Genomic DNA, 144,179 nt, shown 5'->3' with positions numbered 1-144,179 from the left:
CTACAAAGCCACTAACAGATTCATCTGACTCACAACTGTCTCACCTTTGGGTCAAGGCATGTCCAGATGAGGCCTGTCATGCCCGATGTCTGGCTCTTCAATCTCCCAGAAGCCTCTGTGAGGTCACAGTTTCATTTTAGTTGTCAACTTCGTATTTTCCTCCCACTTTTGTTTCTAATTTTAACCGGGATGGAACATCAGTACTTTGCAGAACACCAAGTTCAGTTGAGTCAACAAATGCCCACGCATTTTTATTTTTGCAGGGGGTGTGAAGCTAAACAATGATCCTGAGAAAGTAAAAAATGAGAAACGCTCACCGCTTATACACAGAGACGATTTATTATTCAAAGATAATTCCCCCTCGTGAGCTTATCCTCAGAGTTTGTTGGGGCACGCTGTGGCCTGAAAAAAAAGATGCATATTTGGAAAGTACAGGGATACAAATGTCAAACGCTGGAGGTGGGGGCGACACAAGCGCTCAGGTCTTTCACTTCAGCAGGAGGGCCCTATGGACATTGAGCACACAATCTGGTCAGAGGGTGGCATCGATCACAGTGACAGTCCCTGCCACTTGTAACGTCGGAAATAACAACTCTTTCAAAACATTGCAGTGGGGGGTCACGGCCCTGTGTCGGACGTGGGAAAGTCATCTTTGACAAGCTCTGGAAAATCTGTTTTGAACACAAAGCCTTCAAAGGGCAATTTGCTTTGATTCTTCCACTTTTTTTTTATTTTTAACTTTCTTTAGATTTAATAGATGATCCATTCCTTTCATGGTGTTTTTTATTCCATGTCAGGCGATGGGAGAAGACAAATGGACAGAAGCTTTTCGCTGTATTCTAATATGCCTTCCCATAGATTTTCTTATATGGAGAAATATGAACTGACCCTCACAGACCACAGGCATAAAATCTATTGAAAGTCAGCCTTTGTGTGAATAGTGAAAGCTATCCGTAACTTTTTCAGAAAACCTGACTTCAGAGTGAAGACATCAGAGCTTCTGTTCAGTGGCATTGGTAGAGAGAAATATGGTAGAGAGTTTATTAATGAATGTGTCATTTGGAGCGTCTCAAAATTTTCAGAGCAAGTGCCACTTCAGATCAAATCAGAAGTCAATTTATGATGTTTGCACATATGGGGCCCTATTTTAATAATCTAAGCACATGGTCTGAAGCGACCGGCGCCAGTGCACTTAGGGTGTGTCCGAATCCACTTTTGCTAGTTTAATGATGGAAAAAACGGTCGGCACCCCCGGCACATGATCTAAAAGGGTTGTCCCTTTTCTCTTAATGAGTAATGGGTGTGTTTCGTGCTCGCACCATGGCGGATTCGCTATTTACATGGCGGAAATTTGCAAGTGGAAAGACTGAAGAATGCGACTCCAGAGAGCAAACGGATATGCTCGTGCCCAAGGTTAAAGCTCAAGCAGACCATCTACGGGACAAGCCGGATTCCACCATATCTTTATGTACACAATATTAATCTTTTACATTGTAATCCTTTTATTTTTTACATTTGACATGTTTGTGTGCTGCTGCACGTCCCTGTGTGTGTAATAAACAGAGTGTGCGCGCATTGTGGACCCGCCTATAGGCGCACATTAAAAAATATTGCGCCATTGACTTAAGACCGGGTTTTTGTTGGTCAATGGCACAGTCTATTTCTGTTGCCTCAAAATAGCAACACACCAACAATGCTCCTGAACACACCTCATTTTCAGACCTGCATACCCATGGGCGCACAAATGGGCGCAAATGCATTTGCTATTTAAACAACTTGGCGCAAGACTTGAAAATGATAACTGCGTCGGGCTGAAACTAGCAAAAAAACACTTGCCTCGCGCCTGGCGCTGCATTGCGCTGGGTGTATGATAGGGCCCATGAAATGTGTAAAATAAAAGTGCAAAAAACAATGACTTTTAAACCAAGAAGCTCTACAATACCTGAAGAAAAGCTATCATATGGCTGGAAGTATGTGATTTGAAGCCTGCCATCTTTGTTCATGGGCGCTCAGTTCTGGATTCAAATGTTCAACCTATAAATAGTTTAATTATAGTTCAGTCAGGATCACTCTGTTAGATTAAGGTTAGTTGTAGAGGCTCTAAACTATAGTTTATTGGCTGCAGGCTTTGCTCTGAAGGGTTTAGCTTCCAAGCTGTCCACCAGCACTCGCTGAGGTTTGAACCCCCCGACTCCTAAGGCAATTAACCAGAAAATTAATAAGCAACAGTTACATAAATCCACACGGTAGTAATACAAGTAATGGGTTTGCACAAGGTTGAGCAACAATGAGCTGAATAGATATATCTCTGTGAACAAGCAACTTAACTATCACAAGCTTGCATAAGGAGGAGTTGGGGATAGAGAATGGGTGAAGCATACCTGTCCTACAATTTGCATAAAAATATGTGGATGGAAACATAGCTACTGAGACACACAAGCACAAGTACATAAAGAGCAGTCTCTATCAAAAATACAAGATTTTGACTCTTGGATGTCAGAGGTCACTGCTTAGATCAGGGGTCACCAAACTCGGACCTGGAGGGCCGCTGTCCTGCAGAGTTTAGCTCCAACCAGGTCCAACACACCTGCCTGAAAGTTTCTAGTATGCCTATTGAGACCTTGATTAGCTGGTTCAGGTGTGTTTAATTGGGGTTGGAGCTAAACTCTGCAGGACAGTGGCCCTCCAGGACCGAGTTTGGTGACCCCTGGCTTAGATGATGAGAACTTCAAATCAGGGAAAAATGTGTATGATTTTCATAAGAAATGATGTCCATCTTTCAGCACCAACAAATTGCCATTTTAAAGTTTTTCGCCTGCCAGATTGAACATCGGTACTAAATATGCAATCAAAAGTAACAATAATCTATTGAAAGGCTGCAGGAGCTAGCATCAATAGTTCTGTATTACATAAATGCATGTTGACTTGACCCTGCAATGTTGGAGGTGACACGGAGATCATTACATTAGTGGATTAACAGGCCAGGGCTTATCCTCTAGCCCCCTTCACAGGACTCCTGTCATTTAGAGGACGACGCCTCCAAAAACTCATTACCCAATTCAATATGCAAATGATTCGATTTTCACAGAAACCCAGTTTTCCAGGATTACTTTGCCAACCCCCCTGAGGCCTGCGTCTAAGACTCAATTCTGTTGCTCAGCGAATCGATAGCGCCGTGCCAGAGTCAGCACATGTCGGAACTTCTAATGCACCGGGGAAGAGAGCCACCAAAGTTCTTGCCTTGATGCAAAAGAAACCTGTCACTGCCCTGACTTTATGTGCAGAACTGCATTTACCACAGAGAATGCCAAGGATTTGTGCTTTTGAATACTAAACCGCAAATATAAAGTAAATGGGTGGATCTTTAATTAGAGAGACTTGAACTACTGAAAAATCTTGTTTCATGTTTCATGTTTTATGTCATGTAATGAATGTTTTAACACATTAAAAAGTCGATTGGTTATTCAACTTTTTCTTCAAAAAAGAAAAAAAATGTCATAAGGATTACATGTGTATAATATCAGTCGTGCATGACGGACGTTATACACGTGTGGTCGTAATGACATTTTTTTTTCTTTTTGGAGAAAAAGTTGAATAACAATCGATAGCGCCGTGCCAGAGTCAGCACATGTCGGAACTTCTAATGCACCGGGGAAGAGAGCCACCAAAGTTCTTGCCTTGACGCAAGAGAAACCTGTCACTGCCCTGACTTTATGTGCAGAACTGCATTTACCACAGAGGCTGAACTGGCTGTCCTTAAGCTTCTTGCATCTATGATACATTACAGCCAGATGTCAATTTATGGTTTGGGCCAATTAAATTAAATTCACTGTTGGACACCTGGAGGAATGTTTTTATGTTCTTAGAGCAGCCAAAAGTGCTTTAAGAAGATGATTATTAATACATGGAAATCAGAAGTAAAAGGGTTTGGCTTCAGGTTGTGAAAGCATGGACTTTAATTGCTACTACAAAAAGTATATATAGCTTGTATATATACAGTATATACAGGTACTTCACCCTTTTCCTGAGAAAGAAAGCATTTTATATTTTGTGTTTTATGTTTCAGGACTCGGAAAACCCATGAGGCAATCAATGTATCTTTCTCTGAGCAGCTAATTTATCTCTGGCAAAACATTCGGGAGATTCCACTGAAACATATGGATATAGACAGAGGTGGCAGTGACGGATGCTCTATGGGAAGCATTTAGAGCCCAGGAGTTCCCAATGCTTTGTAAATTTGTTTTTACTGTAGGTTTGCTGTTTTGTCCTTGAGATGACAAACATTTTCAGAATGATCCCTTTTAGAGTAAGATCCTACTGTGATGTTCCAAAGAGATTCCCTTAGATTAAGAGTACATATATATGTCATGTAATAAAGGGAAAATGCACCTCTGCTGACAGCTAGTATGCTGGGCTCACCTTATAATGGTAGTTTCTCTTCCTTTTAAAACTTAAACCTAACAACAGCAATCCTAATGACATACCATTGTCCATGCATACTGATAAAATGTTTCAAGCATCCACACTCTTGCAACCAAATCGTTCTTTTCAGACTTTTATCAGCACTGTCTTTTATACCTAGATTGCTTTGATTTGATTTGATTTGATTTGATTTGCCTTTGAACATTTTACCATTTTTATGAATCAAAATCCAGTTTATATTGAGAATTCAAGTGAAATCATATCTGTAGGGTTGATAAATATCTCATACTTCCAAAGGCGAATGTCAATTAAAACATATCTAAAGCCTGAAAACTGGATTTTTCCATTACATGTTGAATTTTGATATATTTTCAGGCAAAGTTGGCATAATTGTCACAAGCAATTTGCCACTGCATTGAAACAATATGCAAAATTCTGAAGTCGTCGTTGAAGCAAGACGCATTGTTCAATAAAATCATCAATCGCTATACTCTATAATTTGCCTGTGATTAAGGAGCAAAATTAATTATCTCATTATAATTGCTGATGATCAACGTCCTAGCAGTAAAACGACTAATGGCAAAGTGATTACTTGTGACATATTTTCCCATCTGAAGCTATTTGTTCTGTATGCTTTAGGGGGAACGCAAGTGATCAATACCATTTACCATGCAGGTCTGGTTATGCTATGGACCACACACTCATGCTAAAACCCCCGTTAAAGTCCATGCAGATATTTCATTTTCTCATGCCCTTTGTGTAATTTATAATATTCACTTCTAGACCTAATGTTGTTTGAGAGCCGGGTGGCAAAATAGAGACAAATGGAGGGTTGGGAACATTAAAAGAAACTAATTAATAGCACAGAGGAATTGAAACTTGTAATATTGGGGGTTGAGAGCAAATTTATTATGGCACAAATCTGGGGCAGGGAAGGAGTGCCAAAAGTGAATAGGAATCAAGGAAATAAAGCCTAGGTTCAGCGCTCTCAAGTCAGACGAAACAAAGTGAATACTAATCACCTTGAGTGCCTCTCTGTGTAAATGGGAGCTATAACTCCGGTTTAGTTGCAAGCTGCCTTCTCGTGTTAATTGCTAATTATGTAGAGTTAGCGACAGAGACCCTCCATTTAAGGAAGGTCTGAAAAGACGAGCGAACTTGGTCTGATGAGCACAAATGGCTGCGAATGCCAAGGATTTGTGCTTTTGAATACTAAACCGCAAACATAAAGTAAATGGGTGGATCTTTAATTAGAGAGACTTGAACTACTGAAAAATCTTGTTTCATGTTTCATGTTTTATGTCATGTAATGAATGTTTTAACACATTAAAAAGTCCATTGGTTATTCAACTTTTTCTTCAAAAAAGAAAAAAATGTCATAAGGATTACGTGTATAATATCAGTCGTGCATGACGGACGTTATACACGTGTGGTCGTAATGACATTTTTTTTTCTTTTTGGAGAAAAAGTTGAATAACATATTTAACTTTATATAGTTAATACAAATAATATTTATAATAATAAATACTATACTAAAGTCTTAAAATTAGTGACATTTCTGATGTTTAAGCTAGGACTTTCCTCGCCTGAAGAGATTTACATGATTAAAAATATTTTCTCTCGTTCTAAAATGCTAGGTAATGACAGCATTTCTTTGTTTTAAAAAACTGGACCGGATATGCATATATCAAAAGCACTGAAAAAAAAAAAAAAATTCTAAGTGAAAATTTGAAACCTCCTCATTTTAACACTTTTCACTTATTATGGAGGGGAACGTTAAAAATTCTGGAGAGGAGACAATCGCTAAAAATAGAAATGTTTGCATATGTAACATTTAAACGTTCTTAAAAATGAGGGGAAAAGTCATTAAAAAGATGCAAAAAGTTATATACAGTAATGGTCAGAATTATTGGCACCCTTGGTAAATATGATCACAGATGGCTGTAAAAATAAATCCGCATTGTTTATCCTTTTGATCTTGCCATTAAAAAGATGTGAAAGTGTATAGTAAAGCTACAATCTTCTCTAAAAGTAGACTAAATCTTAAAGCATTTTGAAAATAATACTAGGGAACAGAAAAGTTCACCTAAGTGAGGAATCACCCAAATATAACCACCCGAGCAAATGCGCGGATATATTCAATTCCAATCTTTCATTAAACAACCATCTGCAGGAGAAAATTGGATCATAACTAGTTTGAATCATAGCATTTATCAGTTTATCAGGTTATTTAGTTTTACCGCAATCGTTTCGTGTCATTATCATGGGCCCCGGTGGACTGAAGTTCAATGGAAGGACAAATGCCTGAACCCCATCTACCGATAGTGAAAGATGGAGACCAATCTTTGAAGAAGCTGTGATGAATAATGTCCTGTTGACTGTGTGGATGGAAAGACAAACACATTGGATTGCAATTAAAACACTATTGATCGTGGTTTCTTGTGGGGTCTGGAGGAAAGTCGAGCCGATAAAGGCGTTTCTTAAGAATACCACACATTTAAAAGCTGCTATTTATTTGAATAACAATGTCTAATTGTGGATAAGAAATGATCAAATGACTAAATGTATGAAATATCACAATTTACTAATCGATCACAACGCAAAGAGGAACATTTGACAATTGAAAAATGAAAACTGTTATCATATGCTCACTTTCATGTTGTTCTAACTTTTTCTATACAATAGCAGTGAATAGGACACAGTTGAGCTCCAAAAATAACAATAAAGCATCATTAGATATGGTAATTGTAGTCTATATGACATATGCACCATACTGTATGTGTGATGCACAAACTAAACAGTCTAATAAAGGCTCATTTTCATGTGTATTCTGGCATATAGTGAACTTGGCGTACAAAACAAACATATCACTCCATCTTCATCCAGCCACATGACAGGTCTTTAAGCAAGCCGTGATAGCTGTGTAACTCAAATATAATTACATTAGCTGAGCCACAGGGACAATCACCGGAACCATGTTTCAGCGGGTTTGTGTAATGAGAAATATTGGAATGTTTACTTAAATTCCTTGATTTGGGCAATGATCACTGACAGCAGCGCTTTAGCACTGTCTGTAGCAAATATGATTAATTGCAGATGCTCTATCTAGCAGATGGAAGCATGATTTAGTTGTGATAAAAAGCAAATTCAGGTTGAGGGTATATGTTTAGTGTTTTTTTAAAGAATTCCCCATCACACAGTGTAAAGATTTTTTAATTGTATTAGATTACACACCACAGATCCTTTTTTTGTTGTTGAGTGAGACACTATTTTGATAGACAGAAGAGCGATACATTTAAAAAAAAATTTTTTTTCCAGAGAAACAGTCTATAAAAGAAACAGAACAAGAACAAGAAAAACATGTAACACATTTATGTAATTTATTATAGGTCTATTGTCATGTGTATGTTCTATTTTGGGCTGGTTCTAGTTCTCTTAGTTCTAATTTTCCAGCCACTAGTTAGTTTCCTTGGTTACTGATTGTGTTACGCACCTGTTTCAGTTTCTGTTGATTAGCATCCTTTGTTTATTTAAGCTTTCAGTTCTCTCAGTTCTTTGTTCGGTGTTAATCATCTATGATTTTTGTGGTTGTGTTGCTAAACCTTTTCAAAGTGATCTCCTGTGTGTTTCTTTATTTGTATTATATAATTAAAGACTTTTTTGTTTGCTACTCCATCGTTATGTTCTTTACTACACCCACTATACCTGACAATACTAATATAATACACAAAAACCAACAGTTTAGCAGAGGTGTGTAGACTTTATTTTCACTGTGATGTCCGGAGGGGATATTTGTTTTAATGACTCTACAAGTTTGATTAAATTTAAAGCATCAAAATATGAGGGAAGTATTTTAAATATGAGGGAAGAACAAAATTATTTAGCAAAAAAAAAAAAAAAAACTACAACTACAAGTAAAAAAAACAAAACAAAAAACATATATTGACTACAACATGATCAGTTATAAATATATTGTTGGTTCTCTCGTTTTTGCATGTGTTCATAATTTCTTTGTATAACAGTCTGGCCAAAAATGAATCGCGTTATCACAATTAAAACAATTGACCCCACAATTAAAACAATTGACCCCAAGCACAACTATAACTGCTTACAAAATCTTTTACATTTTTTAAATTAGATTTTAATAAAGATTGAAAATGTAATTTTTCCTGGGCCAGACATTACTGTTAGCCACTAATGTAGATGAGAAATAAACAAACGACAAAAAAAAATAAACTTTCAACTTTTCTTATTCTCTGGTGGGAAACAGCCCCACATTGAACCCTCGCACATCCAGTGACACTTCCCCAAACATACGCACTGAGCTTTAGAAGAGCGGATGCTTGTCGTGGTGGAATGGTCTAAATCTCAGAAGTGAGGAGCGTTCTCCAAGCTCCTGCCATTTCTCATTGATGTGCGAGAAAAGTGTGGACGTGTCATTCCTACCGCACTGACACGAAGGATGTCAGTCCCCTGACACTGAAGTGTGGAGTCATTACTGGAAAGGTCACTCTCCCTCAGATCCGTCTTTAACCTAGACTGTCGACTTCCAATCCTTTAAGCTGTTTGGTTAAAGTTAATTAGTTTGTTTCGGGAATCTAGCTGCTGTCTAGTTTGGTATTTACAGTTTTTCTTTGACGTCTTTTTGAAGTGCTAACTGGCCGTTTCCATTTTTTACCCTGTCCCTGCAGTGGCATCGTGAAAAGGACATTACATTCCCAAATGGTTTGTCTTTGACTAAGAGGGGCTGACATTTGGCACAATATTAAAAATCCCATAAAATCGACACAGAGTCTTAAATTCTCACTCAAAGTCTTAAATTACTTTTTGGGGGCTGCTGAAGGCGCGATAAAAATCTGGTGCTCATAATCAGAAAATTACCTGATGGACAAGAAATGTCTTTTAGCTTGAATTATCGGCCTCATTTTCATGATGTGACTGCTTATCTGATGCCCCAATGATGCTGACAATAGAGTGCAAACTTCAACTGGAAAAATGTAAATAAAATAAAAAAAAAATAAAAAAAAATAAAAATAAAATATATATATATATATATATATATATATATATATATGACAGACATAGATGGATGGATGGATGGATGGATGGATGGATGGATGGATGGATGGATAGATAGATAGATAGACTGTAAAAAATTAAACCGTGATTTTTACGGTAAAAAACCGGCAGCTTTGGTTGCCAGTACTTTACCGTCAAAAATACGGTAGCAACGTTATTGGTTTTACAGACTTAACTTAAAATTTACAGTAATAAACCGTAATTAATTATCTGATATAATGTGAATTTAATGTCCTATTGAAGTATTAATATCTGTTTTGTACCATAATACACTGATAACCAACAATCACAGCAGTGATGAGTGTCACATGATCAATCAAAGCTCATCACAAGCAGCTTTTCCACAAGAAATGTAACACTAATATAATAGAAGATGCACAGTGTCATTCACACAAACATTAAACACCATCAAGGTAACACACATGAAATTTTAAAAATGCAATAAACATTAATTTAACAACATTAAATGTAAAATAAAACCCTAATGTACATAACTGATTAGAACAAACTAAGAAAACTATGAAGAAACATAGTTATTTTAACAAAAATAGATCAAATGTGAAGTGTCACGCAGGGAATTGTGCGAATGTCAATTTACGTTTTTTCACTGTAAATTATACAATGAGTTGTTCTTTTTCACTTTCAAAAACTGTAAATTTAACAGTATTTTACAGTAAAATTACATTAAATGTACCATTAGATCTATCACAGTTATTTACCGTATATAGTACGGAAACTTTCTGTTAACCAATTAACAGTTTTTCACTGTAGCATTTTTACAGTCTTTTACCGTTAAAATCACGATAATTTTTTACAGTTATAGATAGATAGATAGATAGATAGATAGATAGATAGATAGATAGATAGATAGATCCCACAGGACAGGGATATGACAAACAATGTTGTTTTGGTGGTGGAACTGTTGCTTGCTATTAAATCATAATTTTGCACAAGTGTTTGATTTACCATTTGTTCGGTTGTAAAATAAAAACCAGAAAAAATATTGAGTGAGTCAGACATGAAAAAGTATCGATAGTTGTCATTAATTCAGAGAGGAGTTCATCTCAGAGTACTGAGTTTTTCATTACTGTGGTGAGCTTTTACACATCTTACCATTGTGGAGTTCAGCCTTGGAGAGCATAAGGAAAGCCGGAAAAAAAGACACAAAAATAAAATAAAGCACTTGTGGGCTGGGATTTGACACTGAAATAATGAACTAATAAACCTTTATTGACTTTGGAGTTCTAAAATGTCAAACATCATGGTTTGTAATGAAACTTATTAGACAGTATAAGTACAGTATGATGTGTCAAACCGCATAATTTAAAATACAATTAAGGGTATTGAAAGCTTGACACTTGAGCTGTCTAAAGCAACTTTGATTTAGACTACTGACTACAAACATTGGTTAGATCCATAAATCTCTTAAAAAATAAAGCCGTATGAGACGTATTTTGAATGAGGACAGGCAAAATGACATATATTTTCATTACGAGTTACTGTAATCTTCCAGTCTTCACAATTGTGACCCGTGCCAAATGCATCATAAGTAATGTGCAAAGCAATCATGCTCTAGCAGCGAGTATGTAAATGGCTTTATAGCTTTACAAAAGATATATTGCTACTGTTCAGCGATGAGGAAAAATTTAATTGTTAAGTAAACAATTACGGAAGTCAGTGTTAACTCAATCTTGAATGTACCTCTCTAGCAAATAGTCACTCATGTGATTTAGTTTAAGGACCCTGAATTGAATTACCACTCTCTGTCCGTTATCTCCATATTTTAATTTAATTAGCAGCCTGCTGAACAAAACCAAAATAAAAAGCACTCAACTCATTAAGAGGGGAACAGCAGTTATATCACAGGAGGTATGAGAACGTGCTCCTTCATGTCTCCAGTCAAATTCCCCATTGCTCTGTTTGGGAAAAAAAAAAGAAGGGAAAAAAAACGTGATGATACCTGCATGATGCATTAGCTTTTATGAAGAGGCCGTGTGCTGTTAAACATTAGGTGTTTGTAAATTTAAATAAAAATGAAGAGAACAGTTTGCATAGCTTTTTATAAGCTGAGTGTATTTACTTAATTAGTCTGAATCTATTTTCTTGACTCAACTTAAAATGTCAAGTTGCCATGACTTAAAATCTGTCATCATTATAACAATTACACATTAAATAACTAAAGTTGCATCAGCTTATAGCTCTATGTAATTTCCCTTTATTTACATGGTTCTAAATTGTTGATGTATTTTTTCATAAAAAAATAAGCAATACAATTATATAAAATATTTTATAATTTTCCATCCAATAAATAACTATATTTCCTTATCTGGTATCACGGATCGGACCGAACCGTGATACCAGACAGACATGTTAGTTTTGTGATACATGATAGTTAAAAAAAAAAAAAAAGTTATATAAAAAGGAATAATAATACTAAAGGTACACAATCCTTATTAAAGAATAAAAAAATATGTTGTTCACAGTGTGGATTTCCCTGAGCAAATCAAATTGTAGATAATCAAATGTAAAGTCTGACATGCACAACGGTGGCGCCAGATGTAACAGTGTCTCAAGAAGGTAAGTACAAAATTGCATGAAAGTGTGTTCGAAGTCATGTTCAAGTTAGCAAGGGCATCTTATTTCGCCTCATTTGTCGGTGTGTTTGTGTGCCGATCTGAGTGGCATTTGTTTGGGAAATGCTTAATTTATATTTCTCCCACTGCCAAGCAAGCACTTTAGTCAGTGACATGGCAGACCTGTTCCTCCGCTTCCCGCTGACCCTGTCTGCCTTGATCACCGCAGGCTTCCACTGTCTACCTGCTCTGTCTCCTGGGCATGGGCTATTTCAGTTCAGCTGACAGCAAGACACTTCGGCATGGGGTCTCCCTTGAATGTTTGTTTCACAAAACAAGCCTGCGTTAAAAAACAGAAATCAAGCATAAATCATAACTGATTCAATATGCAAACAATCTGTGAGCAAGCAGGTTGCGTACTTGCAGAAATAACTGAGGTATTGGAAACCAATACAGAACCTGGTGTCAACTTTAAAATGCTTTGCCTTTTTTAACACTGGAAAAACTCACCCGAGCCCCAACTTACATGGCAAGGATTATGGGGCAGAATGAGGTTGGGCATTTTGTCCGCGTTCCCCTGGAAACAGTGACACAGAATGAGAACAGTGTTCAGAATGCCAGACGCTTTACCTCCATAATGCACTGCTTTTCTTCACCACACATACACACCTGCTCAAGAAAAAGAAAAACCTGCCAGGGAAGCTTTCCCAAAACAGCCTTGCTTTCATGCTTTTTCAACTTTATTTCTATTTCAACTCTAGTTTACCATGGTATATGTGGTAAAACTGTGTTATACAAATGGTAATCAATCCACACATACACACAAAAAAACATGGTTACTACACTTTTACTATAATAAAACCATGGTTAATTTTTGGTAGGGGAGATGGAGTGTGATTCTATAAGGCTCCGTTCACACTGCAAGCCTCAATTCTGATTTATTGCTCAGATCTGATTTTTGTTTGTTTGGCTGTTCCCATTATTATTATTATTTTTTAAATGTGGCCAGTATCAGATTCAAGTGTGAACCGGTTACGATCCTCAACCCATGCACAAAAGAACAATAACAAAGATGGCACGTAGCAAGTCATACTGAAGTCAGCATACTTGTTTATTTATAAGGTGATGTGCCATGGAAACCAGCAAATTTGTGCGCATGCGATAAGTGGGAAGCAGACAAGGATGAGGAGAAAGAGAGGAAAGTTTTACTTGCACAGTTTTTCCAAGTTTTGCTTGTGTAGAGCTGTCACTGTAATACCTGCTTCCGAAAACTTAGGCTGCTGACTTGTCTCGCTGCTTTATCAGGCATTGACTTTGCAGGCAGAGTTTGCGCACAAATCCACCTCATAAAACTGATTTCAGACAGACTTCTAAGGAAACATAACGGTTTAATAATCTACAGCAAAACAGAGAGAGCTTTGGTGAGAATTAAGCAAATATTTAATTACTACAATAGTAATTTCTTGCTAGCAATGACATCAGAAGTGGAAAACGTTGGTCAAAAACTTACATTTACACACAAACTGACCAGACGCAACTTTCAGACGCCATCTTTGTTTTTTAGCTCAACTGTCACGGAATGGAAAGCGAGGATTGTGGGATATCAAAGGCAGCGAAGGATACATCTATGCTGCCTTCAAAAATCCATCAGATGAAGGTAACTCAGGAGACAGGAAAGTGAAGCTAACATTGGATTTGGATGTGCCTTGATGACTTCCTACATTAGAATGGATCCTCCGAAGGCACTGACTAACTTCACTGCTGTCTTCCATATTCATATCCATTGACTTCAAATTCAAATTAACACTGTACATTGGGCTGTATTTTTACAGACTTTCTTAGTGTTTTTCTGTAGTGTCATATTTCAATGTCCCTTTCAGGCAAGTCATTTCACTCGGCGGCCATCTTTGAAACGCCTCCCGGGCAGCTATTTCAGTCATGTAAGTAGAACTCCTATCTCTTTGAATGGGGAAACATCAAATTCTCCAAAGCTTATGATTAATTTTTTTATATTTGAAACAAATGACAACAGCTGTCTCATGAATTTTGTTTTTTAAATGCTCAAGTCATGAAAAAAATACAGCTATATTTTGAAAATAATTTTTCAGGCTGGACCAGCCAATGCGCATGTGCAGTCATACTCAGAACACTGACCACTACTTTTCTATGGCAACCAGAGCTTCTAATGGCAGCTGCAGTGACGCAACTTCCCCAGTTGGTGATTGGCTCTTTTACTTAGAAGGCGGGACTTATTCCGCCATATTGCATGTTGCACTTTCTCCCTTATTAACAAGAGTCAAAAACGTCTTTGTTGCAGCTCTATAGCCGAATCAATGTGAAAATGGATTCACTTTAGTGAATCAGTTTTAGACCCTACATATAAATGAATCGGGTTAAAAATATGATTCATTGATTCACGTCTCTATGTAAAAGTCTCTGAAGCCTTTTGCATGTTAAATAGCAAAATATTAACAGTGTTGTCATGATGTAACTAATCAAGTAGTTTTCAGGCTAATTCAGTTTGTGAACAAATCATTTACAGTTGTTTTGTGATCTAGTTCAACACTTTACAATAGTTTCATTTGTTAATATTAATGTATTAACTGAGATGAACTAACCATGAGCAATACATTTGTTACTGTATTTGTTAATCTTTTCTAACGTTAGTTAATACAAATACAGCTGTTCATTGTGCATGCTCACTTTTGATTTTAATAATGTATTAGTAAATGTTGAAATTAACATTAACAAAAAATAATAATAAATGCTGTAGTTCATTATTAGTTCATGTTAACTAATGTAATGTAGTTAAGCAAAGTGTTACCAGTTCAATCGATTCAATGTGAAAAGATATGACTCAGAAGAATGGTATGTTTACATGACAATGATGTACTAAAAACTGAAAAATTTTCCTTTGTGTTTTTCACGTAGCCTACAGACGACAACGTTGTCAAAACGATCCCGTTCACACAGATCATGCGAAGACGACAAAAACGTTGTATTATTCATGCTAGGCCAGTAGATGGCGATGTCATTTTGTAAAGAAACACTGACTATAGACTGAACATGTAATATGCATCTACATGACCTCACCGTTTTCACAAATTGGCGATAGTGTAGTTTACACAGAGACGATAACAATATCTTTTTCAAAAACTTGCACTTTGAATCCCGTGTTTAAAGGTTTGTGTCTTCAGGCCCCCAAAGCACTATTGTCGTGTAAATGAACAGTTAAAACATACAAAGTTTTTAGATGAAAACGGTGTCACATAAACAGCCCCTGATTTGTTCACTAACAAGGGCTTTAAAATTGAGTAACAACTTGTAGAAAGAAACATATTTAAAGAATTTTTCTGCTATTTTTACAGTCTCATTTCTAAGAAAAGAAAATCTAAATTAAGAGAAAATCTATGACTTTCCCATTTACTTGATTATGATTACGATGACAGATCAGGCACTTACCGCAGCATACGTTAAAACTGGCAATGAGGCAGCCATGAGACAGGAAAACTTAATTCATAGAGGAGATAGAGTGCAATATCTGTTGCCCTTACATCAACCTGTCAGAGAAACTTAAAGTGATGGACTCTTTATTCTCAAAAAGGCTCTGTTAACTTCAGTCAGCAAATATGGCAGTGACCGGCCTGGCTTTCAGCCTAATGTACCCAACTGTAGTAGATCCCTCCTCCAAATACTTCCAGGCATAAAACCTCCTTCAGCATTATTTAAGACCTGCTAACATTATTTACGGTGAAGATATTTGTGTAAAATGTCTGGATTTTCATAGAAATATTCACTAAAGCCCTTCAAAAACACCTTGAGAGCTTAGAGACACATCAGTGTTTCTCCCAACGGTAAATATCTAATTCACATGAAAAATATAAGAATTCTCAATTTTATGTTTTGACTTTAATCAAGGATGTACTGACTCCATGTGTACTCATAGCAAACCAGACGGTGTAGCACTTCCTGGCTTGTTTGGTAAAGCGAATGCTTTTAAAGGTGCAAGCCAGAGAGCTTCACTTCCAAAGAAAGAGGGAAAAAGTCAGTCCACATTTTATTCCCTCTCAACTGAAGTACAAGTGGGATGGAGTGTGGTCTTTTCTACTTTAGCTATATTTGGTCAGTGTTATTAATAAACTTGATTAAGGAGCATCTCGAAACTCGAGTCTGCAAAGAATTGGCCGCCGTTGCATCATCTATATCGAACCAGTAGTAGCTTATATTACCACAGGAGGTATAAATAATGCTTTTGAGAGTATGTGCTTCTTTAGCGACCTGTATTTTACCTTCTGCCGTTTGACTTTCTTTCTTCCGAACACAAAAAGAGATGTTTAGCAGAGTGTTCATGCTGCTTTTTCCATACAATGAAAGTGAATGGTGACCAGGGGCTGCTTTTGTGCTTTAGGCAATTAAGAAAATGGGTGGTAAACTGTGGCAACTGTGATCTCAATAAATAAATAATGACTCTACATGACACTAGCTAGAGTGCTGGTGTATACATTTGTTAAGCTGCTCTGGAACTGCGCGTTTGAAGGTCACGGTTTAAGAGGTGAATTTTGCTCTTCGGTATCATTCATTAATCTGAGCTGCTACCGAGAAGGAAAATGAATCTTTGTGATAAATGCTAGAATGGGACGCTCAGGTGTGTGCTGTGACTAGGAAATAAAGCCAGAGGTATATTTTCACACAGATTCCACTAAAAGTTCGGAAGGGGAAAAAAATAGGAATGTGAATTAAACATGTTGGGCCCTGAACATACAGTATGTAAATTCTGCAATAAAACGTTACATCCAAAAACAGCTACTCTGAGCGCTATTGGGGTTTTTTATTTGGGGAGACGCTGTCTTGTAACACTTTACACTTGTAAAAATAAAGGTTCTTTATGGCATCAATGGCTCCATGAAGAACCTTTAACATCCATGGAAACTTTTGATTGCACAAACGGTTCTTTATAATTGAAAATGGTTCTTCACCAAGAAAAAAAAAAGGTTATTTTAAGAAGTGTTCGCTAAAAGGTTCTTTGGGGATCCAAAAATGGTTCTTCAATGCCATCACTGTGAAACCCCCCTTTTGGAACCTTTATTTTTAAGAGTGTATCGCTCATGGTTTTAGGCATTATTGCATTATTAATGCATTAATGCATTATTATAGACAGTACTGCAAGTTTACTACAATGTCCTGATAACAAAAACATAGATATACTAAAAATAACATTAATACAAAAACTAAATAATAGTGTCAGCAACAGCAATAATACCACTAGTACAAATTCAGAAGCTGTGTGCACACATGCTCTGGTTTTATCTAAGAGATTTCTGATACACGCATTGTTCCCAGTAGTCTGTAAAAGTAATTTAGAATATGTTAGATCTCCTCCAAACCACACAGATATAGTGTGATATGTTTCATTGTACCGCTTTGTGTTAGCAATTCAATCTTCACCCATTAGACATGAGGAAACATCACTATTTTGAATTCGTAGGTGTGATTTGAGACGGAGCCAAGGCAGTTGAGCTAAAGAAATTCCTTAGGGGTTGGAGAGGAAAACGGTTAGGAACTGTGGGATCGTGAGTCGCAGCGAGGCCGGTTTATTTCTCGATGTCTGCAGGAGTCATTTAAAACATAGTCAGGGGTGTTTTAGTTTTTATCAATAAATGAAATCGTTTACTCTCAGAGTCACACATTAGAGCTTTCTGGCGGGACGACCCGGCTTGTGTAGCTCTCATTCAAAGTGATCTGGGAGAGAGAAGCAGAAAAGAAAACATTAAAGAGCAAGGCCGTCCAAAGTCATCTTAACGGGTCTTTGAAAGCATCTGGTTGGACATATTTTATTTGTGAGCAAGTAGATTATTTATCAGTGTGAATTGTTCATGAATAAATGTTCTTTTTGCTCGACTGGTAGAGTTTGGTGTGAGCAACACCAAGGTCGTGGGTTTTATTCCCTGCAACACACTTTTAAAATGTATGCAAAAAAAAAAAAAGTGTGATTTTGTGCATTTATTGGTCATAAAATTAGCTTTAAAGGGTTGATGAACTGAGAAATCAAATTTTCCTTGAGCTTTTGACAAATAAGAAGTCATCATACTATAAGAATATCCTGTAAGTTTCAGAGCTGAAAACTTCCTTGTTAGTCCAATGAAAGCTTTTATTGACACCAGGCAAGGCGAACGACAGGTTTTTCAAAGTGGCCTATATGCTTATTCATTTTGATGTTTTTGAATGTAAAAACCAAGCAAACGTCATAAGTTGACCTAAATTAAAAAAAGCCAGTTCATGACCCCTTTAAAATCTAAGGGGGGTATATTGAAGGTACATCACCATTTCACACATTTGCCATTCATGGAAGAAGCCACTGATGTCTGAAAAACATTCTGCTTGTTTGAATTAAAATTAAAATAAAATAAAAAAAAGCACCTGGATGTTACACGGAGCTACTGGCAAAACATTCCAAATTTGAAACCAATTGAGTTGTTTGGGAAAACACACACAGCTGTGTGTGGAGAAAAGAAAAGCAGGGGCCATCAAGGTTTGGGGCTGTTTTGGTGCCTCAAGGCCTGGACAACTAACATCAACAAAAATGATTTCTAAAAAATGAGTTTATCATGGCATATTGCAGGAAAAGTAAATCTGTACGCCAGTTGAAGCTCAACAGAGTTTGGGCCAGAGCTGTTACTGTTAACTAAAACTAAAACAATTAAAACATTTTTTTTTTTTTTCAGTTTATAATAAACAAATAAATCAAATTAAATCAAATTAAATCAAATTAAATCAAATTAAATATTAAATGAAAAACCTGAATGTTGCCTTTGGAGCCAACTGAAATAAGCTGAAGTTGGAGTACTAAAATGACTAAAACTGAAATAATAATAATAATAATAATATGATAATAAAAAAAACAGAAATAGAAATATTAAAAAAATAAAACTAATAAAAAATGACAAATGCATAGAACAAAATCATTCAAACTTAAACTAAAGTTTTAATGAAAACTGAAAAAAATAAAAGCTAATTTAAAACATTAATAATAGTATATATAACACTGGGTTGGGACTTTGAATCTATACTGTATATATTGACAAATTGACTGACCTCAAGAGAGCGATTCACAAAGTCATTCAATAGACTTTCATAAACCTTTGCATTTTTTCTTCTACTGTATGTCGCTGCATATATGGAAGAGTGCAATTTAAAAACAAAAACAAAACAAAAATAAATTACTTGGAAAAATAACTTTTAAAACTATTTAAAATGTCATAGATTATGTTTAAAAAATGTAGGTAAATGTAATAATAATAATATCTTCAGAAATTTAAATGCAATACTAACATTATAATGATTATACTTTACGATAATAATAATAATAAATTCACTGCATAGTAGTTTAACACAATGTAAATCTAAATAAATGCATAAAACCCCTCTGCACAGAATTTCTATAACAAAAACATTTAAGATTGTCCATGGCAACAAATCCAACCGCATTTGCCTATTTTGCTAATAACGTTCTAATTAATTTCTGATTAATTAACAATTGAGGAACATATTGGCTCTGTGCGCACAACAATGATATATTAAGTTACGGCAATTACGCGGGGTCCTTGCTGTCCCGTCACATCTGCTCGCGGATCGTCTGATCTAAACATCCTAAGACACTGACAGCTCACAGTGTACAACTGAGTAATATTCCTGGGCTTTTGTACTCTTTATCCCAGACTGTGCAAAGGTGTAAAATGACTCATCAAAGATGTCACACCTGTCTTTTTTTTTTTTGTCTACCTTTTTAGAGCTGAACTGCATACAGCCTCCCGCAGACATTCCTGTGGACCGGTTCTCCAGGGAAGCGCATGATACAGGGAAAGTAAAGTTCACAGAAGCCCTAGAGGAGCCACCTGTAGGATGTTTTATGCTAATTCGAGCCATGTCGGACAAACGCTTTCTCTCTCTGCCCTCCTGAGGGAGATGGCAGACATCATCACTGCCTATCACGGGCGCTCTGAGAACTCTTTGCTTTGTGCTGCTGTTGGGCTACTTCTAACACAGCGTGAACCAAATCACAACCCCCTTTTTTTTTTTTTGGTATTGCCAGAAATAACTTTTACTGTCATAACTTTTATTGACTGACAGGCTGTCACTCTGTGCATTAGTGGTAGGGATTTTTCAGCGACTCTCGTCTGCAGGTTTTACCATTACGCCAGTAGGTGGAGACAGGTGTCTGCGCTTATTCATTGAATCATTCATGCGACCAATTCGTTCAAAAACACTGATTCATTCGAGAACAAAACAGCTTAAGAGCGAGTCACTGAGTCATTTACTCAACCGGTTGTGTATACCGCTAGATCAAGACAAAGTTTGTTCACTCAGCAGCCATCTTTGTAGGATCCCCACGCTGCTAAAAGGAAACATTCTCAGAACTTTGGCCAACGTTCTGGCAAGGGTTTCTCAAAGTTATGAACACGTTCTTCCAGTAACATTAGAATGTTGGTCTTTAATGACGTCCTCAAAACGTTAGCACAAAAACATATAAACAGTTCAAGAAATTAAAGCTTTAGCGCAAGTTCTGCCAGGAAGACTCAATTGTTACATCACTTATTATTACCTTATCATCTAACCAATCGGATCTAATACTCATAGTATAAAAGATCGGTACTTACACATGTCCTAGTTCGCAGATGCTGACGCCAACATTCACCTCCATTCTCCCCACCACCACCAGGATGGTCCCTTCCCATACCTCCCGGGGGGTCGACTGCGCCCCTGCCTTCATCTTCAGACAGGATATGCAGATTTCGTTACCCTCGGATTGCGAGCTATGGACGGGGCCTACGCCAAAGAACTTTATAACTCAATATTTGCTTGCTGGGCTGTTAATAAATTTTTGCTTTGCTACGTGATTTTGCCTCCTGAGTCTTTCTGGTAGAAATGTTTTATTTTGACATTCATCTAACATTGTTAGCACACACACACAAAAAAAAGCAATGCAAAGTGCAATCCGATTCGTGAAGAAATGCCTTAATGTGCCAGTGCTTTTTACAAAATTAAAAACACACAAGGCGACCAGTAGATGACTGACTCGCCAATGTGACTCTGTAAATATATATATTTATATAAACCCGATCTCACAGAAATTAATATTTTACGAGGTGGCTAATTCGTTCAAATTCATATGACCTCACTCGTACGAATATATATATATATATACAGTTGTAATCAAAATTATATGACAACAAGTGAAGCATGAAAAATCAAACAGAAAAATATAATAGTACATATATATTAGGGCTGTCAATGTTAACGCATGCAATTCATTCAAAATCCTTAAGGCATAGGCTAAATGGATTGTTGTAGTGTAGTAAAATCGTCCTATTATACAGAAGCAGGTGCAGCTGTGTTAGTATAGATCTCAGCTGCATAAGCCATGATATTAATGTAGCACATGTCTGTCTGGATCAGCAAGGCCTCCCAGCGCCATAATCCCTTCATCTGTTCTGAGAACATACCTACTCCCTGAAAACATCATTTCCACCTGAGAGAAGGCGCATATGAATTGATAATGGGATTCCACACAGCAAACATGCACTTTATCTCCTTCAATGACGAGCTCCAGCATACGGGAGAACATGGGAACATTCATTATTTCAATGTCCAGCTTGCTAGCGCTTTAGATCCTTATTAATAATACGGGTTAAGAGAGTGCTATATTTCAATTACCCTTCTCATCTTTGCACAGTCATAGAGATGTAAACAGTAGGACGCTGTGCAGATCTTTGAGTTCTGTGCAAATGAATAATAGAGAACCCAGAGCGGTATTTTCTGAAAGTAAATGAAAAAATTCAGTCACTTTTAATGTGGCACCTTATTATTTTTCATAGTTTAAAATGCCTGAGGTTGCCCTCCATTTGACTGTGGTTTACTTTCCTTTTGGATATAATATAGTAGCTCAAACATATGCTCATTGTTTGGTAATTATAATTACAAGCTTTTTTGTTGTTTTTCTTTCATTCATTTAGATTCTCTGGATGCTTCTGCATTTTAATGCTTCGTTAGCTAAATGATTGACACCATGGTATTTGAACAGACTGTTTCAACTTTTCAGTGGAAGTAATCCTAGAAGGAATCTTCAGAATGATTCAGACCGGTAACTCCAGTTTGTGATTCTTTTCAAACAGTCATTTGTTTGTTGGATCACTCACATATAAAATAGAGCCCTATGATTCTAAATGATGCTGAAAATACAGATGGAATCACGGAACTCAGTCATTGTTTGGAATTTATTGTCATTAAAGTACTGAACCTCCTAAGTACATCAGAGTACAGCGAGAGTGAATCGAAAGCAAATGAAGCCGTCTGCTCTCTAATCACTCTCACTGTACTTTGATGTCATACACCGATCGCTTCAAGTCAAACACACCAACATTCTTAAAGTCCCAATGAAATCAAAATTGAAGTTTTTTGGCTTTTAGTATGAATAAAGCCTTAAGGTTATCTATAAGATGCTAAAAAACAATGAAAAAACATTATTTAGAAGATATAAGTGTTGAAAATGTACAGTATCTCACTTCCGCCAAATATGGATCAACGATTTTGATGACATCACTCTGCACTTCAGATTCTCATCTGAATCTGAAGCTCCGCCCCTACGCCATAAATAGACGCTGAAGCTGCGGCTGAAATCAGTCACTTGTTCACACAATTACTATGTTCTATATGGTGAATGACAGATAGTGCACTATATAGAGGATAGGGAATGATTCAGTGCGGATAGGACTGATCGGATCTTGTGCGCGAGTCGGCACAGACCACAAAATGTATCAGACCCATTTGTTTTCTACACAGAATGCTATATTGAAGCGATGGAGCAGATTAGGAGGTGAAATGGTTAGACAGACTAGGAATTAGAAACAGCACTGACGCGTAGAAGAGATAACACAGGTGCCATGCACCAACATAAATGACATACTCTTCAAACTTTCATATTAGGTTTCAGTTTCATATTAAATCTAAAAGGGGAATCTATTAGACTGTGGCTGTCAAATGCGACTTTGCCAAGCTCAACAGCTCTGGCCGAGCTGTGATATGAACGAAACGATATTGGCTATTTAAAAAAACGGGAGGAGCTACTCGATATGTTTCAGTGGAAATTATAGTGGCTTTCACACTAGGAAGTTCTAGGAAATTAGTTCTAGGAACTAGCCACCAGGGTGGTTCCCTGAGAACTAAATGGTTCCCTTAGGAACATTTTCCCGGTTGCATTCGCACTGCCAGTAGGAACTCTGAAGTGATGGAAGCCACGCTTGTTTTTGTGACTTTTATTTTGACGGTGCGGCGGACCTTTATTTTGACAGCGCTGAGAACGCCAGAGCCTGAGCTCACAGTGCTCGCATTCTTATTAGTTCATATAGTGCTGGTTTAGACACTACTCTAAAGTAGGAGCTAAATTACCCTCCAAAAGGAGTTCCTGGAACTAAAATCGTTCCTAGTTCATGCGGTGAGAACACGCCAAAATCCGGGAACTTCCGCCAATAGTTCTAGGAACTATGAAAGCCCCGGTGCGAAAGCCCCTTATGTCAACACATTGAATAATGCTGTGTATTTCAAGGCACTTCAGTGGGCCTTTATATAATGAATCGTTGTAAAATTAATCTTATGAAAGCATTTCGGCTACAGTCACTGGCTGGGATTCTACTGGAAGTAGCCTACATAAGCACTGTTCGTGTAGAGAGTGGTTTAAAGTTCTGAAAAGCGTAGTTTCTCCCATTACAAGGGGAGCCATTCTTTTCTTCATCGTCACTATGATTCTTTATGGAATATTGCAGTATCTTCATTCATTGTATGGTTTCACCTGTAATAAAGATATTGGATGCTAGCATAGATAGAGTAGGCTCTAGGAACTCACAGCTGGGCCTAGTACCCTTATGGCACTGACCGTATAAAACTAATTAGCTGATGCATTTAATTCCGTCAGAGTCCATGGTGTAATCTATCAAGCTTGGGGGAGACAAACAAAATACACTACTCATGCAAATTAAACTCGCAAGAGCTCTGGGCAAATCACTTTATTCTCTTATTCATTTATGTCTTTCCAGCCCCCTATCATGAAAATCTCTTCCTCACTTCGCCGCCTATAATAAGCACAGGGGGAAGGTGCTGATTCAATGCTCTGCAATGAAGAATAGATCAGACATGCTTTGATATTCCCTGTGAAATATATCGACTTTTATGGCCCCCTCAGAGTGTATTCCGTGCCATCTGGTAAATGCAGTCGGCCAGGGTATTCTGTCGCCACGAAGGCAATAAATGCCCCGCTCAGAGTCATGTAATGTAATGTATGAAGTGCAGTTAGTCGTCCTCCTCTCTCGTGTGCCCGTGTGCGGTGTGAAGCTCGCCCTGATTGGTTATCCCGTTGTAATAGGCTAAAATGGAATATGGCAAAGATTACATACTAGTTTGCTTGTTTCACAAGTCAAAACAGCATTTGCATAATTGTTGCAGGTTGGGGAATAGCAGAGAAATTGGGATTGAATGATTTTAGGCTGTTTAAATCTTGTTATTTTTTTATTTATTTTTTTAAATAAATTCATACAAGCTGAATCCATGCTTTCTATAAAGTCTTAGTCTGATCCGTAAGTTTTCAAAAGAAGCCTCCTGGAGATGCACAGCATGTTGGGAGGCTTTCTTAAAGTGGTTGTTTGGTCATAACAGAATATCAGATCCCTTTATTGAAGCAATAAGATATGAAAGTCTAACTGTTACAGTGATTTTAGTTGAAGTCATAATGACAACAAAATTGACAATTCTTATTTATTATAGATTATTGCAGTATTTATTATAAATGATATATCCCTGCATCATATTGTTATTATTATTTTTAAATTCATATGCTCTCATAATCTTTGGTTACACTTTATTTTAAGGTGACGTAGTTACATTGTACTTACATAAGTACTGAGTAATATTAATTAACTACACGTACGTACGTACGTACTTAATAGAGTTACGGTTATAGGGTTAGGCTTTGGTTTAGGGTAAGTTACTTGTAATTATGCACAATTTACTGTTATTACTATAGTAAGTACATGTAGTAACGTGTAACTTTGTCACCTTAAAATAAAGTGTTACCTAATCTTTGTTCAAAATAACTTCCCCTCCCTCTTGCAGCGACATCTCTTCTCTTTTGTGATGATATGTTTACTGGCATGAGGGCGGGGCAACCTGTCACTCACACGAGATCCACACTATATATATAACTATATATATATATATATATATAGTGTATGCACTTACTGCAGAAACTTGGCTGAAGTGCTGAAATAAGAGTTTTTACTCTGTGCTGGCATCTTTTTATAATTGCCATGCAACCTATTTAGGTTATTTCATATAAAAAAACAAGTAAACTTACAGTCTGGCATTTTTCTAAGCTGACTCTTATAAATACACTGGATAATTGTTGACATTTTGAATATAACAGGATATGTTGTCACATTGGGAATCCCATATTGACACTGATCTGAGAATACTTTTTTATTGATTTAAAATGCGATCTAAAGTCAAAATAATTAAATATCTTTTTGTAAATATTATGAATATATTTGAAATATGTTAGGCTATTTTATTTTTATTTTTGGCTTTTCAGACCAGTTTAATCAATAAAACAGTTATGAAACAATTTCATAAAAGAGAAAAATAGGAGAAGTTAGAATGTCAAACAAATGTCTGTTCTTTAACAATTAATTAATTGTCTAAAATTGCAACATATAATATATCTTACTGGCCACTTAGTGTTTTTTTTTTTTAACCCAAAAACTATTAATACAATGTTATAGGAGAAAAAAAAAAAGAGCGTTTGCTTAAATGTAATTTTGACAAAACATTAATTTTACATAAAGTCTTATTTAATTTTGTAATCTTAATCTAATTATATATACAGTATATATATATATATATATATATATATATATATATATTAGGGGTGGAGCCGAACCCGAATACGGTATTCGGAAAGGCACAAATAATGTGTTTTTTACGAATACTTATTTCGAACAAATACTTTAAAAATATTTGTATTCGGGAACAAGAAAAACTTTATATCAAAAAGCTGCGTTTCCTCATGAGACATGGCGACCGGCGGTGCTGCTGAGGAGGAAAGAGCCACATATGGAAATATTTTGGATTAGGCTAATGTCACGTTGTCATAAGGGGTCGTTCACATAGCGCGTTTTTTGCATGTGCAGATTTCAAATGTAGGCGCGCGGCAAGCGCGCTTATAATAGAAGCGAGCGGCGCGTTCGTTTTTCCAGGTGCGCCTATGTCCATGTTTGCATAGCAACGACAGACGCCACGAGAGAACAAGCGCTTGTGGGAAGGAGAAAGCGGTGCGAACTGCGCTCTCCATGATGACGAGGAAGTATCAGCAAAGAATTAATTAATTTCTAGCCCTTGCATTAGCTTTAGATATATTTATGGAGATGAGAAATGAAATAAAAAGCCGTCATTAATATCAGTCCGTCAGAAAAGCAGTTCTAGGCTTATTCTTGGCTGGATAACTCTCGGTAATTTAGACAATAGGCTGTTGACAGTAACGTAAGGTAATGGCTGTTATGTTATTTTCTTTTCAATGACGTTCCTTGTTACATGTTCATTGCTGGATTTATGGAAAAACATCAACCAATATTGCATATCCATAATTATTATAATGGATACAATTAAAGAGTACTTACACTATAACGTAAATTAGAAGTGTAACGCAAAAAAAATGGATTTTTACACCTATTTTGAATTTTACTCGAATACAAATACAAATACAAATACTTTTCCCCCCTCAACAAATACAAATACAGATACAAATACCGGCTGCTTTGCACACCCCTAATATATATATATATATATATATATATATATATATATATATATATACAGTTGTACACAGTTGTACATAAAATTTAAAAAAGTTAACTTTTATGTACTTAAAAAAATATTGGGGTATATTTTACAAGAAAATAGTCTTTCTACTTAAAAATGTCATGTTCATTGTAATGTGTACTTGCTGTTTCTTTTTTATTTGTGAAATGTACTATCAATTACTAAGTGAACATTGTTTCAAGGTAAATCCTGCACCAATTTATTTTTTCAAGTACAATTTTTTTCAACAACTAGCCCTGGTCTCTCTTATACAGTAAATCTGTTACATTAACTGACTGCGCTGAGCCACAATTTTCAAATATATGGATAGTGTGTGCTGTCGCATGTATTCATCTCTCAAGAGGCGAACAAGATATATCTATCCTTATATCTGTTTACTTTGCAGACGCTGTTTATCTTGTGCACACAGGGGTGTGAAATGTTTACAGGCGAGATAGTACCTGGAGTATGCAGTTAGAAATGTCAGTAAAACGAATAACTTTTCACAACACAACATATGCATACATATCAATGATTTATGTTCCCCCCCCCCCCCCCCCCCATTCCTTAAATATTTCAGATGCATAAGGCTGTTGCTTCCTTATACTGTATGTGCCATCTTCAGTGGTGAACATATGGACAAGGTTATGATATGACCCCAGGCCCAGAGTTTTGAGCTGTGTGAATAAATAATGCAACTCCTTTGGGGAAAACAGAGGAGACAGCTACATGGCAAAGTCCTGCTTGCTCACCTCCAAAGTTTCACATATGGTGTCTCACCTAGAAATATGCTGAACTGGACAACAAATTAGTAAATAACGTGTCTGCTTTCTTGGGATGAATCAAACGTATTGCACCACATGGAATCGTAACAGTTTTTGCAGCTGGGACAATCTTTTCAGCTGTGAAGGCAGCTGTGGCCCAGTCCAAAACAATATAGAGAGGAGAAGCAAAAAGTAAACAAGGCATGATGGGAAATTATGAAAGCACATAAACAGCAGACTTTATACAATAATAATGATGGAGATTAAACCTGTTTATTTATTTATTTGGATGACTGACTGACTGACTGACTGACTGAATAAATGAATGAATGAATGAATATACAGGATTAGGCATGAAAACGAATAAATGAATGAATAAATAAATAAATACATGCATACATACACAATATTAAGCATGAAAAACAAAATAAGTAAATAAATATAACATGTTAAATTACATATTTGGTGTGTTTTATCTATTTAGTTGTTTAGTTATTTAGTTAGTTATTCATTATTTATTTATTTTCATGCTAATCCCATGTTTGTATTATTCATTCATTCAAATTAATGAATGAATAAATGAATGAATGAATGAATAATAAATATATGGAATTAGCATGAAAATAAACAGTTAAATAAACAAACAAACAAATAAATAAACAAAAACTATTCATAAAATTCATTCATTCAAATGAATGAATGAATGAGGCAGAATAAGGCATGGAAAACAAACTAACTAACAAAGAAACTTGTGAAGGAGGCACATTTTCACACATCATTTTGACTTGACATTGAGTTCAATTCCCAATGTATTATGTCACTGGGGGAAACTTGTCTCCTGTCAGTCAAGACTAAAACTCTCCACCTCTTTTTGGCAGCCAGACAGATATCTCAATTCTCCGAAACGTGGATATAATTTGTGTATACAAATGTCAAAATGTCAATAGATGTAATCCTTTCAAGAGGTGCTGGGGTTTGTTCATTGACGTTTTGGCTGCTTTCCTTAATCCAATACCAGCTGAGTGTTTTTCACAAGGCGCTGTGGGGAAAGGGAGGGCTCTGTTCTGTCCAGATGGCTTTTCTGATGGGATTTCTCTGCCCTGTTGGAAGTGATAGTGTTATAGTGTGGATATCATATCAAGTGGACGATGACATTTAACAGTTTCCTACGAAAACCATAGATGGTTCATGAACTATTGTCATTTCATTGTGATGGAAAAGTTGATTACCTCATAAACATTTCTGAATGCCGGTCTTGAAAATGGAAACGATCGTGTTCATTGGCTATTTTATGACTTTTTTTTTTCTATATCATATTACCAAACGTCACTACCATACTTGAACCTATCCAGAAAAATCCAGAAATGTTTTCCTCAAAAAACATAATTTCTCTCCCACTGAGGAAAGAAAGACATGGATATCTTGGATGGTGTTGGGGTGAGTAAATTATTAGGAAATTTTCATTTTGGGGTGAACTAATCCTTTAAGGGCATAACCACTTTTTATATTTTTATTTTATATATCTTTTTATAAATGTATGCAGTGCAAAGACAACTTTGCAAAAAGACTGTTATGGATGTAAAGTGTGTCAGTAAATGAAATTTCATTGAGAAATCATTGCAAACTGTTCATATTTGTTGTGCCAAAGTTTGTAATATGGAAAACACTGTTAGCGTATAAATGAATTAATGGTAATAAATATCTCTAAAGCAATTTGAGTCTTGTGTGATTGACCTAGTGAAATTAAGTTGAGAAAATATAATAATTTAAGTTGAGAAAACTTAATTTCTTTAGGTGTTACCAATTGAAGTAATTTTTTTAAGTTGATCCAACTGTTCACTTTTTACAGTGCGAGGGTCACTCACCATACTGTGGGCAACAAAAATGGGCTTTTCCTGGTGATTTTATAAGGAACTGCAATGTAACATGGTTTAGTGTAATAATAATTCACAATATTACTGTTTTTACTGTATTTTTGATCACTTAAATGCAGGCTTCTTTCAAAAACCTAACATTTTTGAATGTGAACAGAGTATATTATTTCAGCTGGTTTAGATTAGAGCATTGAATGCATTGATTGAACCGAATAATGCTTTAAAATATCTCTGTATATGCATGCATTATAGAAAGCAAAATGTAAATTAAGTATGATAGTATGTAGGCCTATTATATTATGTGCTGTATGTGTGTAGTATTTGTTATGTATTATAGAAAGAGGTGTTCTTACACTCCATAGCGACTAAGAAAGTTTTACAGAAGAAAAAGTGAGTGGTGCTGGCATGCTGTTAAGGTGCTGTGGGTGGTTGGCGGATCTGGTTGCTGGAGTGTTCTGGATGGATGCATACTGGCCCAAGTCAAAAGAGTCCACCCCCAAGAATCTTTGATATTTTGACTCGAGTTCCTCCTTCAGTGTCAATCTGTTTGATTTTTCTCTCTCTCCCATTTTTATCACCCGCAAAGCAGAAATCGCTGGAAGTAATAGCACATCTTAAACCATCATGTCTGTAGCGTAAACATTGTGTGGGACGGGTTACATGTCAAAGTTTAATGCTAGTGTTAGGGGTTTGTTCAAATCTCAACCCTAAGTCTGAGCAAATGCAAGCCTCAGCAAACAAAGAGCTCCAGACTAAACAAAATAGGCTACTAGGGGACCTTTGGCTCCTAAAATAAACTGACTTTATTAGTTGACAAATATACAGTAGCTGGGCTAGTCCAAAAAGTTTCCTATAAATCAATAACGTTAGCCTATTTGGACAGGGCTACTAATATTTTTTGTGAATATTTATTACAACAAAACTCTGTTGTGAACATGTATTTAATTTCAAATAAAGTTTTCCAGATTACCGAAAATAAAAAATGATACACGGTTCAGGTTCATGGAGTCGGTTGCTAATTCAGTAATGAGTCTGAACGATTAAACTGCATTCAAACAAACCGCTAAATAACAAACAGGTTCGAGACTTGTGAATCTTTTCGATTGAATCATAAAAAAGATCCGGTTCAGTTCATAAGAGTCATTTGTTCGCGAATCAAACACCACGGTTCGCGCGGTTGGCGCACGCGAGATGTACGAGATATCAATCTGACGAAACAGTATATTGTAAACGCAAACAGACTTTTCGAGACTATCACCAATGACAACTAGAGCTGCATCTGAAACCACATTCTTCCCTAGTAGGCGAAAAACAGCATGTGACAAAACAAGTGAGTCCGAATTCACAGTAAAAGAGTAAGATAAAAGTACCCGGATGACCTACTACTTCCGGCGAGATTCTGAAATGTGGACACTTTACTATCCCATGAGGTAACTGACGCTGGTAAGTCACATGATAATGACAACAATGTAATGTGAATGTAGTACTGTCTGGATTCCCTTCTCTGTATCTCCACATGTTCTTGTTCTTTTGTTTTGTCTTATCTCTTTTTTTTGTAGCCCACTGAAATATAATTATGCATTTTTTAAAAAAAGAAAAAAATAGTATGTCTGGATTACATTCATGCTAGCCAACACACATTCCTACTTTTAGGCCTATAGAACATACTTTTTAGTGGTCGTGAAGTAATTATTTATTCAAAACAAGTAACTAGGCCTACTCAAGAGAGTATGCGATTTCGCTTTTAGCAGCCTGGAGCTCCAAAGTCTCTGCTAATTAACATAGTGGAGAATTGAACAAATGGGATTATTGATAGGCTAAATGCAAGTTGTGCATTATGCATAAGCAGAGAGAAAGATCTTTGCGTGCTGTACAGAACATTTTGTTGACAAATCAATAAACATGGTGTTGGATGAGGTCAAATGAAGCTTGACAATTATTAATCATGATTCCCTTTTCTCAGACGTTCAGCGATGATGTTCAAAGAATAGCTCACTTCCTGTTTGCCCAATAGAGTTATTGATTGAGTTTAATTGCTCAGTGATCACATCAGCTGTAGAGAGTATGGCGTGATATTTAGTTGTTTATTTTTGATGTTTCATGAGTTGTTTACGATGCTTTCAAAGACTGTTCCATTTATCATTACTCACCATGCAGGCTTGTTGCGCATTGATTTTGATTCTGATTAATTTTGCACGGCTTCGCAGTGGACACCAGACACAGATCGATACGCGTGGCGTTATCTGAAACAGATGCAGCCAGAGATGATTAAGCGCCATTTTCCATCTCGCTGATGGTGTATAATATAATGGCACACTTCCTGTTTTTCCCTCTTCTGATATTGATTAAGCTTAATTATCGAGTGGATGTGAAATAGCGTGAGGACCTTAGAGGTCAAGGGAAGGAAGTCTCCAGCTTTAACACTTAAAGAAAAGAAAACCAATGATTTACCTATGACAGCAAAGTACTTTACAACAGTGTATACAAGAATATAAATATAGATAATAATGGAGGTTACAACAAGTTTGTTCACTACAAAGCCATTTCTGCCCTGAGAAAGACCTATAAACCTTTATGTTTTGAAATACAAGTCATTTATTTATTTCAAATGGCCTTTTTGATTATTCATCACAAAAATTTTCTTTTTGTCATTTGAAGGTTGCATTATTTTTTCAGATTTTTAATCATAAAATATGAAAGTCCATCATAAAAATACAGGTTTTTCACGCAAACCAACATTTTTCCCCTAATAAATTTTAAAGGTCATTCTCAAAAGTGGTCTATATTCTACGAAGCCCCTAAAGGGACATGGTGGTGCATAAAAAAAAAAAAATGAGATGGGAGGAAAAATAATGCCAATACTTTTGGTTTCTCTCACAAATGTTATGCGTTCCCTCGAAAAACTTTGTGTTCGCTCGCAAAAAAACAAAGTTTCTCGATGGAACGCAAAGTTTCTCGGGGAAACGCAAAAGCATTAACAATTAATCTTTCCTCCATCTCATTTTTTTCCCCTTCTCCATGTCTCTTTAGGGGATCCGTAATATTCCAAGTCTTCTAAAGTCATATGATAGCTTTGTGTGAGAAAAAGATCTAAATTATTCGCTGATCATCATCCTTTGATAATTGCCAACTCAAGTAGTTTGTTTATTATTTATGGCTGAAAGATTGAATATTAAATCACAATAATGAAGGTCACAACAAGTTTGTTTACTCCAAAGTCATTTCTGTTTAAAAAATACTTTATTTATTTCAAAAGGCCTTTTTTTTTTTTTAATCATCATCATGTAGTGGCTTTGAGTGTTTTTACTATTTCCACTTTAGCTCTAACCTTTCCACTTACGCCATTGATTTAAAGAAGTGAATGTATGCCTTTGGCCTAAAAACGCTTGACGAAATTGAATTAGAGGAAAGAGGAAATTTTCCTAACAAAAGAATTTCAGATTGATTGGCAGGGGAAACATAGGGCCAATATGAGCTCAGATAAAGGAGTGTGTACTTGGCAATGTCCACAACATCATTACTGTAGGACATTGTTACTCCAAGGTCCATAGATCACATTTTTCAAAGTGTGTTAAGTGTAAACACTCTCCTCATATGTAAAATGTGGAACAATAAATCACAGGAAATTTTAATTTATCAGCATATAAACCCTGTATCTGAAAATGAAAAAACAATATAAAACTGATGCCAAGCTATAAACAAGTGGAAAACTATTATATTTAAAAAGAAATATATGAAACTGTGGTTTCTGAAGAAGGTCCACATTCATGCACATAGACCTGAACTGAATCGCTACTGAACTCTGGGATGAATGTTCCTAAAACAATCGCTCTGCTTCCCCCATGAGGTTCAAACAAATGCTGTAAGTGCTTAAGTAGAGAGAGAAAAAGCAAATACAGATTTCGAGTTCATGTTTTTGTGAAAATGCTGTTGTGATGCATCTAAATGTGTAGGCTTATACTTTTTTTTTGCGAGGCTCTTTTGCTAAATTTAAATTAGATTCAATTTTTTATTTTATTTAATAAAAGCTGATATAAACAACACACACCATTATAAAACTTAATAACAAGCTGCATCACAGTTTGTAATGTCTAAGAAGAGGTAATAAAACTCGCCCACCTAAACAATTATCTCTGGATCTTTTAGCGCTGGACAAATTATGCTTTAGAAAGAATTATGCTCTCTCTCTCTCTCTCTCTCTCTCTCTCTCTCTCTCTCTCTCTCTCTCTCTCTCTCTCTCTCTCTCTCATGTTGCATTGGTATTGTATTGTATTGCATTGTATTAAAGTCCGATTCATTTTAGTGAATCGGTTCGTTGGGACAATTAATGTATATGAACGTATAAAAAATTATTCAACTATCCGAGTCCCTGCATGTATTCTGACTCAGGTAGGCAAATTGGGGTGTTTTTGTTTTATTTAATAACTGTTCAAGTTGGATATTATCACCATAACTGAGTTCATTCATTAATTCATTCACAAACCTTCACATCTCAACAATCTGTTGTAGTTTTCCAGTCGTACAGTAAAGAGGAGGCGAGGGGAGATGTTACCTCTCTTGACATCCTAATCATGTGCAAAGCTAAAGCTGTCACACGATTTACACAAAACATAGATACGGCAAAAAAATAGTGCAACACAACAGTTATCTGGTGTACAGTCTTTTAAAATTCATTGCAGTTTTAACATTTCTGATATATCAATAAAATGGCCCTAAATCCAGCTCTAGGGTTGATGTAGTTGAGTCAGCTCTTCTTCCCGGCATCTCCGCTCGATCTTGCGAGGGATATTAATCTAGCAACAGGGTCCTTGTGCCCAACCACAGCTGTCTGCCTGTCTGCAATGACTAAATGCTCTTGTGTTGCTAACAGCGGGACCCCCAACAAGAGGCCCCTACACCCCCCGCCCCAGACACACTGATGTTACTCAAACACTCACCTTGAGAAGAGACAAAGGAGGCTTAAAGAACAGTTCACCTAAAACTGTGAATTATTGCTCATGATCTAGTCATTCCATATCCATATGTCTTTTCTTCTGTCATGAAACACAAAAGGAGTTATCTAGGGAAAAAATACAAGAAATGTAATTATAATTATTAGAGCGGTCACTCAACAAAAATGTTAATTAAACATATTGAATTAATTCCATCATATGCTAATTAATCAAATTATATTAACTTAATATTGCATTATTATATTAATAATATCATATATAATTCATATATGCTGATTAATACACAATTCATATTTGCTCAAATATATTATGACATTGTTCATATATGACAAAAAAGCCCAGACAGACAGACAGACAGACGGATAGACGGATAGATGGATAGATGGATAGATGGATAGATGGATAGGCAATACATAGACAGACAGATAGATAGGTAGATAGATAGATAGATAGATAGGCAATACATAGACAAACAGAGAGACAGACAGACAGACAGATAGATAGATAGACAGGCGATAGACAGACAGACAGACAGACAGACAGACAGACGGATAGACGGATAGATGGATAGATGGATAGATGGATAGATAGATAGGCAATACATAGACAGACAGATAGGTAGATAGATAGATAGATAGATAGATAGATAGATAGATAGATAGATAGATAGATAGATAGATAGATAGGCAATACATAGACAAACAGAGAGACAGACAGAGAGACAGACAGACAGACAGACAGACAGATAGACAGACAGACAGACAGACAGACAGATAGACAGACAGATAGATAGATAGATAGATAGATAGATAGATAGATAGATAGATAGATAGATAGATAGGCAATACATAGACAAACAGAGAGACAGACAGACAGATAGATAGACAGGCGATAGATAGACAGACAGACAGATAGATGGATAGATAGATAGATAGACAGGCAATACATAGACAAACAGAGACAGATAGACAGGCGATAGACAGACAGACAGACAGACAGACAGACAGACAGATAGATAGATAGATAGATAGATAGATAGATAGATAGATAGATAGATAGATAGATAGATAGATAGATAGATAGATAGGCAATACATAGACAGAGAGAGAGAGAGAGAGAGAGAGAGAGAGAGAGAGAGAGAGAGAGAGAGAGAGAGAGAGAGAGAGAGAGAGAGAGAGAGAGAGAGGCGATACAGACATACAGATAGATGGATAGATGGATAGACAGGCAATACATAGACAAACAGAGAGACAGATAGACAGACAGACAGACAGACAGACAGACAGACAGACAGACAGATAGATAGATAGATAGATAGATAGATAGATAGATATTTTAAAATATAAAGGGATTTTTTTATATATGTATATACCAGTTTGTGGATGTCATATAGGCTAATACTTTACATACAGAAAATAATTATTGGTTTTGATGTGACAACATTATATAAATCTATTTTGTAAATGGCTGCAAGCTGCATGTGAAGATCTGTCTTCAGATCTCAAACAAAGCCTCTATTACCATATGATTATTCCATCTTGTAAATTAAAGTGACGTTTTTTTTATTTTTTTATTTTTTTTAGCATGTCTCAATGATCATTTGTCTTCAGGCCCCAGAAATCACAAAAAGTGCAAGACATTCCTCAGAGCTATGCAAAGAAGTTCTTACTCTAATTTAATTATAGTGTATAGTCTCTGATATTCAGATCTTATGCGCGCTGGCAAATGTAACTGACATTTGCACTCCACTAGAGGTCTGTTGCTATGTCAGGTTTCACCAGAGAGCAGATGGCCGCAGATGGTTTGTGGAAGCTCTCTCGTGCCCTCGCATTTCCTCTTGATCTGCTCGGCTCCTGGATGGAATCGAGCGGCACAGAAACTGGATTAAGAAAATATGTGTGTTTCTGTGTTGAAGGAAATTGTTAATCTAAAATCAAGCATCCTTTCAGAAAATGAATTTGGATGATGTTGTCTTACATTCGCAGCTTAAATATGGCATGACGGTTTTACTACAGTGTACAGCGGAGGAATACTTCACAGATGCATCCATAAATTTGTATAAAAATAAATAAATCTCATATATATTTGTAATAACTCATATTCCCGCCTCCCTGTCTTTATTTCTTGGCACAGTTTCCCCCAAACATTCACACATCTGTGCTCACAAATTGCTTCTGTTACTGCCATTATTACAAATAGCCAACTACATTGAAGCAGGATATGAAGTGGAACCAAAAATTTACGACCATGTGACATTCTCAAAGTGAACGCTTTGGGGAATTCGTCACAGTGTACGGAGGCAATAGACTATTTACTGTAGAAGTCATTAAACGAGCTCAAAGCTCTGGGTTTGCCTCATAAAAAGGACATTTATGAAAACCGCTTTGTATTTTCCAGTCACCTAATTACTGATGTATTATTAACCGGATTCATAAGTTGACACTAAGTTGTCTGGAGAGCTTCAAAAGAAGCATAAAAGGCACACTTCCTACTGGTGTGTCATTAAAGAGGTTTGTTATAATTTGCATGCATTGTTCATATTTAACCCTCTGTTGCACATTGCCTCTGAGAAACAAACCCGTTTTCTTCACTTTGCAAGTATGAGATGCATGCATGATGGCAATAAAAATGTTAAAAATGAAGGAATGACTTTGAATAAAATAATAAAAAGCACATTCTTGGTCATGCTGCACCCTACGGAAGAGGATTAGGGCCAGGCAATAATAAAAAAATAAAACCATCTCGAGATTAAAGTCATTATAATGCGAGATTAAACTCGTTAAATTTCGAGAAAAAAAGTCGAAATACAATCTTGAGAATAAACTCATTAAATATCGAGAATAAAGTCGTTGTGTTGCGAGAAAAAACTCGTTAAATTTCGAGAAAAAAGTCGAAATACAATTTTGAGAATAAACTCATGAAATATCGAGAATAAAGTCGTTGTGTTTCGAGAAAAAACTCGTTAAATTTAGAGAAAAAAAGTCGAAATACAATCTTGAGAATAAACTCATTAAATATCGAGAATTAAGTCGATGTGTTGCGAGAAAAAACTCGTTAAATTTCGAGAAAAAAAACTCGAAATACAATCTTGAGAATAAACTCATTAAATTTCGAGAATAAAGTCATTGTGTTTCGAGAAAAAAGTCGAAATGAAATGTAGAGAATAATGCATTCGATCAGTGTTCATTGCATAACCTACTGATATCAACCTCATCGAGGTTTCGTGGTTTCCCAGGATACCATAAGACGCATTATTAATCGTTGTTGGTTGTGTACGCCTCCATCCACAGAATGTAACGACTGTAACCATCTATACAGCCATTAATGGCAATGCTGTACGGTTTTAATTTATCATAGCTGTCCATATGCCAGAGTGCATTTGGGCCAGCGCAAGTGGCGTCTTCTCAAGCGTTTCCTTTGTCGAAATTCCACACCTTGAGGATCAACAAGTTTAATAATGCGTCTTATGGTAGGCTATCCTGGGAAACCACGAAACCTCGATGAATTTCATGTTGGACAAAAGCGAGTACATCGCGCAAATTGGACTGATTTTTTTCTTCTAAAAACACCTAGCCGACCTAGACCATGTTCTATTCTTTGTTACTGAAAGAAAGTCAAAAATATAGATTGACTAAGTGATCTAACTCTGCCATGTCCTCTATCAGTATAGGGAGTTTATTCTCACAATTACTTTGACTTTTTTCTCGAAACACAACGACTTTATTCTCGAAATGTAATGAGTTTATTCTCAAGATTGTATTTCGACTTTTTTCTTGAAATTTAACGAGTTTTTTCTCGAAACACAACGACTTTATTCTCAATATTTAATGAGTTTATTCTCAAGATTGTATTTCGACTTTTTTTCTCGAAATTTAACGAGTTTAAGCTCGCATTATAATGACTTTAATCTCGAGATGGTTTTATTTTTTTATTATTGCCTGGCCCTAATCCTCTTCCGTAGCACCCTTACCTTCTCATATGAAACAACAAAAAACATATATATAAAAAAAAAAAAAAATCTGATACAAGACTTTTATTTTGAAAGACGTGCAAGAACGCAGTTTAAGAAAAGGCCATATATATATATTTTTTTTTTTACTTTTTTTCAGTCATTTTTTCATGTCATGGTGAGTCTTAAATCTTATGACTAGAGTGTAAAAAAAAAAAGTTTTAAATATTATGGAACCTAAAAAATTCCCTTCATCTGTATCCGTGGAACTTTCTATGGATTTTAAACATGATCGAGGCTCTGTAGTGTCTGTGTTGCCGATCACAGACTTGGTGACGATCTAAATCGACCAATTACATCCATTCATCCCTCGTTCATCATTCTGTTTGTCTGTCGAATGTTTGCTGACGGATCAGAGCCATGGATCCATTCCAGCGCTTTTCCACATGATTAGATGGAACTAATTATTCTCACATCTCACGCTCAGTCTGGAATAAACTAATTACCCATTTCTTAATGAAGGGAGAAAGGATTCCTGCAAGAACTCCTGCAAACGCCTTTCTGCGCCGCTCTCATTTACAAATATGTAGTTGGAAGTTAATTGGATGTCCAGAAGATTGAAAAAACAAAACAAAAAACCCTGCAATAACAGAAAACAAAGCAAAAGCATGTATGTTGAAAAAAAGTGGTGTGTAACATTTGTTTTACCGTAGGGAGCAGCACATTGCTTTTAATTGCTCGCTTGATTAATAGATCTGATTAAACGAGAGCAGTGATTAACGTATGTGACCAGAGGAGAGGAAGCTGATGTAATTATAACACAAATCATTAATGTAAATATGAAAACAGGATTATGTCGGTTATCTAATGGGCAGGGATTGACCTGCCCACAGCAAATAGTATGTGTATAAAATAGCCTACAATCTAGGACCCTTAATCAGTTTCTATATATTGTTCACTTTCATTCAGAAATAGCCATTTTTACATTTGCAATGGCAACAAAAATGTAAATAAATGCAATAAAATATATTTAACAACAATAATAATGCATATTCAATATTTAAAAATATTAAACATTTTTTTTTTAATTTAACACACACACACACACACACACATACACACGTTGTTTTCATGTTTTATAGGGACTTTCCATAGACATTTTTGACATAGACATTTTGTCCCCATTATTTAGGTTTACCAGACCACACACACACACATACACATATACATTTTTTATTAAAAGAAAATATTTTTATTTGACATTTAAAATATATCAATAAAATATCATAAATCAGAGTATTTAGTTGACAAACCCTGTACTCCCTGTGGCCAGTCCATTAGGGAGCAAATAAGCCCTGTCTAGTCTTTAGATAAGCCATCAAAGATCTGGGGATGTTCTTTCGGGCTGACAAGGGGATGCTGGTGATTAGGTCACAGGTCGTAGGGGCCAAATATACAGCTACTTTTGCCTGGACATATGTGTCATCCTTTACTCACCACAAATACATAACCATGAGCCACAGTCCCAGGTTTTCCTCTCATTACTATGATGCTTTGTTTCCTGAAGCATTTTAAACCACCTTTAGCAAATACAAACAGACATTTTCCATGAGAGGTATCCGGGGACAATCGTTTTCCTCTTTCCATGTATTTTTTTTTTTTTTTTTACAGTTGCGTTCAGGGCACAATGGGGAGATGAAAGAGAGGATGCAGTGCAGAAGTTCACAGACAGGACTAATACAGAGCAAGAGAGACAGAAACTCGAGGGAAGTGTTCAGAAAACAATAACATGCAAAGTACGCAGGACTACAAAGGGCACACAGCGAATTTTAATCAAAACAAAAACGCTCTGATAATTGCTGCCGAGTGAATTGTGCGGCTCTGTGTGAATGCGCCTGTTGTCTTCGCAAGGATGGTTTTGCTCTCTGCCGCTGCTCGACATTGTTAATGAAATGCAAAGATGTGAATGCTCAAATGTGTCAATCCTTTGCTAGTCAATAAACCTTTGAGCTGAACAACAACCCGGGGGAATAGTGATTAAGCAAGAAATTCTCTAAAACATCTTTTTCCTTGAAGAAATGAAAATTCTGTCACCATTCACTCACCCTCATGAAGTTCCAAACCTGAACGACGTCATTCCTTCTTCTGTGGAACACAAACGTATTATATTCATTAATTAAATATTAACATTGGTCTTCAAGCTAAATAGTGTCCTTGCTTGTATACTTTTCTAAATGCAGCAACAGACTAAGCTAACAACTAAAAATGGTGGCATTTTGCTATTATGGGTTGGCAGTATCCCATAAAAAAAGCAAACCTCTGTGAACCGCCCTTCTGCACCACAATTAATCTTAAACCAGTTCGGCGGAAACTCCGCCCAGCAGCCGATTCTAAAGATTTCATTGGTCGTAAATCACAGGGCTGATGGCCTACACCAAACACTAATCCCTAACCCTACCCTTCAACCTAACCTTAACCAATGAAATTAGCTGTAGGGCGGGATTTACGCTGAACTGGTTTGGGGGGCAAAAAAAAAAATCACGCGTTAGTGGCCATTTACACGACACCGTTTTCAACTCAAAACGGAAAACTTTTTATGTGACAACAGCGTTTTAGAAAACTATACCATTATCATCTGTTTACATCTCCGTGTAAACTACAAAAATGTGAATTTGTGAAAACGGTGATGTCATGCGCATGCGTATTACGAGTTCAGTCTATAGTCGCGTAATGCTTCTTTACAAAGTGACATCGCCATCTACTGGCCTGGCAGCAGCATACAGCGTTTTTAGTCGGGGAGTGTTTTGACAACGTTATCTTCTGTACGCAAAAAACGCGAAGTAAAAACGTACCATCAAACGGCCAGAGGACAGTTCATCAAGGCTATGACATCAACAAAGGAAATTAACATATGTGAAGCAGGAAAACAAGCATCAAGAAAGGGCTTCAAAATACAGGCCAAAAAACCATGTCCAAATATAATGACATTACATTTTACCTCTCTTCTTACACACTCGTTTATTCCCCAAATTAGCTGTTTGAACATTGTTGTTGAGTACTGTATGAAAAATTGCTTGTTTTTCATAATATGTAAGCCGCTTTGAATAAAGCATAGGCCTATGCTAAATTATTAAATACAAATGAGATTAAATGCTTTTTTTTTTTTTGCCTAGTCATAAATTGTTGGTAAACACTGATACATGTATAATAAAAATATTGCTAAATTAAATATCAAAACTGGAAAAAACACAAAAAAAAGCACAGAAATGTCTTTTTGACATCATTTCTAACAGATGTTCCTTCTCTCCTCTTAAATATTTCAATTAAATTCATTAAAAACAGTCAAGCACAAGTGAAACGAGTAGAGCTTCACCCGCATGTATTTGTCTCTGAGCACAGCACTGGAAAACAGCACTGCTGTGCTCACGGATGAACACAATGAGGCAGCCAGTGAAATGTATTCACACTGCAACATGCACTACGTCCAGCTGCTTTAGATCAACTAAGAACATTTCGTGTGCCCTTTCTCTTACGAAAAATAAGTTTATTCAAGTGTTCTATTAGTATACTTCTTTTAAACTAAAAATAAGTATTCTTTCAGTCTACATTTTATATACTTCTCAAAAATATTCTTTATTTAGCCTACTTCTCAGAAATATTTTAAAATTACACTTAAGTGCACTTGACTTGAGAGAAAAGTCCAAGTACATTTGGCCTGTACTTGAACTCAATCTTTTGATCGAGATATACTTAAAAGTATAATTAAGTATTCAAAGTATACTTGGCTTGTAGTTGTGTTAACTCTTTTGATCAAGTAGCCTATTAAATATACATTTTTTACTTAGTTTTTCATATACAGTCTTATGAAACTTCTCAGTGTTTGAAAATATTGATTAGAATATTGATATAAGACAGATATGTTCCTAATTCTGCGTATCTGAATTTTTGTGTAGGCTAGTCCACTGGTAGTGTATAGGAATTTACTCTAATTCTACTTTTCCCCGCAGCAATCCATGTTTTCACTGTTATACGGTAGGGGGCGCTATATAACACATCTTCTAGTACAGAATCTCCTGATCAAAACACAGGAGAAGAAGAAGCTGAACCAATTGATATAAGATTGCTCACTCAAATGTAAAATAACGTGATCATCAAACATTAAACAGCTTGTAAATCAAAACTGCTTAATGTTTCCAAATTAAATGAAGCGTAACCCATGAAGAGAAAACGACTGTGAAGCTTTGGGGGTGTTGGACACGTTACTCCATATGTGTTTTGATCATCGTTCTGAATCTGATCAAGGCGTAGTCTTTGACAAAAATGTGATTTTCTCAACTTTTTGGTTTAAAATGTTGCCTTTCTTTATGAAACTTACCGACATTGTTGGTTAAAAAAGGATGCATGAAGCTAATAAAATATTTTTAAAATTAAAGTACAGTTAAAGGTATTTTTCAAGTATAAACAACATCTACATGTGAACATAGTAGTATACTGCAAGTGCAAAATAATATATAAATAGTAAACTATAAGTATAATATTATGTTCACTTAAAGAAAACTTACAAGTATACTTGCAGTAAAACTAGTAGTTTACTGAGAGTACACTTCAGTGTGTACTTTCATAAACTAAAAAAAAAAAGTACTACTTGTATTAAAATAGTAAACTAAGTAGTTTACTACTCTTACACTTATAGTACACTTGAATGTATACTTTTATATACTAAAAGTTGGCCAATTTAGTCTCAAGCAGTATTGAAATAGTACACTTACAAGTTTACTACAAGTACACATTGATATTAGTAAACTTAGTACATAAAGTATACTTAAAAATATACCTGAACATTACTTAAGTATACTTCATAAAATGAACTTGAAGTATACTTATTTTTCGTAAGGGTATTCACTCATTTCTAATTCTGTCTAATAACTCAAAACAACAGGTGGAGCCTTTCACACACTAAATACTGAATCAATCATCCACACACAGCAGACTAATGTTGTTTTGATAAGCAATAATACACATCCAAATATGTTTTTCCAAAGATTAAAGCTGAAGTATGTCATTTAAAATACAGTGTTGCAGTCATCAATATTATTGCTTAAAATTTTACATGTCATTTTAACACAAGACACCATTGTGAAAAAAAAGTAAGGAGACAACAGAGAAAAGACAATGATAGTTTATTTGTAACCTTATCTTGTGTATGAACTACAAACTCTGATTTCTATAATCGAACTCCATCTTTTTTCTTTTTTTTTAAAGGTCATGAAATAATGTTTACATGAAAATCAATCCAGTCGTCTTTTACAGCATATCTCGCTCGCTTTTTTTTTGTTTTGTTAAATCTTTTAGAACAGGTTGGCACATGTAAAATTAAAATTTAAAAAGTTTTTGTTTTGTTTTTTTTGTTTTTATTTTCAAAATGTATTTTTATAGAAATCTACCACTAGAACAGCATTCCCTCTCAGAGACGAAAAGAAAGAAGTTACGTGGAACGGAGAGAAAAGCATCTCGTTCCCTCCTTAAACGAAACCCAAAACACAGATGTGTTCACATGATGGGACATAACAAACATACAAAAAAAAAAAAAAAAAAAAAAATTGGCAATTTAAGACAATGATCCAAATCCTCAAAACAATCAAATAAAATGCAACTGAAAGCAAGACTCAACTCAATGACTTGGTTTACTTTTGTGCTAAACTCCATAGACAATAAGGTTCTTCTTTCGCTGTAATGAACTTATGTTCGGATTGACGTCAATTTCAGTGACAACACAAAATAAAATCAGTGAATTAAGATTCGAAAGAGCAGCATATTCAGATGAAGAACAGTCTTTTTTTTGCACGCTTGGATATCTTGATTAGCAAATGTACCAGATGGCCTTTGCTTCTAATGGGCAGGAGGTACTCTCAAAAACTTTTTTTGTAATGAACTGAAATAGCAAAGCTGACAAGCATAATTGCATTAGATATATTAAAATCAGAGTGCATCTGGTATGTGAACAAAATATGATACTAAAATGTTCAACAAACGCCACATGGTCTCAGTCGGCATCTACATTAAGAACAGAAAAGCAAGAGAAAAATTGTCCTGTCAGTCCCCTGTGAGTTTTGCATTAATTATGAATGGCCAAAACGAAACGCTACGAATCTGAATAAAATGTCACAGGTTTATTGGTTTACTTCAAATTACCTATAGCCCTCTAGATTGCTTTATAGATTAAATGATGCACTTCAAATGAGTCCACTTTGGCTCTTTCACCCCGCCTCGCTCTCCAATTTGACTCTGAATGCATTTACAGTGTCAAACCAATGTCTGTCGGCTACTCACCGCCCCCACCCACCCTGTCCAAGGTCATTGGTTTCTATAGTGACCATCTCAGGCCATTCTGATTTCATAAATTAATTCATAATCTCAAATCATCCACCCCTGCAGCCAAAGGCTACAGCATGTCTAAAGCCAAAGATAAATGTATCATTCTCGATCTGTGCTGAAAAATAAATAAAAGTGATTGAATATGACTAAGAAGTTTAAAAATAATTGCATAACTGCCTATAAAAAGATTGACAGCGATAGATAGAATATGGAAGAAAAAAGAAAAAAAAAACTAGGGAAAAAATAACACAGTCGGTTTACAGAATCTATAAAGACGAACCTGTGGCATCTTTGGAAGCCTTAGATCTGAGCGGCACTAACTTTGCCCTCTTATTTAGGGTTCTATGTCTGGCTTTTAGACCATCCCAGAATTAATTCATTCAACTGTATCCATGGACAGCACCAAGAAAAAAATGGATTGAAATGGAAATGGTGCTATGTCAGTACCATTTCCATGCTTTCGCCACATTTCCACTCTGTCAACCTTTGAAGAAAGGCCTACAGTCTTCGGCCTCCTGCCCATATAGCATTTGGCATAGAATGAGTGTGCTGCATCTGTGTGTGAGTATTGGGAGACTTTAGTAGGGTATCAAGGGTGAACTGCCACAGGAACTCACAATTACTATGATAAAGAAGATGAAGAAAACAGTTTAATAACGTGAAGCTTATTTTAAGCTGGAGATACCTTAAAATGCATTTAAGAGCAAGTGGGCAGACCCCCAAATGCTAACTTAATCCATAAATCTTCTGGTCCGAGCACAGAAACGATTTGAAATTAATTGCCCTGCATGCATTAAATAGACATGTGTTCCTGACATTTGGCCCGGTTTTAAATGGGGACATGTTTCCAGGGCTCTTTGTTCTAAATTTTAGGCTAGAGATGCCAGGTATACATCTGCATATAATTTGTAGCAGCCATCCTTGCTGAAAAATTAGCTGGTTTAAGCTTGTCTCCCAAACTGTCCAATTTAAAAAGCGTCAAAACCCTTTCTAAAACCAGCCAACAGATGAGCCTGACCAGGCTGAGAGACCAACTACAGTATGACCAGTAAACCTGCTTAATCTGGTTTAAAAAGCCTATTTTTCAGCAAGGGTAACTGAATAATGTGATATTTTCAAATATCATTAATTAAGGGGAGTCAAAAAATGAATCATTTAGAACAATTATAGGGTGGAACGTTTTCTAATATGACAATCTATAACCTAATATTTTAAAAGTATTGACACTAAATGTGAATCTTAAAGTTTCAGACAGATGGAAAGGTTTCAGATTCAGCTGCAAATGACTTTAAATTGGGTCCTCACATACAGAACAGACTTAAACAGAGTTTAAAAGCAAATTAGTAAACCAACAACTCTTAAAATAACATTCAAAAACATGGAGAAATAAATGCTGGAAAAATAATTGCTGATTACATCTTTTCTTGATTAAACCACAATAGTTATTTTCCTTAAATAAATAACTTCTGTTATGTAAAGACACTTTTGAAACGGTTGACGTACACTCAACTCCGAATGTCCTTTTCTACCTGTCAACATCTTATTCTTATACGTCTTGCATCGGTCTACTGTCTTTGTTTCGACAATCTTCAAAATCGATATGTCACATACTGTTCCTTAAGAGTTTTAGAGGTCTTTTTTTTTTCTTCGTTTAATCCCCATTATGAAAAGCAGTTCAGATCTGGGTTTCTTGTACATTGTCTTTTGAGCTGGCCCGAATTAGCAAAGGTTCGTGGGCAGAGCTGTGTATAGAATTGATGGTGGAGGCGTGATTGTACACAGTCTTGTAAGCAGTGTAATGATTCAGGTGCTCATGCTCCAGTGGGGGAAGGGTGAGGTGGCCCTCCATGTTAGGTCCACCCGCCACGCAATCCTCGTCTACGTTGATAATCTCAATGGTTCGTGTCGGTGCGTGGTGGTTTTGCTGGTGATGCTGTTTGCGCATTTTATAAAAGATGATCAGCATGACGGCCGCCATCAGCGTGATGGCCACAAAGCAACCAATGATGATCTTCGTGGTCTTCATGACCTCATCCAAGGTGTTGAGGGAGCCGTCGATCAGGGCCGTGACAGGGATGGTGTAGGTCTTATCGGTGGCCTTGGTGGACAGTGGCGTCCGTGCTGTGGTGGTGGTGGTAGTAGTGAAGGAAGGTGGTAAAGTCTCCCAAATTCCAGAAGAAGGAGTTGGGGCGCCTTTCTGCTGTACTGTTGGGTGGCCCTCATCATGTGACGATTCTGTGGTCTCGACGGTAACTGTAGTGAAATAACTGAAGCTGCTGTTCTCTGTCGAAGACACATTAAGAGTAGCGGAGGCTGTTGTGTTGCCTGCGGAGTTGCTCACCATACAAGTGTATGTTCCAGTGTCCTGCATCGTGACATTGGTAAAGTTTAACGTCCCATCGTTGAGCACGGAAATGCGTATCTTGTATGCCCCGTGCGTCATGATGGACCCATTGGGCGTGATCCAGCTGACTGAGGTCAAAGAATTCGCTCGACATTTCAGTTCTGCTGCCATTCCCTCAGTCACGTTCAGGTCCGCCGGAGGCTCCACGATCACCGGTGCATAACAATGGAAATAGTTCTGGTCGAGTTCGCCGATGTAGCGCCCTTTGTGGCTGGTAGGTGACGCACAGCGGGCACAGCAACTGGTATTGGCCGGCACCATTTCCTTTAGCCACCAACTGAGCCAGAGGATGTCACAGTTGCAGTTCCAGGGGTTGTGGTGCAAATGTACCCTCTCCACATGGTGTAGTGGGGTGAAGAGGTCATGAGGCAGGAGGGTAAGGTTATTGTGGGCCAAATTGAGCTCCACAAGGGACTGAAGATCATCGAAGGCATTTCTCTCAATAGTCTGGATCTGTGCATGCATCATCCACAGTTTCTGTAAGTGGACAAGGCCTTTGAAAGACCCTGGCCTAATAATAGAGAGCTGGTTTCCTGACATCTCCAACTCATCCAAACGAACAAGAGGAATAAGGTTGGGGATCTCCTTCAAGTTGCACATGCCAAGGTTCAGGTATCGCAGGTTGCTGAGGCCTTCAAAGGCACCTTCTGAAATGTAAGTGAGCCTTTTCAGCTCGCCCAAGTCCAGCCTTCGCAGTGATGGTACACGGTTGAAGGCATAAGAGGGTATACTCTCAATAGGATTATTCCTCAACCAAAGCTCCTTAAGTTTGGACAGGTACTCGAAAGCCCCATTGGGGATTGTGGTTAAACGATTATCGAAGAGCTCCAGAGTGTTGAGGTTGGCCAGCCCGTTAAAAGCTCCGATTTCAATGGTGCGGATATGGTTTTTGCTGAGCTGCAGGATCTCCAGGTGCCTCAGATGCTTGAAGCTGTCAACCCTAATCACCTGGATGAGGTTCTCCTGAAGGTTCAGGTACCTTGTGTTGGTGGAAATACCATCAGGTACATCTCGAAGGGAACGTCGTGTACAGATGACCTTGCTGAACTGGTTGCTACAAGAGCAGACGGAGGGGCAGGTCTGTGCTCGCACCAGGCCAGCCACCACCAGAAGCTGCAGGGCCAGTGACAGCACGAACAATGGGTCGGACAGGGCCCGGTTCCACCTAGGACCTCTCATCGTCTGCTGCATCAGGGAGGAGGTCATCTTGTTTATCATTCATAATTCGCTGACAGGTTCTCCACTCTTTGGGAAGTGTTATATTAGGCCAAACTGCAAAGAGAGAGAGAGAGAGACAGAACCATGTAAGGTTTGGAATACTAACTGACTGACACAAATCAATGCTAATACAGATATATACAATAGATAAAACAGAAAAATAGATACTGCTGGACCAAATCTCTCCGCAACCTGCCTGAAGTCACATATGACGATGTGGTTCGGATGGTAAATGAAAACTCTCAAGTGGAAAAGTGTGAAAGCTGAGGTATGGCTGTCTACGTCTTGACGCAGAGCAACCCGGTACACTACAACAACAGCTGCGGGCCGTTCGCCAGTAAGGTAAACGTTTCTATGGTAACAGCGAGTTGGACCAATCAGCAGACGTTGCTGCTACGCTTAGGATGTGCACTGTAAAAAATGATTTTATGTCAAAGTAAATAAAACAGGAAAAATCATGTATCTTTTGCTAAGAATCATTTTGTAAAAATAAAAACTTTAGTATATTAAGTAAATCCTAATTATATACTCATTTTTTACATGTAAATATTAGACCTCTAACAGACAAGTAAAATTGACTTCTGACTCTCTGGCATATTTACATGCATTAATTAAGTACTTGAAGCAAATAAAAATAAATCAAGTAAAATTTAGTCCTTGAAGAAAGGAAGCTGCGCATGCGCGGAAAGAAGAAAACACGCGATGACTAAAGCCCAATTTATACTTCTGCGTCGAACTTACGCCGTAGCTACGTCGTAGGTTGTGTGTAGCGCGCGTACCCTTCGGCGTACCGACGTGCACCTCTCCAAAAATGTAACAACGCGTCAACTCTACACGGACGCAAGCGCTGTGATTGGTCTGCTAGGACCGGTCCCTCGGGTTTTACATGCTCCCTCTGCGCGCGTGAACGCGGACAACGACGCAGAAGTATAAATCAGCCTTTAGGGATTTCAAATCTCCACTCCAACGGCTCTTGACAGGTAAGCAACAGTAAAAAACTGCATTATACTACGGATTTTTGGATTAATTCAACGATTGTCTTGTCATCACTTCATTCTATACATTTGAAAAGTTTAGTGTTGTTAAGTTTAGAGACGTGCTCCAGAAAAAAAGTTCACGGAGACGTTGTGGCAGAGGCAGAAAGCACCCTGTTTATTTTCTTTCTTTTACAAAAGCACAATGTTTTATTTCGATTGAAAGTGGAAAAAGTAGACATTTAACAGTTTATTTTTTCATATTTCTTAAGTCTGTAATCTTTATGACCAAAAATGACGGAGTATTTTAAGTCTATTTTGCTGCTATGTGAAAAAAAGAGCAAAACGCGATGGCGCGTTTGCCGACCCAAGAGGATTAATGACGAGTTAGCTTTGTAAGACGTTAGCCATATTTTTTTCCTCAGTTTTAAACTTTACGTTTTACACGAATTATCAGTAATTACGCCTAAAAAACATGAATATGTTACTTAAATCATGATCTTTTTGTTTAATATTTGTTATTTTGTGTGCAGTTTTCTTTATAGATGACAAATATTGGCCACAAATGAACAATAGGCCTAAGTGAGAAGGTTCTCGTTCCCTCATCGTGCACAATATAATTCATTCCCTCATTCATTTGCTAAATCGTGCATACTATCTATTAAATGGTCCCTGCTTTTACTAAATCGTGACAACGTTGTAAATGACAATAATTCGTTGCCTTGCTTAAATCAAAACGAATGAAAAATTTGTACTCCCAAATTCCTAATTCGTGATATCTGCATGCTGTTAACATTAATGTGAGGAAATGACTATGAGAGTAAGGTCATGCAGGATGTTTTTAATGTTTTTAATGATTTGGTATAAATTAAATGAATAATGTGAATGCAAATTAATTAACTTTTAATTTAAAAGTATTTGCTGTTTACTGATTATTGTTTTTTTCTCTCTCTCTCTTCTTAATTTCAGGATATTTCTCAAATGCATTCAGTCCTTTGTGCCTCTGTTGCTGTAAACCGGTTGAGAGGGACAAAGAGAGAGACCGAACACATCCGAATTGTTATTATGGTCATTATAGGTTTCTGTAGATGCTTATTTCTTAATAAATTACTCTTAACTGCACATTATTTTGTCACATTATAAGAGTAACATTTAATTTAATTTAAAATAATTACCAGCACTGCATAAAACAAGTAAAATGTATTTAAAATATCAAGTGGTTTTACTTAATTATATTATTTATATCAGATTTGTAAGTAAAAATTACTCAATATAATTTAACAGGCCAAGTTATATGTACTCATTCACTTTGTGAATTTTACTCGGTTTAGGTAAGTAGATTTACTTAATTTCCATAAATGTGAAATTTACTTGAAAAATATTCATGCAAAAACTTGCCAAATAAAAATTGAGTAAATTCTACTTATTGTTTTTCTCAGTGTGGGTAGTGTAGTTTTTTTTCATAAGATCGCGGATAAAACATGTTTTTCTTAAAACAAGGTTGATTTCATACGAACGTATAGCTTCTACAGGAGCAAAAACCTTCGTTTCACAACCTCATAGCTCGTGGTCAGTCTACCTCGGATGGGTTAGACATTATGGCTGATAATCTAAATCCTTATCGAGAAATACTGTTGACCGGAAGTTCTGAATCCCTACTTCGCGTTCCGGAAGCAGGAAGTGTGACATAGGCCTATAGCACTGCAATCTTGAGAGCATTCTTTGTCACATTAACATACAAGCACAGACAAACGTGCAGAGGAACAGCCAGTCGCTGTACTCTAGGAATGAAAACAATATCTCTTGTATAGCCACACAAGCCCATTTTGCCCAGCGGAAGTGAATCACAGATAAAACATTTTTCACACACACATGCATCGCAGGTGACCTTCAAGAGTGTTTCATATCCATTTCTTTTTTTTTTTTGTTCTATTATTTTTTTGAGTGCGTGTGGTGTCTGCGAGTTCATGTCTTTGCACGCACACCACTTTCAATCTAAGTCACATAAAGCTGCACCACAATATTGGGTCTGCTTTCTCTGTTTCCCCCTCTCCTCAGTCAGGGAGATATGAGCTGCCTTGTCTGTCTGTGTCACTTTATTTATTCTTGCAGAGGAGGCATAAATAAAAGCACGGCTTCCCACCTACCGATCCTTCAGTCAACCCTACCTATCTAAAGCGAACACGCACTTAAAGACATGCGTGTGACTGGACTGAGAATGAAACCTGGGACAGGAAGTGTGTGGACAGACGCATGTTTCTCCCTCGTTCCCTCAGGTGAGTATGTGACTCACTTTAGTGTCTATTCTGAAAGGAATTGGACAGGTCAACTATTTATTAGTCATCAACCAGCTGACTAGTCAGTTGAGTCTAGATTTAGAGAATCTAGTTTTTTTCCTCACATTTGTTTTAGCTTTAGCATTTTTAGCATTCATTTATATTTGTATTTATGCATTTAGCAGATGTTTTTATTAAAACATAAAATGCTTTTACCCTTGCACTCAAGATACTATATATAATCTTTCAGTTCATACACTCCCTGATAACCAAAGCCATGGCATTAGAATTGCTAGTGGCATGCTAGTTTAAAAACACAATTTCTCTAACGTTAGCATGTGTTAGTTTTAAAAACTTGTATTGAAACCCTGAAACTGTTTTTACTATGTTTATTAGCAGCAACATTTCATAATCGATTAGCCAGTGGGTTGTCTTGAAGAAGCATTATATAATTAGTTGGATTTAGGGTCATGTGTAACTAGGCGAGACTTTTGTTGGGGCGTTTAGATTAGACTCATTCTTGGATTATGTCTGTAGACACTTTGAGCACTAGAAAATCTGCTCACAGTCGGTTTTGTAGGATCTTAAGAAGAACCGTTGAACATGGATGTTCTTCCCTCTGGGCATTACAACACGATGTAGAAAGCATTGCAAAACTGTTTGTACCACTTTTCACTCTCTTGCTCGCCTTTCCTCTTCCTCTCGGCAGGGTGCTGGTCTTAACCTAATAATGACTGCCATAACAATCAATTCTTTCATCGCAAATCTACTTGTACTGCTGCCCTGAAGTCTTAGACTGCTGGTGATGATCACACATGAAACTCAACCATGTTATCACTAAACGTTTTGAAGGAGAATGACTTTCAGTAACAGTATGCCCATTTTTACTCCATTTAATCGAATTTCATGCACAGATAATTGTAATATATATCTTGTATGTAAATGCTCAATTACAACAAAAGATAAAGCTTTAACATCACAAATCTTTAAAAAAAAAAGAGAAAAAAAAAGAAAAGAAGCCCTGCTGGATTCAAGTGCGGGGTCCGGTTTATCTTCCCTGATTTGATTTTACACTAATAAAATTGCATAACACAATCTAGGTTGCTCCAAGTCGAGAGAGAGAGAAAGAGAGGGGGGCAAACAAAAAAGCACTCCACAAAAATCCTGCTGCTTCTCAAACAGTGAGCCTGGCAAAATTGGATTTCGTGTGGGAAGGGAATTAGATGAAAAAATGATAAACAAAAAATAAGATTATGAAATGAATACATTTATAAACTTCTGGCCCAGTAAGAGATGATGAAGCAGGCGGCAAACGCTTCAGCAGGGATGGAGGTAAAGAAGAGGATCAAGCAGCGGAAGCCTTGAAAGGTGTGAGGTGTAACGAAGTGAATTAATTTTTTTCAAATAACATGAAAGTGAATGCCATTGCTGCTGACAACAATGCGGCTGTGTGCTTCTTTACACAGCGCGGGTTAGAAAAGCTTCTGTACTTTCCTTCACACGGCAGGGTGAGCAGGTTGAGGTGAGAACAATTATGGCAATCATACAGTTCTGCACAAAATAATCAAATGTCAAGAGCCGTTTGGATTAATATGGTGTTCATCTTCGAGAGGAGGAGAGAGGTAAGGGAAAGATAAGGGTGGAAGAAGAGAAGAGGAGGTGGTGGTGGAAGGAGAAGAGTGGGGGAAGAAGGATGGAAATAGTAAGAGATGGAAGGAGAAATATGATGAGGAAGGTGAAAGGAAGATGAAAGAGTAGGGAAAAGGGGAAGGTGAAATAAAAAGGAAGTAGAAAGGAAGAGGTGGAAGAAGAAAGATAGACGAAAAGGAATTAGATCGGCATGAGGAAGTGAAGTAGAAGGAGAGGGAAGGGGAGAAGAAAATAAAAAGGTAAATGAAGATGAAGTAGAAGTAGAAGGGAAAAGGGGAAGAAAACTGAAAAGTGAAAGTCAGGAAGAATAAAAAGGAAAGAGAAAATAAAAGTGAAGAGGAATGTGAGGAAATTGAAGAAGGACAGAAAAGAAAGAGGAGGAAGAGGGAGTAAACTGGGAGAAAAATGGAAGGAAAAAAGTGGAAGGAGAGAAGAAAAGGAAGTAGAAGAGAGAATGGAAGAGGAAATAAGTGCACAGGAAGGTTGGGGCAAGGAGAAGAGAAAAGGAGGAGGAAGAAGAGAGGAAGATAAAGTCAAAGGAAAGAGGAAAAAGTAAGTAGGAGGGAAAAAGAAGGAAAAGAAAAAAATATGAAAGATAGGATAAGAGTAAGTAGACAGGAAGAGGAAGAATGGAAGAGATGAATAGGAGGGAGAGGGCAAAAAAGAAAAGAGAAGAGAACAGGAGGAAGCAGAGAGGAAGATGAAGTAAAAGGGAAGAGGAAACTGAGAAAAGGAGTAAGGAGAGAATAAGAGGAAGTAGAACGGAAGAGGGAGAATGCAGGGGCAAATTGAAGTGTAGAGGAAGATGAGGGCAAGAAAAGAGGAAAGAGAAGACAATGAAAGAGCAGGCAAAGAGGGAGACAAAGTAAAAGGGAAGAGGAAAAGGATGAATGGAAGTAGGAAAGATAGGAAGGAAAATAGAACAAGAAGAGAAGATGAGAAAAGAAAGAGGAAGAAAATGTACATGAGAACAGAAAAGAAAGGGAAAATTAGGAGGAAGACCAAGGAGAGGGGAAAAGGAAGTAAAAAAAGAATAGAAGAGGATATTGACAAAACAAAGAAGGAAAACATCCACATGTGCATTGCCATCATCATTTGGTGACACACCCAAGCCACAGATGAGGGTAAAGCTGAGCTATGAGTAATGCTGTCATATAACACACATGTCATATCAAAACTGCTCTATTCAAAACCCCAAGGTATTGAGAAAATTAAAGATTTCCTTTAGATTTTTCAATCACAGTCAGAGAGAGGCCCTGAGCCAGGTTTCATTTATCTGCAGGCCTGCTAGAGCACAATTCATAGGTATGCTGGATAGCATCAATAAACTATGATAGTTCAGCCATTGCTTTACAAGACTGGGAATTGCATCATATAAATGAAAGCTGGAGTGGAAGTTCTCCACAGGGTCATCCATCTACAGCCGGATGAACAGCTGATGGACTGTAGAATCACCAGTTACCTGCAGCAGCAGTGGTAACCTTCAGATGTTATGATAAGGCACGTTAGCCTGGATGCCAGCCGATCTTAGCCCCGCCCACAAAAAATTTTAGGTCGGGAAGTTCAGTCTGGACTCGTTCCGTTGAGGAGCTATTATGCCCGAACAAAAATTGTTCGGACCAATCAAATTGTCAGGGCGGGCTTTATACGATGATGGACAGATGAGCAACGGTAACGTAATCATCCACGTCATCAACGAGTGCTTGGGTTGAATTCAAATGACTGCCGCTGAAGAATTGAGATTTCACGAGTTCACGCTTACAAATAAGTCGGATAGAATAAATGCATATTTGGTGTGCTGTCCGAGGAGAGGCTTCGGGCTCGGTATTCGGCCCGAACCCAAAGTACTCCCCCCGTATTCCTGGCTGTGGAAGAACAAGCCGAGAGTGAGTGGAGGGATGCTGAAAACTGTCAAGGAATGTTAGGTGAGTTGACAGAGTGAATAAATATATGCTTCCTCTCTTGCTGATAGTGTAGACCGTAGACGGTTGATTGGATTGATTATTTGAATGTGCTCCTCCTGAACTTTGTTTATAAAACATCATGTGTAGATTCCGCCATCGAGTCTGTTATAGAAGATATCGACAGCGCATTAATTTTAAAAGAGGAACAGAGAACCGCGATCAGAAACATGAATGAAAAACATACGTCACTTACTGATTGGTTGTAGGTCTATCCAATTGAGTGCAGAGGCATTTTTTTTCCTGGTTCGGTTGAAACACGCCCCATAATCAAAGCTCAATGGAGCAGTATCAGACTCACATTCTGACTAGAATCTGAGTATGACGACGTCAGGCTAAAGGCGCGTACAACAACACCGCAAAAATATTGAAGTAACACCAAACAAGCAAGAATGCTGTCGTTAATATTGGATTACATTTTAGACACAAGTCACTGTGTCTATTTTAACTTTGCCAATACAAAAATATTTCTAAATACACAGTGTAGAATTGGATGTTTAAATGACATCTAAATTAAATTTTTAAATGAATCAGTAATATTAATTTCTCCACGATTCAATGTTTTGAAGGAATCAATTGAGAATGATTCAATGACTCACTCAGATGGTCACTTGTTTCATTCCTGAATGAATCAGTGTTCTGTACGAATTGGATGAGTGAATGCTTCAGTGACTCGCTCATAAATAGTAATTTGGTTAATTCCTGAATGAATCAATGTTTTGAACTAACTGGTTGAAAATTATTCTGTGCAGATCACTAGTTTATTCCTGAATGAATCAGTGCTTTTGAATGAATTGGATTAGTTAAATGTTTTAGTGACTCACTTATTAAAAGTAATTTAGTGCATTTCTGAATGAATCTATGTTTTGAATGAATCAGTTGTGAATGTTTCAGTGACTCACTCATAAGGATGGTTGTTTAATTCCTGAATGAATCCATGTTTTTAACCAATTGGACGAATTAATGCTTTAGCCACTCACTCATAATGAGCAGTTAGGTGTGTTCGGCTTGAAGTGGCACTGCGCAGATTGACCGGTGTATGACATGAAAAATAAAATAAAAAAGTGAAAGCATGCATAGCCGTCTTTTATGAATTGGATTCATGTTTTGAAGTAATTGACTGAGAAAGATTCAGTGACTCACTCAAAGACAGCCACTTTCTTATTCCTCAGTGAATCAGTGTTTTGAACAAATTAGATGAGTGAATGCTTCTATTCACTCATAAAGAGTAATTTGCTTCATTCCTGAGAGAATCAATGCTTTGACTGAATCATTTTTGTGAATAATCCTCTTGAATCGCTTGTAAAAACAGGCACTTTATTGCCACCTACTGGCATAATGATGCAATTTCAAACACAAACGGAGTGATGGAAACAGTGTAGTCCACTGCTGTCGGACTGTTATGTGCTCTTGAAAAAGATTCATGGAGCAGACTGACTGCTGTATAATTTGAAATACATTCCAGTCAATGTAAACAATAAGCATTTGGTAGAAGATAATTTCAAGCTCCCCATAAGGCCATGCACCATGCAAAGAGAGTTTCTCCCTCTCAGTAATCCTGTGAATTCTGCAGCAAGGAGGATCTTGGTTCCACTAAAAAAAAGAGGGATGAAAAGGATGAGTCATGCCAAATCAGTAAAGAGCAACAGTGTTTCATTTATAGGGCATTGCGGAACTGCAGCTCCTTCGAGAACGGGGGAGAAAGACAGAAAAGCGGGAGGGGGGATAACGGCATCCATCACTGTACGCTCATACTCAGGAATGGTACGGAACAAAGTATGTGGGCTCCGTCAGACAGTCGCAACTGGAGGTTACAGCAAGGAAATGGGTTTTGGCAACCGTGGAAACAAAAGCAGACTATCTGTTAGCACCGCGCAAGTCCAGACCCCCGCGGTGGTGGCAGGTGGAAACGCACTGGCAAGGAGAGTGGTGGAAAGGCCCCTACAGAGAAAGACGAGGCAAGCGCTGTCAGGAAAAACTCGCCTGATGAGAAGAAATGGAAAGAGGTGTCTGGATGCACACAATGACAAGATGGCAATACATGAAGGCTGATAGATTAGGGTTATATAAATACTGGTGCTCTTTGAAGAGTTCTACAGAACGACGATCTAATGACATGCGGGATACAAGCAGGTCAGCTGCATTTTGTACAGCAGGGAAATTAAGGGGCGAACAGGGTGCAATAAAATGGTGGAGATTCCATTAAGGCAAATTCTCTCTCTCTCTCTCTCTCTCTCTCTCTCTCTCTCTCTCTCTCTCTCTCTCTAATATCATTCCCAACCAGAGGACATTCAGTGCTGCAGCTGGATAAAGCGCATCACATGAAACTGAATGGATTCTTCTAGATGTTATGAATGTGTATTCATTCAATAACAGTCATGTCTAAGACCAGATGATGAATGATTACACCCAGAGCTTTTTCCATAATAAAGAATCACTTTTATTCTGCACTGTGAAAAGTGATCAAATAACTTAAAGTGAGGAAACCCATTGCCTTACAATTAAGTAAATAAACTTCATGCGTAATTGAAAAAATGAAGTTAAGTGGAATTGTCAAGTTCACATAACTTATTTTTTTCAATTACACAAAGTTTATTACTTAATTTTAAGGCAATGGGTTTCCTTACTTTTTAAAGTTACGTCAATTGATCACTTTTCACAGTGCAGAATAAAAGTGATTCTTTATTGTGGAAAAAGCTCTGGATGTAATCATTCATCATCTGGTCTTAGACATGGCGGTTATTGAATGAATACTCATTCATAACATCTAGAAAAAATCCATTCAGTTTCATGCGATGCAATTTATCCAGCTGCGGCACTGAATGTCCTGTGTATATAGCAGGAGTGTCGTGCATGAAAGCATCATAAATAAATATTTGGACTGACCAAATTTATGCATGCACAATTGTGCAGCTTAATTATTAAAACCAACACGGTCAATTAGGAAACGTTCAGTCATGGGCAGTCGTGGCCTAATGGTTAGAAAGTCGGACTTGGGTTGTGGGATAGATTCTCAATACCAGCAGGAAATTACTGAGGTGCCTTGAGCAAGGCACATAACCCCGGGCGCCACAGCAAAAATGGCTGCCCACTGCTCCGGGTGTGCGTGCCCACGGTTTGCAGTGTGTGTTCACTACTGCACTAACTTGGATTGGTTAAATGCAGAGGGCAAATTCCGAGAATGATTTGCCATACTTGGCCTTCACATCATGTCAGTTCAATTATGTCAATTCTGACTTTCTTGGATCAACATCTTCATTGGTCCTGGAACCACATTATAATCAAGCAATCAGATTTTGAGTTAAGTTTAGGGTTTGGCCAAATGTTGTTGCGGGACCAACAAAGAACGTTGACCCATAATAATGTCATATTTGGGTAAATCATGTTGTGCGGTGACCATTTCAACAGGCAGAACCTGCAAATAAAAGAGTCGGCACCCATACTCAATTGACCTTACTTAGTCAACACAACACATCTGACTATTTTTGCCTCAACGGCTCCAGCTACAAAACCCGCTAATTTAATTAAGAACCCATTTTCTATTCTGGATGAGTTAGATTGAAGCATCGTAATTCTGCAACAGAATAGGCACTTCCAAAGTAACAAGTGGCCATCTGGCGTATTCTGTATTCCAGAACTCTTTTCAGAGACAGCACTGTTTATGCAAATGAGTTCTGTCTTCTCATTAGCATCTCTGCAAATATATCACTTCCCTCGACACACCCCAGTTCAACTAGCCCTGCCACCCTCCCGGACCCCAGATATCCCTCCAGGACCCCAGATATCCCTCCCATCTTGTTGTCAATGGGCGCAGCAAAGTTTCTGCTCGATGTCTCCTTGGCGACCACTTTTCCAGCTGACACTGATTTACTTCCTGTCCTTGGTTGCCATGCCAACCCCCCTGCAAGGAGGCATGATGGAGACAAATTGTGAACAGAATCGTCCCAATCAACACCAAAGCCTTCTTTTTCAACTAGTTATCTTTCGTAAAGAAGTGTCAAAGGAAATTTGTGCTTCACCGACATCATGTTGTTGACATGAAACAGTGACTCTGCACGAATCTCATATATAATTTAATCCAGAAATAAAGACATTGAGCTTAACACATGTCAGCTACGTCAGATCTATGAATAGAAACTCTTCGCTGCTTTTTCTTGCTACTTAGACGGAAATACAGTTCCCTAAATTTTTGGATAATTTTCCTATCCAAACGTATTCTATTCCTGACAAGGAACGAAACCATTCACGCCACTAGAGTGTTGCATTGTTAATGCCTTCACAATAAGACTCTCTCCACTAGACTTGATTAAAATGTCAATAAGAGAACCAATCTTCTCTCTGCCAATCCAACAAACAGACAAAGCTCAGCGTCCTGTGGCAATTTATCCATTTCTATTCATATTCAAAAACCCTAGTGGATTCCCAAGTTTGGTGAAATGTATGTTATCTAGTGGAGTGAACCAATGCCTGGTGATTGAAATACATTAAATAAACAGATAAAGCACAAATCCCACATGACCTTTGCTGTTAGTGGCTGTGTGTGTTTTAAAAAAAGACATTACTGTCAGTCTTTTTTGAAACTGAAATGGCTGAAGGATATTTGGGGGATGATTTTCTGTGCTTGTTGAAGCAATAAAGTGAGAGAGAGAGAGAGAGAGAGAGAGAGAAAGAAAGAGAGAGAGAGAGAGACTCAGAGTTGGCGCACACACAGTGAGATTGTATGATGTAAGCTGTTCTTATGTAAAATGCTCCCTAAAAGTCCATTCATGTAAATTGGCTGGTGGAGAGCGGCACATCAGGCTTGATTTGCACAGACGTTCATCCATTTGCAGGAATTATCGTGATTATACAAAGGGCAGGTCTGAGGGGAGACATTGCTCAGGGACTAAATCTAAAATAACTCCAATGGACCCATTTATTAGACCAGTTAACTAGCCATCTGAATAATTGTGGCCTAGGCATTTACATCTAATCAAGTCATGCTTTGCAGTAAAAAAAAAAAAAAAAAAAAAAATTTAAACATACTTAAACCAAGATACATTTACTCTAGAGGTGAAGTAAGATATTAAGCCTTGCTTTCAGAGAAAATATATTGATAATACATTTGACAAAGTGATTTCAACAATTTAATGAGGTTCAAGCTTGAAAAAAAAAAAAATGAAAATGGTGTGAGAAATATTATAGCTAATTATAAACGATAAAAATAAACGATAAAATTTTTTACGCAATATAAAAAAATATATTCTCTGAAAACAAAAATATATTAATATTTCACAACATTTCGCAAGATAAAGTACATTTATCTTGTTTTAAGTATTACATATTTTTAAATTAAATTATTCATGTTATTCATTATTAATTATACAAATTATATAAAAATACAAATGTTTGCATATTTAACAAAAGGAAATTATAGCATAATAAAAACAGTATATATATACACTCACCTAAAGGATTATTAGGAACACCTGTTCAGTTTCTCATTAATGCAATTATCTAATCAACCAATCACATGGCAGTTGATTCAATGCATTTAGGGGTGTGGTCCTGGTCAAGACAATCTCCTGAACTCCAAACTGAATGTCAGAATGGGAAAGAAAGGTGATTTAAGCAATTTTGAGCGTGGCATGGTTGTTGGTGCCAGACGGGCCGGTCTGAGTATTTCACAATCTGCTCAGTTACTGGGATTTTCACGCACAACCATTTCTAGGGTTTACAAAGAATGGTGTGAAAAGGGAAAAACAGCAAAAAAAAAGCATTTGTGAAGCCACAACGCGCACAACCTTGAGGCGGATGGGCTACAACAGCAGAAGACCCCACCGGGTACCACTCATCTCCACTACAAATAGGAAAAAGAGGCTATAATTTGCACGAGCTCACCAAAATTGGACAGTTGAAGACTGGAAAAATGTTGCCTGGTCTGATGAGTCTCGATTTCTGTTGAGACATTCAGATGGTAGAGTCAGAATTTGGCGTAAACAGAATGAGAACATGGATCCATCATGCCTTGTTACCACTGTGCAGGCTGGTGGTGGTGGTGTAATGGTGTGGGGGATGTTTTCTTGGCACACTTTAGGCCCCTTAGTGCCAATTGGGCATTGTTTAAATGCCACGGCCTACCTGAGCATTGTTTCTGACCATGTCCATCCCTTTATGACCACCATGTACCCATCCTCTGATGGCTACTTCCAGCAGGATAATGCACCATGTCACAAAGCTCGAATCATTTCAGATTGGTTTCTTGAACATGACAATGAGTTCACTGTACTAAAATGGCCCCCACAGTCACCAGATCTCAACCCAATAGAGCATCTTTGGGATGTGGTGGAACGGGAGCTTCATGCCCTGGATGTGCATCCCACAAATCTCCATTAACTGCAAGATGCTATCCTATCAATATGGGCCAACATTTCTAAAGAATGTTTTCTGCACCTTGTTGAATCAATGCCACGTAGAATTAAGGCAGTTCTGAAGGCGAAAGAGGGTCAAACACAGTATTAGTATGGTGTTCCTAATAATCCTTTAGGTGAGTGTATATATATATATATATATATATATATATATATATATATATATATATATATATATACACACGGCATTTACTGTACAGCATTATTATGATGGTGCTATATTTTGCAATAGGTCACATCTGTACATGATACGGTGTGAATCACCCCTGACCCTTTGACCTAAACGTGAAAACTGGGCTGGGAGTAGATGTGTGCAGTTAATCATGAGTGACTAACCAATACATCCACAGGGCACCGCATTCACCAAACAATTGAGTCTAAATCATTTCCACGGGCCGGTCGGAGGATGGAGAGGGGTGTGAGGCCTGGCCTAAGGCAACACATTTTACAGACAAATGAGCCGTGCAAATTCCAACCCCACTGTCGCACCAGGAACGTGCTTTGGACCAATGGTCCTGAAGCTGCAAGCTCGCACGTGGAGTTACACATGATTTGGGGACAAAATAGGGCTATTTTACATTTTGATTCAATTGTGTATAGTTGTGTAATCCAATTAAACAATAAGTCATGAAGAGATGTTAAAATCAACATGAAATAACCCATTTCACTGCCATTTTATTATCTTGAAGAGAATCAAATTAAGTACAGGACTTCAAATGACTTTTACAAAAAAAAAAAAAAAATGCTTTTTTATTTTTATAATTACTTCCTAGAAAGTCTGCAATACATTACTAGCCTTAAATAATTAATTTAATATATATTGTTTTAATTATTATTATTATTATTATTATGTAATGATACTGTATATATATATATATATATATATATATATATATATATAAATATACAGTGCAATGCATAAGTTAATACACCCATGCTAAAGTTGACTAAAAAGAGGAATAAAAAATCATATTTTGGAAATTGAACTTAATTCCTTAATTTAAAAAATTAGGAAAAATCCAACCTTTTAGGACACCAATTTTCTTTGTGAATGAATAATGTATCGTAAATAAATAAATGTTCTTCCTTAAAATACATGGTGCATAAGTGTGTACACCCCTATGTTAAATTCCCATAGAGGCAGGCAGATTTTTATTTTTAAGTATTTTTTTTTTTGGATTAATTTTTAGGATACTATGCATCCTGATAAAGTTCCCTTGGCCTTTGGAATTAAAATAGCCCCACATCATCACATAGCATTCACCATACCTAGAGATTGGCATGGGGTACTTTCCATAAGATCATTTCTCAATGCAAATCAAACTAGCTTTTAGGCTAACTGAAATAAAACCATGCCAATCTCTAGGTATGGTGAATGCTATGTGATGATGTGGGGCTATTTTAATTCCAAAGGCCAAGGGAACTTTATCAGGATGCATAGTATCCTAAAAAGTAATAAAAAAAAAAAATACTTAAAAATAAAAATCTGCCTGCCTCTATGGGAATTTAACATAGGGGTGTACACACTTATGCACCATGTATTTTAAGGAAGAACATTTATTTATTTACGATACATTATTTATTCACAAAGAAAATTGGTGTCCTAAAAGGTTGGATTTTTCCTAATTTTTTAAATTAAGGCATTAAGTTCAATTTCCAAAATATGATTTTTTATTCCTCTTTTTAGTCAACTTTAGCATGGGTGTATTAACTTATGCATTGCACTGTATATATATATATATATATATATATATATATATATATACTGTATATATACTGTATATCTATCTATCTATCTATCTATCTATCTATCTATCTATCTATCTATCTATCTATATATATATATATATACACACACATATACATACATACATACATACATGTATATGTTCACATAATGTTGTAGTGCAGATGTGTGTGTGTGTGTGTGTTTAGTGATTATATTAATTTTAATGACATATTTAATGATTATCTTTTCATGATATATGAAGATAACATATTTTCCAGGAACGTGTATAACATACAACAGGATGTGCAAAAACAGTGTAAATTTTGACATTAACAACCACTTTTGACATCGCATCCAGCAGTCACACTGGAAGTGGTAAATGAAGACGAGCACAATGCATCATGGGATACGGTATCCCCCGCTGACGTCCTCCTCTCTCTCTATCTAAAACAATTACACATTCGGATCCACATATACACCATCAAAAACACAGAAAACATGACAGGAAATCGTTACCGCAGATAATCTCCTCACGCATACATACAGACGTGACGTTATCTCCTACATCGCTGCCACCTGGTTTGATGTATTAGTGTAATTAGGCAGAATTGTGTCTGACACGCAGATGCCGTATCGATCGGATCTGCCCGCGGGGGGATCGGACCCCGCTGAGGAGATCAGCTCTTACAATCAACATCTAGACATTATTATATGTGTTCGGATGCTTCTTTTGCGAGAAAGTTTGTCGTCATGTAATCCAATTAAACAATACCTCACGAAGAGATGTTACATATAAACACAACACATTTCACTTCCATAACATGTTATATTACGTTATGGATTGATTCTCCAAATAGTATCTGCAGCCTTGGGAAGAAGGTTGTCTTATTGAGGAAGTATTGATGTATGATGAAGTTTCACTTCTGGTGAAGGCATCTGTGCGTTCACAACCGATGTTCCTTTCACAGCTGCGTCTGTTCGGCACCAAGGACGGCGGCCCGCTGCCAACACATGGCTTGGAGGTACAGGCACGCCTGGTGGCGTATCGCGAGGCACAGCTGGAGACCGTCAGAGCTCATCAGGAAGAAAGTTGCCTGCACGGCACTTAAGGGAATTCACAAAAGGCGAATGCTGTTGGCTCCCGCCGTCATTTCAAAGACACCTAAAACAAGACCACGGCTGTGTCCGAAAACTGATAAATGCTGCCTTCGGAGGAACGCATTCAAAGGTCGGAAGGCATCAAGGCACGTCCGAATGCAATGTTAGTTTCATTTCCTGTCTCCTGAGTTACCTTCATCTGATGGATTTTTAAAAGCAGCATAGATGTATCATTCGCTGCCTTTGATATCCCACAATGCTGTGCTTTCCATTCTGGTACAGTTGAGCTAAAAAACAAAGATGGCGTCTGAAAGTTGCGTCTGGTCGTCAGTTTGTATGTAAATGTACATTTTTGATCAACGTTTTCCAATTATGATGTCATTTCTAGCAAGAAATTACTATTGTAGTCATTAAATATTCACTTAGTTTTCACCAAAGCTCTCTCTGTTTTGCTGTAGATCATTAAACGGTTACGCTTAAAGCCTCAGAAGTCTGTCTGAAATCAGTTTTGTGAGGTACCTTCGTGCGCAAACTCTGCCTGCAAAGTCATTGGGCCCTATTTAAGGATCTAAGTGTATGGTCTAAAGCGCACAACGCAAGTGCATTTAGTGCGTGTCCGAATCCCTTTTTGCTATTTTAACGATGGGAAAAATGGTTGGCGCACCCAGCGCATGGTCTAAAAGGGTTGTCCCTATTCTCTTAATGAGTAATGGGTGTGTTTTGGGTGTAACGTGCAATAAACCAATCAGATTGTCATTTCCAATTCCCTTTAAAAGCCAGTTGTGCTCGCGCCACGGCGGATTCATTTATATGGCAGAATTTGCAAGCGGAAAGACTGAAGGCTTCTCTAGTGAGGAAACGGATCTGCTCGTGCGCAAGGTTAAAGCGTGCGAGAAGACCATTCACGGGACAAGTCAAGTCAAGTCAAGTTTATTTATATAGCGCTTTTCACAATACAGATTGTATCAAAGCAGCTTCACAGTATTAAATTAAAATAATACATCAATGCTTGTTTCTAGTGGAAAATGTCCACGTTTGGTAATGCTGATCAATAGTATTGTTGATTGATTAATTAAATAAAATATCCCAAATATCCCCAACTGAGCAAGCCAAAGGCAACAGTGGCAAGGAACCGAAAAACTCCATCAGGTGACCTAATGGAGAAAAAAAAAACCTTGGGAGAACCCAGGCTCAGTTGGGGGCCAGTTCTCCTCTGGCGTTTATGAACAAGGCGACAAGGCGGATTCCACCATATATTTATGTACAATAATAATCTTTTACATTGTAATGCTTTTATTTTTAATATTTGGCATGATTGTGTGCCCTGTGTGTGTAATAAGCAGAGTGTACACGCATTGTGAACCCGCCTATAGGCGCATACTACTAATGCGCCCTTTAAATAACAAAACAAATATTGCGCCATTGACTTTAGACCAGGTTTCAGTTGGTTAATGGCACAGTCTATTTCAGTTGCCTCAAAATAGCAACGTGCCAACAATGCGCCTGAACACACCTCATTTTCAGACCAGCACGCCCATAGGCGAATAGATGGGCACAAATGCATTAGCTATTTAAACAACGTGGCGCAGGACGTGAAAATGATAACTGCGTCGGGCTGAAACTAGCAAAAAACACTTGCGCCAGTCCATGCCGCGTGTATGATAGGGCCTATTGCCTGATAAAGCAGCAAGACAACAAGTCAGGTGCCAAAGTTTTCGGACGCAGCACACGTCACCCAAAGAGTTTTACGTCATTCCGACAACGTGTTTTGCGCCTTCAATAATAACAATCGCCTGTTTTTCACTAACCATACTAAGTTTGTCTTTGTCCCTTGTCGTGCTCCAAGGTTGTCAAGGGGGCGTGGAAGGACTGATGCCTCTTTCAGGATCATAAAGTCAAGTGGCAATTCTGAGCCTCTCAAGTCAGTCATCTCCAATACACTCGCGTCTGTGAACAAATCCATCTGTATTATGTGGACACCTCAGCGTCTATACTGACATTCTGTCTTCTAATTAAAAACCAAAAATAACAAAAAGTCCCTGTTTGGATTTAAATTAAATCCAAACTAATAGTAAAAATTTCTACAATGTCATAAGATCAACACATTGCTGTTTACATATGCAAATTTGCCAGCTACAACAGAGTGAGACTTCTTTCATAGAAGAAGAAAAAATAATACAAGTGTCTGAATAAGAGTGTCTTTGTACAATGCGCGAAAAGAATAATAAAAATGAAGGTTGGTTGCATTATACATCTTAAAGTATCTCTTTTCTGCTGCATCAAAAGAAGGAACCCTGTAATTCTTGCACTAAAAACCTCAGGTAGGAGGAGATCGCAGGCGAAATCCCTGCAGGAGTGCAGAGACAAGACATTCTCATGTTACACTACATTTGTTGAATTAATAACAGATAATTTAGCTGCAGGTGCAGGAACACACTGTGCTCCGTGCGTTAAACTCAGCATCCAGGGTTGCTTTCTTCTCTGATCTGAAATCAGTCTTTGAACGGCTCAGGTTTGCAGAACAAATTCCCGGTTCAGAATAATAACGCTGCTTCTACACAATGTTACCGCTGAGCATCACGACTGAAAACAGCACATCAGTGTGTCCTCGACAGGCATCTGTACTTCGAGTCCCTGTAAACGAGTAGGTCTTATTTACTGACAGCTTTGTACTTTGCCCTACATAGTGCCCCTATGACAACAATATATATATATATATATATATATATATATATATATATATTTTATAACATCTTTATTAAAGGGATAGTGACCCAAACATGAAATTTCTGTTATTATGTACTCTTCATGCCTTTCAAAACACTTTCTTTTTTCAGTCGAACACTGAAGATGATGTTTTGCGTAATGTCCCAGTTGCCGTTCCATACAATGAAAGTGAATGGGGACGAAGGCTGCAGGTGTTATTTTAGTTTTTATTATAGCTTTATTAATATATTAATTTTTAGTTTTCATGTTAATTTTAGTTTAATAATTAATTACATTAGTTTAATAAATGATGAATCATTTTAGTATTTTTTTATGGGCATTTGTCAATTTATTATATATATATATATATATATATATATATATATATATATATATATATATTTATGTTTCATTTATTTTTTAATTCAGTTTTAGTTTGTTTTTATTTATTTCCAATTAATCATTTTAAACTTATTTTAGTTTATCGCCAAGGAAACATTTAAAAAAAATATATATATTTTAACTACTATTTATATTTTATTTCAGCTTCATTTCAATTAACAGCAATGTTTTTTAATAGTTTTACTACTTTGTTTTAATAGTTAACGATAATAACCCTGTCTATAACCTTCAAAAAAGACACACACACACAAAGTATTTTTATGAATAAAAATACACTGTAAAAAAAGTTTGTTTTTTAAGTTGTAAATAAAACCAATTATCGAACTAGATTTTTACACAAAAAATCCATCAAAATGACACGCTTATTTCATGTTACTTGCCATTTCTTTGCAATTAATTTTAATTGTTTTTATTGTTTCAATGTACATCAATTTTTAAATAATTTCGATATATCGTGCAGCCGTACTGTTGTATTCAAACCCCTTTGTACTTCTGACCAGCTTTTATCATTCATACAATCCGTCAAAACGAACCTAATGTATGTTATGTAAGCATCTGTCACATGTACAAACGAGCAGACTCGACCATTCAAATTTGTTCTGATCAAATGTCAATATGCATGAGTCAGGACAGACTTTCTGAAGGAGGCAGTGTTGTGTTTGATGCTTCGGATGTTGTGGGCCCTAATCACTGTGGTGTTTAATTTAACAAAGCCACAGAAAAGGCTGAGACAACTAAGGCGAGGGAGCAGTTGCTTTCCAATGTCACCATCTGTTATTTATACAGTTACCGCCTCCTACGGGAGACGGCAAAAGGCCACATATTGCAGAAAAAAACATAAATCTATCACTTCAACTCATTATCTTTTTAATCAGCTGACCCAGGCTCCCCTCTCAGGGGAACAGCACAGCCGGGGTACATTTAGGACAGACCCATAACTCAACCACAGCTCCCCCATCCAAAGAAAAAATAATATTACAGAAGGGTGAACATGAGTGTGCATAGATGTGTGAGGTTTGACTACATACTGTACGTCCATCTACGTCAAAAAGGTTTTTAGATCTATTTATTGTATTATTTACTTTGAAATTAATTTTTGTTCTCCTTTTTTTTTTCTTTTTTTTTTACTTTAAATTATGTTTTTGATGGTAAAATGTTAAGTTAGTAAATCCTATACAAAATATTAACAAATGTTAAAACACTAATGTTACTGAGACACTGGACTCTGCAGGGGTGCAAAAGTACACACACACACACACACACACACACACACACACTACTGAGGTCGGTAAGATTTTGTTATGTTTTGACTTGTTTTGTTCAATGGCTGCATTTATATGAGCAAACAATACCGTACAAACAGTAAAATTGTGAAATATTCTTACAATTTACAATATATGATTTCTATTTTAATATATTTTAAAATGTAATTTATTCCTGTGATGCATCATAACGCCAGTCTTCAGTGTCACATGATCCTTCAGAAATCATTCTAATATGATGATTTGCTGCTCAAGAACCACTTCTTCTTTATCAATTTTGAAAACAGTTGTGCAACATAATATTTTTGTGGAAACCGTGCGACATTTCTTTTTCCAGGATTCTTTGATGAATAGAAAGTCCAAAAGAACAGCACTCATTTGAAATAGAAATGATACAGAAAACTTTCACCTTTCCTCAGTTTAATGCATCCTTGCTGAACAAAAGTTTTTTAAATGTAAAAAAAATATTATAATATTATATAAAATAGAAAATATTATATTTATTTCAAAGAAAATAATTGATATTAATGCAGAATTGCATGCATATAATTTACCATTAAAGGAAATCTCAAATGTTTTCAAAAATATCTCTCACCAAACCTTTTTTTTTTTTTTCATGTGTTGTTGATTTGCTCTGTTCTGCAAGCCCTTACAATCTATTGCATAGGAAAATCTGCTTAAATATTCCACAAAAACAATGTCACCGGATACGAGCAATTTCACTGCTGATTACGTTCTGAAATGATGCTGTTGAAAACGGCGTAGCTTCGCAAACTACAGTGGTCTAATTTGGTGATTTCAGCACACGATTGGTAAAACAAAAAATCAGACTGCGTTGAGTACTAAAAAAAGTTTGTCAAATCAAAATGTGCTGTAGCAAATGTTTACAAAATGAATACATGTAAATGTGTGAAAGGCCTGTTAAACTACAACATACTGGCCTGGTTTCACAAACCGGGTTTAGATTAAGCCAGGATTAGGCCTTAGTTCAATTAGGACATATAAGTAGCTTTTATAAATGTGCCTTTAGAAAACCAGTACTAGTGTGCATCTTGAGACAAAACAATGGCACTGACATATTTTAAGAAATGTCGGTGCAAGTTGCTTTCAGTTAAAACAGCTCAAATATGTATTTTAGTCTGGGACTAGGCTTAAAGGAATAGTTCACTTAAAAATGAAAATTCTGTCATCATTTATTCACCCTCAAGTTGTTTCAAACCTGTATGAATTTCTTTCTTCTGCTGAACCCAAAAGAAGATATTTTGAAGAATGTTGGTAACCAAACAGTTGATGGACCCCATTGATTTCCATAGTATTTTAGTTTTTTTTCCTACCATGGAAGTCAATGGGGTCCATCAACTGTTTGGTTACAGACATTCTTCAGAATTTCTTCCTTTATGTTCAACAGAAGAAAGAAATTTATACAGGTTTGAAACACCTTGAGGGCGAGTAAATGATGACAGAATTTCCATTCTTAAGTGAACTATTCCTTTAAGCCTCGTCTGTGAAACTGGGGCTTTACGATTAGCTGGAGGATTCATTAAAAATTTTCTGTTTGTCTGGGAGTATTAAAAAAAAATAAACGACAGACACATGAACTAACTGTAAAACAGTCTTGTTTGATCTCTTCCGTCTTCCTCTCCAATGAGACAGTGCTCGCAGTTCCTCCATCAGCTTGTGTATGTCACACAAGATCCCATCTTCAGACGAGGCTCAGTGCCTGATCTCAAATCAGCCAAAGTGTGTTCCTCACAACCTGTTCCTGTACACTCACCTGCCAAGTCTTCCACAGTGCCAGCAGTTTCTGGACATCTTCACGCTCGGTTTCGCTAGCTGGCTTCGCCCTGCGCACACAAAAGAGAAGAACAGCCACGTTACAATTACAAACCACTTGGATGCTGTCAGTTTCTCAGGCTCCAAATGTTCGAAAAGGGAACTGCGGGAAGACAAAGCCTTAGTTTAAAGACATATGAAACAGGAGGCTCGTTAAAATAAAGTGCTTTACTGGCATTGATGGTTCCATGAAGAACCTTTTTGAATCCATGGAACCTTTCCAACACACAAAAGGTTCTTTATAATATTCTTTAGATTATTAAAATGGCCTTTTTTGAAGAAGAAGAAGAAGAAGAAGAAGAAGAACCAAAAACCCTTTTGGACTGCTTATTTTTATATTTTTACAAGTGTACCTGTTTTCTTCTGACTTAAAGGGTTAGTTCACCCAAAAATGAAAATTATGTCATTAATGACTCACCCTCATGTCGTTCCAAGCCCGTAAGACCTCCGTTCATCTTTGGAACACAGTTTAAGATATTTTTATCTTTATATAGATAAGATAAGATATAATTTTTGTTGTTTTTTGCGCACAAAAAGTATTCTCGTCGCTTTATAAACTTAAGATTGAGCCACTGTAGTCACTTGGACTACTTTGATGATGTCTTTATTGCCTTTCTGGACATGGACAGTATACCGTCCATACATTTTCAATGGAGGGACAGAAAGCTCTCGGACTAAATCTAAAATATCTTAAACTGTGTTCCGAAGATGAACGGAGGTCTTACGGGCTTGGAACGACATGAGGGTGAGTCATTAATGACATAATTTTCATTTTTGGGTGAACTAACCCTTTAATTCACACGGTTCAGAATACTAGATGTGCTTTTTATGAATACCGACATCAGATATTCTCACTTGGTTTCGTTCACAATGACCAGCTAAAATGTTTTCACAGTTTCCTGAACAGAGGAGATGACTCAGACGCCACAGTTGCTAAACAAGCAGAAGCATTTTTGTTTGATCCTCAAGTTTCTCATGTCTAAGTGGTTTTGGTAAATGGATAGTGTGTGTACTTTTTTTTTTTCCTGTATAGTTTGCAGAGTTTTTTGCTGACCTGATGTTTAACTCTCATTTACAATGTGGGAAACCCACTGAAAAGCGCATTTGCTACCGCAAATTAAAGGGACGGTTCATCTAAAAATGATCATTCTGTTAAATGGAGTGTGCAGGGATGATGTCAAGACCTGGAAGACTAATTCACCACTGGTTCCCTTGAGATTTTCCCATGGGTTTTTATGATGAGGTTTTTCAATTTATGAGCAAACAAAAGTTGGGGAATCCCTGCATTGCATGTAAATATGAAATAGTATGAAATTGTACATTTACAAAGACAAAAGCCTTCCAAAGACAGTAATACGTGGTTAAATGCAGTGTTGGGTGTAATTAATTACATTGTTATTATTGATGTAATTGCATTAAATACTGTATAGACTATACAACATTCTATGTAAAATAATAGTGGATTTGATCTGTGCTGTGAGCCCTGCAAATTACTGCACTGGATATTCGGCATAAATATGATAAATGCACAAAAATATATATTTTACAGTCCATGAAAAGCAACATAAAAGTATAATAAAAGCACCATAATCGTACAATAAAAACACCATAACAGTACAATTTGTTTCTTTCAGGTTTGGAATATGTGCAATAGCTTAACCATTTAAATTGTTAGTTTCTGATCACCTTCAATTCTGAAACATTTCTGAGAGGAAATTTAAAAATGGAGCTTTATGTCAGTTTACATAGTTTACATCACTTTAAAATGTCCAGAAACTATAATTTTAATAAAATGTAACCGCTCCAAATAAATTATTGTAGTTAAACCCAGCAGCAGTGCATATTCAAGCAAACTCAAATTGACTGCACATCAGTATGATCAATATGATTATTATATTTAAAATCCTTCGATCAATATGAATTACAGGCAATTGAGCGTCTGGCCTCAAACACACACACAAACGACTACTATGATTATTAATATGCAAACAAACGTAAATGAAAATAAATATAATGCAGGATGCTCTTCTGCATGCTCTTCTCCAAATATATGCAGGCTTTTTTGTCTGCGCAATACAATACAAAACAATACAATACAATATGTACTCATCTGCACTAATGCTCGTTTCCTTCTGTCCCAGAAAATGAGGGGGCGTGACATGAGCTATACAACATGCTTTTCAGGAAGTCTTATATAATACGGAGAGACTTTGACTATAATATGGAGAAAAGAGACGCATGATACAAAATTGCACACATAAGAACTGCGAGGCTGAATCTCCCATGAGAACTGCATCTATCGGCAGTCTTCAGAGAGCAGTTCCTCGTATTAATAAACACAAAAGATTGTTGAATTGGTTTAACTATAAGCTTCAGATGTTCAGAGACAATCTACAATCCAACCATTGACAATCTAATGCATATAAATAATAAAAACAGAATCCACTTTCTCAAACTTGCAAGCTCTAATCTGATTGGATGGAATAATGCCATTTCCAGTCAGAGTGAACTGGTTTTTACCAGTCTGCCTGAAAATAAAGTTCTTTTTTACTAGCAGCTACAATGAGATATGAGATATTTCAAATTTAAACTTTAAACGTGGCAGTCAAACAATCTCTCCCTGGCCAAATAGATTTTAGTCAGAGATTTAAATTTCATTTCAACCGTCCAGATCCTCCAAGCCAGCTGATACCATAAGCATGCAGTAAACAAAGCAGCTTGAGTCTGTTATATATTTTGTGAGCTTGTCTGTTGCGTTTGTTTGATTGACTCCAGACTTCACTTCATATGTTTTGCAGCCTTTGATGCTAAAAAAGTGACTCCATATTTAAGCTCCTGTTAATGCTTAGACTCTTAATCGCCATCATCAGCGCCACAGTCCAATCACCAATCTCTCTCTCCCCTGACAGTGCTCTAGATCATCTTTTTAGTTTTTTCCACCTCGTGTGAGGTAGCCACATGTCTTCCTGGCAGGAGGAAAATATATGCTAGCTATAATTAGTATAGCTGGCATACATATTTATATATGCATACATTAGACAAGGATGTTGCGGGGGAAAAATGAAAACCCAAACAGCCTTGTGATAATTTAAAAGCCAAGAAAAGCTTGGGCTAAGTATTTTAAGAACTCAACTTTTTGTTGTTTAAACATTTGTGTTCACTTATTAGGATGGATGGATGGATGGATGGATGGATGGACAGACACACACATGATGGATGGATGGATGGATGGATGGATGGATGGATGGACAAACACAGGCCGATAGATAGATAGACACAGGTTGATGGATGGATGGATGGATGGATGGATGGATGGATGGATGGATGGATGGATGGATGGATGGATGGATGGATGGATGGATGGATGGATAGATAGACAGACACAGGCCGATAGATAGACACAGGTTGATGGATGGATGGATGGATGGATGGATGGATGGATGGACAGACACAGGCCAATAGATAGATAGATAGATAGATAGATAGATAGATAGATAGATAGATAGATAGATAGATAGATAGACAATATACATATATACACATTCTGAACTTTGACCGAGTTTTATGTTCTTAAAGCTACAGTAGCCTATTATTCATAGCACAATGAACTCTTTAATCTAAGAAGATCAGACCCTTTAACACCAACTCTGAATAAAAGATAAACATATGCTCCATGTTGAAGGAATCAAAACAAATATGAAGTGGAGTTGTGAAGCACAGATTGCTCACCTTCCCTGCCCACACATCCTTTGCCTGCTACCGGCAGCATCAACCCTGACCAAACATTCTATAAATATGTTTCCCATCATGCTCCTGAGGCTGGTTTTGATGCACTCCATTTTGCAGCCCTTTTATCTTTAAACTGCTGCTGTGAGTAGATCAAAACACAACAGTGTTTTGTTAGAGTGCAAATTCAGCAGCGTATATGCGTTGCTTCCAGCGTAGCGCTACGGTCAACTTGTTTGATCACCTCTTTGTTGTTCAGTGCAAGCAAGGTCCATCCTTTAGTCCCTGGGATGCACCTCTGCTTTGATTTGAACCCGTAGGGTCAGGATGCATCACCCTCAAAAAAAAAAAAAAAAAACATAAATGCAAATGGCCTAAATCAATGGCCCAGCGGACACACTGGAAACGAATGCAGAGAGAAGCTGAAACCAGCAAGGTTGTTTGGTCCATTTGTCTTCTTTGAATGGTAAATCTATCCATGTCTGAGCAGAAGGTCCCACAACGAGGAAAAATAACGATGACCCTACGGGAGACATAATGAGGCATCATGTAAAGGTAGAGGAGAGAGAGTGTGAGATTGAGAGAGAAGAAGGAAGTAAGGCCAACCATTAATCATATTTCAGCTCATTGGGCACCTTGACTTCCATTTTAAGATGCTGTATGATGTCTATTTTTGTATAATAAAGCTTGAAAACAACTTTACTTTCTTAATCTGATGCATTTCTGAGTGAAACTGGATATCTGATGCGGGGAAAAAAGTAGGGCGGGACTATTTCATCCATCATTGTATAATAAAAAGTGGTTGTTACTTTCCAGAACGGAGACAGATGGTTGAAGGGGCGGGGCTGAAAAGTAAGAGGGATCGGTGATGTCACCAAAAAAGGAAAGTCGTTTCAGAGGCAGAACAAATTGTTATATTTTGATGAAAGATTGCAAAGACAAGCTCCCTGGACCCCATTTTAACGATCTAAGCAAGTGCACTTACCCACTTTTGCAAGTTTTTAATTAGCTTGTCCGGGGGTTTTATTAGGGAAAGTGGACCTCGAGGGGCAGAGTTGAGAACCCCTGGTCTAGACCATGACCATGAATTAAATTTTGGAATGGTTTTCCACCCTGTCTTTCTTTTATCCTAAGCTAAATTGATATCATTAGATTTTGGCACACATTCGGCTGTTAATGTACTGATAGAACATGCTGATCATTAAAGAATATTAAAAACGAATTACAAGAAAGCACTCCAGACGTTTTCAATTTGGTCCAATCACATTCACGCTGTGAGGGGGTTGGGACTGTAATTAATCTACATTCACATTTATTTTATTAAGGGTGCAGTAACTGTAATTAATAGAATATCACGCATGCTGTCCTAAATGCTAACTAGAAGTGCTCTAAATTGCTAATTACATGGCAGTTTGTAGATTTGCAAGTGTGTGTGCCAAAAGACCATTGTGGGCTGTTGAAAAATGAGGAACGTTAAGAAATATATATAACTATGAAGAACTTTGAAAAGTTTTAATGCTTTCATTCAGTGAGGACACATTAAATTGATCAAACGTTTATATGGTTACAAAAAATTCTAATTCAGATTTCTACTGCCCTTGTTTTAAGTAAATCGTGCACAGAGTACAATAATTTGTTTCCTCTTTTTCCTAAATTGTGCGCACAACATAATTTGTTCACTAGCTTTACTAAATAGTGTGCACAATATATTATTTATACTGATATACAATCTGTTATTCATAAAACAACTTCCTTCAGCACCTCCACATAAGAAATCACAGAAGTTTCCAAATCAGCATGAAAAAAAGGGGCTTTTTCCAATGACATATCATCACGTTAATGGCCGTGACAGATGGTGTGTGAATACCCTGATCAATACAATTTCAGACCTCTTAACCTTCAGTAGTGCAAAGCAAGACCTGGAGAAAATGAAGCTATTGATCAGGGCAGTAGAGCAGAGTGAACGATGCGCACGGCATGCTAGCAACATGCTAACTACTGCACTTACACACAACATATTAACCTGCAGTCACAGCCAGTGTTTATCACTGCAAATATTGCATAGTTTTGTAAATTACTTACTGCAAAATTAGAGCTGCATGATATATCACAATAAAATCGATATCATGTTATGGCTTATATGCGCTATAGGTTTCAGAGCGAATTGCAGCATTTACACACTTGTAGTTTACTTCCACACGTGAAGTGTCTCAGAACAGCTTGGCTCATTTACTGTGAAACCAGCAACGCAAATGTTTATTAGCTGGCAACCCTTCAAAATAAAAGCTTGATGGGTTACCATTTAAAAATTAATTAATTAATTAGGATGTAAATATTGGTATTGTAATTTTACAATAAAATAAAATAATTGTACTGCTTTTTTTTTTTTTTTTTACTCACAATTATTTTACAAATAGTGTTATTACAATATTTCTCATTTTGTTTAATTTTTTTTATTTAATAAAAATCACAATAAAATCACAATTATTATTTGAAAATCGTATTGAAAAAATAATAATACTGGTACTGGTAGTACTGGTAAAAAAAAACAGGTTACTACAATTACAGGTAAAAATACAGGTAAACCACCTGTAAAAAATAAATACGGAAAATTCCATTGAATTAATACAGCACATTGTGCCCTGTTTTTACTGATTTTTTTATTTTTTAAAGTATGCTGGTGCTTTTGATTGCTTTTAAACAGAAAAACTGCCCATAACTGATGGTTTAGGATCAGATTTCTCCAAAATAATAGCGTATATGCAAAAATTATGACGAAACGGCAAATAATACATTTAATTAATTATGAAAATGAGTAAAAAGACTTGAGTAGTATTTTCTTGTAAATTTTTGTTTGTTTGTTTGTTTTATTTACAACTTCAACCAATATTTGTATTACAGTGAAGCTTTTCCTAAATGGTTCAGCCCTAAAATCAATTTGCCAAACATATTTTTCAACTTTTTTTTATAATTATTATTTTTATTTTCCAATCACATGCACTCCCCCAACAAAATCACCCCACTCACTCTAGAATGATTCATTCTTTCCAAATATATACAGTAGCAATTCAAGTCATCTAGTACAAATTCCTGTATTTCACAATATATTGCAGAAAAAAATAAATATAGCGATTTCATTTTTTTTTTCCCAATATTGTGCAGCCCTATGCAAAAGAACAACTAGTGCTATTACAGATATTTCATTAGCGCCTTTTCAGCAGTGTGGTCTTTGTGCTTGACCCCCAACAAAGTGTTAAACTGCAACTATCTTTGTGTTTACTCTACCCTTAAGACCTGTCCTTGATCTACTAGCAAAAAGTGTCTGGATCTAGAACTTCCCGCTGCTTTGAGAGCCGATCAGTGCCGTAGTCGGAGAGATTAACAACTCCTAGAGCATGTAAGCTTCTGTAACGGTACAACTGATGCAGAAGAGCAAACACTGGAGTGAGTTCCTCCACAGGCTCGATCAAGGTATTGCACAAAGTCAGAAAGTTGGCACCTCCGATGAAGAGAGCATTCTGTGTACGCGCGAAACTGACGCTGCAACTCATTTTCTTAAGAGGATTTGGGATATCAGCTAAAAGCAGAGCGCTCATACAGGTATCTGTAGAGTTGATGGCTGAGTTAAGTCGAGGCGTGCTGATGCTGTGCCAAGTGGCAAAATCTACACACTACAATGTTACACGAGAAAAGCTGTTTGGCTGAATCAAATGTGTTAAGTGTCAGATAAATGTTTGCACTTGCAAATCTCACAAATGCAATGCTAGCTTGATGATAGATCATAGCAAGCGTTTTATTTGGTGTTGCTCTTGTATTCTGATTTGAAACAAGTTTAGCTGCTTTATATATTGGAAAGTGAGATGAGATTGAGAATCAGAATTTAAAGCAATATTTCACTTTAAAATTCTGTCATCGTTTACTCATCCTCATGTCATTGTCATGTCATGTCAACATTTAGGACTTTCTATTTTCTGTGGAAAAAAGAAAAAAAGCACAATACAAATATCCTAAAATGATCCATCTGACTTAATTAAAATGAAATATTACAAATAATTGTTTGTTAATTGAAATAAAGCTGAAATAGAAATTAGAAGGGAAACTTAAACTTAAAAAATTTGAAGTACTTAAATGACTAAATCTAAAAATGAAATAAAGCTAAATAGAAATATAAAAAAAACGCACTTAACAAAATTACCAAAACTAAAATTAACATTAAAATATTTTTTTACTTCTTGTATATCATTTCTTTGAGAGAGTGATAAAGTTTAAGTTAAGCTGATCATCACAGAAATTTGCATATATGCAAATAAGGTGCGTAAAAACATGCCACGTCAGATCTGATGCCAATTACGCCGAAATCTCATTGGTTCTCACGTGTCATTATAACCAATTCCAATGCACCAAATTATAATTATTATTCATATGCATGTTATTATGCGCATATTCAGATCCCCTAAAATAAGAATCGAGCACTATAGAAAAGGAGATGATTTTCAGTGAATATCGACCTAAATTCCTCATACAAAGCTATTGTATGGCATATACAGTATACAGATTGACTACTGTTACAGTGGTGCTTTTTTGCCATTTTTGGAGCTTGACAACCCCTAGTCACCATTTACTTTGATTGTGTGGAAAAGAGCAGTGTGGACATCCTGCCTGACAGGAGAAAGAATATCACAGGTTCAGAATGAATAGAGGGAAAATGCATGATGACAGAATTTTCATTTCTGGGTGAACTATCCCTTTAAGCAAATTTAGGAATCAGCAAGAAACAACAACATTTATCCAAAGAACAGTCAGAGGGAGAGGGCGATGTGCACTGCGCTAGTGAGAGTAGCATTTCACATCGGCAAAGCTGAACAATTGCTCATTCGCATTAAATGAACTTGTCAGTTCCTCTACATCATGACTGATACCAGTAACTCACACCATCCGGCTAATTTGTAACACAGATGAAGATAATCATCATCTCTTGTGGTAATGCTGATGAAAATGACAATAATTACGACGAGAGGAGGTGGGGGGGATTGTGGTATTACAATCCACAGAGCGAAAAAAGCTAAATACACCCAAAAAAATGTGATGACACATCAGAGTGCTCTATAAATCACACACTTCCCTTCTTTATTCTGTTTCCTCTAGAAGGAAAGAGGGGGAAAGTGCCAGGCGATGAGGGGGTGAACACGGCACGCTTCAGTGGCCATGACTGCACTCCCTGGGAAGAAAAGCAGTCTGTCAGGACCATTATTCACGATAAAATGCCTTTTCTGATCTAGGACCAGCTGAACCTATTCTTAAAGGAACAGCCCCAGTGATATTAAGTGCTATCGTAGGCTAAAACCAAAAAGTAGAACACAACTAGAAAAATAATAGTAATAATTATTATTATTTAACTGGGAATAACCTATATTAAAACACATTTTCATGACTCCAAAATAAACTAAAACTGAATTAAAATATCAGCAAATGACTTTTAGCTTGGCATATTAATAAAATTAATAAATAAATAAACCTTTACAACCCGAATGCATTAAACATGGAAATGCCAGATATTAATAATATTAAGAGTGTTAAATAAATAAATAAATCATCAAAACTAGAACACAGTAAAAATAAATAAATACAAATAGGAATGGAAACTAGAAAACTGCAAATATAAAATAAAATAAATTAAACAAACAAAAAGACAAAAATAAATAAATAATAATTAGTCAATTTAAAAAAAAATTTAATTAATGGAATGGAATCTAAAACTAGAACTAGAATATATAATAGGAATGGAAATCAAATCTAATGCTAGAAAAATAAATAAATAGTATAAGAAAATCTAATGGAATGGAAACGAAATCTAAAACTAGAAAGCTGAAAAATAAAATAAAAAGTCACCAACCAACAAACAAACAAACTGGAACTAAAAGCAAAACTAGAGCACTGTAAAAATAAATAAATGAAATAGGAATGAAAACTAAATCTAATACTAGAAAGCTGTAAAAATAAATAAATTAAACAAAAAACTTAAATAAAAAGAAACAAACAAACAAACCAACAAACAAATAGGAATAGAATGAAAAGTAATGAAAACAAAAACTAAATTGAAAATAAAAATATAAATAAAAATTAAAACAATTAAAAATATAAAATCCCTGCCAGTTCTCCCATTATTCCTGTATAACCATCACAGCATGGCCTGTAAAGTCATCATCAATTTTTAAATACAAAGTAATTTGACTTAAATGTATTATTTATACTGGTTCTCTTTAACAATGTCTATAAACTAGATAAACTGACACTTCCGTTCCTATGGAAGACTTCAGAGCCAGCCTAGCCTGAATTACTCAGTCCGCTAGCTCCCAGCATTCTCCCACAGCGTCCAATCACAAACCCATCAGAGCAGTAAAGCTTCATGACAACGCAAACACCATCCCCTCCGCCTGTAAACAGTCCAATTCACTATCATCTGCACGCGTTCACACACAGGCCGCGGGCCGCACTCCGGGTGATAAAAGAGCAGCAAGAAGATGCTGCGAAATTCTGAGATGGTTCCTGATGGAGACAAAATGAAAGGGTCAGTCTATTCAAGTTAAATTCTCTGGGTCCTTCAGCGTTTGTCGGGGAGTTAATCTGATATATGGACATAGGCTGAATCTATTTGCGTAAGAGCCTCTGCCCTTGGCTCATAGATCAGTCAAGCAGCCCTCGCTTGCTCTGTACCTTCTGTAATGGATGACTGCAGAAAGGAGCACTGCAGGTGCACCTTAAGAAACCCTAAACTGGGGAACAAGCCACAGCAGAGAAGTTAGGCCGTGAGGCAGGTTATAAATATTTGCCGAGGCCGTTCTTCTTCCAATATCAAAGAGCATCTCAAGCAGGGATGAGGAGAAACGGGATACATGTAACTGTAAAATATGACATAGCTGGTAACACTTTATTTCACAGTGTCCTTGTTACATGTACTAACTATAGTAATAACAGTAAATTACGCATTATTCCATGCAACTAACCCTAAAGCAATCCCTTAACCTAACTCTATAGTAAGTACTATGTTAATCATATTGCTCAGTACTTAAAAGATAAGCAATTTCGGAGAGGCTAGCAATAGCGAGCTAGCTTTGAAAGCGTGAGATTCCACCCTCCCTTCAAAGCGTCTTCAAAGCCAAACCTTCAAAACACATGAACACGTACAGCAGAGTCTGCAAAGCATCACGAGAGACGGGGTTAAATTACCTTAGGCCTCAAAGCACATAACATTACAATAATAATGAACCAATCAGTGCATTCGGACCGAATGCAATGATTGGACAAACTTTTTTCTTTTTTTTGAGACTTCCACAGAAAAGACTTCCACAGAAGACTTCCACAGAAAATGTAAGTCAATTTTATTTATTTTTTTATATTAAATAACTTCTATTATTGATTGCTTTCAGGATGTGAAGAGTGTTTCATTTCAGTCTTAATTAAATTAAAATTGGCAAAGTAAACCAACATGACATAATGGAATATTGATCAAATTGAATGGATATTTTTGTCAAAAGATTAAAATTTAAAAATTAACAGAAACTGAATTGTTGTCTGCTTCAAAAGATTCAATTTTTATTCAAAAGTTCAATAAGAAGCTAATATGGAGAAACTTACACTACTTAACTTACTTTTTTTTTAAAGAAGTTTCTTATGCTCATCAAGGCTGCATTTTTTAACCTAAAAATACAGTTAAAACAGTAATATTGTGAAATATGTTTACAATTTAAATTAGCTATTTTTAAATATAATGTTTTCCTGTGATGGTAAAGCTGAATTTTCAGCATCATTACTACAATCTTCAGTGTCACATGATTCTTCAGAAATCATTCTAATATGATATAATTTGTTGCATATTGTTATATTGTCAATGTTGAAAATGTTTGTGCTGCTTAATATTTTTTTGGGGGAAAATATTGATCCATTTATTACAGGATTCTTAGAGCAGCATTTACTTGAAATAGAAATATTTTTTGACATTAGAAATGTCATTACGGTCAATTTAAAGGATGGTAGTCCAAACTTTTGAATGGTAGTGTACATTAAACTAAATTTGTCCAGTTGGTTCATATTTCCTCTCCACCACTGAAAATAGTTCTAAAAGAAGCCACAGAAGCTTGTGTGTCGCCAATCAGCTCTTGACTCCGGATCACTCACATAATCTGGTCTGAAAAGTCCCAAACACAGTGATACAAACAGTGTACTGTACTGGAATACATTTCTAACCCAGCCCTCCCAATCCTGACCAGTATGTGTCTGAGAAAGAAAGATGGGTTGTGTGTGAGCGACTCTGGATGAGAGTGAGCGAGCAGGCATGAAACAGATGGAGAGTGATAGTGGTGTTCAGGAAAGAAGGGTGGTGGAGACAGGTCTTTTTTTGAGCTGGCTTTCTATGCGAGAGGTTCTGTCTGAAGAGGTTTATTTATTTTTCATCTAGAAATGGAAAGTGAAGAGTGATCTGGAGAGCCCCGGCGGAATTACACTGGAAACTGTTGAGTCGACGGAGTCTCCCGGGATTATTCGTTCCCACTCTCGGCCGTCTTGATCTCAAGGAGGGAACTGTTGCTCGATGTCTCTCATCCTAAATAGTTGCGCTTTCTTAAAGCCTCCTCAATAGGTGTCCTCCTTCTCATCTCAAACTCAATTATCGCACCAAGTGAAAGCCCTGGTTCTTCATAATCAATCCACAGTCCCATCAGGCCTCAGGAACATGTGCTCCATGGGACGGCTCATTATGGGCCCACTAGTACACTTCGCCTTATTATGGAAAAGCCTAGATCTTGTTGCCTCCCGCATGGCTTGGTCTCACAGAGCAAATTCTAGTACTTTTCCTGGTTAGTGGCATTAGCTACTGCTAATTCTGTTAGCATGCATCCGAATTACTGTGCATTCTTTCAGTTATGGGGACTTTTATGTCCCACAGGTTGGCTACAGATCGAGTTCTTTATCCTTTATAGGCAACTCTTTATTTCGATGGTCCACTTTAGACATTCTACTGACTATAATCTTTGCAACTACATGTAAAATAACTTGCATTAGGGTAATAGTAGACTGTTTGCTTAATATTTTCTAACACTTTTTTCTGATATTCTGCCCAACAGACCATTCAATACTAACTATAAGTAACTTTGCAACTACATGCTACCAGCCATTAGAGTATTAGTAGACTGTCTACTTAATATCTGCAAACACTTTATTTTGATGATTCCTTAACATACTGTACATTCTACTGACTATAAGTAACTACATGTTAACTTATTCTAACCTAACAGTCTGCTAATACGAAAGTCCATCGAAAGTGGACAGATATTCAATCTCAAAATATGATACTGATCAAAATATTTATTAAACATTGAAACTATTAAACATTTATATTATACAAACACACACACAAATACACACAATTAAGCAGCACAACTGTTTTTAACATTGATAATAATATTAAATGTTTCAAATCAGCATATTAGAATGATTTCTGAAAGATCATGTGACACTGAAGACTGGAGTAATGATGCTGAAAATTCTGCTTTGCCATCACAGGAATAAAGTACATTTTAGCATATTTAAAATTGTAATAATATTTCACGATATTATTTTTTTTAACAGAATTTTTAAACATACATGTAATGTCTTGGTGAACACAGTATCTTACTGACCCCAAGCTTTTAGTGTACACCTTTGGACATTGTGTATAGACAAACTCAAACTAGTCAGAGTGTTAAAAGCGGTTTTGAATGACTTGATGTTCTACAATCGGCCAGAGTTGATGAAGATACTCCCAAAAAACAAATGGAAAGTCCATTGAGCGACACCAAGGGGCTTAACTAACTTGGCGTCTTTACTCGCTGCCACTTTTAATGAGCAAAAATGTCAAATTCTTTCACAGGAAAGATCTCATCTGGGAGGTTCTGGAGAGTAGCGGAAAAAGTAATATGCTAAAAATAAGTGGCGCAGCCCTACCCGGCACGAGGAACTTTCCCTGTAGTAATCAAGCAAGTTCTGAGCTTACGTTTACCGAGGGAGAATAATTAAGGTGACACCGGTGCTGCTTTGGCACATCCTCTTGCAAACTCTCACCTGATGATGGTGTTGGGTCCTTTGCTTTCTGACGGCGCTCGTGGCGACTACGTGTCGACACTCAGGTCCCCTTGCACGTAGCCGCCGGAGCCGAGGGGACTGGGATATGTAATATGACCTCATTTTGCTGGTTCGGCAGTGGATGCATGGTGCTACACCATGAGGAGCACAGAGCAGGCGGCCTTGATTATTTCCTCAAATAGAAACACGTCCACTGGCTGCTAATCTGCTCGCCGGTGCCAGATAGGGTGCAGGCATTCAGCGCGCAACAATGGAAGTGGGCAAAATCAAAATGTTCACACCTCAATCCCTCCTTTCAAGTTTCTCTTCGAGGAATATTCTGGGGGTAAGTACAAGTTAAGCTTAATAGACAACACTTATTTATTATATACACATAAATACATGATATATATATATATATATATATATATATATATATATATATATATATATATATATAAATGACAAGTCTGGATGACAGTGAAGCGCTTGCAATGAAAGATGGGGCCAATTTGTTATTTTAGTATTATTTATATAGTACTATTAACATTTTGAAATAGCTACTACTTTTATATTTTCAGTTTCTTTTTAATTTAAGTTTTAGTCATTTTGTAGTGTGCTTTAGTCATTTTGTAGTGTGCTTTAGTCATTTTTATTAATATTATTACTTTTAAATATATTTTCTTTTTCTTTTATTTTTTTCAAGTTTAATTCTTAAACTTCCATATCAGTTAGTTACCAAGGCAACATTTCTAATTTCTAAGTTTTTTTTATCTTATATGTTTTTTTTTTTTGTCTAATATATTTACCTATATTTTATTTAGCTTTATTTCAATTAATTAAAACACATTTAAATAGTTTTAGTTAGCAATAACAACACTGTTTGAAAACGTTAAAATTAGTGTTGTCAAATCAATTAATCGCATATAACAAAAGTCTGTATATATATATATATATATACCCCCACACACACATTATATATTTAAAAACCTTTGATACATGCAATCGTAATTAATCGATTTGACAAACCTAGATACTCACCGTTTTAATATTTTTTCCACAAGACATAAAAATATGCATAAAAATAAAAATATGCAAATATGCACAATTTTAGTGTGATACAATCGCTTACTAGCCTTTTCTGTGTATTGTTTTATGCAATTCCGTTGCAATTTTATTCATGTACCACATTAATCCTAAAACCAAACATGTCTGTAAAGAAATTATGATTCAAATCACTTTACAGCTCAAATGATACACACGTTTTAACAGAATGCATGTAAGTGTAAGCTTCACATTTCTACTTTTAAACCCTCCAAAAATTGGCCCTACTCACACAAATGTAAGTGCCTCGCTAAAGTGTGTTTTAATTATCATTGAGATACTATTGTAGTTTTTATTAATTAGCTAATATTTTTTATATTTTCAATTTTAACTTTATAGTTAAAGTTTTAGTCATTTTGATGTGTTTTAGTTTCCTATAAAAGCCCAGTCTCACCATAACCTCTTTTTATCTCTAAAAATTCTGCCACAGATGCTGTTGTATTGAACCGAGGATATTCTTTTAATTAGTTCAAGTTTAATATTCCTTTAATTAGTTAGAATATATAAATTTAATATTATATTAATTCGTTTATATTTTATTTATTTTTATTTGACATTATTAATTATATTTTATATTTGTATATGTAATATTATTTGAATTAGTTAATATAATGTATTAGTTTAATATTCCTTTAATTATTTAAAATATTCCCTCCACCTGCCGCCACCCTTCTCCATCCACTCGGTAGAGGGGAACTGCTGAAAAAGCAGTCCATGGCAATTAGGCCTTAGAGTGCACTTTATTTTGGTCCTCACTGCCAAATTAGGTTATATAATAAATGAGAAAGAAAGGCAGAGAGAGAGAAACAGGAAAAACGGCATATAGAGAACAGATGAAGTCTAAATTTAAACCCCACTCAACTTGAGTCACTGCCCCCATTGCTTCGGGCTAGCCGGGGTCTCGTTGTAGTCTTAAAGTTGTTGCAGTGAATGCGTTCTTGTAGACATACACCATAAGTCACATGATGCGCCATCTCACCCTAGACCACCTCTAAGAAAGGATGGGAATTAGCCAATAGCTAGCTTCCATGTCATCTTTTTTCCAGCCGACAGACGCACTATGAGCTCACACAACACATCTCAAAAGGTGAAGAAAAGCCTAGAGTAATTAACGGCAGCATTAACTGAAACCTTCAAAGGTGTGAACTAAATGCCATAAGCGCAACAATAGAGTGTAATACAAGTAAGAAAGGTGTGACTATATAAACAAAGCTATGAGAAGTATGGTGTAAAAATTTAATGAATGTATTGAAATAAATATTGAAAACAATATTGAAATACTGTGCAATAAACAAGAAGTTAATATTAGTGACTTGCTTTGTTTTTGCTCCATTTCGCCAATGTAAATAGTTCGAAACGAGCCACAGCACTGTTTTGCGTCTCTGAGCGACACACAGCGGTGTTTCCGAATGAATAAACTTTTTGAAGGAATCGATTGAATGAATGATTCAATGACTTACTAATTAATGCTTCATTCCTGAATGAACTAGCCATTTGAATGAATCAGTTGAATCTCAATGACTCACTTATTAAAACTGCCACCTACTGGCGGTTTTAATTTCATATATAAAGCATCTTTTTATAATAATAAAAAAAAAATTAAATATCAGTACTCAATGTTTTATGTTTAAAACAATAAAACATTATTTATGCAGTTGTAACTGCAGGTTAAATGCATTCATTCGCCTCTGAGCTGCATTAAACAGTCAGTGTAAATACATCTAAATTTCACTTCAGATGCAGCTTCTGTGTTTCCTCTGCATTGCAAATATGAATTTTGTTTATACTGATTTCATTTGAGCCATATTGTGTTTTATTATTCCGAATTTAATTTACTGATTAAATGTTAGAATTTTGACACAAAAACATACATTTAATTAGGTTAGAAAACAATGGCTTTATAAAGGTAAAATGCCCATAAAAGGTAAAAATCAATTTAAACTTATTGGAATAGACCATTTCTGTCACAGCTGAGAACTGACCACTGCAGAGAATATGAAGAATATCAAAAACTTCAGGAGTCAGCTGTCCAAAAACACACTCTGCAAAATATTGTCTAATTATCAGTATCAATAAAACATTGAGATATCATTTTGTGTCAATATCGCACACCCCTACCCAAGATAATCATGTTAAAGCATGCTCATGTTTGTCTGATGTTTGCCTGCAGCTGTTTATGTGTAAAACGCCAAAGCATAAAGACAGGATTCAGCTTTGAGAAAATACCTCTGAAACATAGAGATACTGGCCATTGAATCACTTGTGTGGTCAGCAACTCAGCAGAGCCAATCTCGAATTGGATTTGAATAGATTTTGTGTCCGCTTCCCAGAACGGCAGCATTTTCGGTCTCTCTCGTATTTCCCTTCCACCTCTCTATCTCCGTCTCGCAAAGGTATGGCCTCTCCACCATGGTTTGGATATTTTATATGAGTCAATAACAGTTACCCCAACACACCTCACCCTAGAAAGCACTCGCTTTTACATAACTGTTTTAATAATGGAGCAGACGCTCTTGTGCTTTGCCTCTCCAATCGCCCTGTCAGTCCTGCGTGTGACATCGAAACAATAATAAGCAGGTTTGGAGGGTTATTTTTAGAAATCGGGGGAAGTGGGAGACGAGATAAAAACGCAAATGAGTCAGAGACACACACTGCCTCTCCACATGCTTGCATTCAAGAATGGCATGGCCTAAATCCCAGTCATAGTCTTATCGGAAGTTCGCGTTTGAATCTCGTACAGACTAATGAAATGGAAAGGCAGATCTAACCGAGTGTTCTGATCTCCACTAACGAATACACCATCTGAAACAGAATATCACTCTTTAAATTTTGCTCTTGAAACGCAAGTAATCCTCAACATCAGAGAAGCTAATCCGAGTACTTTTTGTCAGCTAATTAGACAGGAAGAAATAGGCATTGCACTTCAGGGCAAAGAACTCTCACATGTTAGGAAGAATAAAAGAGCTAGACATGTTGTACATGTTTGGAATCTGTTAGTCTCTATTCTGGTTAACAGTCTGAAGCCTTGGCAGAAACATACGATACACAAGCAAGCAAGTTCAAGTGTGTATCCCTTTAGGGTGTCCCATTACGTTGAATCATGGATATGTTTGCATGCACACCTTTTGTCCTTCCGATTGATGAATCCAAAAGTATAGTGTTTACAAGTGATTGGGTTGATGTGAACGTTTATATGTCACAAGCTTCTAATCAGAATGGATTTTTTAACAAATATACAGAAATTTCTGCTGTTTGTGCATACTATTATTCTCCTAAATTGCTTCTTTCTTTTAAAGAGGAGATTTCCCAGCAAGCAATAGCCGCCATTTCACCATCTAGGTTAACTATAGACCCGACATAATCCGGCTACGAGTAACCCACTTTTAGCCAAAATAACTTGCGAGATGTATGATATTCAATCTTGTAAGCAAAGTCAACAGTCATTCCAAGGTGTTTGGTTTCATTTGTTTGACATGTTCTATTCGTAGCCTGTGCGTCTATTCTTGGGCTATGGTTAGACGTCTATTAAATTTTCACTGACAGCCCACATTTTGCCTTGTTTTAGCTTAGACGTCAGGGCTGTTTTTAGACGGCTATTAGACGTCTTTTAAACGCAAAATTGATTGCGTTGATTGGTTGATATTGATCTATTTCGGGTCCTGATCAGGAGACGACGAGCACATGAACCGCTGTGCCGTGTGTTTACATGAAGGCTTTTCAGTTCAATTGAGGGGTCAATCCGATTACTAATGGATTATTTAGTTGCATGTAAACATAGCCAATGTTATCCATAATGCAGTTTTTATGCATCATAACAAATCTGCTGTGTTGAAACCCAACGATGGTTGGCAGTTCTGGTTGGTTTGTGGACATGAGGGGAAAACAATACTAATTGTTACTAATGAAATGCAGCTAAGCATAGAATCATGTCTAGTTAGGATAGCGAAATAAATAGGCTTATCAAAATGTTAACGCTTTCCATATCTTTGGTTGTTAATGTCAAAAACAAGCACAGGTGAAATCACCTTTACTATTGTTTGACCTATTTTCACAATTTGATTGAATTTAATTGATTAATTGATTTATTAATATGATGACATCACAGTTTTCTCCAGAGCGGCTACATATATATATAAATGAACTAAATTAATACTTTTTTTTACAACAAAAATTAAACATCACCGAACTGGGGTGCGTTTCCCGTACAACTATATAGCTCGCTGCTTAACTACCATAGTACGATGCATCGTTGGAGAAATCAACTAGCTAGTCACGACTGTTTCCCAAAACCGTATGTCGCAAAGTATCGTTCAACCACGTTGGTTTATGACGTCTCGCACGTGGTGGACTAATAACTTATTTTAATGAATCTGTTTGAGATCGAACTAACGCTAGATTTTGTCATATAAGTTACAGACATGGAAGACCATTTCTAATTTTTCTCAGTTATTTTGCTTTATTACCAGACTCAATATTTGGCTCGTTCTTACATAGTACAGCACGTTCGCACATGCACAGTCTTCAAAAACGGTGCTTTAAATCTCTTGACAAACTAAAAGACGTAAATTACATTTGTATGTATTCTAAATAAATAACACGGTTTGTACTTAATGTCAGCTTGCTTATTTTGCTAAAGATAAGGATTTATTAAGTCTACATCTCATGTAAACTAGAAACTATGCTTCTAGTTCCAACCACACAAGTTTGCGATGCTGTTTGCGAACGTTCGTTGGAACGATGGTTTCGGGAAACACCAAATCGTTGAACTATGCTGATAACGACGGAACTTGCAACCATAGTTGGCTAACGATGCTTTCGGGAAACGCACCCCTGGACTATGACGCTATTTTCTTCTAAATCTGCTGTACAGCAGAAACAAACTTATATTCCTGTTATCACTGTAAAGCTGCTTTGAAACAATCTATATTGTAAAAAGTGCTATATAAATAAAGGTGACTGACTAATATGAATACATTTCATTACAATTGATTTCCAATGGAAAATCTGAGACTTGAAGCAAAACCAGTTGAGAACCACTGACTGATCTATACAAATGCACACAAATATAACAAAAATCATGACAGTTTAGCAGACTTAAGGTCGATTCACACTGCAACTAACGACAACTAAATTAGCATCCACGCAGAGGATGATATCGTTTGGTTTATTCTAAGTGTGCGCTGCAGTTTTGTCAACTGTCGCTTTGAATGCTCAAGCTCTTTAAAGCAGGACAGATTCTGATTGGCTGTTAATGCTTCCATTGTTCAACAGCTGGAAAAAAAAAAAATCTGAAAGTGATTCCAACGATATCCTTCTTCTGCTTCGTAATCGTTATAGCTGTGGTGTGGACTCTGCTATTCTTTTACATTTGGAACGATTTTTAGAACTATATCATTATCATTATAGTCATCGTCCTTGGTGTGAACATGCCTTTACGGTGTACCTGTAATACTAGCTTTTCAAAAATAAAAAATCTATATACAAGCAAGGGGAAAAAAATGTCAACATGTTCTATTTCTGGCCTGAGAGAGAGCACTGATCCATGACGTCTCTCCTCCATCAGGCAGTCTGTTTGAAAACTAAAAGCACAGCGCCTCCATTTTCCCAAATAAAACCTTTCTCAAATGTTCTCAAACATTGCTACCCACCTCCCATGCTTGTTTTTTATTGTCTTATAAGCATCCGTTTGCTGGTTTTCTCCGTCTGTTGAAGCTGTGGTCCTCTGAGGCAAACGCCACCTCAACACAAGAGTCGCCCGCAGGAGCTGCGACCAGCGAGCGAGACATCCATCAACGCCGGGCCAATTCCCCATATGCATGCGTATAAATTACAGTATACACGCTGCCTCCCTGCTTGGCCTGCAGCTCTGCGGGAGGCATGAGGACGGAGGAGAGAGACACAGAGAGAGAGAGAGAGGGAGAGAGAGAGAGAGAGATAGAGAGTGCTTATCTTAATGAAAATGGTGGAACACTGCCCTGATTATAGTTGCACCGAGTGGCCTGAGAAAGACAGAGGGAAGGAGACAGGATCATTGCACAGGAGGCTCTTGGTCATCCTGTCAGTGGTTTTGTGAAAGGGGTGCTTAAGAGCGATGATCGTATTCGAATATTTTATCTTTTGAATTAAACCGTTGAAGCCGTTCAAAACGGTCTGAATCGTGTGTCCACGGATCGGACTGTATCTGTCCGAGCGACAACAACAAGGACGGCACGTCGGTTCAGAGAGAGTTTTGAGACGGCTAACGGAACAATTAATGGAACAAGTAATCTTCAACATACAGTCAATTTTTTTTATGGCTTGCAAATGTAAACGTTACATTGTTTTCATGAGAAATCAGCATCTGCAACAACAACGTTATCGAGCTGGCTAACATAGATGACATTTTGTCAAAACTGCAAAAATTATGTTTTAAATAATACAAAATAATACAAATACACTACCTTCTACAAGGAAGCATTAAATTGATCAAAAGTGACTGTAAAAACATTTATAATGTTAAAGAGATTTTCATTTAAATAAATGCTGTTCTATTGAACTCTATTCATCAAAGAATGTGGAACAAAAAAGTATTGCGGTTTTCACAAAAATATTTAACACCACAACACAGTAATATAATAGAAATATAAGAAGATATATTAAGTGATGGCTGCTGAAAATTCAGCTTTGCCATCACAGGAATAAAAAAAAAGAAAAAAAAAAAAAAAAAAAAGAGGGATGCACCGATATGAAAATTTTGGCCGATACTGATAATTCTTTATATTTGAAAGCTGATAACCGATATATTGGCCAATAACTATAATTCCGAATTTTTATATCATTTTCATTTTCATTTTTTTAGATCATTTTCAAGTCTCACCATTAAAAGCCATGTCCCAAGCACACAATTATGTCCTCATTATAATTTTATGTAGCCTAAATGACAGACTTGCGTTGCACTTAACTGTATTTTCTTTTTGAAGTTATTCCAATCATATTTCAAACCATTCAAAACCATCATGGCGAGCAGTGCACGTCTGAAGTGTCTCAGCTGAAGGAAATAATCCATTAATTATCGGCTTTAATATATCAGCCAAATTTTCTCATCGGGCTTATAACGATATGGTGGCCGATATATCGTAAAAAAAAAAAAAAAAAAAACATTTTAAAATACTTACAAATTTTAAATTGTAATTAGTATTTTTGCCATTTTTTGGATCAAATTAAAGCAGCCTTGGCTAGCATAATATACTTCTTCCTAAAACACACACACACACACACACACACACACATATATATATATATATATATATATATATATATATATATATATATATATGTGTGTATGTATATGAGAGAGAGAAAGATAAAGAGAGAGAGAGAGAGAGAGAGAGTAACTTTATTACCCTAAAAAAATCTTTATTACTAAGCCTGACATGAGAATAATCTCTATCGACTTGTAATAAGCCAAGTTAACAACTCAACCAACTTTTCCATGTCTGACTAATAATAAGCTGTGAACTCATTTGCATTTGGAATAAACTGATCTAATTGTTTATATGCCACACATATTGTTTGTCTGTAGAAGTCGTCGTGACTACATTTATGATAATTCTATGGTTCTTTTGCATCATATTTAAAGTACTAATTCTCATTAATTATAAAGAGCGACCAGCACAGTCTTCAAAATGTTCTCTTTTTATGTTCTATGGAAGAAAGTAAGTTAAGCAAAGTTTAGAAAGTAATGAAGTTGAGTAATATTAACAGAATTTTCATTTTAAGCAAATTTTTAAAAGCTTGCCATTTTGATTCCTACAATGCAATTTCTAGTATATATATATATATTTTTTCAGTATATGTCAACACCCTAGAATCCAGGGTTAAAAAGACGGCATTCTGTTGTGCCCTGACAGTGCACAGCTGCGAGGAGATTCTTCGTTGTTGGGCTGGAGTCCTAGAGGACTGATTAGCCCAAAAGATCTTTATATAGACAGAGAAGGAGGGCGGTACATGGATAACGAGTGAGAGAGAGAGAGAGAGAGAGAGATGGAAGAGGCAGGGAGGGGTCTTCATTTCAGTCCACAGAGACACTTTACCTCACCGCATCCGAGGAGCGAGCGAGCGTTTAGCAATCTGTCTCATAATTAATCATGCGCCCTAATCAGTCATGGCTGCCGGATCTGCGCGTGATAGATTTTCCACCCGAGTCCCTCGTCACTGCCTCTGAAAAAAACTGCCATTCTCATTCAACCGGCCTCTTCTTTTCCATGTTATTATGTCTAACAGTTGGGAACCTGATCCTGGATACCATCTTTGGGGACGCTGGTCTAATCCGATTAAAAGTAGGGATATTAAAACCTGCAATATGTTTGCCGCTGCTTTAAAGATGTCCGTGATGATTCAGAGTAAAAATGTATTACATAGAAATACAGCGGGAAAGAGATGACGAGAATGAGATCCATTCCCTGGAGTCAGTATTGAGAATCTGGTGTGATTTGGTCCTATAAGGTACTTATCAGGTCCAAAGTAAAGTATGAAGTGCACTACTGTACGAATCCGATTAGCTATCTGGAATGGGGATGAGAATGAGAACCCTATACTTGAAAGAAACAGCATGTGAACACAATAATTGCATTACTTAAAATCATCATGAAACGGAAGTTGCGATAGTCTTCTTCGCTATTGTGACGTATCTGAGTAAATTGGCTTCTCGAATGAGAGAAAAAAAAAAAAATGTAGGGCTGGATTTGACTTTATCCATTGGGAATTGATTGGATGGTTGGATGATTGTGGTTTGCTATTGGTCAATCTCATGTGAGTGAAAGGTTGTCTCGCACCAGTAAACATCATCAGAGAAGAGAAGTCGCAGCAAGAGGGAGGGGAAGTTATTTTGATAAAAGAATATGAGGGCATATGAGTTTTCCAGAAAAAGGTTATACTTTATTTTAAGGTGACGTATTTACATTGTACTAAAATAAGTACGGGGTAATATTAATTAACTACATGAACTTACTATAGAGTTACACAAAAAGGAGGCTTCTTTGTATGACACAATCACTTTTTATGATGAACAGATCAAACTTTACATTTACTACATTTACTCAGAAAAGTCGTGACGTTTGAGGTTTTGGGCCAGATTTACTAACCGCTTGCGCCAGTGCAAAACCTATTTTAGAGTTAAAAACTACCGACAGAATTTACTAAAGACACACGCAGTGAAGAATCAGCGCTGAACAGGCATGGACACAGTTATTTTTGCGGCTGACCTTATTGCATATACATTTAGGAGTTTTCCTTTCAAACACAACATTTATGGTAGGAGAGTATTTGGAAACACTTTAGTTTAGGGTCCAATTCTCACTATTAACTAGTTGCTTATTGGCATGCACATTTCAAGGATACTGGCTGTTTATTAGTACTTATAAAGCACATATTAATGCTTTATTCTGCATGACCTTATTCTACACTCCTAATCCTACCCAATACCTAAACTTAACAACTACCTTACTAACTATTAATAAGCAGTAATTAGGAGTTTACTGAGGTAAAAGTCACTGTTAATAGTTAGTTAATATTTAGAATTGGTTATTCCCATCAAATGTGTAGAAGTAGAAGGTAAACCCGGGACTTTTCGCTTCTGTTTTTCGAGTGCTATGTATTCGGACTTACTACTCTTTTGGGGTACTTGTTTTTTGCATACTATATAGTAGGGAAGAATTAAATTTCAGATGCAGCGTCAGTGTTCAGAGACGCGCGCTAAGATCTGCACATGCCCATTGGCTGGTCAAGACTGAATGCGCATAAGAAACACCATTTATGAGACAGTTGTCCTCATTTAGGACAACATTAAGCTTGAACAGATGAATTTACACTAAATGTAACTAAAAAAACAAGAAACAACATCACTTCTGAGGCAAAAACAGTGATGAACAGAAGCACTTAACGTTTATTTTTCACTGGGAAGATCAAAGATATTCAGCGCAGAGATAAGTCACTTTATTTAATATGAACCATCTGAATGAACCAATTCACTAAAATAAATCAGACATCCCAACTCTAAACATATGAGGAAAAAGAGGACAGAAGAGCATGTAAAACATCAACAGAGTTGTTCACGTTCCTCAGCCTCTTGCTGGAAAATGTAGCTAGTTACTGGAAAAGCAACACTTTTATGATATTAATGAGTTACTGTCACACTACTAAAACAATGTAGGCATCTTCACTACATTTAGTTACTAACTCTTAAAACATCTGAGTGTATATCTCTCTCTCTGTATGCATGTGTCTTTGTATTTTTATATTAATGTGTGTCAGTCAATATGCAACTTTCCTCTCATGTCACTGTGCCTGAGGGACAGTGTGGAATAAACTGAGCGGAATGTGACTTTAATTGAACAGGAACTGTGCTGAGCAAAAGGACCGCCTCAGTGGGGGCAGAATGATGTGAGAGAAAAACAGCCAATTACATGACATCCAACACAAGACATACAGATTAGAGACAATAATACAGCACCGAAAGGGGTAAAAACAGAATAAAAATAGACAATGTGATCTGGAAAATGTTATCAGAGAAAAAACAGACAGAAAGAAAGAGACTTGAACTACAAAAGGAACTAGAATGTTCAGAATGGCGCATTAATTATGCATTGTAATGCACCTCATTGTATGCTCTGATGAAAAAGTGTTACTGAAACAAGTATGCAAATTTCAGGTATGCATGGAATACCAAGATGACCTACAACATAGATACTAGATAACACTGGCTGTGTTCCAAATCGCTCATTCACTATTCCCCACATTTGACCACTAAAATATATGAGATGGGAGGAAATATTATATTTCAATGCGTTTTTGCATTCCCTCGCAAATGTTTTGTGTTCGCCTGAGAAACCTTACATTCACTCTCAAAATGTTAGAGTTCCCCAGAGAAACTTTGCGTTCGCTTGCAAAATATTTGTTCCTCGAGAAACTTTGCGTTCGCTTGCAAAATGTTTGCGTTCCCAGAGAAACTTTGCAGTCGCTTGCAAAATGTTTGCGTTCTCCGTGTAACTTTACGTTTGCTTGCAAAGCTTTTGAGTGCTTGTGAGCGAACGTAAATTTTCTTGGCGGGGACGCAAACGTTTTGAAATGTATTTTTTCCTTCCCCCTCTAATTTTTCTCCACCACCATGTACCTTTATGGACTCTGGAATATGAATACATATGATATATGAACCATGACAAATGAACCGGAGGCAAACTCATCAGATTACTATTGCCCTGGCATATTAATGACATGTAGTAAGTATACTGTATGTGACAACACTGTAGCAAACTACTATCTGAATAATAAACTGTAACTGTGTATAGCATACAGTTTCACATATACAGCTCACATATAATACATGGTGCTGTGAGCAGTACGCTACCATTCCATTCCATACTCAGAGAGAAACTGAGGGTGGAAAGCAATAGAAGGAGAGAAAATTCTAAAGTCTGGAGTCGAGGAAAGAACAGAGATCCTTTTCTTGGCCTGGTCTGAGGCGGCCCAGCATGAAGACGTGTGTTTGCCTGAGTCTAGCAGAGACCCTGAGGTGAGCGTTCCCCCGCTCGTCCTCTCAGACCCGCAGTCGTCCTCCACAGGGAGGTCTTTGAATAGAAAACCTGCCGTTTCCCTCAGTACAAGGGGCTCTTTGATAATGGCACTACGGAAGCCTACAGTGGCCCAAAGGACAAATAGAAACACATGCCAATTATGCTCGTTCATTGACTACAAATGAGACCGGTCAGACTACACTCTGTACTCGTGTATTCAGACTCGTGAAAAAGAGAAGACTCCCCAAAGGTGGAAAGCCATGCATGAGAGAAGCTAAACATGCTGCTTTTGCAATCGCGTTTCCTGAAAAACTTCATGTGCCTTTTGAAAACGAATGATGAAAACAGCAACAAAGAGCCTTAGGGACGTGCGATTTTGTAGCGTTATTGATGCGGAGAAAAACCGGGAGGCTTAGCATCAGATAAAGGACGCTGCTGTGTACGGTACCGAGCGAGGTTCACTGCATGGTCTTATTATGCGCGTATAAGTGTTTATGTGTGTGTGTGTGTCAGAGAGACCCAGCACAGGTCTGTCGACTCAGCGTCTCTGAGGGCAAAGGGCTGTATGGTTCTGGCTTTAACCTCAACCTCCAGGAAAACAACACAACTTTCCAGCTGACGCATCAGGATGTGGCCCTGCTGTTATGCCACTGTAAATCGATATTCGATAGAGCTGCATGATTTCTATGCATCACAATTTGAATGATGAATATTTAAGAGATTTTGATGAGCAAGGTTCACCCACCTCACCCTTCACCATCAATAAGTTAAGTTGTGCATTTGTTTTCCAACTGGTCCTAGTTTTATCATTTTAGCAAATTAATTTGCTTTTTGACAAATGGCTATACCTAGGTGAGATACACGTTATTAAAAAGATTAAAACGAGGTGTTAAACATGTTTTGTAGTCAAGGTTAACAAAGACAACAAACAAAGAAAATTTTGCATCATGATAATGAAAGTCTTCATTAAAATAGATGGCAACAATAACACTGCATAATAACAATCCACTAACAAAAATTTCAGAAGAAAAATATGGCAATATTACAACTTGCATCTGCACAAAATAACTTGAAGCAACCTTGAATTAAGTTACTTGCTAGCCAGAATGTGTAAATGACCTTTTTTTATATATATATATAAAATGCGTCTAAAAACAAAAATCACAACTTTGTTCAATTTTGTACTCTATATGCATAAGTTAATATAATTAATATAAATTGTTTGAATATGTCTTTCATTTTGCACACTTCATAAACTAAATATTATTTTTGCAGAATAGAATTGGATGCAATTTTAGTTGAAATTATCAATATAAAATGAAAAAAAAAAAAAAAGATTACATTTAAATGACTTTTTTGATAAAAGCTATGACTAAAACAAAAAATTTGATTAAAAAAAAGTTAAAACATTTAAGTGAAACAAGCAGAAATTAATATAATCTAATATATGTGAAATGTTTGAATATTGAGTTCAATTTTGCAAATAAATCTACACTGTAATGTAAACATAAATGTAAACTAAATGTTATTTTAGAATGTGAAAAAGTCAAATAAATTAGATGCCATTTTAGTCCAAATGAAAAAGTAACGAGTATGACAAAATATTGAGTAAAACAAAAAAAATGAAAATTGAATTCTATTAAAATGAAGGTTGAAAATGTTAAAGTTTTAACGTTTAATCGGCCACACACTCGCAATCGGCTGTGACTACGACCAAATTCAGTATGACAGCACTCTTGCTCATTTGAGTCCTTAATTGTTGAAACTTTCAGCATTTTGATAGGCATTCTGTAGGCTATATTCTTAGCTTGCTAAGTGAAACCAACACCTCCAGCTGAATGTCTGTGCACTGTGGGGGCTGCTGGGAAGATTTTGGGCTCAGAATAAATGACAGTTGCCTCTGGAAGGTTCGGTCACCAGCACACAAGGAGGAAAAAAGAGCAAGAGTGACTTTAGGGGAGAAAACACTTGTCCCTACGTCAATCAATTAGGGTCAATTTGCATTTCCAACACTTATAGGTAGCGCTTCACACTATTAGAGTAATTTATACAACTTGTACGGCTCATTGGCAGATTGATAGCTGCCATTCCTTCACCGTGCATAATGAACGTCTCATCAAAGGGGCTAAAGTCACTGCGCTGGATCTGATGGCGAAGTACCGGCCCACTTTCCGTCTTCATCAAGACTTAATTTGCACTCGCCAAGTCACAGCCCACAGATAGCTTCTCCTGCCTGATTAAATGCATCATTTGCTTCTCTTGGAGATAAAACAGTTTGGGTTAGTCACCAAACTGGGAAAAGCGGAAGCAACTGAGCAAACCGGGATTACAGAACAGCAGGGGCGAAGTGAGTTGGCTTGTGTTAAAAACAGCTCTGGGATCAGTGAGCCAGATGTTAGCGCTCTATTTGAATATGTTTTGTTTAATGGTTTGTGTGGCAGTTTGTGCAGAGGACCATTTTGCAGCCTAGCTTCAGACAGGTGCTAAGGCCTTTTTTTCCTTTTCAAGATGTGATTATGCATAATTGATCAGCAGTTTAAAGGTCCCATGGCATGAACATTTCACTTTATGAGTTTTTTTAACATTAAAATGAGTTCCCCAAGCCTGCCTATGGTCCCCCAGTGGCTAGAAATTGTGATAGGTGTAAACCAAGCCCTGGGTATCCTGCTTCGTCTTTGAGAAAATGAAAGCTCAGATGGGTGAATCTGGAATATTCCCCTTATGTCGTCATCTCTGCTTTGCCCGCAAAGAGAATTTGGCCCGCCCATGAGAAAATGAGCTACGCGAGCGCGATATTGTTTTTTTCTTCGAGAGACATCATGGCTTGCAAACGAGCGAAGCATGGCAGTTGCTCAGTGTTTGGATGTACAAATGAACACAAAAGTATTTTTTTAGTTCCTTCATCCGAGCCTCTGAAGAACTGTCAATCACACCCAAGCTGTCAATCACATGTGGACACTTGCCAAAACTCGTTATGAAATCAATGACGCTGTTACACTGCACAACGAAGCTCTTACTGTATCATCATGTTTGCATTGGTGAAAGCATTAGTGAGAGTGCAGAAACTGCGTTGCAATGATAAGATCTTCATTCACGCGATCAACAGACTGTCATCTGCTCAATGCTCATCACTGCAACCTTTTATGTGATGGGAATAGATCTAAATACTTTAAAAACTTCTCATGATTCGTTAATCTCAATAGCTATAATAGTAAAAACGTATAATAGCTGTACTAGTAAAAGTTTTCGAGAGAGTTCCACATGTAATGCTAGCTATTTCATATGCAAGCATGTCAGCCAATCACAGCAGTGGGCGTTTACACTGAAGTCTCACAAAAGACACGCCCCTTCAAACAGAGCGTTCAAATCAGAGGCTAAAGTTAGGATTTTCTAAATTATGACAATTTTTTTTTATCTAAAAAACATACTAACATTATAAGGGCACCCCAGGAAACATTATAAAATAATCCATGCCATGGGACCTTTAAATAATTTTGCTTCAAGACCCAGATTTTACATTGGGCATCAAGTGTCTTTATAAATGGGGAGGTTCGTCCAAAAATGAAAATTCTGTCATCATTTACTCACCCTAATGTTTTTTTTTCCTTCTGCGTAACACAAAATAATATATTTTGCAGAATGTTTTCAAACTGTTTTTGCCCATATAATGAAAGTCAATGGGGTCCAAAACAACAATGATTGGACCCCATTGACTTCCACTGAATGGATTAAAAATACAATAAAATAAAAAAAACTAATCACATATGTTCCACAGAAGAAACAGAAGAAGTCATACAGGTTTGGAATGACATGAAGGTGAACTTTCCTTTTAAAAATCAAATCAAATAATTGTATTATTTGCACTGTATTACTACAACCCTTTTTTTTCTGTAATAAATTTATTTTATGTGCATTATTCTTTTTCAAATTAAGTAGTCATTCTAAGAATGCCCTGTTCGTTCCGTCTCTCCTGACCCAGGAAAAATCCAGCCATAAATAGATTTCTCTATTCTTATTAATATTTCATCTCAAAATAACTGTCACTCATAACTCATTATAGTCTATGGGTATGGCCTACATTCAGGATGAGTATGAGATCTGGCACTGATCATAGACTGCGCTCACATCAAAATCAAATTGGGGTCATTTGCCTATAAAGGACATGAATCTAGGAATCGCTCTTTATGCATAAATGGCTCCTTAGCCTCTGTCTTCCCACTTGCACATTTGTTTTATCACACTGTACAAATCCCAGAGACTGATACACTCAAAATCAACGAGGCATTAAGCTAAGCGCACACTGCAAGTCGCTCTTTCCTCTTTTAATTCCGTGGAACAAAAAAAGAAAAAAACAGAAGAACTGATGCTCTTTTAGCGCAGATGCTATGACACATTTCAAACTTGTTTGAAATCTGGCTAACCAGTTTTCAGGTTTGCATCGTTTCCGACAAGCAAAAGACCAATTAAATTGTGAAAGGAAAGAGTGCAAATGGAGGGCCAGGTAGTGGAACTAAAAAAAAAACGAAACAAAAAAACACCAAAATGCTAGCTAGCTACAAGCACATGTCCCTCCAACCACCATCTCACCCATATTTTAAAGCTCTTTTTCCCGTTGTACTATCTAAGAACCATAGTTAGGTAGTGAGGTTGATTAGTTTGAGATATTTCTATTTTTAATTCTGATACTTTTAGCAGTGCAGCTTTTGTTAGCATGCTAATCGTTTGCAGTGGTTTGCACAATAAAACCCTCTCAGAAAAGTCGACTAGTTGTTCCAGTAATCCACTGACTAGTCATTGTGTACGTTGTGCATCATGACGTTAACAACACGACAGAAAACACAAAACTGTTAATAAATACACCAGACTGAGCTTGTTTATTGTAGTGTGCACTCCAAAGTCTCTTATATCATCTTATACATGTATTTTGTAGCCAATTTATGTGGAACTGTAACCATATACTGTTATTAAACCATTTTAATTATGAATTATGTATTAACATCAAAGTGCAAGCTATTCTAATACAATGTAGTCACACTATAGCAATGCTCTCCCACATATTTTGCTATTCTAACTGCTTATTTCCGTCGTTGTTATAAGAAGCAGTGGGTGGTACAGTAATAGACAAGTAATGTACAGTTTTACAGTTTCTTTAGTCATTTGGCAATCTTGCAGCCTGAACCACTGTAGTGAAACCACCCATACAAACAACACATCTGCATGTTTAAATTCTGTGATGTTGGTTAATGGGCACATGACTTTAAAGTAAACAAATAAAATATGATTTTCTTAGTATGTATTTTATTTTGATTGTTTTTATTTTAAAATGAATAAGAATAAGTTACGGTCCACATCACATTCACAATGATGCTTTTAATCAATTTAATTATATAATAATAATTAGACTAAGAATAAGAATTGTATTTTACACTACAAGTTCCAATACTAATATTTATGACATGTCTATTCACTTTCAAACTTTAAACCCTCAAGCTTAATAGGTTTCTAAACACTTCTCTTTACAAGTCTAGTGAAATGCTAAAACTTATATAATGAGGTGAATGTAAAATAATGTGATAAAATTACAAACACCATGTTTGCAAACCCACGTTTGGGAAACCTTAAATGTAGAATGCCAAAAAACTCAACAACTACTTGCCAAAATTATGTTTCAGTAACATTTCAAATAAAAAAAATTACTGACGACAACAGTATCATACATTTTACTTTGCTGAAATGATGCTAAAATGTCCAGCTAATGAGCACTTATAATGTTTCTAATATAATTTGTATATGTAAGATTTGTGATATCATGCCAAACAATGGTGTCCCCCTGTGGAGAAAGGTCTGGCACACAACACGGGGCACCAACATATGCTTCCGCCCCGGCATCATCCACCCCCTTCACACTCCTTCGTTCATCCAGCAAAGATAGGAGGTATGATGGTGGACAGTGGTAGAAAATGAAACAGAGTCATTGTGGGACAGAAAGAGATATGTGCCAACAAGGAATCGCAGGACAGTCGAAAACAAAAGGATGCAGAGTAGCAATGAAGAGGGAAACATGATGAGCGATGACAGGCCAAACCAGGCGAAAGGGAGGAGAGGAAGTGTGAAAGACAGGAAAGGAGAGAGAGTGTCAAGGTGAGAAGGAAAGAGAATTGGACACAGTGGAGGGTGTCCACAGTTGTAACACATCATATCTCACTCTACATCTCAACAGCTTCCTAAGGCCCAAGGGTACTAAGCCAAAGAGGTGTGGGGGTTTTCGGTTAAGAGAGAGAGCGAGCAAGAAAGATACGGGACCTCGTACCATGGAGCGGTCAACAGTTAGCATAGCAAGAAGAGATACCACTGATTATTTTCAACCTAATACCTAGTAATATCAAGTCCAATTTCACAGAACTGCAAAACTATAAATACTGTTATCAAACAGGTTTCTTGTACATCATCCTGCCTGTCATTGGTCAAACAAACAAATAGCCCCACCCCAAACTCACGCTATTGGTTAAGCCAGTGCTGCTTCTGTGTTTGAATGCTTGGGATATGCTCTAACTAACAGTAGCAATCAAATATATAGCTTATTTTCTTTTGAATATAATATATACCAAGTAATATAAAGTTCAATTTCACAGATATTGATAACTCCTAAAATTGAAAATTGAAACAAAGTTGGTAATATATATTTTATTCATCCAAGAATTCATCTAAGCTGTCGAGAAGTTTAAGCTTACCTAAAAAAAAAAGAAAAAAAAAGAAAAAAAAGCTTTCTGCAGAATTAGCATCATCATACAAAATGCTAGATTGTTTTCAAACTCCAGCTGCCTGTCATTGGTTACACAAATAAATAGCCCCACCCCAAACTCATGCTATTGGTTGAGCCAGTGCAGCTATGTTGGACTACACAAACTAATATTAGTAATAAGAGATACCAATTACCTTATTTTCAAACTTATACCAATTAATAGTGCTAACTCTAAAAATGAAAAAAAAAAAATATATATATATAATTTCTGAAATAAAGGGGGTTATTATAGATATTTTACTAATTATATCTCATTACATTATATGAATGCCATAATTTTAACATTTACAAGTAAAAACGGTAAACTATTATGAATAACAATTCCAAAATCATATAATATAATGTAATGAGATGCATACATGCACACACTCACACTTCACCACAAAACCCTTCTCTCTCTGCACGACCACCAGGAGAACAAGACTCTAGAGAAGCAGAAATTAAATTAGATTAAATTAGACGGCTATCTATTAAACTGGCACAAATAGATCTCCTCAATGTTATTACTGTATAAAAGCCCTGACTTATGTATGCTAGCCCGCTAGCGCAATCATTACATCATAATCTAGCATACACAGTACACACATCTGACTGGGTCTTTTTAGATCAATTTTATGCTTTGCTTACGAGTTTATCTGATGCATATTAATCAGTCAGGAGAGCAGATTTTGGCAACAGACTCTGTTTTCCCTTTCAAATTTCTACTTGGAAACTTTTGCCTATTAGCATTCACATGTGAGCATCTAATTCAGCCTGGAGCAGATGATGTATGCTAGGCTAATGTTAACGTCTGAATATCCAAACGCGCTTCGCTGTGCTGGAGTGATGGAGCACTGTGGCTAAGGGGCTCGCTGTTTTTCCAACTCTATAAAATGCGAAGGGAATCGTCCTTTCCGGGTCTAAATGACACCAGCTGTGCTTTAATGGACCTGAATGGACACATCTCAGGTGCGGTGGGATGCTGTTATTGCCTGGAGCTCTGTTTCTGGCTGGATGGATGCCTTTATCTTTAAGCCCATATAAAAACATCGGGGGTAGATGGTAATCATATTGCAGCATCAGGAGGATAGCCTGAAAGTTTAAGTCAATGTAATTCAATCAAAATGTCATGAACCTTCCGTACTGTATATCTCAAAAGAGGTGAGGAAATGCAATAAACCCTTTCACAAAGGACTAGCGGTACTATTGTTTACATTTTTCTAAATTAGTACAATTTTTAGCCTAACACTGAATGTGAAAAGTAAAGGTGAACAATTAAACTTGTACAATTTACAAAAGAGTTTTTGGATGGGAAACTATTTGATTAATTTATTAATTATCCAAGTGGAAACGGTTATTGGCTGAAGTGATAATTTCACAAATAACGGTCAGTACTACAAAAAGTCTCCTGTGTAGGCCTACATTTACAAATACACACATCTGCAAACTTTAAAACCGAAGTCTCAGGGCAAGCGGGGATTTGTCGAGACCTGATGTGAACTCACTTGACTCACCCAGTTGATAGAGAATAACTGTTGTCATCATGGCCTGAGTTGCCTTCTCGCTGCTTTCAGCTCTGTTTACTACACAAACTATTCTCTGAACTCAACCAAACAAATTCTGGGCAGAAACATACAGCAGCTATTCTGAGTCTTGAAGTCTTTCAGGAATAACATTGACTGCTCTGAATAATTCCCTAACTCATATTGCCAGTGATTTTAGGTTGCTAGGTCAGTGAACTTTTGGTTACTAGTGGGCGTTCTTGCTGCTGAGAGTCCTGACATTACTGTTGTGCTGCCTAACTGGATTTAGCTGAAATATTAAATGTAATTCTATCTATCCATCTGCCAAATCATCTTTCTATCCATCTTTTAATGTATATCTGGTTTGTTTATCTATTCACGTCTATCTACCCATCAATGTGTCTATCTCTCCATCTGTCCATCCAGCCGTTTGTCGATCCATCCATCCATCCATCCGTCCATCCGTCCATCCGTCCATCCGTCCGTCCGTCTATCCATCCATCCATCCATCCGTCCATCTATCCTTCATCTGTTTGTCTGTATATCCATCTACATATCATTCAATTCGTACATCTGATCATATGCCTCTCTACCCATCTATCAGTCTATCCATCCATCCATGATTTCTGCCTGTAAAGTCTATAAACCTTCTCAGAACTTTCTTTGTTCTTCAAAGAAAAGGCTTTGTCAAGCAAACATGCAAAGTTTTCTAATTAAAAGTACAGTCATATGAAATTAACTTCCTAAAATTCCAATTCTCAATTCTGAATCTTGTTTAGTAAGCCAACTCAGATTCAGGAATTGAATTGGAAATCAAAAGCCATTCTCAGTTGAATTCTGAATGGTTTCAGGTCAACCTGTCGCTACAAATATCTTTGAATGTCCTTTAACTTTTGGTACTGGTTCGGGAAGAGCCTGACGCTTACACCACTCTATTAAGAATCCTCAGTCGATCAGTTTCACAGCCACGCCTTAAAGAGCTACGACAACCGTTTACGGCTCTCATGCAGAATGATGTACTCGCGTTTAAAGTGTATCAAAACCAAGACAGGCTTGGCGGTGTCCGTAAGAGCCTCTCTATATGTAAATAACCAAAGCCGGCGTCGGTGCAGGGCAAAAAAAAAAAACTTGTCTTATTCAGCGGCAGAGGGCTGCACAAGCTGATCCAGTCATTATTTGAGGCAGAGAGCTTTTCTGCACAAGCCCTTTGTGAGAGGAAATTGCATTAATGAACTCTGATAAGAACAATCAACTCCAGCGGCTCTTATTTTATTCTGCTCGCTCAAATAACCTATTAAATGTAGATTCTCCCAGGCTTCATTCATTAACAATCCCCTCTCTCCCTCTTTCTCTCCTATGACGGGAGGACAACTGAACCTCACCTCAGTTAAACAGGTGCTTTAGTAGCAGAGGAACCAGGTGAGCGGCAATCCGTCACCTCTGCTGCTGGCTTTAACCTTTCAATTTAGCAGCAGAATTAATATGGCCAGTTCCGCACCGCCTTGAACAGATGCCTCACAGGTGCAACCCAGAAAGGGAGACTGTCCCAGGCACAGTTTGCGCACTCATATTCATGGACACACCTGTAGTGCACGCCGTTGGCCACAGGTACGGCTCGTCTCTGCCCAGCTGCAGGGCTCCGCAGAGGTCGCCGACGTCAGCTCCGACGTGACTCAAGTTACAGGCTGATTCAGGTCATTTTCTTTTAGCTGAGCTTAGATTTGGGTTGGGTGGGGGAGTTCACCACTCATTATTGAGTCATGAGGCCTGCTTTAGCTATGTTTTTTAAGGACATGGTGCCTTTGCCACAGATCTGAGGACGGCTGACTGGAACAGGGGTTTTGGATGCCATGAACGGATTACCACTGGATTCTGTTTATTTTTAAATGTGTTTATTCCAATTGTCCTGCATACCTTAAACAGCACTTAATACCCTATTGCTCTACATACTCACTTAGACACCTCCAATGTCCAATACTTTTTTACGGTACCAAGGTTATTTTCTGTAGCTGGTAGGAGAGCATTTCAATATAAAGCCCCTCATGACTGGAATAACCTTCCTCTTTTTTTGAGGTCTATTTCTACATTTGGTTTATTCAAATCGTCACTTTTTTCTTTTCTTAAAACTACATGTTCTTGTAATTAGGGACACCAATGGTATTACATATAAATGGTTTATGTAAAAAACATATAGTAGTATTTATACAATTATGACTTTTTTTGTCATTTTCTTTATCTTGATTTTCTTTGACATTTCTATGTGAGATGTGACGTTATTCTGTATGTTACATTTTGTCATAAGGCATATTGATAAATGACGCATTAGTTGTTTAATGCATTCGGCTGATTATTTGTCAATATACTTTAATATGTGTGCTAAGTTAATTGTGGGGGCAAGGGCTGGTGAGCGAGGTATTGCTTTGTGTCTGCGTCTTTTTTGTATATGTACTGTGTGATTAACTTTTGTGTCTGTACATATGCACAGGACCCCCTTGAAAATGAGATGTTACATCTCAAGGGGTTATCCTGAAATAAATTCAATTCAATTCAATATATATATATTAGGGGTTGCACGACTACTGATTTCTACTAGAAATCGATTTCTAGATTTCTTATCAAAACAATACTCGAGTTACTCAACTACTCATGATTCATGCTACTGTAAATGAAATGATACTGTTATTAATTCATAGCCTAATGCAACAATTACATAAGTAAACTCTCAAAACATTATAATTATGATATTACATATTTTAATTTTCATGTAACAGAGAACCTTCATTTCAGACGCAATGTCCGCTTAGAGAGTTGTATTTGTGGCCAATTATTTTCCAGAGTGTAGCATTCAATGGAACGGTGTATACTGGGTTCAAAGAAGTTGATAAATCCCCTGAATTCCTTTCCTGTAACTGCAGAGAGTGGTCTTATATCCTTCACTATAAAATCCACAAGTAAACCTGTTATTACCCGTCTTCTCCTCTCTGTAATCGGGCTTTTACAGAATTCATCAATGTTTGTTTGACTCGTGGTGTGCGTCTCACTAACATTTGCCTTTGTTGTTGGATGTTTCAATCGTAGGTGGTTGTGCATAGCTGTCGTACTGCTGTTGTATTTTAAAGTAGTCTTTGTCATCCTGGATGAAATACTTCCACACATCTGATGTGTCTGTTGGTGATGTTCACCATTTTGAATTAATTTATGGTTAATGCACACTCGAGTAGTTGATTGTTTCCGACAGTGCCGTGGTTGAAGTAGTCGATCTCTCGACCACGCGACTAGTCTATGCAAGTCCTAATATATATATATATATTATATATATATATATATATATATATACACACACACACACACACACACACACACATATATTATATTAACACAAACTTTTATTAAAAGTGATTTATTGATTTGACAGCACTAGTAAAGACCCATTTTGCATTGTAAAAAATAAAAATAGGTTTAAATATGTCAATTTTATTATAAAATTAGATGTACCTTAATAACTCTTAACTAACTATATGTTAGTTGTCATGTATGTATATATATATATATATATATATATACACTTTTTTTGAACCCATCCACATTACCCAGGCTGTGTGTGGGGGGGTAACGGTGTCTATCCAACACGTCAACATGGCCGTTTTATGATGTAGGGCAGATTATTCCAGAAGACTGATGGGGCGAGGCAGATTGCTGATTGATTAGGGCATCGACTGGGGGAATGTGCTGCGCTCATCCCGTAGGAGGAGTTGTGGATGAGACACCACTCGAGAAAAACACACACGCTCACACTTCAAGACACTCAGGTCAAAGAGAAGGAGATGAATGGAAGGTCAATGTAACTGCGAAAGGGGCTGGGGTGAAACGTACATGCAGCGAAAATGTACAGAACACATCTGCTAAAGGGATCACCCAAAAATGAAAAGTCTGTCATCATTTACTCACCTCATGTCGTTCCAATCTTTCCGATTACTTGCTTTCTTCCGTGGAACACAAAGGGAGATGTTTTAAATCCTGATTTTCATGCAATTACTTTCAGTTTTAAACTTCAAAAGGGGCACAAGAGCATTATTAAAGTTGTCTACATGACTCACTCTTATGAAGCCCTACGATTGCTAAGTGTGGTACAGTAAATAGACTGAACATCTTGAGATCCGCTTCACTTTCCGTGCTCTGTTTCTGAGGAAAGTACAAGTAGTGCTGTCTAATTGGTGAACTAATCATTCTTTTGAGTCAGATCTTTTCAATGAATATCTTCAAAATATATGAATTCTTCAAAATATCTTCTTTTGTGTTCAACAGAAGAAACTCATACAGTTTTGGAACAACATAAGGGTGAGTAAATGATGACAGAATTGTTATTATCCCTTTAAGGATAACCTCTAAAATGCAGCTTAACTCCACATCCTGAAGAGAGAGTTTTAGAAGACTTGAAATGATTGTTTAAAAGCTCTTAGATGTGTCATTGTGTTATATATGGTCATATCCTCTCTCTGAAGCAAGGTCGACCGGCCCATTTGCTCGCACCAGTGCAGTGAATACAAAATACACAGCATTTGCTGACGGCTGAATTCTGACATAGAAAACCCACTTGCTTTAAGACAGGAAAAAAAAACAGACAAAAACATCAATTCAATGTCATCCTCGCCACAACTCCAGCCCATCAATCAATACACACTACCTACATAACCTCCCGTACGTGGCCTTGGAGTTTGACTCCCGGGAAAGAAATCTCTATGCTGTGACATGGAAGATTTAGACAATGGAGAGCGAGGTAGTGCATCAAGCAGGGTTCTCTCGTCATTTAATCTGCCTTTCACACTAAACCAAATCCCCCTGGGAGAAATTGTACCTTGGGATGCAAAAAAAAAAAAAAATTTGATAGATGGGTTGGATTATTGATAGCAGTCTCCAGCAGTTTAAGAAATGAATGCTAATTCACGCCCAAGCTGGGTTTTACACTAATCTCTCTGATTTCAAAGTGTTTATTGGGTATAGCAAACGGTGCGAATCGCAGAACTGACGGATAAAGCTTGGGAATCACGGGGTGTTAGGGAAATGCTGTACACATTTGGGGTTGAGCAAAATTCACAATTGAAGAACTGGCTCCCTTGCAATTCACGAGTTTGAATTTTAACTGAATTTGCCACATTTCAGAGGAAGTTGATTTTGGAATTTGAATTGGAATGACAGGAAGAAACATTTACTGAACTATAACTCAAAGAAACATATATATTATATATAATATATATAGAGAGAGAATTAAAATTTCCTGATAATTTACTCACCCCCCATGTCATCCAAGATGTTCATGTCTTTTGGTTTTTGAGGAAAGGTTTTGAGGAAAACATTCCATGATTTTTTCATTCCATATAGTGAACTTCAACAGGGACCAATGGGTTGAAGGTCCAAATTGCAGTTTCAATGCAGCTTCAAAGGGCTCTACACGATCCCAGCCGAGGAATAAGGGTCTGATCTAGCGAAAAAATCAGTCATTTTCGGAAAGAAATGAACATTTATATACTTTTTAACCACAAATGCTCGTCTTGCACTGTCTCTGCAACACGCGTCCACGACTTCATGGATTACGTAATCACGTTGGAAAGGTCACGTGGAAAACGTAGGCAGAAAAGGTAGGGTAAGGCGAAAAACTCCATCTCATTTTCTCCTCTAACTGCAACATTGTACGACATCGTTGTTTTACCTTTTTTTGTAAAGGGCGTTTGACTTAGTCTTTGCACGTTCGCTTTGTAAATACTGGGTCAGCACTTCCCCCTATGTCATGCATGACCTTTCCAACGTGATTACGTAATGAGTGAAGTTGTGGAAACGCATCGCAGAGCTAGTGCTTTGTGGTTAAAAAGTATATAAATGTTTATTTTTTTTTAGAAAATGACCGATCGTTTGGCCAGATCAGACCCTTGTTCCTCGACTGGGATCGTGTAGAGCCCTTTGAAGCTGCATAGAAACTGCAATTTGGCCCTTCAACCCGTTGTTCCCCGTTGAAGTCCTTGGAATGTTTTCCTCAACAAAACATAATTTCTTTTCGACTGAAGAAAGAAAGACATGAGCATCTTGGATGACATGGGGGTGAGTAAACAATCAGGAAATTTTAAATCTGGAGTGAACTAATCCTTTAAATTGATCAAAAGTTTCCATCCCTCACAGAAATGTTTGTTTTCTATCCATCCATCCATCCATCTATCTATCCTTGTCGCTTTTTGTGCTTTTCTAGTTGAAAATTACAGTTATATGAACGTCTTTGAATTTAAAATCCTTTCAAAATTGACTTCATTACATTCAGATTCTAAAATCTAAATTCTATTTAGATTCAGAAATACAAAAGGCATCTTCAATTTAGTTCTGAATTACACCCAATCCTGGTACACGTAATGTATGTTACATCTCTAGAGCTTTACTTATTTATTTATTTTTATTCTGAAGTTTTGTTCATTAAATCTTCCTACAAAGGTGATTCTCAATGGGAAAGGACAAAGAGAGAGACTAGATTTACATCTCAAGGAAGTGGCTTTATTTTAACCATGATTAATCCCTGTTCATGCATCACTTTGTAGAAGCCACCCAAGAGACTCATGGGATATTACGACTGTCACACTCGAACAGTAAAATAAACAAGCCCTGAGTTGCACACGTTTCCAGAAATCCATCAGCGCACCCCATAAATACTACTGATATGAAACCCAGATTTCTTTTGGGGCTTGAAAAACAATGTCATTCATCAATTACGTGACAACATAACCGGTTAAATAAATCTCAAAAATCTCGGCCGAGGCAATTCCACAAATCATTTACAATGCGAAGCTCGATCTTAATGCTGGACAATAAATGTATTGAAATCTGCAATTTATGATTGACCTAAAAAAAAAGAAATATTAAAAAAAACTCGATAAACGGATGTTCAACCTTTCTCGGCGGTTCCCATGCCGGGATGAGCGAGTAGAAAAGTTTGGAAGATGTACGGAGTGAGGAATGGAGCATCTCCGCAGAAACATGAATCACGATGCATCATTCACCAACAAACAAATGTCATCTCTCCACCCAACCCGGCAGCTTCATCATGCTAAAGCTCCTGACAGCAAAGGAACATAAAATGAGCGGCCCAATTCGTCTCCCCAAGGCAACATCACTCCATCATTCCTCTACTACTTTTTTTTTCTCCCTCCATCAAGTGCCTGGAAGAGAGCGAAGAAAAAGGAAAAAAACAATCCTTTGTTCACCTCAGGGAATAGGGGCAGGTACCTGAAGGTGCGAATGCAATGAAGGCTTTGTTTATATTCGGTTGTTAACAAGACAAACATTGGCGCTGTTTACGGCAACTTACTATTCTTACTTCCTGTGTCATTATTTGGTTTGAAACTCTGGATCTGGAATAATCTAAATATAGTTCTGCACGTTCATTTTCAACACCATTTCTCCTTCTCATGATCCGATTCACACGTAACACACGTACATGAAAATCCTGTCAAAATGTACTCTCCTTCATGTTGTTCCAAACCTGTATGACTTACTTGTGTGGAATTTAAGAAAATCAAATATTTTTTGAATAAGATATATTGAAGAATACTGCAACTGTTTATTTTACAGCCATGCTCCCAATGTACATACTATGTACTTATTATAGTAATTACAATAACTAGGTAATAACTAGGTACTAACCCTGAACCTACTAACGTTAACACATTTAGTTACCTTACTGTATATTACCCAGTGTTTTCTTAGGTAAGTACACTGTAAGTGCACGTACTGCAAAATAAAGTGCAATCCTGTTGTCTATACAATGGAAGTCAATGGGGTCCAAACAGCGTATGGACCAAAAAAGATTTTTTTATGCATTTGAAAGAAGTCTCTTATGACAACCAAGGCTGCATTTATTTGATAAAAAAACAAAAAAACAGTAATAATGTGAAATATTATTACTATTTAAAATAACTGATTTCTATTTAAATATATGTTACATTTATCTCTGTAATTGCAATTTGGTGATTTGGTGCTCAAGAAACATTTCTTATTATTATCAGTATTATGTTGAAAACAGTTGTTCTGCTTATTATTTTTGTGGAAACCATATATATATATATTTTAAGGATTCTTTGATGAACAGAAAGTTCAAAAGAACAAAATTGATTTGAAATAGAAATATTTTGTAACAAAGTAAAAGTCTTTACTGTCACTGTTTTGATCAATTTAAGGCATCCTTACTAAATTAGTTTCTTTAAAAAAATAAAAAAATTGTCTTTTCATAGAAAAATAACATCATACAGGTTTGGAATGACATAAAGGTTAGTAAATGATGACATGTTGTACTGTACAAGTCTACAACCTCCTGTATACATAACATCTATGTATATAACAGCTCAGCAAAAGGGTCTTGTGTTAACGCAGGCCTCTAAGCTTCGGATCGGGCGTCCGGCCAACAGGAAGCTCTCCCAACGGGTGACGGTGAGTGGGCGGCCATGCACTGCCTGCTTCAAAGGGACAAAATGGAGTTCGTCAGACAGATGGATATAATTCAGTCATTACACGCACGGCCTCCAATTCATTCCACTTGGCTCTCAGAAAAACGTTGAACTTCACCTCGTGACCTAAAACATCAAGCAGAGCTAGAGCTTCACATTCTTGATCTTAAAAAGGGAAAGGAAAGATGAAAGTCTAATCTGTATACATCGAGCTTGAGAGGAGATTTGGTTCATGAGAAGAAACATAATAAGAAGACTGCAGTTTGAAGATGGTCTATGCACTATATGAGATGGTATATTCAGAACAAGTAAGCACAGAACACAGTCAAAGATTGCCAGACTTCTGCTTTCAAGGTCAACCTGGTAAGCTCCTTCAGATCATACATTCACAAAGCATATGTTGGCTGTAGCCTCATTTATCACTTCCTTTTCAATCCAATACACATCATCTGGGAAGCAAAACATCCTGAACTGATCTGAATTAAGACAGTTTCATGGATTGCTCTGGCTATTCATTACAAATTAAAAAGTAGAACTTCTCTGCCAAGGTTTTATTGACTTGTTACACATGATAATGAAGTCAAAAAGAAAACCGCCGGTACCTGTGATACAAGGCACAGATAATCGTTTTCCTCGGGTAGAGAGGACAGTTAATTATGACTGACAGCTATGACCTCAGAATATGCCGCATGGCTAATCTAGGCACGTTTGTTCAAGTCTATCCGCTTAAAATGGATCTCCTCGATATTATCCTGATGTAGATGCTTTCCTTTCCTGCAAGAATGTAATCCACACTTCAATATGGTTGGCTTGTATGGTTGATATATATATATATATATATATATATATATATTTATTTTTTTGTATTTTTTTTCACGAGGCAGAGCAACATAAGGCAGTAGGAAGCAGAGAAACACAAACAGTAGAGCGGTTATGCGATTTTCTGGCATGGATTTCAGCACCACGGACAGCTCCCAGAGAAAGGCCAAACTCTTCAGCCCTGAATCATATCATGTCTATTCTATGGCCTGTTCATAAAGCACTGTAGATGCACACACACACACACACACACACACACACACACACACATACATATACATATATATATATATATACATATATATATATATATATATATATATATATATATATATATATATATATATATATATATAAAGGCTACAGTAAAACTTAACTAAAACGTATTTTTATGCTCACACTAGAATATTACAAAAAAGGTTTTTCATAAGTAAAACGTATGAATTTAAACCCTGTAATTTAAAGAGAAAATCTGCTAGACAGTGTGTATACTTTTACAGTAAAATATTAAATTACAATAAAAATATCATCACAACAAAAAATACTGTTATGAGTTTAAATGATGCCATACATATACATATGGCATAATTTTAATAAACAGTATTTTTTGTTGTTATATTGTTTTTATTGTATTTAAACTGTTACAGGTGAGGTGACGTAGTTACATACTCAAATAAGTACTGAGTAATATTAATTAACTAGTACGGGTTAGGGTTTGGTTTAGGGTAGGTTACTTGTAATTATGCATAATTGACTGTTATTACTATAGTAGGTACACGTAGTAGTAACGTCTAACTACGTCACCTTAAAATAAAGTGTTACCATATATATATATATATATATATATATATATATATATATATATATATATATATATATATATATGCACAAACGAGTTGGACCAATCAGCAAGCAAAGCAGCAACAGCCCGCATTTCTGCCTCCAGTGCCCGACAGTGCTTTCTGCACTATAACCCTCATTCTGACGGAGTCTAAGCTGATAATCATCTGAATAACTGCTCATTTTGATTCGTAGCCTACATCAATAATTTTAAATAATAAAATGAACCAAATCATTCCTAAAAACGGATGTGGCATCACATTCAGACTGAATGAATGGAATAATTAATGAATGAAAGAAAGATTCGACCGCAAAGGTGGAACACTGTGCAGTTGTCAATAGCGCACACATTTATCACACACTCACGCACGCACGAGCGCGCGCACACACACACACACACACATACACACACGAGAGATATCAAGAGAGTGTGGGGGGGAGCTCACAGCCGGTGAGAGAACGCTTCTGTGGATACATGTATGAATATATACTGACATACAGTGTTCAAATTACCTTTTTAATCACCACATTGTCCGTTGTATGTTAAGTGCCCTTAAATGTTAAGCCTACTGTAGGCTACATAAGGACGCTATTGATTTAAAAACACTTAACATTTATGGCAACCAGAAACATTTGGTGTCAGAAAGACGTCAAAGTGTCCAGTGATGCAAATATCAAAACATGAATGACTTACTTTCTCAATCGGTGAGGTTCAAATCACCGTTCCGTTCGCGTCCAAAGCACGAAAATCAATCCGCAATTCTCATGGAACGTAGCGCGGTGCGAATGAAATGTTCTTCAGCGTGTACTTTGGACTATCCAAGCTATCCAAGAGCAGTTTTACAAGCTTCTATGAGAAGAAATTCGCTCCAGTATATCCATTCGGTCTTCCTGTCAATGCCATCATATGGTCGAGTGCCTCTAGAGCAAATATCTCGATGCTTTCTTGCCCTGCATCATCAAAATCCGGTGTACCAAGTCTTTTCCTGCTGATAAATCAGTTAATTCGTCGTCTCCCTGGTTCTGCGTGTCATTCTTGGCGTTCAGCACCACAGATTTGGGGTTTCACATTCAGCCAATACGCATAGATGGGTTTTATCCCTGAGATGGACCATTCCCTGCATCTTCTTCATCTCAATCTTCAGCAGCCCATAAACGCAGACAGCTGATGTTCTTATTCCACAGTCATGGTTTTAAAACGGAACTTTTCTTCCCCCTTTACGCACCCGATCTGATTAGATTTCTACTCACAGCCCAGTGCGGATTTCAAGATGCTTATTTCCTTGAAATGTGATTATGTCTTGCGAGAGAAAGCCTCGTGCGTTGGCAAACGCAAATATTCGTGCATCACATCATATCCAAGAAACTCAGCATCATCAAATGAAAAAAAGGACACAATCTTCCGAGTTTCTTTTTCTCTTCAGAAAAGTGGATGAAAATGCGCCAAATGTGAGTCAAATCATCCCTTTCTTAGTTAGTCGATTGGTTAATATAGCCTACAGTCGTAGTTCCTTTTCAGATGCGCATAAACTTGTCAGAGACGAGGTGTTCATCAAAAGCTACATCCCACCAGATACTCAATACAGTTCAAGTCAACTCCGACGAAAAGCAATCCACTGACGCGACGAAAATCCACGCGAATGATGCTGCGCTCCGCGCCGAGCCGTGCCGTATTACGATCGGAGAACAGCTACAAGTGAGTCACTCCGCGAGCAGGAACATCTAAAGAGGTGAGACTCGTCGAATACGTCGAGATCTCTTCGGTGAATGAAGTTAGTGTGAAGTACTAGTGTGCTACCCAGACGTGTCCAATGACGCGCGGCTCTCGGTGGGCATCGGCTCAGCGCACTCCGCTGGTGACACCAAGAATCTTCTAACGCGTATTGATGTAGCCCTCAGCACAAAGTCTCACTCTTCTGACTGTCCTCACTGGCGTCTTCTTGGATGCGTAAAAGTCAATGGTCCTATAATCTTTTTCCATCTTACGAATGATTGGTCGAGTGCAATAACCCTGAACGCTATAGATTATATGATGAGGGGGTGTGCGCGCGTTCGGACAGGTCTGTATAGAGCCTGTTTGACGCACACATGTGCGTGTGTGATTGTGTATAGCCTGGGTACTAAGTGTGAGTGTTTGATGCGCTGCTTCTTCCTGTCTAGTGCAGAAGGGACACGACTGCCATCTACCGACTCTCCGTCCCCTGTCTAGACGCTGCACTCTGCCTTACGACCACTTGAGCATAAAGAAAAAAAGGAAACCTGGTGCGTGAAAGCAAGCATGTAATTTTCAAACCGCAGATCATAAGCGCGTTCTAGTGACCAGCACACGCCTCCGACGGTTATGAAGTCAGTAATATATGCGGTACACATGGCAAACCATATAGAAGGATTTCCAATCTCAAAAATAGCTAAAGACGAAGAACGTTAATTTGGACATAGGTGGGAGTGCATTGTAAAAAAGAAAGAAAGAAAGAAAGAAAGAAAGAAAGAAAGAAAGAAAGAAAGAAAGAAAGAAAGAATAACATAAAATACTGCATAAATCTTATTTTTTGTCATTATAACATATATATATTTGTTTTTTTATGAAAAAAAAATGATTTATGCATTTATTTATTTTTTATTTTTCATATATTTATTTTTAATTTTTTCATTATAAAAAAATAGCAATTTTTAAAATACAACAATTTGCACATGGAGACGCATTGAGATGCCCATATATCTGGGACTGAACCCTAAAGGATCTTAAAAGATAAAAATAACAAAAGAAACTTGGTTAATAATTCGAATCTAAAATCATTGTAACGGTCACCAGCTGGAGTGCCCTTGAGAGCCACCGGAGGGCACTCTACATCAGACTATTGTCATTCCCTCACAAACTACATTTCCCATAACTCACTGCCCGGACTCTTCATCCATTATCACATTCACCTGTGTCTCATTATCTTGTTTAGCTCACCCCACATAAGCCTGGTTTTCTCACTCATTATCTGTGAAGTCTTGTTTAGTGTCACACTGCAATTCCAAGTATTCTCCTGGTTTTCGATCTTCTGTCTGGTTTTCGATCTTCTGTCTGGTTGTCTGGTTGTCTGGTTTTAGATCTTCTGTCTGGTTTTCGATCTTCTGTCTGGTTTCTTGGTTTCCTCTGTTTTTGCCTGTACCCCTTTTGACCCTGTTATTGTTTGGACTGATTACCCGGTGTTTATGACCTTTGCCTGTTTTCGACTACGATTGTGGATTACCCTTTCAATAAAACTGCATCTGGATCCTCAACCTTCGTGTCTCAGGGCAGTTTGTGACAATCATATTGAGATCTATTAATACAACTTGAATCAGAGGCACGCAAACTTTGAAAAAAGAATAATTTTTGACACGTAGGTATATTCTCTGCAATTGTTTTTATGAAGGGAAATGTTTATTTGTTCTTCAGACTTCATCTTTAAAAGAAAAAAGCATCAGCTGTGTGCAAAGTGACCGACATTTGTTTTTTGACCTGTACAATTTACTCATGGAGCCACATTGAGATCCCATATCTTTGGAATTGAATAGTCTTAAAAAATAATGACAGACAAAAGGAAAGTTTGTTAAGAACTAGAACATAAAAGGATAGATAATCCTCTTGAGTTACAGTCATGCAAACTTGGGGAAAAAAAAAATTCAAAAGTTTAATAAAAAAATAAAAAAAATCTATATATTTTTTTTCTCTTTTGCTTAAGATCAAAAACTGTAATGTAGTGATTCGTCTTTAAAATGGCTGTGCTAGTGAAGGGCTTAGTAATCATTAAGGGTTTTCTTTAAATTCCTATGAAGAAAATTAATGGGGAAAATGCTTCCATTAAAAATGGCCGTTGTGCTCTTTTGCTAGTTGGCATCATACTAAAATGCATTCTATAGGACACACCAAAATTTGGATACACCCCAATGAATATTTTGGTCTGTTTCCCCAAAAGAGAAAAAAAATCCATTTTAAATGTATATATCTGCTTTTAAGAGCATATACAGGTGACGTCAAAGCGAATAATCTAAAACTTATATTTGTAAGTTATTTTCAAATATATATCAGCCTCAGACCATATGCTGAACATCTAAGCATAAGGCACACAAAATGGGAAACAAAGCCGTAATGAAGCCAAACCCCCTCATGGAAAAATAAACTGTTAGACAATGAGCGCTTATCAGGATCAATATGAAATTCACAGGATTGTTGTAGAAAAATTGCACGACACTCAAATGAATTGCACGCCGGTCTGATATTGTGGGGACATCGACTTTAAATTTTCACACCCCTAAACTGTGACTGGTTGCTTCCGTCGGTCTGAAGGTCTGGCAAGACTAGACTACATCATGATTTGCATGTAAAAAAAAAAAAAAAAAGACTTACTGAAACTTTTTGTGAGTGAAATTTTAAGAACCGTTTTCTCATTCCTTAAGCGGAACATGCTTGTCAGCATCCCGTCACGTCCTCACGCTTCACGGACATCTCGTCATTAATCTGTCCGCGCGCCTGTCCACCTGTCCGTCAAACGCAGCCAAATCAGCTAAATATGGGTGAAGATCAGCTCCTCCTCTCCTGCTGTCTGATTGAGTCATTCTAATTGTTTGACATTAAAGGGCAGGTGCTTTTCTTTGACTGACAGTCCGGTTTCCATCTCTATTCACACAAGCAAACGCACATGAGGCCCACTTAACAATGGCTTTAGCATCATCTAACATTTCTCAATGCATCTCTGAAACATAAATACATTATCTGACAGTTCCTGGTTGAATTATATGCCCACAGCAACATGATGGCAAGGTAGCCTTGTTATGACAGCCTTATCTAATGGGCCAGATTTAAAGCTTTCATTTTACAGCCCTCCGATGATTCTCCTGCGACCACTACGTTTCACTTAGGATGTTATTTGCTCTGTGGGAACCATCTGAATGACCATAACATCTATCTTAATGCAACCATTCATTTTTCTACAGGGACACCAGAGGAAGAGGTGATTGACGGGACATCTCTAGCAAAGTGCTTTCAATTTACTCCGAAACAGGTTGAGCTTAGAGAAGAAGCTGAATTAAATTAAAGCATGCCGTTACCTCTCACTGGACGTAATGGTAAAGAAGACACGATGTCAATGCTTGTCCTTTATGCATGTTAACACACAACAAGACCTTAGGTATGTTGCATCCACTATCACATAAAACACATTTTCTGGAGAAAAAAAAAAAATGGTTCTGTTTGCTAGCACATTGCTACACAGTTTCTGGTGTTTTTAAGGTGGTTGATGGCTGCAGTAGAACTATTCTGCATAGAATATTTTACAAAAAGAAGTTCAATTCCAGTGCCAATTTCACTGTCTTGGCTGCAGAATGCACTCTAATAATTAAAATGAAATAATTTAACATTAAATAACAGCTATAAGTGGTAAATTCATTCATTTAACATTTACAAAAATACTATAAAATTGAAATACTCATTGTCAGATGCACAACTAGTCTTTACTTAGCTAGTGTTTGATTCACTAAAAAGAACAGGCTCATAAGAATCATTCGCTCGGGAATCGATTGGGAATGCAATCTAATAATTAAAATAAAATAAAAATGTGGTAAGGTATTAAATCCATTCATTTAGCATTTACAATAATACTACAAAATTCACAATGTGTATTTTTAGCTAGCCTACACATTGTCAGATGGACAATTATAGTCTACAAAACTACTTGAACCACTAAAAAGAATTGCTTCATAAGAGTCATTAATTTGGGAAACGATCAGACTACACTGGTCGCACTGTTTGTCGGTAGAATCGGCACCTAAGAGTCATTTGTTTGGGAATCGAACTAAACACTCTGTACTTTGTTTTTCACTTTAGATTCACTTGCTGTGTTGCTGAATATTAGTAGTTTTAGTGCTGTTTTGATCATGCACTAACAAGTAATGTAAACGAATATCATGGATCTTTTTCAGAGAGAATGATGCTGCATTTTCTCAATAATTAAAGTGCGGTCAGTGTTCACATTTACCTTTGCTCGGTGGAATCTTGTAGGTGAAATTCGGTCATTTCAATAGGAATTGGGATTGGGAGTTTTGCAAAAAAAAGTTCCCAATGTAGATTCCGCTCCTTGTTCAAGTTAGTCACACAAATTTGATGAACAGAAAGCTGCTTAGTTGGCTTGACCTCTTTTTGAGCGATGCTACATACAACTGATGATTTTTATTTCCTGTGAAATTTAGTACTTTAACAAATGTATTGCTCATGGCTAAATTAATGTTAGTTAATACATTAACTAATGTTAACAAATGAGACCTTATTGTAAAGTTTCACTTTATTTTTTATGTATATGTAAAGCTCTAGACTTGTTATATTACCCTGTCAAAAACGACCGCTGCAATATTTGCTACAGTCTTCCATGTACCTCTTAAGAAGTTAGAGTTACCAAGTTATTCTACATTTTAAATGAACCTGTTCTCAGTTCAAATCCCTAAGTCGGAGCAACTCTGAAGCTTGCTTCAGAAAACAAAATGACTGCAAAAATGACTCATCGTGAGTTTTATGCGAAGAGAAAAACACACCCTGAGACTTCCAGCAACGCAGCCTGCACAAAAAACACAAAAAACTTTCTATTTGTCCTGGCTGATGTTGCTGCGTCCTTCAGGAAAAGACCAAAGAGTACAGTTGACTCTGGACGTGAGAGAATAAATCTTTGTCGCCCTTCAGTCCTTGCGTCCTCTCCATCTTTTGGGACTTTACAACTAAAGGAGGGTCAAACATCACAGCAAAACAATCACTATGCAGCATAACACCTTGAGCACAGGGTAGGGGGTCAATATCACAGACCCTGCAGGACACCTCATTGTTAGGACCTTGTCATTGCCTGACCGTTGAAACATCTGGTTGCGTTTTACATGCAGCAGACTAATCTTTTGCACTTACACCACAAACAGAAAACACAGATACGATCTAACAGAGTTTGAAGAGTAGAGCAGCTGTGTTTTTTTTCTGTCCTGGGGTGAAAAAGCGGCTTGCAGCTGAATTAAACATGTGAGGGAAGTGGGATAATGCAATATCCATGTTGCATGCGTCAAAACGGATACATTTCCTTTATATTGCAAGCACCACTGATACAAGGCTACTGTCATCATTCTCGAAGGTTGCAAGAACACATCATCATGAGACTTGCCAAAGCAGACAGCTTAATATTATTCGGCATTAAAGCATCACCATATATAATCTGCTATAGAATTCCAATGCACATCATTCCACATGCTATTCCACACATCCTTGTGTGTTTATCAAATGTTTTATCGAAATATTCTATTCTTTTCAAACTTCAGCCAATGCACAACATCATCAGTTACTTATTCTTAGCTATAATTAGTATAAATATGAGAGAAAAGCATCTTTCAAGTAGACTTTACAAAAAGTCTTTTATTTGATTCAACAGAATTTATTACACAAACTTTTAGCCTTTTTTTTTTTTACTGAAACTGCATCTGAATTGGTATTTAGATATATTTACAGACTGTTTATTGCAGCTCAGAGGTGGCATGAATGCATTTACACTGATTATGATTAAATAATGGCACGAGATTAATGGGTTTTAAAGTCCGCGTGAACCGGAAGTTGCAAACGACTTTTCTCCAGTGTTGTGACGTATTTCCCAGTAAAAAGGAATATTGAACAGAGGGCAGGGTTTTACTCTAGCGCTCCTCCTCTCCATCTCTCGCTCATAACAGACTAACGGTTTGAGGGGAGTGGTTAAGCGTTTCCCAACCCAAGTCCTCAAACCTACGTCATCAGGGAAGGTCCTCCAATGCAGAGGGGAGGGGCATTTTCAGATTTTGATTAAAGATTACGAAGCCAAACATTTTTTTTGTGTGGATTGACTTGCATGGATGAATTGTTCACCACAAAACGATCAATTTAGGCAAACAAAGTAAATATGGTCAATTTTGATTTCATGTGGACTTTAAATGGGTATTAAAAATACCCAAGGGTATTTTAAGGGTAAATAAAAAAGGGATAGTTCCCCCAAAAATGAAAATTCTGTCATCATTTACTCGCCCTCATGTCGTTTCAAACTTGTATGACTTTCTTTCTTCTGTGAAACATAAAATAAGATAATTTGAGAAATGTCTCAGGATTTTTTTCTTCATACAATGGAAGTCAATGGTAACCAAAACAGTTTGGCTACCAACATTCTTCAAAATAACTTTTTTTTTTTATGTTTCACAAAAGAAAGAAAGTCATACAAGTTTGAAACAACGTGAGGGTGAGTAAATGATGACAAAATTTCCACTTTTGGGTCAACTAACCCTTTAATTATATTTTAACGTCTCGGTTACTGACGTAACCCTTGTTCCCTTTCTGTCAGTCGCGTTCGAAGTATGACCCCTAATGCCATCACTCAACATAACGGCGAACGTGACTGACGGAAAGGGAACATCTCGGTTACTTATGCAACCCTCTTTCCCTGATGGAGGGAACTGAGACGTTATGTTGAGTGACGACATTAGGGGTCAAACTTGGGAGCCCCAATGTCGACATAACGTCAAACATGACTGAAAAAAAGGGAACGAAATGATACTCTACAATACATATAAAAAACTTAAATTGCCAGTAGGTGGTGTTAAATGTCTAAATGGGTAAGTCATTGAGTCCTTAATTAATTTGATTCGATCAAATGGCTGATTCATTCAGGAATTCAGTAAATGGCTCTCTTTATGAATAGGCCATTGAATCATTGGTTCACCCATTTAGTTGAAAACGAAATTATGCTATTAATAATGCTATTCGGGACAAAAACAGCACTCGTGGGATTTTGCACTAATTACTCGTGTGATATTGCTTAATCACATGATATAAATATGAGACAAAAACTCATACAGGGTCATTTTTGCTACTGACTCATGCTCCATCATGCAGAGAGTTGTTCATGTTCGTCAACAATTGACTATATGAAATGTAAGATGACCTATACTGGGGCGGGTGCTTTAAATGCGTTAAATCATTTAACACAATATTTTTCCATATCTAATTATTTAAATTAACATCCCTAACACACACACACACACACTGATATAAACTGCACTGAAAATGTATAAATAGTCAGCGGATTCTGTTTGAGCCTGTTCATTAGTACCAGCAAGGCTTTTTTTGATCAAAGTATTGAAGATTCACTGTCATCACAGCTGTGAAACGACACATTACTAATCACAGTTATTAATCACTGCAAAAAGCGTGACTCACAAAAGCATGTGTCACAAATAATAATTCACCAATTTCCCTAATTAAGATGAGTCTTCTTGCACCTCTCACCTCTTCTGTGTGAGTTTGGGTTTGGCACAGTCAATAGGTTTCCTGGAAAGTAATGGAATGATATGAACACCTCAGCGGCATCCATGATATTTGCACCAATTCAGCAAATTTCACAGACTTGCTAATTAGAAGCATCGATGTGTTTGCTGCCCTGTTTAATCTCCACTTTGATCCAGTCTAATCTCTCATCGTACTCATTATCCAAGGGTTCTTCTGGCCTGGAGGGTCTGCAATCGAAGAGCACACTCCTGATTTTCAACACAGACTGGATGTGGACTTTATTTCTTTATTACAGCCCTTCATCAGGGTACATCTGAATAATTAGCAGGCTCCGCCTCTTATCGGTGTCTCTGTACTAGACTGGGGCCACTAGGGCGAAGAGATTGATAAGGACATTATTGAGAGCTTTCACCCAAAAATAGTTAATCCCAAAATTAAAATTCTTCCATGTAAGACACCCATTGTTTGGACCACATTTATGGTGTTTTTTTTGCTTTTTTTTGGTGTTTCAATAGGGGCTTTCGCACCAGAGGAACCTTTTTCATAGTTCCTCGAACTATTGCCGGAAGTACCCGTTTTTTTGGAGTGTTCGCACCACAGGAACTTTTAGTTCCAGGAATTCCTTTTGGAGGAACTAATTTAGCTCCTACTTCAAAGTAGGTTCTAAACCAGCACTATGACATTAGTGTACACTGATTGGATGAACACACGCAAAACACCAGTACCCGCCATGTAAAAAAAAAGAAAAAACTCCACGAACATGGAAAAAAGTGATAGATGGGCCTCTTACACTAAGGAAAATATCCAATGCAACTTTAAGGTGACCAAGCAAAACATGATTATGTATTTCTGCTCAGCTAGCAACACTGGACATCAACCGCACGGCATACGCTAACACCTTTTCATATGCAGTCTACTTTCCATGTATAACAGTTCTATCTAATAATGTATTAGACAGGACTGTTAGACAGATCGAATGAATGCATGAACACAGAGAATGCGAGCACTGTGTACTCAGGTTCTGGCTGGCATTCTCAGCGCTGTCAAAATAAAGGTCCGCCACGCCGTCAAAATAAAAGTCACAACAATCAGCGTGGCTTACTTCACATCAGAGTTCCTAATGGCGGTGCAAATGCAAACAGGAAAATGTTCCTAGGGGAACCATTAGTTCTCGGGGAACCACCCTGGTGGCTAGTTCCTAGAACTAAGTTCCTAGAACTACCCGATGCGAAAGCCCCTTTTAACACCATCAACAGAAGTTGTAGCATAATGAAGAAAACAAGAAGTCTGGTCTGGCTATGCAAGACTAGAGTTTGTTTGGAAGCGGACCGGGACTCATCTTTTCAGGGGTCTTGGTCCACTTGTTTGGTGCACACCAGGGTTCGAATATGCGTTCACACTTATTCAGATGAATCGCACTAACAGAGCAATCACACCAGAGTTTATTTTAATCAAAACCAAATCTGCCTAGTGTGAACACATCCTAAGATTTATTTTTTTAAACAAACAGCTAAGGTCCATTTCAGACTGAAATATCCCTTTAAAACAGCACATCAATGTACAGATCTGGCAAGGGAAGTCTCTGCATTAGCGTTAAAGGTTCTCTCCTGCTGGGCCGATGACATTCTAAGTTGCATCTTAATTAGTGTTATGAACCTGCACAGTAGTACGCACAGCATATAAATGAAAAGGTAACACAACATGCCTCTTTGAATCTTGTCACTGCAAAGGATCTCAATGATGAAGGAGGGCTTTTTTTTCTACTTAAGTTTGGAGTAGGGGCGTCATTTTCTGACATAAAAAAACAAATAATGGACTAAAAGAGATTCCAGGCATATTTTAAACTGCCTAATGGTTGCATATCACTGTTTACTACCACCTGATTATGGAATAAATAACCACAAATACAGGCGCACTGTGCATTTCAAAGGCTGGTGAATGGAAACATGGAAAGAAAAATACTAATGTTTCCCACTCTTAAACGTTCAAAAGTGTCCTTTTAAAATGACGAAGATGAATACAAATCAAGCATTCAGTTTTTAATGGTGTGAATCTCAATGGCTTTAGATTATACCAATAAAAAAAAAAAAGTAAATAGATGCAATAATTGTAGGACCAAAAGGATCATGCACTTGCTTGTGCCTCTTTAGATTTTAGGCAAGTGGATTTTAAATGGCAATTTTGAACTACTTTAGTTTGGGATTTGAACACTATTTCTTTCTCACAAAACAAAACGCCTTGTTGATGCCACAGGTCAGAGGAGAATAGCCAGACTGGTTGGAGCCAAGAGAAAGGTAACAGTAACTCAAATAAGCACTCGTTACAACCGAGGTCTGCAGAAGAACATTTCTGAACGCACAACACATCAAATTTTGAAGCAGATGAGCTACAGCAGCAGAAGACACACCGGATGACACTCCTGTCAGCTAAGAACAGGAAACTAAGGCTACAATTCACACGGGATCACCAAATTGGACAACAGATTGGAAAAACATTGCCTGGTCTGATGAGTCTCGATTTCTGCTGAGACGTTCAGATGGTAGGGTCAGAATTTGGCGTAAACAGCATGAAAGCATAGATCCATCTGGCCTTGTATCAGCGGTTCAGGCTGCTGGTGGTGTAATGGTGTGGGGGGAATTTTCTTGGCACACTTTGGGTCCCTTAGTACCAATTGAGCATTGTTTAAACATCTGAGTATTGTTGCTGACCATGTCCATCCCTTTATGACCACAGTGCATCATCTTCTGATGGCTACTTCCAGCAGGATAACACACCATGTCACAAAGCTCAAATCATCTCAAACTGGTTTCTTGAAAATGACAATGAGTTCACTACACTCAAATATCCTCCATAGTCACCAGATCTCAATCCAATAGAGCAGCTTTGGGATGTGGTGAAATTAAGGATTCGATGTGCAGCCGACAAACCTGTTGCAACTGTGTGATACTATCATGTCAATATGGACCAAAATCTGGAGTGCGGAATGAGGAATGTTTCCAGCACCTCGTTGAATCTATGCCATGAAGAATTACGGCAGTTCTGAAGGCATAAGTGGGGTCCAACATGGAACAAGCAAGATGTACCTAATAAAGTGGCCAGTGAGTATACATATATACATATGTATATATACTCACTGGCCACTTTATTAGGTACACCTTGCTTGTTCCATGTTATATATATACATATCATCCTTGTTTTCCAAATAGAGTAAACTTGACATTATTGATCAGCACAACACATTTTACAGAAATAAAAGACTACAAGGTGTAATTACTGTCCGCAGATGAAGAGCCATTATGACTAACCCCAGACAACAGCAGCATTAGACAGGAGCTTGTTTTTATCCATCATCAAAGTGTTTAAATAACCCTTAGATGTAATTCGCTGAGGAATGAATCTACCAAGCCTGCAATTATTGTTCATCTTATTCTGTTTTATAAAAAAAAAGCACCATCCGTACTGCACATTCACAATTTTGTTTCATATATTTGACTTAATATCTCATAATTACACACTGCCTTAAAAGACCATGTAATGCAGATTTAATTGACTACAGTGAGGCAGAGAACATTTCAATCCATGATGCAAAAAAAAAAAAAAAAGGCTAAGATGTGATTGTGATCTTCCGAGAGTGACCTACTCTTGCCAAAAAGCACAACCTTGGTAACCCAAATGCAGACTTTAAATGGTATAATAGACTTTATGGTATTTAAGATCATGGGGGCGGTCAGGGGTCATGCACTATGATTTGTGAGTGTCTTTCCAAATAAAACGTGATGGAAGAACCATAATAAATGTTTAATCATATATCAAGACTTTTGACCCCTTCATAATGTTCTTTTACCCCCCACCACCACCACCACCCACCCACCACCCTGCTGTTTCTTGTAACATCTTTATATGCCTCTGCAGGTGCCTTAAACATAAAAAAAATAATAAATGTTCGACCTCAGCAGGCTTCCTCCCTCAAGAAACAGCTTGCACGTGGAGATAACAAATTGCTAGCTGGATCAGTTGCAGTTCACACAAAGCAGACAGATATCAATTCGGTAAATCAAAATCAGCTCCGAGATAAAAATATGGATTCAAATTTGAGTTGACAGTTAAATACAGTGAGATTTAGATGCTTTACATTTTAAATAAATGCGCTTTTTTCGGAGTCAACACTTGGAGATCATTTAGCACAATTTCAAATGGAAGCACAATTTAAAAGCACAAGTATCAGCTTGATTCTTCAAAATATGATTTTAAATGCTATTTTTCTCCTTTAACACATAATTTCCGAGGTTTAATTGAGAGGTCGTATCAAATTTGGCACTCGTTTTATTCATCACCTCTGAGGTAATGTGCTGAAAATAAGATTTAAATTACGAACAGCGCTGGCAGATTCTCTTGAAGACTTCATATTGCCACCAAGCAGCAAACAAGACAGGTTTTATGTGAAAGATGACTGTTGTCATGGTAAACTAAATAAGGCAACACAAAACTTTACTTTTACAAAACTTATTTCACTTATTTACCATAAGTTAAACAAGCAATAGAAACATTTAAGACTGTAAAATACTTTGGGTTCCCAAAAACTATAGTGTAAAAAATAAATACATAGTTGGCAAGTAGCTGTATTATTGTAGCTGTGTTATTGTAAATTTCTTGTAAATTATTATTAGTATCTATTGGTATCAAATCAAATATCAAGAAACAAAAGAACAAACTAACTCAGCTGTCATAAATGTGTTCCATATGTTCAATACGTTCAATATTCCAGGTGTTTTGAAATCATTCAATAAATTCACACCATTTAAATAAGCCTACTAAAGTCAGTTCACTCTGCGGCCATTTATTTTCACCTATTTAGAGTTCTCCAAATTTGTTAAAATGCCCCTCTTATGCTTTTTCGAATATATTCTTTCATGCAGTGTGTAGCCTAATATGGCTGTTTGTGAAACGTCTGCAAAGTTTTAAAGATCAAAGTGCACTAAATCAAGTTATTGTCTCCAAAAAAAAAAAAAAGAATCGATTCTGAACTGCCGAAACGAGTCGTCAGCAATTCTAGTCTCACTTCCTATTACACACCTATGTAACAAATTTGCATAACGCCAGCCAACAGTCTTCATTGGCTGCCTGTAAACGACGTCTATTGTCCCGCCCTCAAACACTGTAGTTGTAGCTGAGGCCTGGAGTTTGGTTCGTGTTATCAACATGTTGAGAAGACTCTGTTTACAGTGCTGTAAATCCACTTTTCATGCACTTCCAAAGGATGAGGACTGAGCTTGTATTGATAGGGAAAAACCACACCGTTGTTCGTATCACTGTGTATCAAGCGCTGAGGAAGCATCCAAAGCTGAAATTCAGAAATTCATTTCCGACACACGCTAAAAGTCGTAGACCAATCACAATGGACTGGGCCGTCTGACCAATCAGAGCAGAGGAAGCTCTCAGAAAGGAGGGGTTTAGAGAGACTGAATCTTCGAACGACTCTTTAAATTGAGGTGATGTGCAATGTATATTATGAGAAAATTAACTCTTTCTCCGAGTTTTTGGAAAAAGTTTCCAGCCATCGCCAGCATTTTTTATCATTTTCACAAAAGTTTTATGGCCCCCAGAATATTTTGTTTCATTAAAAAAGCAACATTTAGAGAAAAAGCTGAGAAAAACGTGTTTTTGTCAAAGACTACATCCAGATCGGATTCAGAACGATGATCAAAACAACGAGTCCATCAACACCCCCAAAGCTTCACAGTCCTATAGCTATTCCTGGGTCAACATTTCATTCAGTAACATTAGGCAGTTTTGATTTATATGCTGTTTAATGTTTGATTTATATGCTGGTTTATATGCTGTTTAAAATTAGGAAAATTAGGATGATCGCATTATTTTATATTTGCATATGCTTACATATGATTGCTCTTGTTTCCGCTTCTTCTTCGCCTGTGTTTCGATCAGGAGATTCAGTACTCTTTCAGAAGACGTGTCATAGTGCCCCCTACCGTATAACAGTGAAAACACGGAAAGCTGGAAATTTCCGCCAATGACGGGGAAAGAGTTAAAGAGTATTTTTGACTTTGGATGCATGTAAACCTATTGTAGGAGACCTCCAAAACAAAATTAGGAACCTTTAAAAAAGACTAACAGAGGCACTAGTGCATTAGTGAATTAAGTGAAATTTTGAAATTTTTCTCCTGTGCACCCAAATATGAAATAATAGTTCACTGTTTGAAATACAGCAATAATACGGTAAATTATTTATAAATGATTTGTGGTGTAGATTTAAGCAAGCATCAGACCACTGCAATTAACTCTATGTAAGAAGTAATAACCTGGTGTGTATAAAGGCCTCAAGGTAATAGCCTAAGCAATCCATCTAGTGAGCAAATCCAAGCCACAGCCTCTATCCACATAATGAGCGAATAATGCCGCCATCGTTTTGACAACACCGGAAAGCAAATTGAAGAAGGCAAAGGAGGGCATTTTGGCATACAGAAAAAAAGGCCAGGCGGGTGGCTAGATGAATTGCTTGTTAAATAAGAAATTCCACAGAGTGACATCGGTTTAAAAGGCTCATAACAGCCTTGCAGTATTATCCGCCGCAAGCTTGTGAAAAACCATCTTCGCAGGACACACTCCAATCGTGATGGCTCTCTGTATGGCATCGTTTCTTTAGCCAAGGTTTCTTAAATCATAAAAGAATTGTTTTACTCTTTGCTTTCCCATCAAGGACTCTCCTCTCCCTGCATCCTTTTGCAATTAAATTGTGAGTGGGACTTTTATCGATCCAGTCCCATGGCAGGGCCATATATTGTTGTGTAAAGACTGAAGTTGTGCCGGAACAGAAAGACATGACAGCCGTGGAGGTACGCTCGAATTTTTGGCAAGTGAAAAACATGCATATACTGTATTACAATGCACAAACCGAGCCATCGCAAGGGAAACCAGCCGAATTCTTCACGTTAACATCAGCTAGTGTGGCAGAATGCAACGGCATCTATACAAACACATGAAATCCTGTTTGAAAAATACAGTAGAGCAACAATTACACAAGGGACTGGCATTCATGTGCAGAGAGGAAGGGTTGGAAACGCAGAAATAGCTGGAAGGCATATTCTCTATTTGAGTCAGCGTAAGAGGTTCCTTCTCTGCACTATGAGAATATAAATAACAGCAGAGAGGAAATACACAAAGAAACATGCTGGCAAAAAGGCACTTGATCTCTGCCAGTGCATATAAATACAAAAACGAAAAAAAAAAAAAAAAAATGTAGCTATAATAATCTGATTTTCAATGCTCAAAGACTGTTTTTCTCAATGGAAGAGGAGATGTGGTCAGACCGACTGAGAAAAAAAAAAAACACTGTGAAAATGCATTTCGTGGAAGAACAGAGTGAAAAATTGAGCTGGTGGGGAGGAGAGCGGGTGAAACAACCCTGTTGACCATCAAGCAGTTTTAGCCGCATTTGCGGTCCGGTGTGATTTAAAGCAACGGTTGCGCCAGCTGCTGCCGTTGGTCTCTTAAAAACACCAGCGTGCCATTCATGCCAGCGTTGAGTGGAGACAAATGAGTAAATGATGATGCAGTTAACCTTGATTTGGGTGTAAACATACCAGATTTGGAATACGGAACATTCCCAGAAACACTTGCCTTGTGTGGTGAAATCAACAATCTATTATGGATTTGCTCCTGAAAAGACAAATGATGAGGGGTTGACTGTGAATTTTACAATCAGGGATTCATTTTTGGTCACACTTTATTTCGATAGTCCACTTTAAGCAGCATTTCCACTGCAGGAACGTTCCCCAGGAACCAGGAACTTTGGGGTGGTACTCAGTGTGTGTCGACAGCAAGAACCAGGGCCTAAACGAAGTTTAAAAATATATATATATTTTTTTTTTAAGATTTCCCCCTCAGAAAGTCCCTGCTAGTGAGGTAGTACTTTTTCAAAGTTCAGGAACTTTCGGTGGATTGGACTTGGGTGCTGAACATGCTGATTGGTTGAGTTCACGCAGCATTTCGATTGGTTGACTCCATACGGCATTTTATTTCAACCACCATTTTTAAAAGTCTGTTGCGGTGCGTGCAGTAAGAGTTGTCATCAACAATGGAGTTTAAAAAATCAGACCAATGGACCGACGACGAGGTTCAGGCTTTATTAAAGGACAATTCCGGTATTTAACACTTTGAGTCTATTTTGTAGTTTGTTTTGGATGAACAAGAGTGGTGGACAAATACATTTTGACAATGGTTCCTGTCGCGAATTTTTGACTATTTTAGAATTGCCCATGACCGCTTTAGAATGGGAGTCTATGGCCATGCACAAACATGTCCTTAAAACAACCCTTAACGTTCGTTTTCAAAACTGTGCAACTCACCGAGTGGTTAGTGGTGTTCGTTGATGATTAAAAAGAAATATATCAGCGCAATGTATGATTTGAATCCGTTTATTTTTCTATAGTGGAACTATTTTTTCAGATACCTCACAACCGCGTATAAACTTCCGCTCTTTCGCAACTTCCGTTGCTCTGCTCACGCTAGCCTTCTGAGAGACAGAGAACCGAGCGAAAAGACCTAAAAGACTACAATCAAATGTAAACAGCCCCCTTTCCGTTTCTGGTAGCGCAGTAATATCAACGAGCAATGAGTCCTCCAACGGAAATCAATGGATTTTACAAAATGCCAAATAAAACACGACAGAAACTGTGTTTCGCTACGCTACTTGTTTTGGAACATCAACGAACATCACTAACCACTCGGTGAGTTGCACAGTTTTGAAAACGAATGTTAAGGGTTGTTTTAAGGACATGTTTGTGCATGGCCATTGACTCCCATTCTAAAGCGGTCATGGGCAATTCTAAAATAGTCAAAAAGTCGCGACAGGAACCATTGTCAAAATTTATTTGTCCACCACTCTTGTTTATCCAAAACAAACTACAAAATAGACTCAAAGTGTTAAATACCGGAATTGTCCTTTAAGCTTAAATTTAAGAGGATGAAATCCAGCGGGAACTGGAAAGTAGTGCGCAGTCCTACATCACCGGACTAATTTGCCTAATCTTCACGGTACTTTAGACCGCGATGGAAACGCAAACAGCAACTGGTTCCTGTTTGGAACAAAAAAGTTCCTGGGACAAATTGTTCCGGGTAATTTCGGTGGAAACACGGCTTTAAACATTCTACTAAAAGCCCTGAAATACTCATTGCGAAGATCTTTTTCGTCCTTTGCTTATGGGTAAAAAGAAGTTTAAATATATCCAGTGGTATACTGTAAGTGAACATCCCGAGGCTGCCCACACTGCTGAGATATTACAAATGGTGAAATTACACACTTTTCCTTTGGTTCTTTCCAGCACATGGAATAATAATAAAGTATATAGCATAGCATTACATGATTAATGTCTACTTCTGAGATACTGAAGTAATTGAAATTCTGCACTTCTAACTAAAATGTTCCAGTCAATCACACTGTACATCACTGAATTTAAAAAAAAAAATAAGATAATATAGCAGCAGGTTGCAGTTGCTTCCTAACAGCTGCCATTGAGATGAATGGGAAGCAAAATAGCTTTCTCCAGCAATTAGACCTTTTTGGATGAAACTTTAATTTAATTTACACCATTTTAAGATGTTTGTGCGATATTGACTAGAAAAATCACTGTAGGTTCATCATCGTTATGTCATGTAGCGAAGTCTGCGAAATTAGCTGAAATGTCCCTAAAAGCTATAAAATTTGATAGACTCCTTCTTTAGACACATCTAGTGATTTATGTGCGCTTAATGTACTTATGCAGAAAAGGTGCTCACTGGCATTTTTAGATTGGCAGGAAAGATTAATCTGCGAGCCGAGCACCTCCTCAGGATGTGCGCGCATTAACTACTATTCGCAAACAGACTCTGTAAAATGAGTCAGAAATCCATGTTATTTGGTGGGGACATTGTTTAGCTAATTGATCTACGTCTTCATTCCACTAGAAGGTCAAGCGGCATAATAAGGCTAGAACAACCCTGGTGCCTTTTGTTCCGCAGTACAATGTGGCTCATTGCGAATGTTGGTTTCTTGGGAGTGATTCTATCAGAATGAAACTGAATGAGACTTGGAGGCGTTCTATCTCAGCAGAATGAGATCAAGAATGTGGAGACAGGAAGTGTGTCCGCGGCAGAGTGTGGGAATCTGAACATTTGCTGTCGTGTTCCAGACATTTCATTGTGACATCTAGTTGCACACATTGTAGAATAACATTATAAAAGTTTTACATTTAAAATACACTTATTATTTCGCATTGTTGCTCTGGCTTCCACTGTCCTCTGGACAAAGTAATGTAAAACACGTCTACAAAACCGTCACACAAGAAACCTAATTAATGGGTCATTCTATGAAATGGACGTCTACTCTGGCTTGGAAATACAAAACTACAATCAATCAATCAATAAATAATGTCCTTAATTTGTCCTTAGCAAGTTCAGTTCATATATATATCCATTAATTCTGCAATCATATGGTGCACATTACAGAAAAAATAAGATAATATGATTATATAACGATATTATGATGATGACACATAAACAAAGCAAAAACACTTTTTCTGAAAGGATAATGATGGCAATGTGACAAAGTCAGTTTTTTATAATAAATTATATTGTCAATACAATTTTATATACACAAATATATATTAGTGAGACTGAAATAGAATATGATATGTGTGTTGATTGTCAGGAAATACATCTAGGATATATTAACCAACATGAATGGGAAAGGGAGATGATTTATTTGGTGCTGACACATTTTGTTCACAATAGCTATATTTCCATCCACCTATTTTTATGCAAATTTTGGGATAGCACATGAAAAAAACACTGGATGGAAACACCAAGGTGTGCATAAATTCTAAAAAGGCACATTAAAAACGAATGTGTTTATTTGAGATGGATAATTTTTCATCCGGTAAGAAGACATGCACATACACTATGATAAAAACACATTTACCGAATAAATCCCGTGACTTAATAAAAGCACGTGACTTTGCCTCAACAGAGGATGTGATTGGATAACTGGACAGACCAGTGGAGCAATTTCATCGCACAGCATCTCAAATGTTGATTTGGTCAATCTGAAATGCCTGAGCCATGAAAATAATCTGTTATAATTACCTTCCAGAACTGTCTTTGGATGGCAACATAGCTTGTGTTTAGTCTATCGCATTTTTGCAATGAACAGTAAAACTAAAGATTTTCGCCTCACATAAGCCAACAAGCAAATGGCATGAAGTAACTGCATCAGACAGAGAGCTGACGTCTTGCATCAGAACGTCCGAATCTTACTCAAACTGTCAATGCTCGCACATCAGATCAATACAGAAGTTCTCCAGCAATGTTGCAACTCTTTAATCTCATCTGATTTTCCACCATTTCTTTTCACACATGATTCAAACCTAAAACAAGGTTGTTTGTGCAAGTGTGCCTATTGCGGCGCATAGCTTCCAGGAACCCATACAACTTTACAGACTTCATAAAATCCATGCAAACTTCTGCAAGCAGTTGGCTTGGCGGTTGGGAAAAATATAAAACCTAATTAACCTGCTTAAGCCTCGTCTACAGCACCTGATGTTGAAGCTCTAGCTCTTGGTTTTTGATAATCCTCCCTGGTTCCCTCAGAGTCCGGAGTGGCATGCTGAGCCGTATCCGTTTTACCCAGCAGGAATCATCACACTTTATCCACTTTACTCTCAATGTGGACCCAGTAGGAAACCAACTTACATCAACCTCTTGCAGATGAACGGATCAAGTTTCCATCTGTTTCTCGTAATGTGCTGAAAACAGGCAAATATATCAGTTCACTCAGTATGCTGTACCTCTAGAAACTAAAGAACTTTCTGAGAAACTTTCCAGCCTAGCAAGTGTATGCAGAGAAAAATGATTTCTCATAGAGCGCAGGCACATTTGATTTATAGCCTTTTGTTGAATTGCAATTGAATCTTTCATTTATTGTACTTTCCCTTCTTGCATTTCTCTCAAATTGACACTGGGGTCTGGAAATTGCAAGATATGTCTACGTTGTCTGCTTGCCACAAAGAGCAAAGTACACAGATAAAAACAAAGTTCATGGGAAGCTCTTAGATTTCCTAGCACTCAGGAGAACAACTTGGAGATTTTTCACCTCTTTTAACTGATTTCAAAATTGCGGATTTACCTGCGGTTGCCGGCTTCGTGTTATATTCTTTCAAGTTTTGCTTCGAAACAGTCTCCTTTGTTTTTTTCCAGCTCTGTTTCTCTTTAAATAAAAGTCTGTAGCGGGATCTCAGAGTGATGTGATCATTCTCTAGCCCTAGAGGCCTAGCGTACCACCAGCAGGGTCAACGTTTTTGCTCTAAAAAAGGTTTTGACTGGTTGTCGTAGCAAGTCAATCTTGATGTGTGTTTTTTGTTCTTTGCTCTGGTTTTGATAGGATAGAGAGATAAATAAACCATGAAATTAATCACCCGTGTTTGCTACCCCTACAGCAAGATCCCACACGTCCGCCTACTCATTCTGAGGGCTTATGAGTACTGAATACCCCCTACAAATATATATGTATATATGTATTTAGATTTATATAAGGGGAAAAAAGGGATACTGCCTCCGCTATCTCATCCTGTTAAAATCACCCACTTTACTACATGGTTCATCACTCTTGGAGAAAGTTGCTGATCTGTGATGATGAGCAGTGAACGTTCTTTTGGGTTGGAATAAATGGACTAATTTTGTAAAGTGTTGCATGTTGTATTTTATCTGAAGAAATCCTGCATAATATAGGCTACAACAAAAATGTTGAATGCTAATAATTGCAATCAAAAGCAAAACAGCAAATTCTCACTATGAACAGATATATCATAAACATAACATTAAAGTAGGCAATAGCAAACGAACAAGTGTTGTCAGGCAACCCACAGGTAAACATAGCTGTGCTGTCACAATTGTTTAATATTTTATACAAAATAAATAAATAAATTAATTAATAATAAAAATAAAAAAAACGTACATTTTAGATTCATTCCTGATTATTATTGCATTCTCTGACGATGAAAATTGTCTCCAAGTTGAATAAACGCTTCAGGGCGATTCACTCATGAATCCATTTATCGCCACCTACTGGCATCTGAAAAATTTAAACATTTTGCGTACTTATACCATTTATTTAAGATGTATGTCGTATAACGAATGTCCATATGTGTTTTTAGAAATATGTTGGAAAAAGTCACTCGTCATTGTCATAGTTTCAGTCAGAGTGAACTAAAGCAAGCGATTCACTACTAGCCAGCTGTCAATTTTTGGTTCCCAGAACGTTCTTTTATTAGGCTTGTTTTTGTTTTCTTAACGGAAATAGAACGATGGTTTTTTAGTTTTTTAGAACGTAATTCTAACTTTACTTTAACTTTCCCCTAACGTTATTCTAACATTATGTTAACGTTGCTCTAGCATTATTTTAAATTTGCTGTAACGTTATTCTAACGTTCCCAGAACGTTTCCCTAACCACTTTACTCCGATATCATTTTCCCGCTGTTAAGTGGTATGGAAGATGTATGGACAGTTTGGACACCTATAATCATTATTATTATTAAAACCATATTTTGTGTTTATTTATTGTTTAATTAATACAAAATAACGCACATCAACCATCATAATTATGGAAGACAGCGCATGCTGGAGAAAAGCGTGCAGATCAGAGGTGATTTCTGTGCTTTTCACATATGCTTAACCCTGGCTTAATTTTAGCTATAAAGTTGGATTTATCTGATCATTGTAACGCGTTTTGATTTATCTAATTTCAACAGAAATGCTGTCTTAAACTAATTACAGAGTTCTATATGGGTCATTACACAAAAACATCTGCACAATTTTTAATTATTATTAAATAATAACCTAAAAATAATGTTTAAAGAACGTAATGAAGCAATAAATAACGTTTCCAAATGGTTATTTTTAGGTTATTTAAAAATAACCACCCAAAAATAACTTGCAACATTCTGGGAAGGTTATTTTATGGTTGCTAAAAAATAAAACCTAAAAATAACATTCTTAGAATGTTATTATTTAGTTCTCAAAATGGGAAACAAAAACTAATGTTAGGGGAACATTTTGTGTATGCTGGGTAAAATCTCTCACAGTGAGTTTCAGATGTGAACAAAGTTTAAACTTCTCTCGGTTTGTCATTTAAAACTCTGCTATTTAGCACACTAAACAAACCACAAATGTGTTTTGTGTCATTTTGGTTTATGGCAAAGCAATAACCTGCTGTTTTGTAGTCTTTGGAGATGCAACAAAAGCACCATAATTGATTTTCATAAACCTCACAAACACTAACCTCAGAACGAACAGATTTCGGAGAACAGATTATCTCAAACAATAAACTATGCGAAATAGGTGAACTCAATCCTCAACGTACAGTAAAGTGCAGAAAACCGTTTTACTGTTTATGCCACATTAATCAGGGCAGGTATTATTCGAGAATTTAGTGATTATCCACATTGTTGTTGTTCTTTTTTTTAACAGGCCTTTAATTGCCATAATAAACACCCCCCACATGTACAGTAGTCCTCTGGGTTAAATGTTTTACCGAAGGCCTGCTGTGGGCAATAGAAATGCAGGGCCAGGACAGATATAACTTTTAAGTTAACATCACAGGTGGCCTGCTGGGCTTTGAACCCACAACCCTGCAGATGCCAACTAGGAGGCATTGCCAAAGGCAACATAACAGTTTTATTTGAGACAGGGTCTGATTAAAAGTACTTCAATTATTATAATGATTTAATGGTTTGATGGTAGTAAGCACATTTTCAAATTCGGATTTTAAAGAAATAAAATTCTGTCAAATTACTGACCCTTATTTCCTTCCAAGACTGTTTTTCTTCTGTAAAACTCAAAAGAAGCCTCATTTTGGAGACCGTGAACAGGAACTGAACTTATCAAGCCTCAAAAAAGGACCAAATCTATCATAAAAGTGGTTCTGTAATGACAACTCCCTGAGTGTTTGGCATGGTTATGCGTATGACAGTGTTGATATTTTTGGTCTTGGCAATAGATCTGCTACGCTGCTGCTATTATTGCTGCTGCTTTTATTGCTGCTGCTGTCCAATATAGCATACATAAATTACCAGTAGCAGATCTATGCAGGTGGAGCTGGGGAAGGTGGAGGGTTTCTAAAAGCGTGCTGCACTGCTAACGCAAATGCTAACCTAGTATTTGAAGGTTGAGCATCCAAGCTCATTGGCTACTGATACAGCAGGAACCAATCAGCTGTGCCCTATAGAGAATGATGTGATAGCAAGCTGATTGAGTTAAGGACCTATTAGCCTGCGCCATCTAGAGTTTAATTACAGAACTTTGCATTTAAGCTTAAACAAATGTTGCTGGTGAACTATGGCTATATATTAGCCTGGAAACCCAGACCCAAATCCGAAAGATTAAGGGTCTGGCATCGACTAATGAAAATCACCCAACTCGAAGGGCGGCACCAAGCATGCATTTGAAAATCTCACTGCACGCAATTGGATAACACTACGACCAATCACAACAAGCCCCATACTCTTAGCTACCAGCGGAGCTAACTGGTAGATTAGACTCTTGCCGTATCCGGTCGGCAAAACAGCAAAACCGTCCTTCTTGCAAAGGAACGATTCGAGCGCCGTCTTCTGTTCCTCTTTTAGATAAAAAGTCAAGTCTAACTCGTTCATTGTAGCGGCCAAAGCCATTTCAAACAACTGGTGTTCATCCAGAGCCATCTTGCAATGTTTACTAATGACTTCGACGTCGCAGCGCTGTCGTCATCTGTTTAGCTCGCCTCTGGCCTGCCTATTTCAGATACACCGATGTGATTGGAGCAGCTCGGCTACAAGGGCATAGTTAATGAGCATCATTACTCAATGCCAGAGCAACTCGCTTCGTGAGAACTCTGGATTTCCAGGGTAGCTATATATTGTTCTGCTAGCCAAACCAGGACTAAACAACAACCATCCGTGAAAATGCATGCTGGTCTAAGCTGGTAGAGAGTTAAAGCTATTTGAGAGAAACAAGAGATCTTATAATAGCACCTGGAAAGCTGTCTGAGAAATCAAAGGAGTGAATGGATAGCAGCTCTGAGCTTGATTAAAATGCCCAGGGTGAACCGTGGCAACCATTGCTCAGAATCTGTCACGATTTAGAAGGTGTGAAGGAAGTGTGAGGTGCACTCTGAGGAGTCATCGCTGGCCTGTATGACACTCAGATAACCTAGCGGAGAGGGATCGGTCATGGGCCATGGGTCCTTATCAAACGTAGCATAAATATCAGGCTTGAGTATCCTAAAAGCCTCTTTGAGTTGAAAGGAGCTCAAGGTCACACATCTTTTCCCCTGCACTGCAGTAGCCATTCAACCAGGCATCCCAAGATACAACCTGACAGATAACCCATTGAGTGAGTAACAGTTCTGATACTGATATTACCTTGATTCTTGACTCTGGTTTTTACATGTTAATCTATTCAATAATAATAATAATAATAATAATAATAATAAATCGTATTATCGTAATAATAATAATAATAATAATAATAATAATAATAATAATAATATATAAGAGACTTTTATGTTCACCAAGGCTTGTATTTATTTTATTTGATAAATACAGTAAAAACAGTAATATTTTGAAATATTATTACAATTTAAAACAACTGATTTCTATTGTAATATATTTGAGATATATATATTTGAGATATATATATTTGAGATATATATATTTGAGATATATATATATATATATATATATATATATATATATATATATATATATATATATATATATACATATACATATACATACATACAGTGGGGAGAACAAGTATTTGATACACTGCCGATTTACTTACAAAGCATGTAGAGGTCTGTAGAGGTCTGATTTTTATCATAGGTACTCTTCAACTGTGAGAGACGGAATCTAAAACAAAAATCCAGAAAATCACATTGTATTTAATTTAATTAATTAATTAAGTAATTAATTTGCATTTTATTGCATGACATAAGTATTTGATACATCAGAAAAGCAGAACTTAATATTTGCTACAGAAACCTTTGTTTGCAATTACAGAGATCATACGTTTCCTGTAGTTCTTGACCAGGTTTGCACACACTGCAGGGATTTTGGCCCACTCCTCCATACAGACCTTCTCCAGATCCTTCAGGTTTCGGGGCTGTCGCTGGGCAATACAGACTTTCAGCTCCCTCCAAAGATTTTCTATTGGGTTCAGGTCTGGAGACTGGCTAGGCCACTCCAGGACCTTGAGATGCTTCTTACGGAGCCACTCCTTAGTTGCCCTGGCTGTGTGTTTCGGGTCGTTGTCATGCTGGAAGACCCAGCCACGACCCATCTTCAATGCTCTTTCTGAGGGAAGGAGGTTGTTGGCCAAGATCTCGTGATACATGGCCCCATCCATCCTCCCCTCAATACGGTGCAGTCGTCCTGTCCCCTTTGCAGAAAAGCATCCCCAAAGAATGATGTTTCCACCTCCATGCTTCACGGTTGGGATGGTGTTCTTGGGGTTGTACTCATCCTTCTTCTTCCTCCAAACACGGCGAGTGGAGTTTAGACCAAAAAGCTCTATTTTTGTCTCATCAGACCACATGACCTTCTCCCATTCCTCCTCTGGATCATCCAGATGGTCATTGGCAAACTTCAGACGGGCCTGGAATGCACTGGCTTGAGCAGGGGGACCTTGCGTGCACTGCAGGATTTTAATCCATGACGGCGTAGTGTGTTACTAATGGTTTTCTTTGAGACTGCGGTCCCAGCTCTCTTCAGGTCATTGACCAGGTCCTACCGTGTAGTTCTGGGCTGATCCCTCACCTTCCCCATGATCATTGATGCCCCACGAGGTGAGATCTTGCATGGTGCCCCAGACCGAGGGAGATTGACCGTCATCTTGAACTCCTTCCATTTTCTAATAATTGCGCCAACAGTTGTTGCCTTCTCACCAAGCTGCTTGCCTATTGTCCTGTAGCCCATCCCAGCCTTGTGCAGGTCTACAATTTTATCCCTGATGTCCTTACACAGCTCTCTGATCTTGGCCATTGTGGAGAGGTTGGAGTCTGTTTGATTGAGTGTGTGGACAGGTGTCTTTTAACGAGTTCAAACAGTTGCAGTTAATACAGGTAATGAGTGGAGAACAGGAGGGCTTCTTAAAGAAAAACTAACAGGTCTGTGAGAGCCGGAATTCTTACTGGTTGGTAGGTGATCAAATACTTATGTCATGCAATAAAATGCAAATTAATTATTTAAAAATCATACAATGTGATTTTCTGGATTTTTGTTTTAGATTCCGTCTCTCACAGTTGAAGTGTACCTATGATAAAAAATTACAGACCTCTACATGCTTTGTAGGTAGGAAAACCTGCAAAATCGGCATAAGTCTTTCAAAGCATAAGTCTTTCAAATTAAACTAAAGCATATAGTACTAAAAAAAAAAAAAAAAAAAAAAAATATATATATATATATATATATATATATATATATATATATATATATATATTACTTGGACATATGGCAAAATGCTAGGAGTTGAGACTTCACTTGGGCTCTGCATCAGAGATTTATAAACATGTCTTGGTGAAAGGTACCCATTCTCCATCATAGTCTTGGGAGCCGAATAATGAAAATAACTGAAATAACATGGAGGATTCCTATCTGCCCATTTCTGCATACTAAAATCCTTGTGAAAGTTAAGGAGAAACAGAAATTGGTCTGAAAACCTCCGTACCGTTCTTATACCGTATCATTCTTTTAGACCCTTCCTTCCCTTTAGAGTATATTAACTAACAAAATATGTTGTTGTGATGGCACATTTGATTCACATGCACAGTCTAAACATCCACCTACACACACGTGAATATGGGGTTTTGTGGTTTGTTTCGATTTATTTCGCTTTCTCGTAGTTTCCTGTTTATGCTGAGGGGAAAGGGGAATGATGATTCCAACAGATAATGACTTAATGGCCTGAGGCATTCTCACAAAACTGGCGCAAAGTGTGTGGATGTGTATGTACGTGCATGTTTGTGTGTGTCAAGTCTGGCCACACAAATCAATACCGTCAAATGGCACCCTGCAGATCTCTGATAATTACAGAGCAGGATGTGGGAAAGGAGAGCTTAAAGGGATAGTTCA

General features: G+C 37.1%; 1 protein-coding gene across 1 annotated transcript; it reads right to left on the bottom strand.

The window, feature by feature from the left end:
- Positions 1 to 43,675: 43,675 nt before the first annotated feature.
- Positions 43,676 to 118,166, bottom strand: lrrc4ca (leucine rich repeat containing 4C-a). Its single transcript, XM_084094192.1, has 3 exons — positions 116,421 to 118,166; positions 70,751 to 70,820; positions 43,676 to 48,562 (listed from the first exon to the last, which is right to left on the bottom strand). The coding sequence occupies exon 3, from the start codon at positions 48,506 to 48,508 to the stop codon at positions 46,562 to 46,564; it is 1,947 nt and encodes a 648-aa protein (XP_083950318.1). The 5' UTR covers positions 48,509 to 48,562; positions 70,751 to 70,820; positions 116,421 to 118,166; the 3' UTR covers positions 43,676 to 46,561.
- Between the last annotated feature and the right edge of the window lie 26,013 nt (positions 118,167 to 144,179).

Source organism: Abramis brama, assembly GCF_963993115.1.
Source record: "Abramis brama genome assembly, chromosome: 20".
NCBI lineage: Eukaryota > Metazoa > Chordata > Actinopteri > Cypriniformes > Leuciscidae > Abramis > Abramis brama.
This window is presented reverse-complemented; position numbering and strand designations above follow the sequence as displayed.

Coding starts and splice junctions, on each gene's coding strand:
- lrrc4ca (XM_084094192.1), bottom strand. CDS start 48,508: ATGATAAACAAGATGACCTCCTCCCTGATGCAGCAGACGATGAGAGGT.